General features: G+C 47.1%; 1 long non-coding RNA gene and 1 pseudogene across 1 annotated transcript; one reads left to right on the forward strand and one right to left on the reverse strand.

Annotated features, from left to right (window-relative positions):
• Nucleotides 1-14,445: 14,445 nt before the first annotated feature.
• Nucleotides 14,446-16,139, reverse strand: LOC144157752 (uncharacterized; annotated as a pseudogene).
• Nucleotides 16,140-23,942: 7,803 nt separating this feature from the next.
• LOC144157753 (uncharacterized) lies at nt 23,943-120,338 on the forward strand. Its single transcript, XR_013319846.1, has 6 exons — nt 23,943-24,101; nt 56,025-56,188; nt 59,450-59,542; nt 87,634-87,763; nt 112,494-112,595; nt 120,228-120,338. It is a non-coding gene; the product is annotated as an uncharacterized LOC144157753 (long non-coding RNA).
• The last annotated feature ends 14,515 nt before the right edge of the window (nt 120,339-134,853 follow it).

Here is a 134,853-nt window from a genome sequence, read left to right on the forward strand (position 1 = left end):
GATGGATCTGAAGACGGGCTACTGGCAAATTGAAGTGGACGAGAGAGACCGAGAGAAGACTGCATTTATTAGCCCGGGTGGCCTATACGACTATACGAGTTCAAAGTGATGCCTTTTGAGCTGTGCACGGCGCCAGCAACGTTTGAAAGAGTCATGAACACTGTGCTAGCTAGCCTGAAGTGGCGCACTTGCCTCGTATTCCTCGACGGCGTTGTGGTATTCGCCCGAACTTTCGACGAACACCTCGCAAGGTTGGAGTCTGTACTCGAGGCCATTCGTAAGTTGGTGTTAACGCTGAAGCCTCAAAAGTGCCGTTTCGCGCACGAGGAACTCAAGCTCTTGGGCCACGTCGAAAACTCCGTAGGAGTCCTACCTGAAGCGGCAAAAACTTCTGCCATTGTGAACTTCCCAAGGCCAAAACACAAAAAGGGCGTGCGAAGTTTTCTCAGACTGTGCGCATACTACCGGCGCTTCGTCGCAAACCTCGCACGCATTGCAGAGCCACTCACGTGCTCGACGAAAGATAGCACCCCTTTCAACTGGAAAAACGACCAAGAAAAAGCATTCTGCGAGCCGTAAAAATGCCTGCAAAGCCCGCCTGTGCTCGCTCATTCGACAAAAATGCCGAAACGGAAAGGCACACGGACGTCAGTGATATAGGCTTGGGTGCTCTCCTCGTCCAAAAGCAAAGTGGTTGCGAAAAGGTAATCGCGTACCGCGGCCGCGGTCTGTCGAAGGAGGAAAAAAACTACTCTGCCTCTGAGAAAGAGTGCCTGGCTATGATATGGGAGATTTCAAAATTTTGCCCATACGTGAATGAAAGACCAATCAAGGTTGTGACAGACCACCATGCGCTGTGGTGGCTCGCCATTTTGAAGGACCCCTGTGGCCGTCTTTGGCGGTGGAACCTGCCGCTGCAGGAGATCAACGTTACAGTCGTCTATAAATCCGGCAGGGAACAATCCGATGCCGACTGCCGTTCCCGCGCCGCCGTCGACCCACCACCACAAGACTGCGATGAAGACAGCGCGTTCTTCGGAATGGTCACGGAGAGCGACCTAGCCGCCCAGCAGCGTGCCGACCCCGACGTACGCGTAATATTCTACTACCTCGGGGGATGCAACGTCGCCGTTCCTAGAACCTTCAAACGCAACTTACCAGCATTCAACCTGAGAAACTCCGTCCTCGTGAAGAAGAATTTCAGCCCCGGAACAAGAACGAGTCACCTTCTTGTCATACCCGCGGGCCTTCGTGACGAAATTTTGGGAGTGTGCCACGGCGACCTGTCCTCCGAACATATCGGCACAGCTCGCACTATTGGGAAAATCAAGGCAAGGTACTACTGGCCCCGCTATACCTCTGACGTCACCCCCTACGTCCGCAGCTGCCATGACTGCCAGCGACAAAAAACGCCGCTGTTCAGACCCGCTGGACTTTTGCAGCCAATCGCCATCCCATCAAAGCCCTTCCAACAGATTGGAATGGATCTTCTGGGCCCGTTCCCTACGTCACGATCCCAGAACTAGTGGATTGTCGTAGTGACTGAACACATGACGCGCTACGCAGAGACGGCCGCTCTTCCGAGGGGGACTGCACAAGAAGTCGCGAAGTTTTTTATTAACTAAGTTGTGCTGCGGTATGGAGCGCCTGAAGTCCTAATCACGGACCGCGGAACGGTCTTCATTGCGAATCTTATACAAGGAATCTTACGCTAGAGCAACACGGATCACCGAAGAACGATGGCGTACTACCCTCAAACGAACAGACTGTCTATGTACGTCGACGTTGAACATAAGACTTAGGATGAAGTCCTCCCGTATGTCGCGTTTGCGTAAAACACAGCGACTCAGAAAACTACGCAGATGACACCGTTGGAGCTTGTCTACAGAAGACGGATGACTACGACGCTCGACGCCATGGATCCACACGTAGAGGGCGATGACCTCAACGCCGACGTGCAATGGTACATTCCGCGTGCGGAGGAGGCCCGCCAGCTCGCTCGAGTTCGTATAACGGACCAGCAGCTGCTGGATGAGGGACGTTACAATCTCCGACGCCGAGACGCCGAGTACCATCCTGGGGATCGTGTCTGGGTTTGGACTCCCATCCGTCGACGTGGACTAAGTTAGAAGCTTCTGCGACGGTATTTCGGACGCCCCCAGATTCTACGACGTGTTGGCCAATTTACCTACGAGGTGATCCCCGATGGGGATTTCGGAACCTCAGGACGACGCACGCGGCCCGAATTTGTCCACGTAGTTCGCTTAAATCCTTTCTACGCACGATGACGGACATTTATTTTCTATTTGTTTGAACCGTCTCTTATGTTAGTTAGAATCAGGTCGATGCACTCTTGGAGGGGGGTAATGCCGCGAAGCAAGCAATGGGTTGGTTTATTAGTGTGTTGCTTTTACCGCCCAGCAGCGCCGGTCTGTGTTATCTGTGTTATCTGTGTGCCAAGGAAAGCGCGTGTTCCATTCTTTCTTTCGATGACATATGTGTGATCTCTTCTGATAGGCAGAGCGTTCCCAACTAACGTGAACACCCTAGAATAATCTTCTTTGTTGTTGATGTAATTCGACGGTTCCAGAAACACTCGCGTCTAAAGATAAATTCTTGCGGAGCCGACGCCGCCGCATTCGATTCATCCACGCCCGCCTCCGTCTGTCACTTTGTTGAGTGCTGCTTCGCCGCCTGTCTATTTATTGAGTTGTCAGGGGAGCACAAGTTCGCTCCAATAAACTTGTTTTCCTTGAAGACAACTGCGTCGTCTTTGGCTTCGTGACAAAATGTATGTTAATCTCCAACCAATAGAAGCCGTTTCTTGGGATAGGTCTGTTAATGATCAAACAGGAAATAAAAAACAGGTGTCGTGCGTTATTATACAGAAGGGAGCAGGCAATCATTCAAAAAGTTCCCACTAAAGTATGGAATTGTTCGGGTAACCTTTTCTTTTAATAAACAAACATAAAGGTTATCCCCACAAATATACGAGTTCTGCGATACCCAGACGACCTTGGTCAAAATATCATGTGTACTTAGATTCCCGACTCAGAGTGCATTTAAATTTAAGACGTTGGTTGTTGTCGTATTTTTTATAGAACTGACGTAAAACGTGCCAGATGTTTGTCAACGGGAACGATAATATTGTTACGTGGCGGCAGGCCAATGATGTGGCCAACCATGGGCGGCGATGAAGTGATCTATTTACAAGATGTTGCCGCAGAGCGATGCGATATATTTACAAGCGGTCATGCTCGCTCGGGCGAGCCGCATCCTCTTCGTCGTCTTCGGTGACGGGTTATGGCGCTATGGGGGCATTGTCCACATAGGTGTTCCGTGACATCACCCCCCCGGCGGAGGACGACCGTTCCGGTCGAGGCCAGGGTAAAGACAGGGTGGCGAAGCGGATGAGCAAAGCGATGAGAAGAGGTACAATGATGTCCTTGCCGCCACTGATGATGGTGATGGTCGCGATGAGCACCGCCCCGGAACAGCTGGGACCACCGCCGACCCCACGAGGCAGCGTCCAAAGCTTTCGGAGAAGCGCCGGAGATGTGGGCGGGGGGACGTCGTCGGCTATACGTCTGGTCGTGGCTGGTCAGTTCGTCTGGTCTCGGCGGGGCATGGGCAGGGGACACGGGGCTGGGGACTGTCGCGTCCGTGGCTCACCGGGGCTGGGGCGGGCCGACGTTTTCCAGGAGCCAGGATGAGACTGCTTCATGAGCCGAGACGGGGTGAAGCTGGGGGCCGGGATGCGACTGAAACCCGCACCATCCACCAAAATGTTACGAGGCGGCAGGCCAATGATGTGGCGAACCATGGGCGACGATGAAGTTATCTATTTACAAGATGTTGCCGCAGAGCGATGCGATCAATTTACAAGCGGTCATGATCGCTTGGGCGAGCCACATCCTCTTCGCCGTCTTTGGTGACGGGTTATGGCGCTATCGGGGCATTGTCCACATAGGTGTTCCGTGACAATATTGAAACTTGTGAATGTAACTGCTGATGATATTAACCTTCTATGACTTGGGGTTCGATCCCGGCCGCGGTAGCTTCATTTTTTGGCAGGGACAAAAAAAGAAAACGGCCCTTGTTTTGAGATTTCGGAGCAAGGTAAAGATCCCCTAGGTTGTCAAATAATCCGGAGCCCACCGATATAGCCCGTCTTATTGTCCAGGTGGAGATTTGCACGTTGTGCCCCCATAACGTGAACCAATTTCATTTCGACATAAAATACCGAAAGTGACAATTATACAGGCACTTAGGTAATAAAATAATGAGTAATTTTTAATGTAGGCAAGAATTTACAATATTAACTCCAACGTGTAAAAGATACTGCTGCTATTTGAAGCGAATTTTATAGTAGGATTTTCGTGAGATACATGAATTATTACATGATTTAAAAAAAGATAAGGTATCAAGTTTGAAAATTGGCGGCAGTTTCTCACTCAGCGACTAGCGCTGCTCTTTTAAAGTGCATTTTTTCCAAATTCGGGAGCATATCACTGCACATTGTGTTTTCAGCCATCCTCAATGTTGATATTTTACATTAACCCCAATCTGGCTACAGAAAGTTTCTCGCGGAGCGTCACGAGGTACTGTTCCAGAAATGTTAGAAAACGCAGATTGCGTTCATTTTCTTTCAACGTATGCTACACTACGAATTGTGATTTGTCTAGAAGCAATATTATATTTCTCTTCACGAGCCAAAAATTGTAACACGCAACTATCCTGTGTGTACCTCTTGCTTGAGATAAGTGCAGTTCTAACGTGAGCTCCTCTTATTCCATATGCGAGCACCTGTTTAACTCAGACGCATCGGTGACAATTTCAGATATTTGTCGTGTAATATTCCCGGCACTAGTCCTAAACTGCATGCTCCCGCAGAAAGAAATTACTAGCAACAATTTTCTATGTGGTAGCAACAATTGCGATTGAGGTTCATAAATTTTTTATCTGTAAAGTGTCACAACGAGCGCGCCTAAAAAGCTGTCTGGTTAAATTTGGAGTCGAATTATAAAATTTGCACCAAAAAGTAAGGTTATGTAGTACAAGATAACACATTGCCATGTTTAAAAGGTAATTAGTATAGTGGAGTCAGCGCCCCAAGAGTATAACATTCCTCGCCTCAAAGGTGGGCTGTAGTTGAAGTGTACTACCAGAATTGGCATGGGATGAAATGATGTGAAGCTTTGGGGAGCTGTAAGACCACCTGTGGGCACTAGTAAGTTTTGTGGGGATGAGCAGTTGCTAGCCACCAACGATATATAGGACACACCTGTACTGGATACATACAAACTAACGTGTGGCTTTAGGGAAATGTCATATCTATTGATTCAGATATCTTAAGTTCGCTTTCAATGAACTGCCGCGCCCGACGTCCTTCTAGGGTAACCCCTTGTTTTAGTCGCACCTAATCGAAAGCCTTTTAGTTCCCAACGGGACGATATGACATTTTTTTCTTACAAGAACCTCTGTTTTGGCCAAGCATTAGCTTTGCATTGTAGTCCAAGAGAGCACACAAAAGGACAGGCAGATCAAAAACGTGCTTGCTAAGAAATGACATCCGCAGTTTAATAACCTACGCATCGTCAGTATTATGTAAACTATCAAGGCGGAACATGATAAAGAGGGTTTTTTTGCCTGCATAATTTGCCTAACAGAAGGTATATTTTTATACTTATCAATCGCAGTGATAAGCCAACGATCTGCAGCTTGAAATGGGCTATATCCAGGCTGGCGTCTGGTTTTGAACACCCGTGTCCTCCAAGCTTCTTTGGAAAGCTCCATCGTATGTTAATAAGTCGAGCTCTATCCAGGTTTATTTGTGTGTCCTGCGTACCTAAACATCGAGCGTAGTGACAAAAACAGAATATTTAGAAAGGCAAACACTTCCTCCCAACGGTTACACTGATCCCGATGCAAGTGTGAAACAAAATAGGACACATTTCTTCGCGCACATGAAGGCTATCGCTCATTTTCGACCAGACCTCGAGGTTCTTCACTACCTAATTTTGGACACGTCGAACAAATTTGTGCCATTTCAAGGGAAACGAAAGCTGTGAGGCAGGCCAATGCGCAGATAAATATAGAAATTGAACGCATAGGCCGTAAAATAAACAAGCAGTGAAAACAATGAAAGCCCCCTTTCCTAAGAGGTGTTTCTGATGGGACACACAATTTGCGAATGCTGCCGAAAGACACAATTAAGGCAGCAAAAGAGCACTAATAACAAGTGTCGAAAAAGCATTGATTTCGTTACCAAAGAAGTTCTGGGGCTGTGTCCCAATGGAGAAAGTTCTGTTATGAACTTTTGCTTAAACGATGTGCTTATTCACTGCAATAGAAGCATCGCAAAGAGTGTCATCCGGTGTTTCTTGTCAGCGTTTATTGTTGACTACGCCAACATCATGCCATTTCCTTCATTCGACGATGTGCCGCCTATGAGTGACGTATTTGTGCGTGCAAAACGTGTCCTTTCGCTTGCTTCGCTTTAATACCACAAGTGATCCCCACAAAGCCCAACAATATCTCGAGGCAGTGAGTGAGTGAGTGAATAAATTTTATTTAGACGAGCTTTAGGCACTGATGGTTGGTTGCCGGCCTGGTGGGGGCCTCCTTTAGTTCGGCCGGAAAGCCCTGGTCCGCGATGGCTGCCCTAGCCCTCTCCACCAGGCTACGCTGTACCAGAGTCCTTCAATGCATTGAAGGACTCTGGCTGTACTGAGAGGTCGGAGCTGGCCAGCTGGCCCGTCCACTGCTCATACGTTGTGTCAGGATTTGGGAAAGAGATGGGGTTTCTGACACTCCCATATCTTGTGGTACAGGGTGCCAGGTTGGAGAAAGAAATTACATGTAGCGTAGTAGAGGGTTGGGTAGATGACATGGAGGATAGTGGGGAGCGGATAGGAGTTTGAAGTCAGTGAAAGGCAGTCGACTTTACTCTAGATAAATGGGGATGTCGTGGCGGGAAGCATTGTCGTTCGTGTCACTATTGGGCGGGGATGTCCGAGTATGAATTAAAAAAAGCTGGCTTGGGAGAGCGAACGGGCTCCGTGACTTCGCCTTCTTCAGAAATGGCCCGCTTGGTATGAACTCGAACAGTGGCGCCTCTCGTCTCGTTCTCCTCGACAGAGTCGTATCAGGGGGTCCAGATGATGTGCATTTGTGGGAGCTGGCGTACACTTTGTAGAATCTTTAAGGCCGCGGGTGTTATGCTACGTAGCAGGAAGTTGCAGCAGGCGGGTTGTGAGTCTGTCATTATAGTGAGGTATTCGTTTCCAGTGGCGGCTGCTGGAGCGACGGCAAGTTTTTCTGCTGCCTCATGAGAGATCGTGGAAACTGTAGCGGCTGTCAGTTCTATGCCGTTGGAGTCGGTGACACGTACGGCATGGGCGTGTTTTTGGTGGTACGCAGAGGCATCCGTGTAATGAGTGCAGGGAGAGATCGGGAAGCGTTCTATGAGGGCTCGTATCCGTATCCTGGCTAATCAGCATGCCTTGTTACAGATGGGGTGCATATTCCTATAAATGGGTGCGACGTTGATTTACTGCCTAATGGCTAGAGGGATGCGTTGCCTCTGTTCGCATTTTGGGGAAGGCCTGTAGCCAGACGGGTAAGTGGAGCCTTGCTGGTTGGCGTCAGCTTGAGTGGCGTGAATTGGGAGATACGATGAGGTTTTTTAGTTCCTCGAATGTATTATGGATGCCGAGCTGTAGAAGTTTCTTTGCTAATATTTGTATAGCTTTTTTTTCTCTGGTTTTAGGGCCAAGTACGGTGTGCCGTACGTAACCGGGCTAATGAGGAGGGCTCACATGATGCGCAGTGTGTCAGTTTCTTGTAACCCAAACCGCTCATGGGAGACCCTGCGGATGACGTGCACGAGCTGGTTTAGAGTCCATTGCAAGGGAAGGACACTGTGGTCGCCTGAGCCATCTTTTGGTATGGTGAGGCCTAGAATGCGTAGGCGTGGGACACTGGGGAAGGGTTGGTCAATATTTTAAAGTTCTGGATCTGGTACGCGAGGAGGACGTTTCTTATGTGTTCTTTTGCACAGGAATAAAAGGGAAGATTTTTTGGTAGCACACTCCAGTCCTCGGGCTCGCCGGTATTGTTAGGTCACCAGAATGGCTGCTTTAAGTGTGTCTTGCTGGTCGCCTAAAGATCCATTGGAGACCCAGAGCGTTAGGTCGTGCACGTGTATAGCGTGGCGTAGGTTCGGGATGGCTTTGAGTAGGGGTGGTAAATTTTTTATCCTGAGGTTGAAGGGTAGCGGGGATAATAACGACCTATCGGTATGGTTTGAAATGCGTCAGATCTAAGGTGTCCGATGCCCACTCTTGCTGTGCGCTCGGTGAGAAATATTACTAAGTATTGAATGTGTGCTTGCCACAGTTTGTGATGCGATGCCATGAAGATTGGCTTGGTGCGTAGCGTTGTGGAATGTCCCATTAATGTCGAGGGCCAAGATAGATCTCTTCATGTGGTAATTAAGGTTGCCCACTACTTCCTCCTTACGCTGCTGTATTATACCTTGGGTTCATAGATGTGGGTGGAAGCCGTACATCGTGTCGAGGAAGTAGCCGTTGTCTTCAATGGGGGATATAGACGGTTGTGACCCATGTGTTCAGTTTGCAGACACAAGAAATCAGAGAAATAGGTCTTAGATTCTTGGGGTCAAGGGCTCGCCGGGTTTGGTTTGCAAAGTTATGTCTTCGTGTTTTCACTGCAGGGGAAAGGAACCCACCAGCTAGAACTCATTATTGTAGCCTAGGAGATTTTTCAAGACAGCATAATCGAGGTTTTGCAGTAGTTTCTTGGGAATTTTTCTCGACGTTGGGTGCTGTGTGGTGTTGCCGGTGAGGTTGTATGCTGCCGCGTCGATTTCAGCAATAGAGAACGGCTTGCTCATTTTGGGGTTCGGATCGCCTGTGTAGTCCGGCGCCTGGGTGGCTTGGACGTGTGTTGGGGACGCCAAGGCTTGCCTAATTCCTTCCAACAGGTCACCTTCAGTGACCGGGTAATTGCGAATTAACCGGCGGAGCTGACGTGCTGCGACCACCTTGGATTTGCCGGTTCCTATTAGTGAAAGCAGCAGGTACCATGTGCGGCGGAACCGCAGTGTTCCTTGCAGATCATAGCAAAACTGAGTCCAGGTTTGCTGGCTCCCTTGGTGGGCCTACCCTTCGGATTTAGCTGTAATTTTCGCAATGCGGATGTGTAGCTTGCGCTTAGTTTTGTTCTTTTTACACTGCTCGAATAGCCCTTTGCGGGTGTCGTAGATGTGGAGGAGATGGGCATCGATGGAGGGATTATCTTGCATAAGAGAGACTTCCTTTGTAGGCTTGCTTTTCTCTTTATTGAGCTGGGTGGGTCATTCCTCGAGCCTTGTGATCAGATCATTAGGGGTGGTTTCTCGGAAGTTCTTCCAATATGTTATTCGTGCTTTACCCATTTCCTGGCTGTTCACTCTCCCAAGGATTGGCTTCAGGTAAGGTAGAACTTCATGATCATTGCCTACAGCACAAGTGTGGATATTTGACTCACAGACAGAGCGCAGCTTTTTTCGGGTGTGCTGCGAGGATTAAAGTTTGTGGGGCTTAAATCTGCACAGTAACTTGGGCGTAAAAAATGGGTTGTGGAATGTTACTTGCGTAGGACCGGAGTATGTGGCGATTAACGGGAGAGGCCTTTGCTCTGCAGTGGGCGTAGATAGGCTGATGATAATGATGTTTACTTGCCTGTTGCAAGCTCAGCGATTTGGCGGTCAGGCAAGCAGTCCATGCAGCAGCTCATATCCTAGTTCGGTTTCGAAAAACAACCTTGTAATCGGTGTTGGGTAGACGGGTTGCAGGAAAACCGCGTGGAAGGCTTGAAGGCTTACGTGGCTAGGGCGGGTTGGCTTGCCAGTTTTTGAGGGTGCTGCGCTGGCGCGAAATCATTTGCCAGGGGCCAGGTGGTGGTAGGGTCTCGCCGCTCTGGGCGTTGAACTCCATGGTATTGCAGGCTGATGTCGGCATTTCGAGGGCTTGATTGTGAGATCACGAAGCCCCGGTGAGAAGCTGGTGACTCCACGCTTAGGTGTTAGGCCGAGCAGAGGCTGTTAGTGCGGCCGGGCTTTGGCTGACGTGAGTGCAGACGCTCACTCTAATATTAGCTTGCATCTTCGGTGGTATCAGCGTGCTGCCCGGAACATTGGGAAGCCCGCGGGGACTCTTTGGGAACCATACCGGGTCTTAGTCTTCCCTATATGAACGTAGAAACCGGAGCACGCAGTCATCAATTGAGCCTTCGTCGTCCTCTTCTTGGTCCTCATTTCCAGGCAAATAAAAATTCCAGAGGTATGTACAGCTTTTCTAAGGGCTAATTTGACTTGGTTCATACAATAACAAAAATAAAATTTGAACCCATTGAAAAGTAATAATCATATATGATACAGTGGGCTTTTCTACTACCTCCTTGTCAGATACTCATTGGGCTGTGAAATTGGCCGAAGCAGTTGCGTTGCTTCCTCAGGAAATATGGGATTGATTTTGTGCACACAACTGTGCAGCAAATGCTAGCGCGTGGTATAGAGCTCCTGCATCGAAGTCGATTGCTCCTTTTAAGTGAAAGATACCCAACACCCATCTCTTCGAATTACGTCTTGAGGATGACTCGGCGTGACCTTCGCCTTCTTCACAAAAGGCAAAGGCAGACTGGCCGGAAGGCTGCCTTGGCACTTATCGACGGAGATCACGTTGTACTGATAAGGTGCTCATCTTGAATGCGGCTCATTCAACTAATAGCTCCACTGCCTGTGGATTTCCACGCATTCACGACGCATATGAAGATACCAGTGTATAGGGAAGATGTCTACTTTCTGGGTTAGTGCCATGAGCAATGGTGTACTTGAACAATGATACATGAGAGTTATGCTGGTCAGTTCCCCCTAAAACCGCTGCACACCCAAACTGTAGGGTAGGGGACGTCAACGTACGTGCTTGCCTTGCGGTCATACAGTGCAACCTGCTGAATGGGCTTTTTATGACATTTGAGCAGTTCCTTTCGCCATTTGTGGTGTGCGTGGTCATCATTGCTTGTCTTGGAGGGCTTCGCGACTTGTAGGGTAATGTAATCTTCATCCTCGCTTTCCGACAATACAGTAAACTCGCAGACATCTTCGCCGGCGATGGGGCGGCCCAATATGTTCTAAGTTCAAGACTTAAAAAAAATCAAATATTAGCAAACAGGTAAAGTGTGTACTGTTGAAAGCTGTATTGTAAAGCGTACCAAACGTTACTCAAAAATTCTGCTCTGAATGAATGCCCACTCTATCTGATATGGTACAATAAAATTTGACGCAACCTTAAGCAGTGGGCTTGCCCAAAAGACAATAAAAAGTCATTATTTTGGTCACGCAACATTTTCTGGCAAAGGAAATAGCCAGATCTAGTACGAAAGAGGGAAATACTGTTTTTTTGTAAAATGGTAACGGTGGGATGCCACCACGAAAGATCCAAAGTGCAGCGATGTTTATCAAATGACCAGCAAACCCCTGGCGGCATTTTTTTAACTGCACACTTCAGAAAACTCCGTCAGGGTATAAAAAATTATACTGTGCGCTTTCGTCTCCATTTATTGTGATTTATCGTTACTTTGTACCTCCTCAAACACCCCTTGTTAAATTCGATACACTAATCGTCGTCTGGTCATACGGTGGTGAGTGAATACCTTTTTCCTTTTTTCGAGATAGGTAGAATGATGCGGATAAAATAATTTTTTATGTTTAACAAATTTTTTGAGTGCCGTTAGCTTCTATGGGCTGGGCGTATGGAAGAAACACGAGTGCGGAAAGGTACCAACATCTGCTCTCATTCTTTGTCTTATGGATGAGTTTTATTTTTTAAATGTGTATTGAAACGCGGGAACCCATTATATTAAGGCACATTTCACTATGCATGGAGAGTTGTGCATGGTCGATGCCGGGCAGCATAAATTGTGTGGAGGACGGTTCACTGTAACTCAGGTTGTGGAAATATTTCACTAATACGCTGAAATACGGCGCAAACGTACGCAAGTGGACAACATACTATAGACCTTGAGAATTTATTTAAAGGAGCCATGAAGATAAAACACAAGTTTGCTTCATTCAAAAGATTGTCTCGTTAGAATCATATTGACACCACTTTTAACGTAAACTTCGCTCAAATAAGCTGCATAATTAGGAAAAACGGGAATGGTCATGTGACCCACCAGCTCAATTCCCGCAACAGAACCTATGATGTCACATGAGGTAAGCTCTGCGATTGGCGGAGGCTGGCAGAAGCAGACGCAAATTAGGTAGAGCTTACAAACTAGACGAACGAGCGATTTGCGCTTAAATTTAGGGCACATTCTTTACAAAGCAATACGTACGATGGGACAAACAGTGGAAGTTACGAAAGCACGTGTAAACATAGAAGTACTGATCCGTTCCGCTGTTCGTACTGCGCACAGCATGCTTGGTGTAGCTGCACAGCACTACGGGGCTTGGGGTTGTCTCAGACGACACTGGCCGATTGACGCAAGCAACGGCGTCTTACCTGACCCCATTTGTCGAGCGAGCACTGTTTCAGGGAACGAATATTTTCTCCCAGAACAAAAACAAGCCAAGTTTAAATGCGGGCAAAAACAAACCAAACGCTTGCCACGGTATGGTGGCGTCATCTAGGTTCGGGTAACGTAAAGAAACGCGGGAACAAACCAGCACCGCTGTACAGGGTGGAGACAACCTTTGAGTGGTCCCGTGCCGCCGCAATTGGGCCAACGGGCTCAACGCGTTATTCTTTTCGTTTCCCGCGAGACCTAGCAACGCGAAACAGACAATATGATTCAAACGTCTTCAGTAAACCGCGTTGCGGCGATAATTTTAGCGCGTTTTTGACACAATGACTTGCTTTGGCGGCGAGCGAGCAACCCAAAATGGCGGCGCCAGCGTATACGTGTCTCTACCCCGTGCGGCGGATGCGTGAATGAAGGTATTCTAGGCTGCAGAGCAGACGGTTCCTGTGATGTCATTGCAGACCCCGAAGACAAACGATTTAGCGGGAAAATCAAAATTTTAACTTAAATTGTTTAATTTCTCAGTGAATAAAGCATCGTTTGTATCCGGACAAGCGCTGGGGGCACTATAAAACACGAAATCTTTCGAATAAAAGCAACTTGCATTTTCTCTTCATGGCTCCTTTAAGCAAGTCTTTACTGGAGTGGATTATACATACTTTTTCTCGGGGCACAACAGCGTAACCATTGATAACGAATGTTCAGTGACTTCGCCTGTGCTTTAAGGAGCCATGAAGACAAAATAGGAGTTGCATTTATTCGGACGATTTCGTGTTTTATAGTGCCCCCAGCGCTTGTCCTGCTACAAATGGCTTTATTCACCGAGAAATCAATCAATTTAGCTTCAAATGTTGGTTATACTGCTAAATGGTGTGTTTTCGTAGTCTGGAATTTCATCACAGGAACCGGCCGCTCTGCACCCGATTCCGAACTATGTTTACCTTTAGTGAACCGAGATGGCGCCACCATAGCACGGCAATTCTTTTTCTGCCTTTGGTTTGTTTGTGACCGTATTTAAGTCTGGCTTGTTTTTGTTCAGGGAGAAAATAACGGGTTTGTAAAGCAGAGTGCTCGCTCGACAAATATGGTCGCGTAAGACATCGTTGCTTGCTTCAATTGGCCAGTATAGTGTGAGACAATACCAAGCACGGCTGACGTGTGCAGCTAAGCCAAGCAGAGTGGGCGCAGTACGAACAGCAGTACCCATCGGTACTTCAATGTTTACGTGTGCTTTCGTAACTCTCACTGTTTGTTCCACCATTCTTACTGCTTTAAAATGAATGTGCCTTAAGGTATGTTGCCACTTTTTAAGAAATCTTTTTAGATTTTGATCCTAAAGTGATTCCTTTGAGTTTGCTTTAAAAAGGGCTGTTTAAAGAGACCCTTCAAGTATGTTACCAAATAAAAGTGAAAACTGATCACAATTTATTTAATGAAATTACCCAAAATATGCACATCACGCCAATAGTCATTATTGCCGATCCCGTGATACAAAACAAAAATGGCTTGGCAGCAACGTAGTCATGCATGCAGGCTGCGCAATGGACTAAAATCTTTGCCCTGTCATCAATAATATGTATGATATAGTGAAAAAACCAGAAATTGCGTTATTTTAGGTGGTGCATTTCTGTTGAAATCTTGTAATATCAAAATTTCTGCGTGGTTTTCAATTATCCTAGTTCATTGCACAGAAGAATGTCCCACAAAGAAGCATGGGAAGTTTCATCTAAAAATTATTGTATATTCAAAAGTTATGACTTTTTCCGCTACAAAAAAGAACTGAAAATGAAGTTTTGAGAAAAACAAGAATTAAGTATTCCAAACATGTTATATACATTACTGGAAGTTAGTGGGAGGCTAAAAGCCACCAGGCTCATAGCTGGGACCTTCCTGTACTGCCACGCGTTCACCGTGTGCCCGTGTTGCAGCTCGTCGTTTTTTTCGGGCTTGTTTTTCGTCTGACGTTGACTGGCGCTTGGCGTTCTTCAAGCGACTTCGGTCCCTGCTGTGACAAGCTACTGTGGTGTAGTAGGCAGGATCAACAGCAGCGTGCGTCAAGATGTCCCGCGTGCCACTGTTTCCATTGTTGAAGTGACATATAAAACCGTATAGTCCAAACAAAACAGTGCGCAGGCCTACATAGACATCTTTAGGGAGACGCTGCCAGAGCATCCCACTGAAGCATTCATTCGCGGTCTGCGTTTTTCCGTGGAGGCATTTCGTCAAGAGTTCATCAGAACAGAGGTCTGCATACACGGGTTTCACTTTGTTCAGGATGTCATTAAAAAAACCTCCCTTGTGCTTGTAGCGTCCTGTGCCCAGAGCTTTCACCCGATTGTAGGTACACCAACTTTTCACACCCAATGGACAGAGGCCATGTCTAGGAATTCCATCAGTCGAACTGCAGTGAAAGAGACTAGCTAGTGTGGCCTGCTTCATAGCCTGTAAGTTCCCCACATTTGCCCTGATTGCGATACCGTAATAATTTTTCAATCTATCGATCATAACATCCGTCAACTTCCCTTTACCTCCGATGCCACGAGTTGTCTTTTTTAGTTTCCTCAGTCGGCATCCGACACGCTTTTGCACGTGCCCAATGCACTCAAGTTTGCGCACAGAGCCAGTTCCGTACATATCTTTGACAGCCGCATGGCTTTTCAAGTCGCCGTCTCCATAAAAGTCAATGTACTTCAAGTCGCGTGTAGTTTCGGACCGCTCAAACATACGGTACAGTGCTACCGCCTCCATGCTACCTGCACTGCCTGTGTGGTTGGCTTGGCAGTCAGTGTGGTTCGGCTTCCATTTTTCGAACTTGGTGCTTGTGGAACACTGCTTCATATTTTCACATGCCCTGCACTTTGTTGACATTGCTTCCACGTCAATCACCTTTCCTGTGTTCACTGATATAATAGAGACACAACCATTCGAAGAGGAGTGTCCACGCTTTTGCCAAGTGCCGTCACCCGATACGCCACACTCGTTACTGCCGACAACCTGGCGCACTTCTGCAGCGGCTTCCATCATTGACTTCGACGCGACTATTTTCGCGGCCTCACAGAGCTTGGAAGAAGTCTTGTCATAGGCCGAATGACAAAGTGGCAGTGGCATATTCATAACCTTCGAAAACGCCAACCAGTACGTCCTTTCTCCAGCTGGCGCATAGCGTATACAAGCCGAACGTTGTTTTCCGCTGCACTTCCTGCTTTTTTTGATCAGGAAAACAAATGTTCGACGACACATGCGCTACATCCCACGGCGTATGCAAAACATACTTCTTGGCGTGAACGCTCCTCAAGCTTCAGTGAAATATTTTTGCATTCCGGGCACGCCAGCGACGCAAAAACTGAAGAAAGAATTTCGACATCTATAATCCTGTTCCCCTGTAACACAACACCGTCCAGTGGCGCTGCACAGTCTTCCTCCAACTGGCCCAGCTTCACTTCGCTTGCCGAAACAGCCACGTTCACGTCACACTTTGTCGAGTCGTCCGTCGTGTACCGATTGCCACAGAACTTGCGTTGCGGCCTTTGTTTCAATCGGAACTTAGCCATAACTTGTTATATACGGTGAGACAACAAGCTAGGACACTGAAGTGACGAAACAATAGCTTTAAAACGCAGTACTACACGTCGATGCAGTGTAAACACAATGTCCCGTCGTGTGCCCCCATGTGGCAATTTGTTCAATTTGAATAAAAATTATCGCAATCACCATTGCTGAACGTTATCGACCTTTAAAATACGTCACCACAAACTAATCTAATAGTATCCTACGTATTTGAGCAGAAACATAAGTTTGTTTGAATAATTGACATGTAGGTTTCGTTTTCACAAATGTCAGTTTCGGTTTCGCTAAATGTCAGTTTCGGTTTCAGAGAGGTCTGCCGGTAGTTGTAACAAATATCATAACTTTCGAGCAGAACCACATAGGGACATAATTTTTGCACCAGCACAATTCTGGATGTCGGTAGAGCATTATAAATGTTAAAAAATGAAATTCGCTATTTTTGAAAAAAACGTCATTTTGAAGGGTTGCAACATACCTTAAATTTAAGCGAAAATAGCTCCTTCGGCAAGCTAATAAGCTCTGCCTAGTTTGCGCTTGCTTTCGCCGGCCTCCAGGAATCGCAGAGCTGGCTGGTAGGACATCATAGGTTCTGTTGCGGGAAATGATGTAGTGGGTCGCATGGCCATTCCCTTTTTTCTAATTATATAGCTGATTTGAGCGATGTTTACGTTAAATGTAGGTCAGTATGATTCTAATGAGGCAATCGTTTGAATAAACCAAGCTCGTGTTTTGTCTTTACAGCCCTTTTAATGGCGTCCCACAGAGCTCCATTCTTCGGATATGTTTTGCTCGTTCTTATAATATTTTTCTATGTTACATACCGCTGAATACACTAGTCACGGATGACAGTGTCTGTTAAAATAAAGTCTGTAAATATAATGATCAGTTCACTTTTGAAGCTGCGCTGGACAAAATAAACTGCTGTCTTACATGGTAGATTACCTTTGCTTACAAAAAGGCCTTGTGTATGTCCGTAACTCGAAGAGAATTCCTACTAAAACGCATGTACGAAATAAACAATCAATACGTAGACGAGGCATCATGTTACAAATATTAAGTTTTTCATACCTTATCGGGCCTAAAACGGAGTGAGAACGCCACGCATATCCTAAAAAGGCATTACGAAAACTCGGATACATGAGCGAAGTGCTGCCGCAATTTAACTACCAAACCGTAGGCATATAAAAGCTATATCAGACAACTGTTGTAATATGCCTTTAATTTCCGGGATTGCTAAAGCTTCTCAAATACCAATAAGCTTGAGAGCATACAAGAACATCCGCGCGATTTATTTATAGGTCGTGCAGCTGGACAACGCCTTCTAGGAGTCTCCTACGCGGTGCTGTTTTAGAAAGCTGGCAACACGATATTGTCATTTTGTGATCAAATGTGCTTTGTCTGTATACCATGACTTCTTATGTTGACAAGAAGGGATTCATCAGCCAGAAATATGCCACCAAACTCCCCCAATCACCTAATGAATATCTCTCATTTTTCTTGTAAATGATATATGTTTCACATATTTTTCCCCGTATATATCATGATCGCAACCTGTTATCTGCTGATGATTTGAAACGGTCTGATGTGCTATCTTTTCTTAGTGGCCTTTTGAATTTGGCGTAATGTTTGTTTTTGCGTAGTTGTTGTCTTACAGAATGTACTTGCACTTTTTTGACCCATGAAATTTTGGTTCTCCTAGAAATCTATTTACGTGCATGTGTGTCATTATGTGGTTTCCTTTTGTACCGCCCACACCTGCTCTAAACCAAACATCAAGGCTAGCAGTCACCTTTGAATAAATATGAACTAAAACTTTACTCGCTCAGCTGAGTGCAACATGCAATGCAGTCATTTCCGTTGAAAAGTTGACGACAAGGTTAGGCTTTCGGGTTACCTGTCCGTGACATCAGCACCAAAATCGATTATAAGGAGCGGCTAAATGTCCTGGCTTTTTTATTCTTTTCAAGTTTTGTATGTGTTGTTCGTTTCTTCTTGTGTGCGCACTTTGTGCACCTTAAGAGATTTTCAACTCCTCGAGTTGGCCTGTATGAGTAGGACACACCTGCTCGTCACCTAGATTCGCTTAGGAAATATAGCGGTGACCCCATGCGCCATAATACTAATAAGTTAAAAAGCAGCGTCGATTATTTAAAAAAGACCTGTGATAATAACAACCGGCCGGCATAAGCTATCAAGCGTTGTTTCACTACATCCAGAAGCGTGTGACAGAACTCTTTTCAACGTGAATTTAGCAATCTCGAACAGGCGTATGCTAAATTACAAGAACAGAAGGACAAAACTAAGCCGCAACACAAAACACAACATAAAATGTAACGTACAACAGAGTCGAATATGCAAAATTAGAACACACGATGATTCACCAAAAATTCAGGAAAGCTTGCACTCGCGCGCAATACTTGAATGGCGGAGCTGTTGTAGGTGAGAATTCCCGGATACATTGTTAATTTTTGCTTTCATTGTTTACTTGCATAGTTGCGGTGCTAGAAATTGTCGCCAAATGCATGGAAGCGGTCATCGTCTTCTTCGCGGCGAGTGATGGATGCAAAGTCATCCTCATCATTGTACACTTCCATCAGCCCTTCGTCATTATCATCATCATAATATTTATTTTTACATGCCCACCAACAGCTAATCGCTTTAAGCGGTGGTGTACAGGATGAAACACAAAATTTATTGCAAACACAAACAATTAAATATGTAGCCTGAAACGAGGAAAATAAGTAGAAGGAGAAACAAAGAGAAATGCGAACAGTACACTTGAGTTAAAGCAAGCTTAAACAAATGCAAATTGTTGTTAGAAATATCAAGGTGACTTGCCTTTTCATTGTACAGACTAAAAAATGTTTGCAAAGGGGAACAAGTAGAATTGGTTCAAAATAAAAAAACTCACGCAAAGACTTACAGGGAACTCTGATCTCAATTGATCACGTAAGGTCTTCACAATCAATAATGCTGTGTAAAGACTTAAACAAAAAAAGCAAACCCGTGTCTAGCCTCTTTTTAGATAGTTTTGCCAATTGCTATTTCTCCAACATGTTTTAATACTGATAGTAAACTGGGCGATTGAAATGCCTGTCGTATACACTTCTAATAAAACGTCTTTGTACATGTTCAAGGCAAGCGCTACTTGTTATTCCGACCCTCTTCCAAAAAAGGGACACAAAGTGAAGTTTTGGGATCACCATAGTTAAGAATGATCGAACAAAACACAAAGGATTAGAAAATGGCCTCGTTATCCGCGACACAATTCCGAAGAGGCTGGAGGCGTTGTTCACCACAGAATAAACATGCGAACGAAAACGCAGTTTTGAATATACAACAATACAAAGATCACGACTTTCTTTAACCAGTTTCAGCGCTGTTTCATTTAGTGTGTAATCATGTAGCACAGCAAGACTTTTTCTAATGAGTCATTGATAAAGTTTTGTTGACAGTAATGACAGCTTTTTTCAGCACACCAATTAACTTTATTTAAGATGTCAGACTGAAGTAGGAAGCAGTCATCATACGTACAAATTTCTCCAAACAATTTTATATCATCTTCATACAAAAGGGTGCGAGAAATTTCGACACAGCATGTAATATCACTAACAAATACATTAAACAAGAGAGCACCCAAAACAGATCCTTGCGGAACGCCAGAGGTACAGACAAAAGGCTTGCGCAGCATCCCGTTGACGTGCACGTAATTACATCTACCACACAAATAATCCATAAAGAAAGTACAAAGTTCATTGTACACGCCATACGCTCCCAAGTTTTCAACCAGTCTCTGGTGGTCTACTAAGTCAAATGCTTTGGACATGTTAAAGTACACGGCATCAACCTGACCACAAATCTCAATATGATCGGTTCTGTACTCCAGAAATTTCATTACACTAGTTTCTACAGATTGGCCTTTACATAAACTATGTTATGCATTCCCGATCTGACGTTTAAAATAAAACCATAGGTGATGAAACAGGGCAATTTTAAAAACTTTCCCAAAGGGGCTCTGCAAAGTTAGGTCGGTATTTCGTGGAGTGACATGAATCACCAGATTTATGTGCAGGAATAATAACGCTGTTTTTCAGCAACCCGGAAAAAATTCCGCTCGAAAGAGAAACGGGGAAGGTATGTGTCAAAAACGGCACAAATATCTTGCTGCATTAATTTTCTATGAAGCTAGGAATGCATCGAAAGCGGGCGAGAACTTTGGTCTCAGTGCTGACATCGCCCTTTCGATATCACACTCGGGAAAAGAAAACGTGTGCAACGCATTACCGCTGTAATTTGAACGGAAAAAGGTAGAATGCGAGTTCGAAGGAAAGGTGATTGCAGACAGGACAGAATCAAAATTACCCGCAAAGCAGTCAGCCACATCCTTAGATTTGCCCATCACCGTTCCATCCTGGGCACAACTGATGCTCGTTCCAGGTGTTGAAATACCTATCACATATCTCCAAAATATTTTTGGCTCATGATTTAAATTTGATTCCAGTGATCGTAAAAGTACTTTTTAATCGCGTTTGTAGGCTACTTTAACTAGGGAGCGGGCTTCACAGAATATTTGACGCCAATACTCGCTTCGCGCGACCTTCTGTGTTATCGTAGTTTCTTGCGTAGAAAGTGTTTCAAATAATGTGAACCATGTTCATGTTCATGTTCATGTTCATGTTCAGTTTACGTAAAAACAATGGAGGTTAGCAACTTTTAAAACATTTAGGTTTAGCTATAAATAACCACGTTTTTTTATGTACAACAGTTGTGAGGGCATTGAAAGCTTCGTTTGCATTACTGATGTTAAGAACACGTGACCAATAATGATCGCGTAAATACAGGAACAGGCTTAAATATTCACCTTTAGAAAAAACAAATTTTTCACATTCAAGGTACTTCCTCTGCGGACGATGAATTATAAAGGTGAAAGAGAAGGAAACATGCCACGCCTCGGTCAAGACGAGTGGATCTGCTCTCGTGAAACCCTCTCTGAAAGGAAAGTTTGGCAATAAAAGATCACGTATATTCCCGCTGGAGTTTCTATCTTGTTGCATTGAGTAAGGTCAGCATGTGCATGAACTGTAGTGGCGAATACCCTTTTGCATTTCCGCTCCGCAATGTGGTCTCAGTAGAATTCCATCGTATCCAGAGAAAATTGAAGCCTCCAGCACTCATCAGTCCGCAATTTCGGTTGTTTAACAAATTACCAAGTTCAGTCATTTGCTCATTGAATAAGACGGAAGGATATTTTGGAGGATTGTAAAACGTACCAATCAAAAGTTTTATCTCATCCGTTGTGTTTACTTCCACCCACATGCTCTCTGCATATACTTCCAAATCCCGACGACGCCTTGCTTGAAACAGCTTTCTTAGAGTGATTAGGACACCACCACCATACTTGACAGAAAGCGTATCATAGTCACAGTCAGGTCTAAAGAGATGGTACTCCCGCGGGCAGTATTCAACAAAATTAAAATTGTGATCTAACCACGTCTCTGTGAGGCAAAGAACACCATATTTATTTGTTAAATCTTTTCCAAGAACTTATTAGACTTCGTCCGAATGCCACGTACGCTTTGATAATAAAGGGAACAGTTCATGCTTGTAAGAAAAAAGAAGAAAGCACTCAATTATTCCTTCTCAACACTTTCTTTAGCACGCAGCTTGCCCGAAAAAGGCAGAAAGATGCAGCCCACCGGCCAAACATTTGCCTCATTAATCTAATCTAACAGCTCAGCTTTCACAGAGGCATGAAAGACGGATACGTGGCGTACCTCGATAGCAGGTTTGTGCACGCCACTTCAATTTCTGGAAGCGTTGCAGCGAGGTCGTACCGGATGTCTGCAGCAGTCGTCGCCGGGTCCAGTCTTGACAAAACGAGAGCTCGTTCTGTTAAAACACGGGGAACAGAAAGAAGCTTCCTCTTTCCTGCTTTTCCCACGCTGGCATTTATGTAGCGTTGTTAGGAGCGAAACCGTCCACGTCACCGGACTTTTGTAGAGCATCCAATTACAAAGGACTAGAGCGGAATGCATGCGAACCATACTTTTCCCGCGTATGCTCCCCTGCCGAAAAGCGGCCATTTTTCATTGAGTTTGGCGGAACGTGCACAGCACCACCCCCTTTCCTTTGTTTGAACAAGCGACACATCAGACGAAGCCGTGTTCGATGCACACGATGAGCCAATATGCTTGCGCAGTAAGTCAGTGTTCCAGGCGAGGTGAAGGCGCAATGACTGATTGTCACTCTTAAGTCGTCGCACATCCAAGGACAGCGCATCTATCTTCTCCAACAGGGCAACGACCAGTTATCGCTGCCGAGTGTCGTCACCCATGGCTGCAAAGCTGGCGACAGCTAACGACGCATTGCTCCCAGCGATCCGTAATCGTTCTTCATCGTTTCGCCGGGTGCAGGAGCGGCACTTGAAGGTGCTCTACCCAGTGACCATGTAGGACTCGTAGTCTTGGCCCACCACATTATTACATTTGCAGTAAAAGCGGTTTTCGCAAGGGCCGCAGCAACGCAGGAATTGTTGCCGGCCAACAAAAGCTTCATTGCAAGATGGGCAGGTATATTTTGACTTGGTCATGCCGGTGCAAAAAGTGTGCCGCACGTGCGCAAGAGCGCCGAAAAATGGGAGCGACGAAAAAAGCCTCCGCACTCATCCAGTTCGCACTCATTCGACTCGAGGCAGCGGTGGCGGCATCTGGAAGCCGTCTCGGGAAGGATTCGCCCACTCTTATCCATGTCTCCTATCGTACATAATGCCTTCTAGAAAATCCGTCGGCTGCAGAGACCTCTCCAATCAGGGTGTCTTTTCCACTTTACGTTAGCGCTCAAGTTTTTTCACAAGTGCCGTGGCCATTGACAACAGTGGTGCAGCTTTTTTTTGTAAGAGTCACTGCGCGAGCCGAACTGTCCGCGGTCTTTTCGAGGAACGCGCCAACGAGTGGTAGGCATTTTCTCGGTCGTCGGTGTTTTTGCTACTTTTTAAAAACCCATTGCGCCTGGCGGGGATGCACGGTGGTCGCATGGAGGCACGCGCTCATGAGTGCTCGGCGTTTTCTTGCTATTATTTCTCTCAATGACGACCTTACGGCTAGTAACAACTGCTCGGCTGTTAGAAATAATCAATACAACGACATGATTCTTTATATCAACTAAAGACAACATTATTTCGTTTGTAGAGCCAATTCCGATGCATGTATGAATAACATGAAGTACAGTTCAGTAATGAAAACCTTTACGAACATATATTTTTTCTCGTACTCATGCAACCCTTGTGTGTTCAAAAATCTACAGCAATGTTTATTCCTTTTTTTAGTACCTTATTCTGTTGCATTACGCCCTTAGTGTTCGTTCACGACCTTACTCTCAAGCATCGGTAATTGGAGATCTAGACCAATATTTCAATCTTTCGAATCCGTGTGGAGCGGAGGTTAGAAATCAAAAGATAAATGCCGCGTTGACGAATGTTCAACCGAATACGTTTTGAGTATTGTGAAAACATGCCAATTTCCTAAACAGCCCGTGTATTTTTAGTTTCTGTTCGGCTTGAAAACCTACGGGAAGATGTTTTTCTTACCCTAAATAGCTGCTTGGGTCGAACATGATCCTGTGAAAAGGGCACAAGCCAAATATGATTATTAGTTTTTTTATTCAGGTAGAGGGTCGACGAAATAAAAAGCTTTTTAAATGGCACGGGGTTGTTGTTTCGTCGAGTTTTTCGAACCGACTTCCATTGTGCTTCATGCGGGTAAATGCAAACAACATATAACAAAGGAAAGCTACAGCTGAAACCTGAAGTTTTTGTGCTTGTCCCGCAGACAAAAGATCAAGAAAGCCCAAGCCATTTTTAAACGACAGTTCGTTTCTTCACGGAAAAATGGAAATTTGGCTGCTAACACCACTTGCTTTCTTCGTTCGCGTGCCTGCTCCTGTAAAAGGTGGGTATCCGAAACGTTTCAAGCAATTTCACGTTGTAATCAGTAACTTACTGGCGACGAAGAATGCGTTTGTGTCAATTTTTCTGTGCGACTCCCGTTGAGTGCCAACCTGCAATCCTTCTCCCGATGTAGCGTTATTAGGCTAAAGGCCATCTATTCGTGTACTATCCTCGTTCAATTTTACTGACAGAATATGATACCCTGGAGATCAGCAACAAATGCTGGTAGCGTTTGTGAAAAATAAGCTAGGAATAAAATTAGGGTGCCACTTCTCACCGAGGTCCTAATAAATTATGGCCTATTATAGTGTGCTTTCCGCTTCCTCTTCCGAAATGTTTCAGAAACAGTTATCGTTTACAAAAGTAACATGCCTAACTCACAGCCGAGAAGTATCCGAACATCAACAAAAATACGTGATCGGAAGGCTCAGGTTAAAAAAAACACTACTTTTTATTGAGAGCAACCTTTGTACCAGGTACTTATTCCCATGAAGGGCAGAAAGCCTGAATGGTTGTAGTTGCTACATATAGGCGGTAATCACAACCACTGCGAGATCAAAATTCTTCTCCGCCATTCACTCATTAGCTGTTTATATTTAGGGTGTAGCTTTCGAGCACAAAGCACGTGTACTAACACAAGAAGATATTTCTGCTGTAGAAGCATACATATATCTAATGGCTAACCTACAAACACACTGTCTCCTTCTATAACAGAAATCATAAATTATAATTACAGAACTTTTTCTCACGTATTATTACTATAAATAGTATTGTGAGAGCTACCAACTTGATTAATGTTTTTATTTCCGAGAATCCATCCACGCTACGCAGTTATGGGTAACTCTTTACACATTAATGTTTATCACAAAGAGTGGGAAATCCCCCAGAGTCCACTATGAAATTTTTCTACAATGGGGATTTTAGTAACGAGAGACCCAGTACGTTTTGTCTTGTTTGTCGTCGTCGCTTTTACTCTGACAGCGAGTCTCTGAGTGTTTCCATCTCATACCCAGTATCGTTGTGTCTACTTCAATCGTGTTTCTTAGTGGGCTGTGTCCCTTTCATATGTTATCTCATATCTTATTGAGGTTTTCTTCATTCGACGTCCATTTTGGGAGGTTCATCGAAGCTCTTTGAAAAATCTCTTTGTACTCCTGCCACAGCTTAAAGGAGCACTGACACCAATTTTCGGCGTTAATATTATTGCACAGTTCGCTTCCTTCACTCAACAGAATACCCTGGCTGAAATATGAGCGGCCTGCGACGCGAAGAACATAGTTCAATTGGATCGCATTTATCACGCCGACGGAGCAGCGCGCGGAGCGGCACTCAGCAAATGGACATCAGTGTGACGTCACTCCAGGAGAGGAAAAAGAAGTGATGCGACAGCGCTCGTCGAAAATTTGTGACGTCACTTCACGCGCGCGGCCCTACGAACGGCGAGCGGGCGCAACACCCTCTCAAGCGGGCGCCGGTGACGTTCGCACAAAGCGGTGAGGTCAAACCGGGAGGCTGTCATATGCGCCGTTCGGGATGAAAGCGCGGGAATTTAAAACAAACGATTTTCAGCCCGTTCAATGTAATTAACTATCGCGCACTGAAGTATTTGAAGTGCTGTTTCAGGTTCGCCAGACGATTAAGCATCGATAAAAGCAATAAAAGTGTAACAGAAAATTTTTGTGTCAGTGCTCCTTTAAGAGCTTCCTCACCTGGATCTGCTCATAAATGCACGTCTTCGACGTAAATTACCTTGATCAGCTTCTCTGCGGTAATTGGGAATTCATCTTTCATTTGCTCCAAGTGATGTTTAATTGTCGCGGCTTCTAGGAACGTGCTGGCGTTGTTCCAAATGTGACTGTTCATTCCCCAAGTTTCGACTTCGTTGGTCAGCCTGCCTTCAGTGTCGTGTTTCCACCAGAGAAATTATAATGCGTCACGGTCATCTTCGTGAATTGATATTTGCAGAAATGCTTTCTCAACGTCGCCTGTTAGACCTACCTTTTCTATACGAAAGTTGACAAGTAGCGAAAGCATATCTTCGTTGAAGTTAGGACCGGCGTCCGAATTGTCATTAATTAATTTTCCCTTGATTGAGCTCGATGATGCATCAGAAACGACTCGAACTTTCGTCGATTCCCTGTCTTCCCGTATTACCACGTGGTGCGGCATGTAGCAAGATAAATTGGACTCGCATCCTAAATTTTTGCTCACTTTCTCGGCAACTCCTGAACTGAAGCATTCTGAGATGGCTTTTTCATACCTTTCGATCACATTTTCGTTCTTGTTAACCTCCTTGTCAGCTCAATGAATCATTTGATTGCAGTGTCCTTGTTGGTTTGCATCTCGAAGTTTTCCTTCCACCTTATAGCGCCCATTTTCTTTCGACACCTGCTCTTTAAACTTTTCGGAAACCATGCTAACTTTGTCCATCTAGCTAGTCCTTGATTCGATTCCGGTGGCGTCTAAGCTCCAAAATCTTACTAGCTCCGTCTTCAACTCCAGGTTAGTTGACTCGACCTCAAGTACCATCACTGCCTGTGTTTTTCTCAGTTTGATCGTACTGTCACTCATTAGTCATTGCACTGTTCACCCAAGTGAGGTCTCGGCTGTGACTAGCCGATTCTCGATGTGTCATATTTTTCCCGTGACCAACTCGCAGTAGTGATCCGACGCGATGAGAAGTCAGGTTATCCCAACGCCCTTCGTTTCAAACTCGTCGTCTGCCACTTTTAGCTTGAGTTCCTGCATCTTGTTTCTGGTGTTTCTGTGGGGTGATGGGAGATGGCTGTGTGATATTCTCCCTACTTTGAGGGCTTCAACAGCTAGAGCGGACTCTTTTTATCGACTCTTTAGCATCAGTTTCACGTTGTTCATAGATTGCAATGTTTCGTTCACCCCAAAGGATCTAATTCTTAGCTTTTCTTGCCGCATAGTTTTTGCTCCGATCTTTTCCTCTAGAGATGTTGTGATGAATGTTCTTTGACTACCACTATCAAGTAGTAAGCGACAGACGTCTCCTGATGCTTCTCCTAGTACCCATGCTTTTGCTGTTGGCAACAACACACAGTTTATAGTTGGTTTCCCCAGTGATTGCATCAGGGACGTTGCTTTTGTCTGTACTGTGGTGGTTTCCTGTCCCTTCTTAGCTTTTGCCTTGCATATCGATGTTGCATGGCGGACTTTGCATCTCTTGCAAAACACACTCGCTTTGCAAATCCGCGCCGTATGATTCGGAAGAGTACATCTGAAGTATCACCTGTTCTCAGTTAGAATCTTCTTTTTGTCTTCCATAGGTACGCTTCGGGTGCAGGCTAAAAGTCAGGTGGTTATTTTGCTTGCAGAGCAAGCAGGTCTTGTGTGCAGAACTATAGAAACAATCCGTCATGCTATATGGTTTTTTATTCTCCTGCTTAGGTGCCCTACCTGCTGTCTCCTGCTCCCGCTGAGCTTCTTCGCGAAACCACACCTGTTCTAGTAGGAATTGTTTGAGTCTTTGCAGCGTATCGGCACTTTTTTTCCATTGATGATATTGTTTCTTCGCTGTTAGCCGTAGACCGCTTTTGAGATGCCTCTTTTGTCTTGAACTTGATCAGTAGCTCAGCTGGCATAGCCCTTTTTAGTTCTGGCATCAACATTCGGACGTTCATCTTTGTCTGCACTTAAGATGAATGTTATGGTATACCAACTAGCCCGAACGCAAGCCCTTCCTCAAATATTGGGGCGTAGCACCCTGCGTTCATTCCGAGAGCATGTAGTGCCAGTGTGTGTATCTGCACCTTCTGGGAAAGCTTCCGCAGTGCTTCGTATGATACACTGACGTTATCTTATCGAGTCGTAGCAGTTGTTTCATGTGCATGTCCACCAATTGCTCTTGCCTCCCAAATGTCTTTCTTAGCATCTTGTTCGCTTGTTCATAGTTGCTTTCGGATGAGAACTGAAGTCCTTCAATCGCTGCGGTTGCTTTGCCGGTTACTGTCCACATGAGGTACTTGAACTTCTGTCCATTGCTCATATTAGGCCTCAAGTGAACTGCTGATTTATATTGCGTCCAAAACCTAGTCGACTCAAGAGAATTTCCACTGAACTTAATCATTTCTAATTTCCGCAGCTTCACAAGCTACGTGGAGTCTTGCGCACCAGGCGTTGCATGACTTGCCGATCCGATGCTCTGTGCTTGCGGTTGAGCTGACAGCGTGGCTTTCGTTTCCTCCTGTATGTAGTTCTCGATCTTCGAAGAAATTGCCGCAATTTCCAATTCGTTATCTATCACTCGCGGAATTTCTCTGTCCTCCCCTTTATCCGTTAAATAACCTTCCATCTGCTCGTTGTACTTCGCTAGGCTTGATGCTATAGCCTTTATCTGGGCTTGCGTAGAAATCAGATGCTGTCTTTCGGCTCGTTGCTGCATTTGAGCCTCCGCCGCATTAATTAGCTGCGTGACTGGCGTTTGCAACGACCTTTTCTTCTTCGCGATGAATTCATTGCTTATTTTCTTTTCCGAAGTTGAAATTGCGCTTACGTTTGAGGATCCGTCGGCTCCGTGGGTATTCGGCCTGCTGCAATCTTCTCGTCTTCCCCAGGCTGCTTCGCTGCTCCGCCGCCATTTTCTTCACTGCTGCTCGATGGCAGGTTGTTTTCTCTGGGTTGTGGGTTGTTGTATCCTGGTCGCGGCACCATCTTTAGTAATGAGAGACCGCAGGACGTTTCCACAGCGTAGGTTCAATGAGAAAGGAACAGCAGAAAAGCTACACGTGGATGATTGCACGCTCCACGAGGCAAGGCTTCTTCTTCGTCCCTTCTATTGTGCCTTGTGTGGGAGCACAAGGCACAGTGCGGGAGCACATTTTTGTCTCACTTACTCAATGTAGCCAACCCTGCCGCGCTGGCACAGAAAGCACTTAAACCCTTGACTCTAAAAAATATATACTTCCTATAGTTTCTAAATCAATTGTCGTCTAGTGATCCTCCCTCGAAGTTTTTTTGCTCCATATTGTAGGAAGCTTTCGTTTATTCAATCAAAGGGGGTGTTTAAGGAGGTAGGTTGTTTTAAGCAGTTTTAAAAATGATTAGAGAAATTTAAGAGGTTAAAATGGAGCACTTTATACTACCTCATGGGCAATTTGAAGTGGTTTATTGAGTTTTTAGTTGGTTTCGTAGGAGTCTCTTTAGGATCCATTGGTGAGTATTTATATATCTTAAAGGGTGTTTTCAGAAGAATTTCTGGAGGGCATTTGATTTTTAATGGAGTTTTTATGGAGAATGTAGGAGCTTATGGGAGTATTTTACTGCTTTGTTGGAGGAATGAACTGAAGCAAAACAGCGCAAAAAAACGAAGGACGAGGGAGAACACACACACGAGCGCTGACAACAACTGAGCATGTTTATTGCAAACGCAAATATATACGCTATACAAACAGAGATACAAAAAACAACCACAAGATATGCAAACAGCGTAAGCATTTTTTCGCCGCGCGGCGAAAAAATGCTTACGTTCGGCGAAAAAATGCTTTTTAGTTCGGGCGCGGCGAAAAAATGCTTACGCTGTTTACATATCTTGTGGTTGTTTTTTGTATCTCTGTTTGTATAGCGTATATATTTGCGTTTGCAATAAACATGCTCAGTTGTTGTCAGCGCTCGTGTGTGTGTTCTCCCTCGTCCTTCGTTTTTTCGCGCTGTTTTGCTTCAGTTCATAATGAACCAACTGGCCCCACTTCAGACATTAATTTGTTGGAGGGTTTCTGCAGAACCAGAAGGGAGGTTTTCTCTACCGATGAACTATTGAGTTCTGCGAAATAGGTTTCTTCTTACGCTCACAAAACGTTTTCGAGCTTTTACAGAAAGAAAGAGCCGTAGGGTAATCACCAATAGAGATATTTATTGAAAGGTTCATATTGAGGTGGTATTTTTAAGTACGGCGCTCGCTTTCTCAAAGCTTTAATGGAGTACATGGCTTCTGTTCCTTTTTGAATTCGCCTGCACCATAGATGCACAATTAAAGAAAGAAATCAATCAATCCATGCTCGATTGCTACCCTTGTAAACGTAGACATTATCATGCAAGAATGAAAAATGGTTGTTACCTACTTAACACATATATATTTGGGCAATGACCAAATGCAAACTGAAAAAAAACTAAATATTTACAAAAAACATTTAAAGCAATAAATTAAACCAAGCAGTAACTATTCTTACTCTTGAGATTTGTTTAATTATGCACAATCATTTTATAGCTGTAAAAGCAACTCCAAGACTGATGCGACAACAACTGATTAGTTCTAAGGCTTTCCCACATGATTTGGTACGTGCAAGTCCTAAAGCATGTTAACAAAATCTGAAAACTATGAGTAATCTTGGGATATTTCACATTATATATTGAAACAATACGAAAAAAACTCGCCGCCGAGTCTGTACACAAAGCAGCCGCGTCGGCGGATTGCCTCGAAAGCGCGTCATCCCTATTTCATATTTTCCGCGCTTTCGAGGCGCTTTTTCAAAGAAAGGCCTACGAGTTGTTCCGCGCCTCCGCCAGATGGCACCACGGGTCCCGCGACCGAGAGAAGACGCAGTGAAACATCCCCCTCGCGAGGGGCACGATCAAATGCAGAGCATTTCCGGGGGCGCGCGACGTTAAGTAGTTTGCGTTACGTTAATGTTGTTGCACTTGAGGCAAATGCTGACGAGAGAGCGCTCGTCAGCAGTAATTTGAATGAGTCAACGATATAAGGCGCGTTCGTAGCGTCCCATTCCTTGTCGGCTTTGTGGCGCAGTGGTTAGAGCACCATGTACATTGCGTTCCGCCCGCAGGGTCGAGGGATCGAAACGGGGCGCCGGATAGTATTTTTTTATATAGTAGGGAGGGGTGCAGTGCGGACTACGGACGTCAACGCGGGTGACATCGTCAGTTACTGAAATGCTCTGCATTTAAAAAAGCCCCAAGGCCTGTAAACAGTAAGGTTGTAATTAAACAAAGCTGGCCATATGCGTTCACGCAAACAGCATCAGTGGACAACTGCAGGGAGGGCGGGAGGAGAACAATGTGAAAAACAACGAAAACCAAAACTCAGTCAGATCCAGAATCAGGGTACATAAATACCTGCTGCAAATTTTAAGAGTCACGCAAATAAAGAGCAAAAAAAACACCATGGGGAAAGAAACCTTAAGTAACGGAAACCATTTAGTGTACTAGTCAAAACGTAGCGACGAGGATTGCTATAAACTTAAGGCTGAATGAAGAATGCGACAGAACTGCATAAATTAAGTGTAAATATCTGGCTGGAGATCTTTCGAAGGGGCCTTTCAGCTGTAGTGGGCACAGCCACTATCATCATGATCATGATAAAATACAGTAGAAGCTCGTTACGTTGAAGTCGAATAGGACCAAAAAGTAGTTCAAGATAAGTGCTGTTAGAATTAGGAAGCTGGCGCTAGGGAAAAGAGGTCAGGCTTTTCCGGCATACTCCACGATTGTAGCTGATCGCAGGCTCAACGATCAGGTACTACAGAAACCTGCAAAAGCTTGAGCAGAACAATGGCAGCACCCCCGGCACGCTGGCTCAGAGTCAAGTGACCTTTGCACTAAGTTCACGCCTGCTTCTGCGTAACGTTCAACTTAAGCGCACAAAAACCACACGAAAACAGAAGACAACGAAAAGCGCTACCACCAACTAAATTTTATTGAATCAGGATGAAATAAACACCAGCAAAAAAGACAAGATGTGCAGAAAAGGTTACGATTATACATTTAATAGAATAACGGAATCACTTGACATTGTCCCACACCTGTCAGTCATTACCACGACCATTTCTTTGTTAAAGGGACCCTGAAACACTCGTTGAGCAGTGCAAGTAAACCTGCGCGATGTTTAGATTACACTGCCAGGAATACCTCAGCAAAATATTACACGTGCACTTGAAGCGGTGAGCGCGCAAATTGCTGTGAAAGACACGGAAAAACCGACCGCACTCTCTTCCGTTCTCCCTATTATGCACCAATGGCATGGCCTATACGACGTCATTCGGGCCCCGGCTGTCCGATCGGCTGTCGCTGGTCAACTTCGCGACTAATTTCCCCCATTTCCTCTGACGATCCACTGTCATCGGTGCTGTGTGCAACCCTCTTCTATGCCTGAACATGTAGTCACAAATGTGCCGTTTCTTATGTGTTTTTAGTGCGCGCGGAGTTTGAGTGATAAGCTCTATACTTCCCTTTCAACCAGACCACTCGACAACAAACGTTTATTGCTTCAAAGACACCCTACCAGCCCGAGCGCCCGCTTGTGAGGAGGCAACCATGCCTGCTTTTTTGTGGCACCTAACAGGAAATAGACACCTCCACGTTTCGGAGAAAAGAGGTAAACTCCCCGGCATGTCTTATATCGAAGGCGGCCGGAAAAGACGTTGCGAGCTGCCACCCTCTACGGGAGAGAGCGCGCAGCTTTCGTCGCGTTGTCCGCGGTCGAGTTGAGAGGGAACAATTATGCGTGATTTTTCATCGCGCCTACTTTCGGTGATAGTGAACTGATTTTTATAATTCTTGCGAGAGGAGACGGCTGGGACGATAGACTTTACCTTAAAATGCATTAAAACTCCTTAAAACTCCTTATGCGACAAGGCTACCAATGCTATAAAAACACAGTCGGAATCTCCTAGTTGCATTTCAGCTGCCTCCACTGTCTCACGCGTGCGCTGATCAGAGTCCTAAAACAATAACACAGATTTTCGCAAGTACGGCGCACACTCGGGCCATTCAACGACATATGTTGCAGGTTCCCATGCCTTCATTTGTTTACGTTATTCTTATGTTCGGGTAACCTTGAGTTGACACACCGTGGAGTCTTTTCTACAAATATCCTTCCGCAGGCCAACAAAACACCTCTATCGCATTCTGCGTACTTGTTTTGGCGCCGAACGCTAGAGCCAGTATTTTATTTTTGTACAGGACATGTGCCTCTGCAAAGCCTCGCGAGCGTGATTGGTGCGGACATTACAAGACGAACGCCAGCTCTCTGCGTACTTTTCTTCCGCCGATGTGCGATACGGTAAGCACCTGTGTAACCGCCGTCTTAGGGCGCTCGTTGAAGTTATGCGCACTGGTTTCAGCCGCTGTTATTGCCTGTTTCTCACGCCTGCGGACAGCGTCAACGACTGCCACAATGATGTGTTCAGGATACCCTAACATGTGTTCAAGATACCCTTCATGATACCCTCAAGTGCCCCTACGAAGGACAATAAAAAAATTAACTAGATGGTTGCCTTTTGTACGGGTGCGTTTAGCTTTGAGAACGATGCATGGTCAAAACTGGCTAAGCTTGAAGATTCACTGAAACCACTACAGATACCCCACGAAGTACCGGAAGGTGACTCTCTGAAGTTCTTGGAGATGAGCGTCATGTTTTTGGATAACCAGGTTTGCTGGAGTAACGCACCCCGCAGCTTGAAGCCCCTGTTGCCCTGTTTAACTCGGCACACACCAAACTAGTGAAACGCTCAATAGCGACAATGTGCTTCAGCGATACCCTCAAGAAGACCTGTGTACATCACGTGCAGAGCGTTGTGGATACGCAGGTCTGTCGGCTGAGATTGTCAGGGTAGCCTGAACATGTCATTATGGCAGCCGTTGAGGCTGTTCGCCGACGTGAGAAGCAGGCTATAAAAGCGGGTGAAACCAGTGCGTATGGCCGCAACGAGTGCCGTAAGACGGCGGTTATATCGTATTTGCACGGTAGCACACAGCGGCTGAAGAAAATAGGGGAAAGGGCTTGCGTTTGTGCTGTAATGTCTGCACCATTCAAGCTCGTGAAGATTTGCAGAGGCACATGTCTTATACAAAAAGAAAATACTGCCTGCAGCGTTCGGCGCCAAAGCAACTACGCCGAATGTGATAGAGGGGTTGTGTACCGTCTTCTGCTGAGTATACGTAGGACAGACGACAGGGTGTGTCAACTGCAGGCTACGCGAACATCAGAATAACGTACACCAAAGAAAGCATGGAACCTGTCAACTCACTGCGGTGAATGCCCACAGTGTGAGCCGTACTTCCAAATGCTGTGGTATTGTTCGAGGACTCTGATCAGCGCACGCGTGAGATAGTGGAGGCAGCTGAAATGCCACTAGGAGATTCCGAGTGTGTAATTACAACATTGGTAGCCTTACGTTGTCGCATAAGGAGGCAGCGTACTTAAAAAAAAAACTGGTCGTAGTTATGAGCGACATGTGTGGGACAGTGCCAACTGATACCGGTATTCTAATATCCGTATAATCGTAACCTTTTCTGTAAAATATCTTGTCTTTTTGCTGGTATATATTTCACCCTGATTCAATTACATTCAGTTAAAAGTAGCGGTTGTCCGTGTCTCCTGTTTTCGTGTGGTTTTTGTGCGCTTAAGATGAACGTTGTGGAATACCAACTAACCCGAACGCAAGCCCTGCTTGTGCTTCCTACTCATTCTATTACGTGTCTCGTAAATTTGTTTTGCTTTTGCAATGCATTGCATTCACCAAGGACCAATGTTTCTATATCCAAGGAACGGTGTAAGCCAGGGGCTGCTAGTTCGAACTGACGGTTGTGAGTACGAACGCGTCGGCATTATCGAGAGTTTTTCTCTGCAAAAATACAGAGTAGCAACGCGACCTAGACGTCCGTTGGGATTGACTGTAATTTCAAATTAACCAATTTTGAACAAATACGCTTTCATTGTACATTTTCTTTTTACGGCAATCACAAGGTTTGTACTGTCACCATTGTGGAGCATCAGTGCTACATTCTAGATCTGTCTCTGTAGCGGCTTTAGCTTGTAATTTCATCACAGAATGGAATGTACGCCTGCCTCCAGGCAAGCAACCGTAACTTACAAACTTCACCTAAATCAGTACTGACACAAACTTTTCGTGTTGTTTATTTTGCTGTTACGTGTGTCTACCATCCGACTAGTTATAGACCCTTGGTCGTAGCCTAAATAATGATTTACAGCCTCATTTCTTCGTGTCAGTATCGGTCTTGACAAAACAAGCACCGAGGTCGCAGCCGTGACAGGAGGGCGATCGCGGCGCCGCCGTTACCGTCGTATCAATGCCAGTGTGGAGGGGCGCGCGCCGAGACCGGCCTAGGTCTCGGATAATTTCACGCACCTGGGCAGCGTGACATCAGTCCCAAAACCTGTGACGCGATACACATGCCGAAGCAACGCGCCCCAACTGCAGCCAGCGCGTTGGCCACGTCACGGGGGAGCTCACGTCGGCAGTTTGGAACCAGGTGGAGCAGATGCCCCAGTACTGATGCCGATTGTGAAAGGATATCTGATCTGCACCTTCTCCTTTGCCTAGAATAAAATAGACTTACAGTATAATATACCGAACGGTTACTGTTGACACCTGGTTGGAGATATCTCGATATACAAAAGAAGCGTTTGTTGGAAATTTGCACTTGATTTGGCAGAATGGCGTACATGGTGCCGAGGCTAAAGGCGACGTAAATGTCGTCTCACTTGACCTCTGGCTCCCAGTGACACTGACAGCACAGACAGCGTTTCAAGCTTGGAAACGTTTCACGTAAAAAAGAAAAAGAGTTACCTCACCTATTAAATTTTCTCTCAGTAGTGCTTTACACAAACATAACTCACCCCAAGAAACTTTGCTCATGAGTGTGACCCGCTATTCTTAACTGAGAGATGTTACGCCCAATACGTCGGTGAAGAGCATGAGGACAAGTAGGATTGACGCTCTCTAGCAGACCAAGAGCGTTCGCTGTCATGACGCACCCATGCAGCTTCATCAGCTGAATTGTTGCCGACGATTTTGCAGTGACTTGGCAGCCACGGGAACACAATTTTGTGAGCATTTATGAAATACTGGAGAAATCTTTGCCGAGTCTGCACCTGTCCACCTGGTTGAGAGAGCATTGCGAATACCTTGAAACAACGATTGTGTGTCAATGGCCAGTTAACACACATCCACTCGGAGGAAACGACTATGAGCATCAGCAATACACTTTTCTCATGCCAATAAAGCAATGAAGCTTTTTCTACTGCTTTATATTAGCTTCTTGTCCCATACTCGAAAAGCAACGTTCCAGTCACGTAAAAATGTTCATCCTCGACTTGGTCCAATGGTCCCTTGCACTCTATACAACATGAACAAGAAGTGTAGAATCCTTTTGAGATCACAGCTGCATCGCCATCGACCGCCATCAACCTGCTGCAGCCAGCTAACCTAATCGACTTGATGGCCTCCGGCCAATCTCCCTTTGCTGCCATCGTCATCATCAGGGATCGCGCTTCACGAGCGCACGCATTGCTTCTTTCTCCTTACCGCTCGATGTTCCATTAAAGACAGACCTCCACGGTCGCTTCCCTCCCCCCTTGACGGTCGAGTCTCGTCCTTGGGGGTCGACGGATCCCACAACTTGGTGCCGAAACCCGGGACTCGTGTCTGCCAGGCCGACACCGACAAGCAGAACCGATAGCCTTTCTTCGACGGCTTCTGCTTGATTGACCGGCGGACCTACCTCCAAGGACCAAGGATGACTTCGATCGAGTGGAAGCTGCGGCGACGAATGGCCCTTCGAGACAAGCTTTCAGCCGCCTTGATCGAGATGGAAGGCGGCCTCCGAAATGGCACTCTGATCACGGCGGTGGACGCAGCGGTATCCTTGGAGAGGATCGAGGCCATGTATCGACCCATCCTGAAGCTGGACGAGGACATTTTGGGGGACATCACGGACGAAAGGGTCGCCGAAGAGACTTCCAGCACGACTGCCTACAACGACAAGGTGGTGAAGATAAGAGCGGAGCTTCAGCACAGATCTCGAGGCCAACAGGCTGGTGAGTCTCTCGTTTCGCCTTCTTTAACGAGACCGCCGCCTAACGAAACCGCAACCACTAGAACGAAGCTTCCGGCAATAGAACTAACGAAGTTTGATGGAGACCGTCGAAACTGGATCAGATTTTGGAGTTTATTCGAGTCCGCTGTACATAACAACACAGAACTGCGGGCAACGGAGAAATTTTATTACTTGACCAGCCTTCTGACCAGCTCGGCCGCTGCATCAGTTTCTGGACTGCCCATGACTGAACAATGCTACAATGACGCGATAGAAATACTTCAGAAGCGGTTCGGTGACCAGACTCTTATTGCACGAGACCACCTGTTGGCACTGATTGACATACCTCCTGTTTCCTCATCAACTGGCGCCACGGAACTACGAAAGCTATACGACGACGTGTAGATACACTGTAGAAGCTTGACTGCACTTGGTACGAGCCCAGAGACCTATTGTGCCATGCTACGTGAGATACTTCTTCGGGCACTCCCGCGAGACATGGTCCTCAGATACCACCGGCATTCGAAAGCGTTGCCTACGGCTTCAACGTCAACCGGAACAGACCACAAGAAACAGCTCGACGATTTAATTAACTTCTTTGGTGTCGAGCTTGAATGTCTGGAAGCAGTTATACTGAGCGGGCCTCCGAGAATGAAGTTTAAGGCGAATGATGAACCAAGGGAACAGCGTCAAACAGCAGCGTTCAAACATCGACATTCTGCGGCAGCCCTGTATGCCGCAGCTAACGAGACGCGACAGTGTCTCTTCTGTTCCGGCCTGCACGATACGGGATCTTGCTCGGATAAGAAAACCACTATGGAGCAAAGAAAGTCTCTCTTCGCAAAACACGGACGTTGTTTCCGCTGCCTGACCCATGGACACATCGCTCGAAAGTGTAAAAGGAAGATTGTCTGCCCATATTGCAAACGACGGCACGTTCCCTCAATGTGCAACGAAGACCCAGAAGAACCAAAGAAAAACATGTATTTTGCCGGCGCAAGTTACGAACTTGCGCCGGCAAAATACATGTTTTTCTTTGGTTCTTCTGGGTCTTTTGAGATCACAGCTGCATCGCCATCGACCGCCATCAACCTGCTGCAGCCAGCTAACCTAATCGACTTGATGGCCTCCGGCCAATCTCCCTTTGCTGCCATCGTCATCATCAGGGATCGCGCTTCACGAGCGCACGCATTGCTTCTTTCTCCTTACCGCTCGATGTTCCATTAAAGACAGACCTCCACGGTCGCTTCCCTCCCCCCTTGACGGTCGAGTCTCGTCCTTGGGGGTCGACGGATCCCACAAGAAGAGTTCTTGAGGCACATTCTCGAAGCTGATGAATGGGTACACAGCTTTATGGCCTGTAACCGCAAACAGTCATACTGCCCGCGCTGGAAAGGCTCTACCCGATGCTACCTTACACAGCATTCATGAATGATGAATACAACTCAGAAAATCGCCCGCCATGGTGGCTCAGTGGCTGTTGCGTTGTGCTGTTTTTCGTGCAGTTAGTTTTTCTTCTCGGCACCTTAACGGGCAGTATAGTTGTGGACTGGGATGGTTGGAAAATGGGTAAAACTTCCTGACTCCAAACAATTCAACAACTGAGAGGCACGAAATGAACACACCTCAAAAAGAGTCTCATAAATTTTATACCAGCCGACCGCAATAACCCTCCGAAATATAAATTTTCGTACCCTATTGTGGTATAGTTTTAAAATGGGTGTTAAGAAATGTCGGGGGCCGGCCAAGATTCAAGCACGCGACTTTACTGTATCTATATTACAGTCAACGCCATGTCACAGCCATAGGCTTGCCGCTCGCACGTTTGCACGCTTCATTTTGCTTGTTTAAACGTGATGTAAACAGATGCCAATGTCCCGCGCCTAATTGGCCTCATTGTCGAGTGACTTTGAGAAGCACCTGGTTGCAGCACAATGGCTCCCACCAAGCGGTGTCACTACACTGCGGTGTATAAGCCGAAGGTAGTTTTGGAGGCAAAGAGAACTTCAAGCCTCCAAGCACCGCGCAAATTGAGCATGAAGAAGAATTTGCGCAGATGTCCAAAGTAGTGGAACGAACTTTTAAACTGCACTGCCAAGCGAATGGCCTTCACATGACCTAATACGAGTCGACATCACGGGACACAAAAGGATGGCGCCAACTAACCAAGAGAAGGTGGAATGCCTGTGACGATGGTGATAATACAGGGGATGGGAAGAGAGATTGAAAACACTCAAGGTGTCACGTGAACTCAGCTCAAGGCCAGCAAGAGCTGGGTAACTCTTAAATAAACAGGTCGGGTTCAACCTGACAGCGGACGTCTATGGAAAAAGCCTACCCTCTGACATCAACAAGAGTCTAGTCTCTTTCCAACCTGTTGTTATCAAGAAGCAGTTGGAAAAAGAGTGGAACATATTAGTAACTCTGGTCAGACCACACTATTCTGGCATGGCTGTGGCCTACACAGTGAATGAGAATGGCAATAAACAAGTGGAAGTAATAACTACGGCTTTCGAGAAGACAACACCACCGTGACGTCATGTTCCACAGCTGATAAGTGAAAGTTGCAATCCACATTATTTTTAAAAGGACAGTTTCCAGGTTGGAAACGTTATCCTAAAAACGCTGTCGTGCGAGATTAAGAGAATCGATGGATGAATGGGGCCCTCTTCAAAGATTGGCTCAAGACTGGCAATGCCGTGGGCTCTGCTCTCTAGGGAGTCAGCCCTGGTCTGATAGGAGTCACTCCTATCAGAGACCAGGTCACTTTTATCAGAGACCAGAGACAGATGCCACTAAGTTCGTGCTTTCAGAAGGTGGTACAGACATTGCAGTAATACCCGCAGTATGACAAACCAGCTATAAGCGCTCGACGCGGCCATCAACAACTCATTTAGGGAAAGGCTGCGTAAGCGTTACAATTACTGTGTGTCAATGCAAGACCACCAACTCACACTTCCCAGATGCATCAAGCGTGGTTGAGTCGGCAAACTAGCAAACTAGGGTCACCTCATGTTGTGGTGAAATGCTGGCAGAGCCGATTGTGCAGTCCTTCCATAACTGCAGCATCGCGAATGTGCTGGTCGGAAGTGAAAACATTGCGCTGTTGTTAGAGTCCTGCAACAGCAACAACAGCGATTTTGATAAGGACGACGTTGACGAGTGAGCATTGAACATGCCACAAGTACTAAAATCCCAATAAAGCACATGCTTTAGACCCAGTCTAGTGCCGGCTTACTTTCGAGAGAGAGAGAGAGAGAGAGAGAGAGAGAGAGAAATACAAGCTTATTGTCTGAAAAGACTAACTACGACATGGTCCTTGCCGGTCCGAGGTTGCTGATGTCCTTAGCCCAGGAAACCTCTGGTGGTGGCTGCCGTCTTCCCCGGTTCACCAGATTCGTTTTGTTCTCCAGATCCTCGTAGACTAGCAGTGCCTCCGGCTTCTCAGCAATGTCGTGTTGGCCGGTTGTAGGCGCGCTTACAATATATTGCGGTGCGGCAGTCAGGGCTGTTGATGCTTGGCTATTTACAGGTGGGTATGGACGGCGGTCTTCGCAAGGCAACTTCAGGATCAAGTGGGGAAAGGTGTCGGGTATGTCGCAATAAGGTCAGAGATACGGAAATTGCGTAGGGTAAATGCGGTGCACGATAATTTTGTATGGTCAAGTTTTTGTTTCGAGACGACGAAAGATGACGCTTTCTTCCTTGGTGAAATCGAGGTATGGTTGAGGGTACCTCCTCCGCTCAAGCCGGTAGCGCTCCAATATTGCTCTATTGGTAATAGGTACGTCTTCTGCACCCATCGCAGCGCGAATGTTGGGCGGCAGGAAGGCCCGGCTGGTACGTTCTCGGGCTGCAGCGTGCGCTGCTTCGTTTTCTATCATCACTTCGTGCCCAGACATTCAGGTGACGTAGGTGTCAGAACGTTGTGGGGGCGTATTTAAGATTTGAAGAGCTGTCGCGGAGACGCGTCCTTTTTGGAAGTTCCGACATGCCACTTGGGAGTCGGTGAATATCAGTGCTTGGTTGCTGCAGGCCGTCATTGCCAAGGCAATAGCTGCTTCTTCCGCCGTTTCGGGGTTACGAGCCGGTATTATTGTCGACATCAGTTCCCTGCGAGGTTGGTCCGTGATGCTTATTGCGAAAGCAATGTGTTCTGGGTATCGAGCAGCGTCTGTGTATCTTGAGTTGGGATCTTTAGCATATTTTTGGAGTAGTGTCTTCGATCTTGCCTCTCTTCTTTTGTGGTAAGAGGGGTGCATGCTACGTTGTATGAGTGCTACACATATTGCCTCTCGGACTTCCGATCGTAGTCTGACATTTGGGTGGGTGTCAGCGATGTAGGTTTCACTGTAATTGAGATAGCGGAGTACTGCTCTTCGTGTAGGAGTGAGCTTGAGGCGTTCGAGTTGGCTCGCTTTGTGATCTTCGACTGTCTCCTCCCCCGTATGAGGTACGCCTAATTTAAGTAGCTCATCGGTGGATACCATGACAGAGACACCCAGAGCAGTCTTGGCTGCTTTCCTGATCATTATGTAAAATTTTGTTTATCCCAGCGAATTTAAGGCTACGTATGGGGTGCCGTACGTCATCCTATTGGTTATTAATGCTTGAATGACACGTAAGGTGTCTTGTTCTTTGAGCCTAATTCGTTGATTTGTGATTCTTTTAACGAGGGGGGTGACTTGTGTCACTGTTTTCTGTTGCTTGGGAAGATCAACTGTACCCGATCCATCCTTGCATATTGTGAGACCCAGTACCCGAAGGGAGTGGACCTTGGGAATTTCAACTCCGTAAGGAGTTGCGCTGGGATCCACATCAACAAGTTTGGGTGGTCACAACCCAGGCAGCACAGGACTGTTCGGCCTAAAACAGACCGGTGTACTTTGGCCGGTGATTTTCTGTCCGGCCGTTTTCCGGAAGCCATGTTCGGCCCATGTCCAAATGTGGGCCTTTTGGCCGTATACGGCCGTACTCCCATGGCTGTCCAATGACCAGTGTCCGTCGGCCAGTCGACCGGCTTACGGTCATACGGCCAGATTCCAGCCGTAGGGCTCCGGCCATTCCAAAGCCACCCGTGTACGGCCGAAGTACGGCCGCCGGAGGACAGCCGAGATGCGGTCGTCGGACTCCAGCCGGACTAAAGCTACCGGAAATACGGCCGTGCTACGGGCATTGGAGTTCAGCCACAGTACGTTAACTGTACTGAGGCCGGTCACTGCATGTCGCGCAAGCAGATGACTCATTCGCGCAGTGCAGAAGCAGCACAAACCCAGCATTTTGGGTCCAATGCAGCCACATCAAAGTGAGCTCACGCGCAACCACCAGCCGTCAAGCTTTCAGTGCAGCCTTGCTTAATTACCAGCCTCAGTTGACAGAAAAATTCATTTATTGAACAGTGCTCACAAATTGTCGTTCCTTGAATTGCTGTGCCTCTTTCACTGCCGAACACAGAAAATATTCAGTTCTTTGTAGAGCTTGAATAGATGTATTGTCCAGGTCCTGATATCCTTGTGGGGCGGCTTACCTGTAATAAACGGGGTAAGAGGAGGGGGGGGGGGGGGGGGGGGGGGGGAGGGCGGATACTTTAGTGGGTTGAATTTCAGAGAGATAAATTGCGCCGTTTTAGCCGATTTCTTTTAAGGCAATATTCCGGAACACTTTCATGCTATGACTACATAAACTATTTTTATAACAGTTGCTTGAGCAATTTTGATGTATATAAAACCGGCGTGAATGCCTTTAGGAAGCGTTTTGGTTCTCAACAAAACACAGGAGCATTTATTATAACTCCTTCACAAAAAAGTATGTCCAGTTTTGCCCATTTTTCTTGCAAAGACATTTTCTACTCGATCAACTTTTCTGATGATCTTGCGCAGGGCTGATCCTAAGAAGGAGCGAACAGGTACTTTCAGTTTCAATCTATTTTAATGTTGTTTTCATGAGTATACGTCCACACCACTTAATAGTCCAAAAGAACTTAATTTTCTTCTAATGTCATACTACGTTCAAAAAATTCGAGACGCGTTGGGAATGACGCCCTGCTTCAGGTGGCTGCAGTTTTATCCCTACGTGTTCACGCAAGGAAAGGCGTAAAATTAGAGTTACATAATTTGTTTCAAACCAATAACATAGCAATGGTAGCATGCATACAGGAAACCTTGCATACTGCAACGAATAGGGCAATAAATATTTTATTGGTCAAGGTTGAATGCGTAGGGTTCTCAACCCGTCGGAGGCATACTTGCGCCTCTGGAAGTTTATTTATTTATTTATTTGCTTGTTTATTTATTTATTTTTATTAATTTATTTATTCATTGTTTTATTTATTTATTTATTTATTTATTTATTTATTTATTTATTTATTTGATGCCTGCTTGTCTTTCATGCATTACAGAAAGGAGATACATAACTCTAAGCATTAAATATGAGACAAAATAACAAAATATTTCTACAAAGCGCGCTGAAAATCGTGAATATAAACAGTTAATGCAATCATACGTGGAAGATAATTACACTGCAGTATTGATGTAAAATAAAATGAATCGTGCAAGGCGTCACCTTTAGAGGAAAGTTAATAATTTGCTTTAAGCTAGCGGTCCCACTTTGCGATATGTAGAATGATGCTTGGACATACTTCTCCCCTTCTACTCCAGTTTTCGAATGATAAATATTACGAAAAAAGTTCGGCCTGTGGTTTCGTCTGTGGTCTTTCACGTCCTGCCATTTCAGTTTACTTTTACTTTCTCTCATGCTAAGTTGAGCGTGCCAATTACCTAATACGAATCGCACTGACATATTCTGTATGTTTTCGAGCATATCAACCAGCTCTTTGGTGTAGGGATCCACGAAAATACATGCGTACTCCAAGATTGAGCGCACATGAGTGAAATACGCTTGTTCTTTTCAGTTAGATGGAGGTTCACTGAAATTTCGTCTCAGAAAGCCAAAAACATATGCAGCCGTAACTTTTATGGTGTGAACCTGCCTATTTAACCTCTAACCACTCCCTAAATAAACTCCTAGGTATTTATATTCCTCGGCCGTTCTCAGAGCAGCGTAATTTACGGTATACGTATTCAATTGGAATGAAGGTTTTCTTGTAAAGGTGCCGTTAAAACATTGTTTAACATCCAAAAACTTTTCTGAATCAGAACACCAGGATGTTATTAAATTCGAATAAAGCTGCAGGTATACGGAATCACGTTCATTCGCTATAGTCTGGTAAACTACACAGTACTTTTGAACAAAGCTATAGGGCCAATAGTAATAACAATGCAAAAACCGATTCATTCAGTTCATAGGATGAAATGTACTACGCAGAAGGTGGTATGGAACACCATCATTTGCTTTTTTGCAGTTCAAGAATATACAGTCAACCACTTTAAGCTTATCTATTGCAAGAGCCAAATCGTGCGTTAACTCAACAATCTGCGTTGAGCAAGAAAATCCTGGCAAAATCCGTGTTTGCTAGGATGCTGGCGATCATGTTTAACCAAATGAGTCATATCCCAAGAGTAGCTAAGCTCACCTTCAAACATCGGAACTAAATTAACAGCTCGGCTTCGTCAGTGAAAAGGTTCTGTTGTTATCGCAAATTTAAAATAATTTCTTTTCTAAATAGGCAATCGTAAAATCCCATGAAGTAACATAGTGCAGGGCATGAAGTTGATCCTACCGATGCACGAGCGAGTCTCTTCTACGTTTATCACCAACAACATAGTGCAACATTGCTTGTCGCAGTTTAATTGTAAGCAGAATAACTTGCGCTTTTGCTCGCACTTGCCTTTCTTTGGTGGGGACTCCTTGACATGGTGGTGGTTTAGCTCCTGCGTGGTGGCCGCTTGCTCGACGCCCTTGAAGGCCAGTTATTTTGGTGAACCATCTCCATCTCGGATCCGACATCTCTGCCGGGTCGATGTCTCCAATGCTCTTCATTTCTTGAGGGGGCGAATAGCCTCGAGCTGATGCGTCGACGAAGCCGGCGGCAGAGGCGTGGTAGCGGCGATGACTGGCGAGGCTTAGCTCACCCGTCGGTGTGGCACAGTCTTCTTGTGGCAATAAATGACATTTCGATGGCCTAAAAGGTTTCCTGCTAATGTCCAGTGAGTCCTTGCACCTTGCCCGTTCACCGAGAACACTCATTACTGTTTGACAAACGATGTTCGTTCATTTAAAACGTAGAAACACGGAGCGGATGAAAAACGCGTCCCCGTCGTTCGGCTCCCTAACGGCTTTTTCTCCCCCCATGAAAAAACTGGTCCGTCTCCTTCCAAACACGTCTGTGCATGAATTCTCGGCGCCCAGGCGAGAGCCGTTGTTCGGCTGTATGCCGTTTGCCGAAAAAATGACGTATAACCAGATACCTTACGTAGGCCGGTCTCCTCTTGAACACCGGTTGCCAAATATTCTGTGGCCATTCGCTTGCCGTAATTCGGCCGAGGACAGCTAAGCGAATGAAAAACGTATATTCTGGGGCCGTACGTCGGCCGCTATCCTTCATAACACTGGTTGCCCGAAGAAAACGAATATTCTACCGCCGGACGCGCGGTTCACCGTTGAAACAACGAATGCACAGCAGCCGCGCTTCGGCCGGTCTCCTTTCGAACACCAACTGCCGCAAAAATACGCATATTCTGTGGCCGGTCGCTTGCCGTGCTTCGGCCGATTACCGCTTCCCGAAGAAAAAACGGATGCCCTAAGGCCGTACTTCGGCCATTCTCGTTCTCAACATCGGCAGCCGTAAGAGAACTGAATATCTGGCTGCCGGTTAGATGCCGTTGTGCGTCCGGACACGGGCGGACGGAAAAATACCGAAGCGCTGGTTGCCGAATGTTGGCCGTTCAACGTATGATCAGTGGCTGCCAGAACCTGGATGCTGGCCGGACATGCCAGAAAGCGGCCATAGACGGGCCGGTCTTGGGACACACTTTCTGTGCCGCCTGGGAATCGAGTTCAAGCCTAAGCACGAGAATTTCGGACGTTTCCGGAGCACGCTGCAGGCCGCAAGAGTCAAAGTACTTTACTCTCACGTCGATATCCTCCTGCAGAGCATCCAGTTGTTTCCCATTATAGGCGCTCTCACCCACAGCGTTAGGTTGTCTGAATAAAGAGCAAGTCTTAGTCCTTCGATGGTCGGAAGTTTCTTTGGTAGGTGTAGCATGGCGATGTTGAAAAGCAGCGGGGAGACCACCGAACCTTGAGGCGTGTCTTTGTTTGGCAGGTGGAATTTTTTGCCTCGAATGTTGCCGATGCCCGCCGTTGCCATGCGATTCGTGAGGAAGTTTCGGACATAATTGTAATCTTTGGCGCCACAATTGGGACTTTGGAGATTTTCGAGGATCTTTTCGTGCTTGACATTGTCAAAGGCGCCCTTGACGTCGACAACGAGTATGCAGGACTTGTAATGGCGATCAAGGCGGTCTATGATGTCCTCCTTCTGAAGCAAAAGGATGTCTTGGGTAGACAGTTGCTGTCGGAACCCAAACATTGCGCTTGGTTGGTACCTGTTTTCCTCCAGATAGGGCGTGAGCTGTTCGTGGGCCATGTGTTCAAGAAGTGTACCCGCGCAGGAAGTCAACAGTATAGGGCGAAGATTCTCAATACGGAGAGGCTTGTTTGGCTTGAGATTCCTGGTCACATCCGAATGCTCCCACGTTGCCGGCAGTTCGCCTGTTTCCCAGCATAAGTTGAAATACTCTAGGAGCGCTTTGGTTGTGTTTGCAGACAGGTTACGGAGGAGCTTATTGGTAATCTTGTCATTGCCTTGTGAGTTTGGCCAGGGCTGCCTCCATTTCAGCTTTTGAGAAGGGCCGATCGAGGTCAGGATTATGCTGGCCACGGTACAGATCAGTGCTTGCCGGACTTGATTGGGCGCTACCGGTCAACTTGCGTTGGATCTCATCTAGTATGTCTTGTTTGGTCCGTGCGTATGAGTGGATTATTTTTAGAAGTCTTGCTTTTGCTGCATTTTTGTTGCTGTAGTCGCCAGGAGGCCTCGTAAGATATGCCAGTTCCTTTTCGTTCAGAGGGTGCCCTGAATTGAGTCACATGCTTTGTCCAAATTTTGCGGTAGGGAAGGGTGCCATATTCTTCGGCTTTCTTTGTGATGGCGGCGATTTCAGCTTGAGTTTCCTGATGTGCTTTAGTCTTTTCCATCGTTTGAGGAGGCGTCTTCTTGCTTCCCAATGGTTGGAAAGGTGAAGGTCAACAGCGGGAATATCTGTGCACAGTTGAATTATTTTTGTGTGCTCTTCTGCTTTCCAAAGTATCTTAGAAATCCATTCGTGTATTTCTTCGATCTTTGCGGGACTGAGGTCGGTACGGAAGGTTTCTAATCAGTGAGCTTTGTTGTCCCGGACCTAAGGGTTCTGTTTCGATGGCTTGTCTTTAGTTGTAGTATATGGCGGTTGCTTCCTAACGTCTCCTCCAGTCGGGTCCATTCCGTCTGCGGGATGCCGTTGCTACAGCGGACGTCGGGGTTAGTGTGCTTGGAGACGCTGTTTTCTACTCGGGTTGGTTGCAGCGGATCGTTCCGGAGACCTAAATGGTGAGATTGGGCTGCTTCATTGATTCGGGTCCCTTTCTTCGTTGTTGACGGATACCCCCACGCCGTTGTGCGTCTGAACACGGGCGGCCGGAGAAATACCGAAGCGCTGGTTGCCGAACGTTGGCCGCTCATCGTGTGATCAGTGGCTGCCAAAACCTGGATGCTGGCCGGATATGCCAGAAAGCGGCCATACACGGCCTGGTCTTGGGACACAGTTTCTGTGCCGCCTGGGAAGGAACATTTACTGACATTCACAGAAAGACAAATACTGTCCAACCAGGAGGCAATAGTGTTAAGATATGACTGCATTAATGCGTGAACTGCTTGAATGTCAGGGGATGATGCAAAAATGCAATATCGTCCGCATAGACACATGTACAGCCACCAGAAACCACCGGAATAGCGCTTTCAAGGATGTTAAAAAGAACAGGGGAAAGGACCGTTCCTTGCGGTACACCCCTAAACTGTGGCCGCTGTGAGGGAGTAACATTAAAATTCACACAACTGAACTTCCTGTCTCTGAGAAATTCGCAAATTCAAGCTTTAATGTACCTTCGCAACTTGGGAAGACTTGTAACCGGGACAAAAAAACCGGGTATTCCAAGCGATCAAAAGCTTTTGCTACATCTAGGGTGACTAGAGCCGTTAACTGTAGTGCACCGGGCTAGTTTAACCCGGCTTTCAAAGTCTATATGCTCACTCCAAATGAACACCAAGGGCAGAAACCTATTTGTCTCGGGCTAAGTATTCAAGAACTGGACACCAGTTGCATTATGCGCTGCTGCAAGATCAGTTCGGTTAATTTAACCGCGTTCGATGTCAACGCGATAGGCCTGACATTTTCGATCCAGAGGCCTTGACCAACACGCTTAAGTAGAAGACGTATTTTGGCAAGATGCCAGACATCGGGGATTCATGCATGTCTAATAGAATAATTGATCATGTTATGTAAATAATTTGGAGCCTCATCAAATATTAGTTTCAGCATTTTAGTAGTGATGCCATCTGGGTCAGGAGCTGCAGCGGTTATTGTAGTCATCATATCAGCGAGCTCTGAGAGCGTTACTTCTATGAAGTCGTCTACCACGTCTGGTGGAGTAAAGGACATCGCTAAAGAAGATGAAAAACGGGCTTGAAGTCCATCAGCAACGACTGTAGGGACTCCGAACGTTCACCTGAACATAGCACCACAGAGTCTGTATTAACTGAAGGGGCTACTGCTTTCCGCAGTCGAAGAAATTAGGAAAGCGCACTCGCTTTGTTAGGCTTGGAGAGACACGAAGATCAATCCTTGTCATAAGTCTGTTTAGCACTGGAAGCAGCGCGTTTGATTACCGCTGAAAAATATTTGTAGTTGCACCAGTTTAGCAGGAATAGGTTCTGGCAAAGTTTCTTCTAGGCCGCCTTTCTACATCTAAGGCTGCGCGAACATTCTTCGTCCTACCAGGGACTAGACGAAACTGAGTTCTTCGACATGACTTCAAAAAATTACGACTGAGCTGGAGTGTAAAGGGCGGAACAAAGACCTGTCGCGCATTCAGCTTTGTTTTTGTGACCAAAGAGGACAGGGACTATTTGAGAGAGATTTGGAACCTTTTATAGTAACAAAAGATCGGCTCTGGCGAATATTTGAACGGATAGGACACCCGATGTCAAAAAATATTCGGATGTGGTAAATACTAGACCTACCGGCAACAGTCGCCCAAGAAGACAAGAAGACAATGAAACACCTCGAGATGATATAGTTATATCCAAAACAGATTGCGTTTGTCCCTTAGGGTAGGTTGGAGAAATCAAATTTATGCATGTTAAGTTGTTATCTGCAAACCAATCCAACAGGCAATTACCGCAATAATCCGTCTGGAAGCCCCAAGTAACGTGGGAGGAATTAAAGTATCCCACAAAGATAATCCACAAAGTTATCCCACAAAGGGAGGTACAGCCGAAGCAATAGCCAAATCAAGTGGTTTGGAATCAACGACACATCTAGGAAAGTAAACGTTGGCCAACGAGATGGGGAGGCAACCAGGTGGCTTTAATTTCAGCACTAAATTTTCAAAGTCTGGGCGTTCAAGTTAGAAGAACACTTTCACATTGTGTCCAAACTTTGTTGATTTTAAACTTAACAGACCGCCACCTCGGGTTGGTCTGTGTAGTCTAAAAGTGCGGTAATTATTCGACAAAACTCTTGGTTGCTACTGCGCCAGTTTTCCTGTAGCAAAATTGCGTCGGGGGAAATTGGGAGCACAAACAAACTAAATACGCAAAACCTGCTGAAACAGAGTGAAAATTCCCCTGAAGAACTTTTAGAAGCCTTATAATTCAGAGAGACCCGCTGCAGCAACTGGAGCCTCTAATATCTGATCCGTTGGCTGTGAAACAGACTTACCTCTCTTGGATTTTGCTTTTGGCTGCACTTCCAGGGCTTCAGTACAAGGTGATCCGGAACGTTTTCTAAACTGATTAACTCACTCTGTAGGCCAAGCCTGAAGCTTATGTCTGAATCTGAAGATGGCGAAAGGGGGGGGAATAATCTGTGTCGACCGTAGTACCAAGAATAGACGAAGTACCAGCGTCAGAGCAAGTAAGACGTTATGATCCACGCACAGAAGTAGTTAGAGTCGGCGATACTTTACCAGAATCCGAGGCAAGATTTCCTGGTGGGAGCAGCGGCCTGTCAGGGGCGGCGGAAACTTGTGGAATCACTTGGGGACAAGACGTACACAAAAGCAGAGCGGGCTGATTGTATTGCGCCAGCTGGGTCACCACTGTGCGAGACATGCACTCGGTTATGCCGGAAGATAAAGCGGTGATTACTGAAGAGACACCCTTCTCAACAGCCGCTGCAACAACGGAAGCAAAATCTGGGTCAGCGAGGGATGGCTCTTGGAGCTTCGCAACGGCTTTTTCTACCGCTGCAACAATGGTACTCATTACGGCTGGATCAGCGAGTGATGGAGAGTGTTTGGCAGTAACGCCAGCGTAACCATGTGTCGTTTCTTTCACAATGGCAACAGCATCCCCGAGCGAGCAGTGACGCTTATCCATGACCTCAACAATTTGGGCTTCTGGAGCTCTAGCAGGGCAATTTGAATATTCAGCTGCGTGTACCGCTCCACATAAAAAAACATTTGGTATCTTGGCCACTGCATAGGTCGACAGAATGACCCTCACCGCATGCACGACATTGGGGAGACGATTTGCATGCCAGTAATGTGTGGCCGAAACGCCAACAGCTGTGGCACTGAGGGGGCCGGGCAGAGTAAGGTTCCGCACGGTACTCAGATGGACATGAGATCCCAACAAATGTAGCAATGACACATTTTGTTGGCAAGCTGTTTTTCTCTGCAACACGGCTGCAACGGTCAACCGAGGTGACTCCTGGTAACGAAAACTACTCAAGTGCCTCCGGAGGTTTCATCAGACATCAACACCTGGAACGATGCCTATCACGCAAGCAAGGTGAGGGGGATAAATGCACCCACCTGAAGGGAGGCGAAAATTGTGCATTTCAAGAGGTCAGCGACACAGGTCTCGTCTGACGAGCCGCACAAGTCGCCGCCTTTTCCAAACGGGCGAACTTCCGCAATGTGCTCGAACTTTTCAGTAGCCGCTCGAAGTGCCGGCTGTACAAACCGCGGGTTCTTCAGCTGCATGAATCCGCCACTCACTAGCACCAGGGCCACGGGGATGCTGCCACCCCACTGCGCTTTAGGGGTTCCGATTGAACGTCCTGCGGACGAATAGAGGCCGCCCAGGGGGAACTCCCCCGGCTGGGGGAATCAAAAGACATCCACGCACAGAAACAAGCAACCTGGAAGAAAAAAAAAGACCAAAAGAATAACGAGAAACAACCTCTAATCCACCTGAAGGTTGGCCGATCACATGGACCAGGAAAGCAAAAACCGAAGCAGCTTAGAAGCAAGCGACCACGCAGACAGACACGTCAGCCGCTTCCTGATGTCCTGCTTCCGCATTGGGGTGCTGGGGTGCCTCTTCATCTTGCTCTTCGTCATCGTGGCCCAGGGCGCCAATCTCTATTTTTCTAGGTGCCATGGGTGCTGGCAAGCGCTCTGAGGATAAAATGCTCCTCACCTGGCTGCTTGCGCTGCTTTACTGCGCACAGCCTCCGCCAGAACAGCACCACACTGTCAAACTGTTGCTTCAACAGAACTGAGTAGCGATTCATACTTTCTTATATTGCACTGATATCTAATGCATAAGTAAAAACCCGAATTCTTAAGAACCAATGTGGAATTTGATGCCCCTGGCATTGTGGTTGCAACAAACCACTATTGTAAGCACATATACAGCGAACGGCAAAGAAACTAGTTGTTTTCTTGCTCTCAAGGTCCAGGCCTCGTTCCTCTACAATCTGTAGCCGTATTTCACAAGAAACGAAATTTTTGGCCGCTTATCAAGACTGCTGCTACCTAGTACCTTACATTGTAAACCATAGAATTGCGACCTGTACACATGGAAGGCGGTCTTTCATGGTGAAAGCACTGGACGCTTGTGAGAGCACTCTTGTCCAGTTACAGGCACATATTTTTTAAATATCTTCCTTCGAGTGTGCCAGTTATCATACTGAAGCACAAGTTTTGCCCAGGCCTTTTAGAAAGTCTGCAACCAGTCACACCGTAAAAATGTTTCGGCCTGGTGCTGTGCACGGCCATGGTGTATACAATTGTGGGGGTACGTATTCATTGTATACTTAATAATGCACTTCCCTTGTTGAAACCTTTTTGTGAATACTTTCCTTATTTGACAAAAGCCCCACCAACTGTTTTGGATTCTGTAAACTACGGGTCTGAGGAACACTTTTGCGGCAGCAGGACGCATCTCTTCATGAATCGCTCAGTAATCAGTGACTTTTTTTAGCTTTAGATGTTATATTTTTCTAGTATTTCGTGGGAAGTCTTGCGCTCAGAATAGTTTTGGTCACTGATATCATTCGCCATACATTGGGTAGATGTGTTTACTTAGTTTTAGATATTGCCCTATCCTTGCGTTAGGTAATTACGACAAAGGTAAACAGCTCAGAACAAGAAGGGAGTAAGAATAGAGCAGAAGAGCACAAGTGCTGTATTGTCTCTTCCAAATTATCTCCAAATTATATTCCAGATTATGTCTTCCAAAAATATGGAAGAAGCTTGCAATAATTGAAACAATAATGAAGTAAAGGTCGCTGCAGCAAGGAAGGAGCAGCAAATTGGCGGCAATCGGGCGCTTAAACCTTATTGATGGTCTTGAAGGTTCCGTACCGGTTCACTGCCTTCAAATCTTATGCATTAGTGTGAGAATCTTTTATTTTTTCCCTTTCTTTTAGGTGGCATTGTTTGAAAATCCTATTCCCGAATTCAAAACAGCACTTTTCGGTTCAAATGAGGAACTACCATATCAAACGTCGATGCATCTGTGAAGTCATACGTACAGTTATTTAAGTTTTAAACTCGCGCTTCGTATGTATAAAAAGGCAATTGAGCTTTCAGAGGACAAACTTTTGATGGGTTTATTTTGTGAAATTGGTGAATATACCGTCAAGATAGGTTCCTTCTATCCACTTAAACCAGATACAAAGTAGGCTTGAGGGTGGGATGGAAGGGGGAACATTGGGCCGCGGGTGGCAACCAAACCTTTCATCTATCGGAACTGGAAACCTAAGCGCATAAAAATGCACGAACCGCCTTTATAGAGATAAAAGGGGCTCGATGCCGTCAGAAAAAAAGCGAGGGTGGAATAATTGTTTTGTGCAATTACATGCGCAGTCGAGCAAAGAGGCAAGCGCGCACAGCCGCACATCTTACAGTACTCTCCCTAGACCGCTCGTAATATCAGTTATGGTGTACTTGTCTAGCAGTTCACAAGCACAGAGGCGCGTAGAAGTTTCCCGGAACGTAATAATAGTGTCTGTACCATACTCTGCAACCCTTTCGCTGGTTTTTATGACGTTTATAACTGTTTAGAACCGATTGGAATAAAAGAGTGGAACACTAAAACTGTCTGTGTGCGCGTGCGCATGGCGACACCACAACACAACCCATCTCTACAGTGGCTTGAACGAGCGGCCAGTTAAGCAATACATAAACCGACGTCCTCTCTGAAAGCAGGCATGTTCTCCCTCTAACAAATTTTACCGACATTTTTAAACATTCACTAAGATATTTTAAGCTGTCTTATGTCCCGCCCCATTCCTTCCGTCAGCTTTTCCAGCCGTGATCGGAGTGCAGGAGCGATAAGCAAAGTGATAAATAAGGGCCCTACCGGGACGCTGAAAGTTATACAGCCCTGCCCCAGAGCGATGCTGAGGCACAGAATATTGCAGTAGCAGGTGATGCCGCAACCGTATGTTCTTGCAGATGTCACTGAGAAGCGATGCATCATGGGTAGTTACGCTCGGGGAAGGGTCAACAGGTGCACGCAACAAGAGGGTAAGGCGGTGCGGGCAAAAATGCGGTGCTTCGATTTGCAGTAACTGCACTAATACTGAATGCTTTAACGAAATTCTTGAAGGAGATGATTACTAGGAAATTAGTTTACCTAAAAATTTCAACAGCCATCTGCCGGAAAAAACTTTTTCAGGGACTCTTTAAGTAACTATTCACGGATAGTACTCACTTCTGATTAGGTGAGGGCATTTCTCCTGCTTTACTGAGGATGTGCGAGATACGCGATTAGTGCCTTAAAATCGATTAAAGGACTAACAACTACATGTAATAAATGTGAACTTAAAATAACAAAGATTTCAGGGCGACGTACTTTGATATTTAACTACTGCTAAGGCAATATTAACCTGATTCCGCGAGGATGCCTTTTTGTTTGATTCTTCGGTGGGAGAGTCCACTTCTGGCTAGGAATACATGACGTCGCTGCTGTACGGAACTAACGCACTAAACAGGATTGCCTACTAATTTAGTATTCTGTAAATGTCTCACTTGACTTTCCGGTCAACCTACAATGGCGAGTATTGAACCTTTGGCTTCACGCTCGAGAGCAGAGCGACTTATGTACTGTGTCATTGTAGTATCTTGTTTTACACAGCATTCAGCAGATAGTTTTTGATTGAGAGGTTCTTGTTAGGACATGTCGTTGTCTAGTAAATTACGTACTGAAGAACGGCGCTCAAAAAGTGCAAATGATAAAGCGGAACATCTCCACCATTCCCTCTGAACTGGTTTACACACTTCAGTCATCTCCGGATTTTTAAGCAGGGCCCTTTTCGGGAACGCTTTTTTAACGGAGAGTTACCTTTGCATATAAACAACGTCAGCCCATATACCGCAGCTTGTAGCTCAACGCATGCCAGCAACTCTAAACAGACATCTTCCATTACAAGTTTTATCTCTTCTCCCTCAGCCGGCATACGAGCACTTTCTTACCCCTCCAATATTATATTAAAGCCAAGCTTTATGCTTCCACCAACCAACGATTCCTTTGTGGCGTGCGGGGCAAGAAACTGTAAAGCGGATAGGGAGGGTGTAGCGTTTTGCACTCCCGGAACACAGCGTAAACGGCGCGGCGATGGGGCGCTTTTATCCAGCGTTCCCTGGGCGCAGCTGCCTGCTTGCATCGGCGGGCGCGTTGGAGGGTCGGCTTTGTCGTCTGCTTTAGTGATAGTTGTTTTTGGCCTGTTCTGGCGTCCTTAGCATCCGTTGCCCGGTTACTCCGCACGGCTCTATTAACTTCTTCGACAGCACCTGCTGGGTAACCCAGACCCGACGAAAGTAAGTAGTCGTATGGCAAAAAAACGTTAAGGATTTGTTTGCAGGGCCAGAAAACAAAACGTAGAGAAGACATACCAACATCTGGCCGCTAGAGAAACGTTACCTTTTGCGCGCTGCGTGCCACGAATGGGACTGCGTTTTCTAGATTGGTGATTACCGGTTCAGTTATGTTTTAAGAGGTATTGGAAAAGGCGAAATGAGCCACTGGATCTGATAAATAGCAATTATGAAATTTTCCTCAACTTTCCCGAAATTCTCAGACTTACTAAAGTAGCTAGTTTAAATCGGTATAAATTGGAACGACTACGCTCCCATGCCGAATTGTTTCGGTGTCTGTGCTTGCATCGCGCGGTGGTGTAGCCCCTCATTTAGCACATCAGAATAGCTAGTTTCCGCTGTTTCGGCCTTCGAAAGACGCGCCTCTCTGTTTTCTACCGACGCACGGCCGGGCTACGGGGGCGCTGTCGTCCGACACTCTAGCCCAGTCATGGCCGACGCTCTTGCGTTCGGGACGCCATCACCGCCCATTACAGGTAATGACTGGCAAACATCTGGTTTCGCTCTCTGTAAAGCCACGTCTGTGAATTCAAGTGATGTGGGATTGGCAATTGTTGTAGTTGTCGTTTAAAGTTTTGCTTTCCAACCTCGTTCACATCGTGGCTTTGAGCAATTTTTTACAAGCCTATATTTCTGCTTACACTGTGTACAAGAAACAGTATAAAAAACACTCTACAAAGTTAAAAAATAAAAAAGTGGCACACCTTGGTGTTAGTGATTACGGGAAGAATATTTGGCATGAAGAAGTAATTTCTCCGCCTATTTTCCCCAACACCAGGTAGCATCGTTTATCCAGTAATAGTCAACGAAAAAAGAGACGGCAGCACAAAAGCAATGCTGGTATTGACCTCCACGCACTCTTTAGAAATGGAGGAAGTGAGTTTATTTGGAGACACATACATCCACCGGATGGAAATAAACGGAACTCCTGTGGATCTTCTGGTAAATAAACTTTTCAGTGCATGAAGAACAAATTGGTTTATTACTCATTTATGTTTGAAGCGCGGACAGACAAAACACATGAAGAGGACAATCCGAGTGCTTTCTATCAACTGTTTATTCAATACAAAAACAGACACACATTTATACTAGATAGATTATTCACAACACATGCGCACAGACCATGAAGATAACTTTTGTTATCATGCATTACCATCCCCCCGTGACCCTCGACTGCAGCATCCAAAAATTTTACTTTATTTTGCTGTAGTGGTATCGATGGCTGGGTGACACACGCTTCTCCTGCCTTTCGTATCTTGTAAGCTTCAACAATGAAGCGACACATAACGTCTTTGTGCGCATATTCTGCTGTCGCACTCCTACAAACTGGCTGGCACCCTTTGCAGGCTTTGCTATGTAGCGCAAGATTCGAGTTCGGCGTTCTTTTCGTGGAATTCTCATGCTCGCTCAGTGTCACATTTAAGCAGCGACCAGTTTGACCGATGTACTGCTTTCCGCAGTCCAACGGAATGTCGTACATAATACCTTTCTTGCATTCTACGTACGGGTCCCAGTGCTTGATGACGCATTCTTCAAAATTTTTACACTCTCCATCTGTTCTCCTAGCAATGCTTCCGCAGATTCTGACAAGCTTGTTGCGGGCCGCAAACACAACGTCGACGCCATACCCCGCAGCGACCTTTTTCGATCGATGCGAAGGATTGTGTATGTAGGGCACCACCGCTATCTTCCTTCTACCCTCCTGCTCCTCCATGCAGGGCGGCCCCTGGGCCGATGGCTTCAATTTCCCAAACAGTCGCTCTGAAATTGAAGCAAGCAATGTCGTAGGAAAACTCCGGACGTGCACTTCGTAGCCTGCGTGCATCATGTGCACACACGACTTGTAATTGATGCCTTTAGGCACGACATGGCTAAGCCTTGTTTCACCAACTTTGAATGGTTAGAAGCGAAGATCAGCAACGGCTTTTCAGATCTCGGCGCATACGACCAGTAAACGTGGTCTCGTTCAAGCTTGATCCTTAGGTCTAGGAACTGAATGGCGCATCCTTCGGTGTTCTATTGTAAAGTTCAAGCCATTTCCACTACTTTTGAACAACTCCAGAACACGGTTGAGTTGTTCAAAAGAAGTGGAAATGGCTTGAACTTTACAATGAAAACACCAAAGGAAGGCGCCATTCAGTTCCTAGACCTAAGGGTAAAGTTTGAACGAGACCACGTTTGCTGGTCGTATGCGCCGAGATCTGAAAAGAAGTTGCCGTGCTTCACTTTTAACCATTCAAAGTTGGTGAAACAAGGCTTAGCCATGGCATGCCTAAAGGCATCAATTAACAAGTCGTGTGTGCAGATGATGCACGCAAGTTTGGAAGTGCACGTCCGGAGGCCCACACAAGCGCGTTTTCCTACGACATCGCTTGCTTCAATTTCAGATTGACTGTTGGGAAAATTGAAGCGATCGGGCCAGGTGCCGCCCTGCAGGGAGGAGCAGAAGGCCAGAAGGAAGATGGCGGTGGTGCCCTACATACAAAACCTTTCGCACAGATTGAAAAAGGTCGCTGCGGGGTATGGCGTTGACGTTGTGTTTGCGGCTCGGAACAAGCGCGGCAGCATCTGCAGAAGCAATGCTAGGAGAACAGATGGAGAGGGCAAAGATTCTGAAAAATGCGTCGCCAAGCACTGGGACCCGTATGAAGAATGCAAGAAGGGTGTTGTGTATGACATTCCGTTGGACTGCGGAAAGGAGTACATCGGTCAAACCGGTCGCTGCTTAAATGTGAGACTGCGTGTGCATGAGAATTCCACGAAAGGAATAGCGAGCTCGAATCTTGCACTACATTGCAAAGCCTGCAAAGGGTGCCAGCCAGCTTGTAGGAGTGCGACAGTAGAATATGCGCACAAAGATGAGATGTGTCGCCTCATCGTTGAAGCTTACAAGATACGAAAAGCAGCAGAAGTGTGTGTCGCCCTGCCAACGGCAATACTACAGAAAAAGGAAGTGAAATTTTAGGGGCGAAGCTCCTCTTGCTCGGGGCCTGTCACGGCCGTACACGGCACATTGTACACAGCACATTGATGATGATTGTGGGAGGATCCCCGTACGGGTTGCCCAACCAAAGATTGACCGAAGAGGTCACAATGTTCAACGCGTTCGTTGCTACCCAACAAGGAGGAGAGGAAGAACAAGATGTTGTCGTTCGTCGCCTGAGAGCTGAAGACACGTACCGGGGGTACGTGACACAAGACGCTCGGCAGAAGGCGACGGCTAAGAGGGCTAAAATATCACACAACGAATTCGCCAACTTTCCTATCCAGATTCTCATCGTCCTAAACAAGCCCTACAAATTCACCACACACATCGACATCATCGACTTGCTTGTCAACGGAGCGGTGGAAAGCTTTAAGTGTCGAGTCTGTGTATGATGTGTGGGCGACTCTTTCACAGTTTTACCGATAAGCATTTTAGCTTCGCCCCTCTCATCATCATTCGCTTCGTGGATATGGCGGGAATTTTTTGGAGGCAGCAATTGAGGGTCAAGGGGGATTGTAATGCTTAATAAAAAAGTTATCTTCATGCCCTTTGCGCATGTGTTACGAATTAACTATCCAGTGCAAATGTGTGTGCGTTTTTGTATTGAATAAACAGTTGATAGAAAACCCTCGTGTTGTCCTCTTCTTGTGTTTCGTCTGTTCGCGCTTCAAACATGAAACAGATCCAACTAGCTCAACTTTCCGTTCTACTGGTTAAATAATTTAGTGACCAACCATTAAGGTCTTAAGAGTAGTGTTGCCGCCTTATTACGTTCAGTCTTTTCTTCGCAAAATAAATTATCCTTAACACAGAATTATTGTCTTAATGCTAAAATACTTTCAGCTCATTTATTTTCGGAGCTGTGTCATTATTTATTTTGCGTGGTCGTAGTTTTTTTATGAGTGTACAGTTGGCGTTCTTGCACCACAGGAGGCATTGTTGATCATAATAACAGCTCTCAAATTCTGCAAAAGCTCCAAAATCTTCACTCTCGCATTGCTTTAAACTGTTTTACAGAGTGAAGATAAAGCAATAATTCCTTTATAACAATTATTTTGCTATTCATTACCTCATGTGTGTGTGTACGCATGTTACGTCTGTGAAAGTTGTCGAATGTATAATATTAAACACAGGCATCTGTGTACTTTAGGCATTAGCAAGCCCCTTCAATAATGTGACGACTGTAAAACAGTATTGTCTGTGTATTTTTACCCAAGCTAGATTCCGAATTTCTGCAAAAAAACATGTACCAGTGTCGCCAGAACACGGCTACCTACACAGTTGACTTCGTCGGACGAAACATGTATGTGGTAAGCGAGCTCACTGTCCCCTATTTTTGACTGTGTATGCAGTTAAACCTGGATATAACGAAGCTGACAAAATTTACCAATATGTTGTTACATGCGCATTTTCGTTACATGGAGGTTTGAATTTAAGTCTCGCGTGAGTTAAGGAGAAACGAAGCAAAATTCTAGATATCAGTGACGGTGAACTCGCCCTTCAAGGATTCATTCCACAGTGAGAAAATGCGTGACTACCGCCTGCTGCATTCCCGCGAACTTAGTCATTATATGTCACTCCAAAAAATACAGCTCATGTACACCCGTATTCACCAACGTAACTTAAGTTTAAAGTTTGCTTTTTCATTTTTTCGTTGCCTCAACGCGTTTCAGTGACGAAACTTATGCGTAAAAGACGCCTTTTATGCGAACTTAATGCTCATTTTCTTCACTCTAAATTAGTGAGAGGGGGCTTCTTGGTTACGGTACCAGGCGGTGACGTTCTTTTTCCTCGCCGGCCAAGACGGCATTTAAAATTGCGAGCATGTCTAGGAAAAGACAGTGCTTCTTGTTGTGTGGCAGCAGAAACAATCACCGACGCACCGACACCAAAGATAGCTGTGGAGGCGGTGAATTACACGCCGACAGGCAGGCCTAGCACCTAACGACACAGCCTTGACACGTGGGAATGCATAGCAATTTGCGGGACAGCAAAATTTACTAAATTAGTGCATTTCTCCAGCCGATTGTTCAGAAAAGGGGCAAAAAACAATGTCGCTTCAGCGTAGCGAATTTGTTACATCAAGGCTTACAGTCGCGGCGCCTTCGTTACACAGAGGTCGCTAAAATATGGGCTTCAAGGGGCCGGCAATGCGGAAACGAAAAATTTAGTTTAATCCAGGAATTCGTTCCATAGAGGTTCATTATGTCCAGGTTTAACTGCAGTTGCTTTTAAATTTTGGTTGTCATATCCGCGTGATGTAGTACCCAATAATGTGCTCAAATGCCTTTAATTCATGGTAGGGTCACCGCGTGATGTAGTACCCAATAATGTGCTCAAACGACTTTAATTTATGGTAGGGTCAACCTAACCCGACAAAGGTTTATTGATCTCTTAGACCAACGTTGGCGTAAATTTACTCTAAGAAATCCGGAGAGAATTTGAGGAGTCCAACAATCGGTGTATTTTTGCGAGTGTTGGCGCACTTCCCTCGAAACCTGCGCGTAGTTGGATATAACTTTCAGTCCGCATAAGGAGGGAGATCACATTTAAGCCCGTACTCTTCTGTTTTGGGGCGGAGTGCCGCCCTAGCGTTCGCATCAGTGAAGAGTTAACCAGCGCCTAAGCTCCCTCTGTCCCGTATCTAAGGCGAGAAATTTTATTTTAATTCTGGTTCATTACGGGAGTAAGCATGGATGCACACTTCTGCCATCGGTGCATATCAATTTATATACAATGTTTTGTTTGCATACCTGCAATCATAAAATGCTGTTATATTAACAAGCGGCAGATTAAGTTAAGGCGAATTCTAAACGTGCAAGCATTTGAATTCTTATAATGATTCCGTGCTGCGTGCAGTCACATGAGTGGCACACGCTTGGTAAAATGCAAAATCCCTGCCTATCAATTTTTGTTTTACTGCCATAGGTGTATTATCGAACTTTATAAACTCGGTACATGGCGTGCATGATAAAATGTGCTCAGCAATTTCAGTGCAGTTGTCGTTGACTTCGACTTACGTTGCGTAAGGCGCCATGCTCGCAAAAAATGCGTCCGTGCGCAAGTAGTCAGCGGCGATAAGACACGGGATGATATCCAGCGTCTACTAAGAACTCCTACGCACGCGTTGTACGCACGAAGATCTGGCGGGAGAGTGACTGATGGAGCCAGGCCGTCATGCCCCCTCAACCAATTATTCATGGCTGTGGTTGATATAGAGAAAAAAACGTTGAGTGGTACACACGAGGTGGGATGATCCCGTACTCGCTCAAACAGTCCCTTCATGCAACATAGGAATTTTCTCTGCCCTTAGCATCATACCTCGTTTGACACAATACGACTCCCACTCACCAGCTACATGCAGGCCTTGGCATCAGCAATAAGCAAGAGAAAGCCGATATGTGTGAGCGTGCGCGTGTGGGAGTATATTTTGTTTGGAACTAACATGACAGCGGGGCGAGCGGAATCGGCCGGGGCGGCTTCGTGGTTTTCCGATTTAGGCTAGCGTTGTTTTGTTGCTTTTGCGACCCCAGATATATATATATATATGTGACGAAGAAATACCGCTCCTAATTCAAGGTAAGTGAATAGTCAACCTGGTCTTCTTGTCTTATGCATTTGATGAAGCAGAGTTGCTGTGCAGCTTGAGTAGGCGTAAGCAGTTAGCCTGAGCATTTTTATTGAATCATTTTGCTGTTGCGTAGATTTGCCAAACGGTCTTTGTACCCGATGTTACGTCTCTAAAGAGCATCAATTTTTTCACCATGCCAAGTTCTTTGTTAGGTGAAGAGTTGGTATCCAGTGTTCCTAGCCGAATGTTATCTCATAGTGTCCAGAATCTCCGTTGCGCGCTACCGCGTCCACCCTCCCAACGTTTTGATAATACCAAGAGACCGACGACCGATCGGGGTGTCAGCGCCGATCACGCTGTGCAGCGGCGAAATAGGCGAGAGTTCGCGCACACGCATGGACCTGTCTTCTGTGCGAGTCTCATCTGCTATGCTGTTCTCCTTCGAGCAATACATCTCCTACTTTTCTTATCGGCAAAACCGTTTCCCAGGAGTGAAAATTATCTAAGCAGCGTAAATGACGCTGATGAACGTGGCTGGCAAGTGATACGAGAGAAACATCAAACGCGAAATAGATATACGCATGTGCTCTTCATTAACAACTGTTTTTGGTAAACAAAGCCATGCAGATATAACGGCAGGGGTATATCGCTCTCAAGAAAACAGCGTAGCAGTCGTCACTCACACAGAAGGTAGTTCATGCTCCTGCACATACTCTCGCTTATTTTTTCCTATAAACTGAGTGATATGTGGACGTGTAACATTAGATTACAATTCTTTTAGTCACTGCCATCTGATAAAGTACGAACAAAACAATGTACCGACGGGTTTCTGCGTTTCGTTTGAGAGCATGCTGGACGGAAACTGGACTGCAAAAGCGCACGCGCCCCACTGCGCTTTTCTATATGTGTTCCATATGGGTTCCATATGGAACCCATATGATCAACAATCATGAAACAATCCATATAATGGAACAATCCATGGAACAACCCATATCATGGAACAACCCATATGCATTCAAGAATATATGGTTTGTTCAATAGCGAGCTTGTATGTAGTCACAAAACGTTGGGATCAACATTGTATATTCAACTCTAATTCCAACACCGTAAGGGTTTAGTAAAGACCCAGAACATTGCAGAACTGTCCAAAAGATGGTCGTGGAATGTGAATTGAGCCGCTTATTGTGGAAGGACGTGTGCCTGGTGACCCCAATTTCCGCAATATTAAGAACAGTATGTTTCTATGGGGAATTTTAAATGTTTTATGATGACCAGCAGTCAGCTGAGTAGCTAAATGGTTTTTGCGTGTGGTTTTTTCTGTGAGTAACGTCACGATGCAAAAGGGAATGTACTTCCGAAAAACATCTCATGAAAGCTGAGTATTAAAACCTATTCGCTTTCGTACACAAAGTAGGATGCTTTGCAGTTGCACGGTGACATTTTACGGCAATGGCCCATTAGCGACGTGCATCAGTTGCCACCGTTAGGGCGCAAGAATAAAGAGGCTGTAGAACCGCCATTTGCAAATGTGCCGTTGCTATGCTGTAACGGAAATCTGTTAAGACCAGCACGCACCATTTTTTTAATCACAATCAGGGTATGGGCTTAAAGGGAAGCTAAAACGCTTTCGAAAAACAATGAGTTAGAGGGTCGTTCCGAATATCACATTGAATTTTATCGTCAATGAGTCCAACCGGCATTTATCTTGCAAAACGCGTGGACCTTTTTGAAAGACGCGCGGTCTTCGTCTTTGACGCCTCTGATTGGTTTCGCCCGTCATGACGTCCGAGGAGGACACCATTCGGCCGCGCGGGTTGTCGGAAGCATTGCAAACGATCGCACAGCAGCGGCGCTTACCTTTCGGCTATTTATCTTGCTGTTTGTTGTCCCGTGCTGTTGGTTCAAGCATCTTAAAGCACGAATTCGCGCAGCATGACCGAGAACCCCAAAGCAGTGACTGTCGCGTCGGCTAGAGGGTTCCGTTAGAATATTTGCGAAATAGGCAACTAGCATAGGGAGTTTCAATTTCTTATGGTTATATTAGGTACTGCCTGAAGGGATTGTTACTGTATAAGAAACCATTTATGCCCAAGATTAAGCGGGGTTTTATAAGCAATGTACCGGCGAAAAGCACGTACATGCACTGCGTAAAAATATAGTGTTCATGCGCTATAAACGGATATGCGTGACATATGTTGCCGTTAGAAATATAAACCAACAAGCGGACTCTGCTTCCGAATTTCTTTAGTTTGTTGTCACCCACCCAACTCCCCTTAGTCATCCCCGTACACCCACACCAACACACGCACGCGCGCGCACGCCATTTGGGCAGCGGCGTTAAGGGGCCTCCACGATCACCAGCTGCACTTCGATGAGTGGCGTCTTACTGCTTGACTTGCATTTATTCTGAAAACATTGTAGCATACTGGTGCCTGCGTACCATAACCATACCTGGTACCGTGTACCATAACAACTGGTACCATAACCTGTACCTGGTATCATAACAACGAGCATACCATAACTGATTGGGCCTCCATCACTGAGAAGATCCGCGAGATATTTGGCACACCGTCTGCGTGTTCAGATGAGGCAAAGAGAAAACTACATGCCCGCTGGCAGCGTCCGGACACCACATTTGCGTCTTATATTGAGGATGTCCTAGCTCTCTGCCGTCGGCTGAACCCAGACATGTAAAATGCCGACAAAGTTCGCCATCTACTCAAGGGCATCGCATAGTTCTCCTTTAACTCGCTTGCCCTGTAAAATCCGTCTTCCGTGGAGGACGTACGAACCACGTGTCAGCGTCTTGAGCAGCTACACGCGATCCGCCTGCAGCCACGGCATGAATCAGCTCGTCTTCCTCCTGAATCGGAGCTTCATGCTCTCATACGCGATATCATTCGCGAGGAACTCCAAAAGCACGGCCCATCGTGCTCTCATGGTGTGATCGCTGTGCTCAGGCTGCGACTAATTTGCGGATGAATATTAAAGAGGAGCTGCCGTCGATGACGTGTAGTCCGCGCTGTGCCCCCCAAGTGGCTTTCGCCGCACCCTCGAACGCGGATGCAGCTTCGCAAGCCCAGGTCTCTCCAAACGGAGTTCCTCCACCTCCACCAATGCTCGAACAGCTCACAACGATCTCCTCAGCGGCCCGTACTTCAACATATTCCAACTGGCGAAGGCGTCTGGATTTCCGGCCTAACGAACGCCCGCTCTGTTTGTATTGTGAAATTCGCGGCCATATCTCACGCTTTCGCCGCCGGCACCAGCAAGATGAGCAGCGGGGTTACGCGTCCTGTGAACGCGATCTCCGCTACAACTACAACCCTCGACGACCTGTTTACCAACCTCGCAACCGCTCCCCGTCGCCTCAGGATTCACCCGACCTTTCCCGCAGTCAACGTGGCCCTAGGCACCGTTCCCCTTCGCCTGGACGACGCTTTGTCTCTCCTCTTCGCCCTGTATCGAACGATGCCAACTACCACCCCAAAAACTAGATGCTGCAGCTTATGGAGGGAAAACTGCATCGTGCGAACTGTCTACAACTCCTCCAGCGCGTGTCTCGAACATTTTGCCTGTAATTGTGGAAGGAATTATGTACAAGCTTTAGTGGACACTGGTGCTCGTATCTCCGTCATGCATAGTGATCTGTGTGCCCGGCTGCGAAAAGTGAAGGCGCCCACTCTCGACCTTCATTGTGTAGTGCAAATGGAAATGTCATACCGCCTGCCGCATCTTGCACAGCTCCTGTCGTCATCGGAGACGATTGTCACCATATTGAGTTCGCCGTTTTGGCAGAGTGCGCCCATGAATTAATTTTTGGTTGGGACTTAATTTCTTGAGCTTCTGGGATTATTTGCTGTCGCCAACCAGCCATTCAAATTTCCAGCACAGAGCCTTCCCCTGCGCCAAGCTCCCAACAGCAGCACCTGACCTTACGCACGGATTATTTTTTTCCGCCTGGTGGTGAACAGGTTCTTTTGGTGCCCTCGAGCAGCATTTTCACAGGCGATGTGATAGCCTCTCCGTCAAACCGTACGCTTCACCGAGAAATTGATATGTCCACACGCCTCGTCCTTTTTTCACAAGGCTCTGCAGCTCTGGCCGCTCAGAACACCACCACAGAGCCAATGTTGTTGCCTCAAGGCATGACCGTCACTAAAGCGGTTGACAGAGAGCCTTTTTTTTTCCTTTCCAACGCAGCACCACCTTCACGTGCGTGTGGCTTTACTTCTCCGGGTGGTATGTCTATATCGCTGCAACCATCAGCCCCTACCTTGCATCTGAGCAAACAGAACAGCTGCTCACAGTAGTGGCGAAGCACCTTACATCCTGTGACGTGGTTGCTAACACTCTAAAACAGACGACTGTGACCGCTCACTTAATTGAGACAGATGGCTCAGCGATTGTACCCCGGCGACCATACCGCGTCTCTTCTCACGAAAGGAAAATTATTGAAGAGCAGGTCGCTGCATGTTCAAGCGCGACGTTATCCGCCCATCGTCAAGCTCTTCGTCATCGCCGGTTGGGTTAGTTGAGAAGAAGGATGGGCCAGTTCGCTTTTGTGTCCACTAGCGTGCACTAAGATCACTCGGACGGACGTTTATCCGCTGCCCCGCATCGACGATGCTTTGGACAGTCTCCAAGGAGTGGAGTTCTTCTCGAGTCTCGACTTACGCTCGGGATATTGGCAGATCCCAATTCACAAGGATGACAAAGAGAAGACTGCGTTTTCCACCCCATACGGGCTTTTCGAGTTCAACATGATCCCATTTGGGCTGTGTAATGCGCCTGCCACGTTTGAACAAATGATTGACACCGTGCTTCGTGGTCTTAAGTGGAAAACCTGTCTCTGCTATTGGGACGGCATTATTTTTTTGTCAGGTACATTTTACCAACACTCACGCCGTCTGGACGAAGTACTGAGTGTCTTTCTAATGCGGGACTGCAGATAAACACAAAGAAACGCCGTTTCGCCAGCAAATCTATCAAATTATTAGGCCACGTCATGAGCATAAACGGAACGCAATCGGACCCCGAAAAGATTTCGGCCGTTTTAAATTTTCCCCGTTCACAACACCAGAAAGAACTCCACAGCTTCATCGGACTCGCATCATACTTCCGCAGATTTATACAAAATTTTGCAACAATCGCTTCCCCGCTACATCATCTTGTACGCCCTGGTATCTCTTTCGCTTGGACAGAAGATTGGGAACGGGCTTTTCAGGCCCTCAATTACGCCCTCACATCGAGCCCCGTCCTTTGCCATTTTAACGACAGCGCTCCAACGACCCTACACACGGACGCCAGTGGGCAAGGCATTGGGGCCGTCTTGCTGCAACTAGATGCCCAACACAAGGAGCCAGTGGTTATATATGCCAGTCGTTCGCTTACGGCGCCAGAACAAAACTACAGCATAACGAAAAAGAGTGCCTCGCCGTTGTTTGGGCAATTCACAAGTTTCGCCCTTACTTATACGGCAGGCATTTCACTGTCGTTACCGATCACCATGCGTTGTGATGGCTGTCGACGCGCAAGAACCTTTCCGGGCGCCTTGGCCGTTGGGTTCTTCGTCTGCAGCAGTACAGTTTTACTGTTACTTACAAGTCCGGCAAGAAGCATTTGGATGCCGACACCCTTTCACGTTGCCCGGGTTCCAAATCGCCAGCCCCTGCCTCCGCGTCGATGCAGCCTGTCCCACCCATCGCACCCATTCCTTGCGCCATCGTTGAAGACACACTCAATTTACCGGACTTGCAACGTGGCGATAATTATTGTCGCCGAATCTTAGAAAGACTTAAAGGCACCGCACGACCACCCAACAGCCTCTTACGCCAGCAGCTCAAGATCTTTGAGCTCGTTAGTGGTGTTCTCTGCCGTTACAGCCATCACCCTGCAGGCAGTCGGTGGGTCACTGCTTTGCCTCGGATGCTCAGGCCAGTCATTTTAGAGGCATTCCACGATGGCGTGACCGCTGGCCACCTTAATTTTGAGAAAACGTACGACCGATTCCGTAGTCGTTTTTTCTGGCCGGGGATGTCCACAAGTACGGCAAAATACATTTCATCGTGTGCCAAATGCCAACACAGGAAACGCAGTACGTCTTCCCCAGCTGGTTCGTTACAACCAGTTCCCTGTCCGCCTTCTCCTTTTGATACGGAGGGCATTGATCTGAATGGACCACTGCCACGCACACCAACCGGCTACGGCTGGATTGCAAAGGTGGTCGACTATTTTACCAGGTACACGGAAACATCACCTCTGCGACATGGATGCGCTCAAGAAATTGCAGATTTCGTACTTCAAAGCATCATCTTGCGCCACGGTGTACCTCGCGTGCTTATGAGCGACCGAGGCAAGGCATTCCTATCTCAAACTCTGGCTCAAGTGCTTCAAGCAGCAAATAACTACCACTAGCTACCATCCTCAAACCAACGGCATCACCGAACAATTTCATCGTAGTCTCTCCGACATGCTATCTATGAATATTATGCTGGACCACACTAACTGGGATCGAATTCTTCCTTTTGTTACATTCGCCTACAATTCGGCTATCCAGCGCACCACTGGCTACTCACCTTTCTTCCTGGTTTCTGAGCGCTCCCCCTCTTTCATCATTGACACGGCTTTCTTTTCTGCCCCGGACTCCCTTGCCGCCCCGTTTTCTGACGTGTTCGTCTCTCGACTTAACCACTGTCGTCACCTGGCCCATCTTTGCACTGAAGTCACACAGCAAGAACGCAAAAGCTAGTACGATTCAACTCACCGCTCCGTTTACTTCCGTCATGGGGACGCAGTGTTACTGTGGAGGCCACCATGCTCTCCCAGTCTATGCGAGAAGTTGTTGCATAGATACATTGATTCGTACATCGTAGTAGAGCAGACATCTCCTGTAAACTATTTGGTGTCTCCGGCAGTTGCCCCTACTCACCGCCGACGGCGAGGAACTGCAATAGTGCACGTCTCTCGCATCAAACGTTACACCCAGCGTACATCGTGGCTCTCTGCGACCAGGAGGCTGCTTCCAGCCGAAGAGGGGATATTGTGAGCCTGTCTGAGCGCAGTCAACATTACTGGACAATTATTGCGCTCTGGGACACTTACTTGCTGTGGCCAATCGCCGTCATTCGGTAGGACCAATCCCTCATCTGTGCATACCCATTACCATCATCATCTGTACGTAATCATCGTCACGTGTGGCTGATTCTGTTGAGACACCGACGGCCTCATTAAACCTAGTCCACTGGATCTGGTGTCGACTTGTGCAGGGTCTTCCGATATATATATATATATATATATATATATATATATATATATATATATATATATATATATATATATATATATATATATATATATATATATATATATATATATATATATATATATATATATATATATATATATATATGCTTGCGTTACCTCATTACAATATATATTTAATATATATATATATCAACGACTATTGCTGGAGCACACATGAGGTTCAGCGGTAAGAAGTGCTTGCCAGGTTATATTCGGCAGGCACAAGGAATCTTGGGCAAAGAATTAGGCCCCTGCAGTCACTCACAAATTATGGTACGGTGGTGGTTAGGAGGGGTATTTTTTCATTCCAGACAGATATTACCTTCTCGTGGCATGTATACTTGCAAAGTAAGTAATGTGGTGGTCTTGGTTCTTTTACTTTGGGAGAATACTGTTAACCTATTAGCCGGGAGAGAACTTCTATCAGGATTGGAACCTTGTTTTAGTTTCGCCAAAAATGGGTTTTTGTACACTGTTCTAAGCCCATCAGGAAGAGAAAACTGACGTGTTTAAAGAAACATGTTGAAAGAAACTGCCTAGGCCAAAGTGCAGCAGAATTCACCATTATTCCTAAATCTAGCATCTAATGTAAACATTCGTGTCCGTAGCATCAAAAAAGAAAAGAACAAAAAACGCTTTCGAGCGTTCTACAAAGTATCTAACCCAGTGCAGTATATTCTCTGTCATCAAGCACAGCCACCTCGCCTGTAGCTTCCGTATGTTACAAAACATCCGGGCGTGGGAATATCCTGCTTAGTAATATAACGCATGCCTCGTTTGGCGTTCGTGTATACTTTTTGAACACAGAAATTGTACAAATGAGTGCTAATACCAATAACAACAGCAAGTATCATTCTCCCTATGGCGAGCATCGACAGAAAACACGGCGAAAACAGCATCGCAGAGGCGGCCGATCCTGCTGGAAGTCCAGGTGTGACGTTATGCGGCTAGTTTTCGCCTCCGCTCCTCGGTCTTCCGGCATCGCGCGCCGAGAGGAAGCGGGGCATCGGGGCACTTTTGTTTGCGTATTGCGCCGCTTCTATTGCATCTATTGCAAAAATATTTCGTACACGGGGACTATTCAATGTGTACTTGATGCTAGCCAACTTCTCTTTTTATTTTAAATCCGCTTCACCTAATCTGTAACTTTATATGTCCAGCGCTCTTTCTTCTTTTGATTTCTGCAACAGGTACTGCTCTTCAGTACAACCTTAGATTCAGTGTTCCCTCAAATATCGTAGCTATCGCATCCAAACTCAAAGCATGTTAGATGCGCGGAAAGAACCGGTATAATATTTATAATGTGAATTTAAAATTTCAATCGCAGATACCAGAAGTGCCGTTTTGTTCTCGTAAATGTTATATAATAACTCAGCATCTTTACCATAATCAAGGCTAAGGCAAAGTTAATTACACCATTGAAGCCCTGTCCAACCTTAAAATTTCATAACGTGGCTCGGTATGTTTCAAATCGGAATTTATGTGCTATGATTGGATGTTTAACATACCTTTTTTAGGCAGCAGTATTGAATGCTGCCTTTGATGATGTGCAAGATGAGAAAACTGTGGCTGGCACACTTATAATATGAAATGGGAATACAGGACAGCAGAAGAAGCCTTGATAGAGTAAGAGAACCTATGAAAACGCTTTTGAAATCACATGAAGCTTCATTAAAAACGACAGAGCACCACTTGAGCAATGTTTTGAGGCTATCCAGTCCTAAAAATATTCAAGCGAGGTTTTACTTCAAAGTAAAGGTTGTCTGAATGGTATTAGAGCTATAGTGAACGTAAGAGATCTGACTACTGTGTCCTTCAGTTCCAGTAATCCCATAGGCTGCTTGCGTGGGTGCCTAAGAAACGTACATTATTATTTCGAATAAAACTTGGACTTTTAGAAGTGGCGGAGTAAATGCTGTCCCCCGTACCGTTAAAACATAATACACCATGGACTAAACCGGGAAGCACTCACAACATGTTTACTGCCGCAGGACATGCATTATAAGGGTAGCCATTCCAAACAGATTTGAAGGTAACGGAACTTCCGCTAGCACAGAAAACAAGTCTGAACAATTATCTGATGGAAAAGTGAAGTTTCAAAGCATGTTGTGTGTATGTACAGGGCACTCTTGAACCGTTTGGGGCACATACTACCCCTTGCCAGCAACCTTAACACCTCACTCTCCTGTACAATCAGTAAAAACCTAGGGTTATGTGTAGGGCGAAGATACAAGCTTCGTTATTTGGCTGCTTCTATTTCTAGAGAACTAATATTAGTACAAATATTTTTTAGGAACTTAACTTTTAATCACCCATAGGCACTTCTCCGAAATAAAATACATTTGAGGTTGCGAATGGGCCAAGCGTCTGTTGTACTGTATTTGCTGCATTTCACAGGAGTCATCTGAATTGCATCGCTGTCCCATGGAGGCCAGGTACGTCCGGAATTATCTACATTTATAAACTAGTATGGTGATTTTTTTGCAGTTGTGCGAATTCCAAAGGCTCTCTACTGCCATTGTTAGGAAAGGCCCGATTGTGGCCATTTAAAGGCCCTTCGACCGAATCCCCAGGTTTACACTTAGGGAAGAAGTGGGACACAAAATATGTGGGCCTTACCTGCGACGTAAAGTACTTGGAACGGTCTGAGTTTGTGGTGTCGCAATGAAAAAGGCGGAAGGTGGGTGGAATGCAAGTGAAGAAAGGCCTATATATTCACACCCGAAAATCTTAAATGGGTTGACAATCGACATTTGAAGTTCCACCAAAAGCAATAATAAAAATGGCAGCCTCTCTACTCCGCGGATGATGGGGAGGGTGTGGAGCACAAGGACTCGAAATGACATCCAAGTTTGGCCCCGAGTGACATCCGATTTGCGTCCCGACCTTCATTCGATTTGAGCCGTGAGTTGCACCTTGATTATTTCCTAAATGAAACTGCAACTCACAGCTCAACAAACGAATTTCGCTTGATTTTCGCTTGATGGTGGTGTGCACACGGATGGACGCGGATGGACATTGGGAGGTCCTAAGCAGGGTGTCGAACCGGAACCGGAACCGAACCGAAAACCGGAACCGAACCAGAATTTTCGCCCGGAACCGGAACTGAACCGGAACCGTATTTTTTCCGCCATTTTGGAACTGAACCCGAACCGGAACGAATCGAAGGAACCGTTCCGAACCGGTTCCGGGGCCTCAAAACTGTGATTTCCAGTTTTCCATTTCGGTACCCTACCTTGCGTCTGAGGATATTTTTAACATTCGCCAGACGGCACCACGAAAGATTTTGCATAGTCTGCAGTTCCCAATGCCCGTAAGGTTCTCATCTTATTATTACCGTAAATATAATGTAAAGTCCGTATACACTATTAGTTTGCTTTAGGTATTGCCCATCTCCTCCCATTATCTTTTTACATTTAGAATAACTTAAGTTAAAACGCATATTCCGTGGCAACATATCATGGTGTATTTATGGTTTCTATCTGCAGTGTGTTTAAAATCGTGTGAAGTTTTCATGTTGTTAATTCGAATGCATTCGTGTCCGCTTGCGAAGGCCTTCAGGGACACCATCAACAATAAATCCATATCTTCCACTTATTTTAGTTTGAGTGGGTGCTTTTATAAAAACAGCACTGAGACACAAACACTCACAGTTCTCTACGTCATCATAACTTTTTCTTGTACAGTGCCGTTGTGTTCTTTGGGTACTGCCCTACGAGAACATGAGAATTGAAAAAAATTTGGAGCCTTCTCATTTGCACTTTTAAAGTAGATGCGATAGCATTTTGATGCATGGATTTAAGTCGATTAACGCGGATTAGCGGGTAGACTGGGGTGGTTTCGGGAGATGAGTGAATGAACTCATGTGAATTAGTGGGACTGCGGTGTTGATTAATATGGATTAGAGGAATTAGCGGGTACGTTAAGGCGGATTAGAGGGTCGGACCAAACATGATAGCATTGGGGTCCTTGGCATTTGTAAATTTCGCAGCGTTCTCTTTCTCGACCAATCAGGAAATATAGTTACGCACAAAATAGCCGGAATGTTATGTGTCGACCACCTGAATGCTATAAAAGGCCTTTTTTATGCAAGTATTACGCTCTTATGTTGTTTCTCGCGTAAGATTTACATCTCGCACTGAAGTTAAAAACTAATTGTCTAATGAATATCTTATATTCATCAAAAGGTTCTCAAAATGTGTATATATATGAGGTTAGACTAGGAAGCAACTAAACTGAAAGAAAAAAAGAAAGAGGAACGATCAACTGGTTTGATGGGAAAGACACCTGATAGCCAATACATTCTCTTTCTTTGTGCTACCGTTCTGCAGCCTTCCACCGGTGTAGCATCTCAACCCCCGAACACAGCCCCCTCCAAGCTGAAAAAGCGGCGATCACGTGTGCTTAGCCAAAGCGGCGCCAAACGTCTCATAACACAGCCCTTATCAGGACTATTCTTACACCGTGGGCGTGGCGCAACTTTGCCAACAGTATATTGCATGTTACAACACTTCCACCAACGAGACCAGCCAGGATTGTATGGGCACCAGCTCATACTGGCATCGCCGGCAGATAAGATCACCAACCTCGTGGCTCGAAATTTGACCAGCTTAGCCAGCGCTGATGAAGCCGAGCCGGAGCGCATGCATCCTGTATGCATACCAGGAAATTAATTAGCACTATAGGCTCTCCCGTAAAACGTATTCCTTCCCGCACAAATGGCTACCGAATAACCAGGAAAGATTATTCCGCACCCTCCGGATTAACACCTTCCGACACATCACCAGTCTTCACCTTTTTGACTGGACACAATTCTCTCCATTTCGTCGCTTCTGTGGAGAGCCTGGGAACCTCATACACACAGTAGGTGGCTGCGACAAGTCCACCCTGGATCCACTCAACTTCCACGTTTCCATAGAGATTTGGGAGAGAGCCTTGGCCAGCTCCGGCCTCGAAGATCAGTTTCTCTTGATGGAAAAAACTGTCGACTCTACCCCTTGAATGAGGACGCCTCTCTGAAACTTTTCCTCGATTTATTTAAAGTTCAGTTTCCCTCTCTCTACGAGGGATAATTACTGCTGCTTGTGACTTCACTCAGCTATTATCTTTCGTAGAGCCAAACCGCTCTCACCTGTCGCTGAAGTGCCATTGAGCAAGTTCCTATCTCCGGTGGTTCCGTATGCAATGCCGTCCTGTACACGACGTCCAATGAGTCATGAAAGCCGTTCTTTCTTTCTAACTGGTAGGTTAGCATATGAAAGATGAGCAGAAGGAAATCGCTTTATACGCCACCAGCCACGCTTGACAGTCGGAGGTTGACGCCGACGCCGGACTGTTTTCGACTTCTAGCAGTGCTAATGATTTCGTGTTAAAGCTAAAGTGTCCTTGAAACAAGGGGTACATGAAAAGCGTAGCAGACCAACCAATTTATTTACAATGCAAAATTTTTTGCCTCATTGTGCGAAGATGTGGGGCGCTCAGGCTCTCCTGCCCGCCAAAAAGACTGCCACCTTGCCAGTAAACAACCTGCCTGCCTGGCTGCCTGCCTGGCTGCATGCCAGGAACACGATTTCTGCGAGGATGCGTGATTTGGGGTCGAGGGGCGGCCCGCCACGAGACGCCCGGGCGGAGGGAGCGGAGACGCAAAATGCTGTACCATGGCGACACTCCAGTGTACTGAAAAATTTCTGCAGAAATTTAGAGTTATCGACTAAATTCATATGCCGCTTGTCCTCAGTGTGAGTTTCTACAGGCAATTTTTTTTTGTTCTTATAAATCCTGTCCGACCAATTATCTCAATTGACGCTGCTGTAATTACAAATGGAATATTCGCGAAATCTCCATTATTGTTGAAATGCAGGCAGTTATACGATTTGCCATTTTCCTTATTGGCCTAATATTTTACTTATTTTATAGTTTTTCCAAATTTCATTCCACCAATTATTTCCATTTGCGCTATTATAACGATTACATTTGTAACTCACGAAGTCTGCCTTATGTGAAAATGCAGGGTGTTCGCAGTTTCGCCAGTTTCCGCAATTATTTTACATTTTTCTTATTTTTTTTACATTTCTAAATTTTGTTCGACTAAATATCTCCATTTACACTATTATAATGATTACAGGTGGAAATTTCCCGAAATCCTCATTATTGTGGAAATGCATGGTGTCTTATGGTTCGCCAGTTTCGGTAATTACTTTTTTTATCTTTTAGTTTTTCCGAAATTTCGTGCGACCAGTTATCGCCATTTACGCTATTATAGCGATTACAGGTGGAGCTTCCGCTATATCTGCATTTTTGTGGAAATGAAGGTTGTTACACGGTCCTGGCTGTCGGCAAGGCATGCTACGCATTAAAACGATTGTGGACGGACGGGTCGACTGCTTATGGTAGGACGGGGCAATAAGCAGTCTGCAGGTAGGCTGCCCATTACCAGAAGATTCTGGCGAAGATGCACCGAGGGGGAGGTGCGGAGGCACCCGTGTGCTGCCCACTGTTCAGGAGGCTACCTGTTTCCCTTCCAGAAGACTGTGGCAAGTACGCATTATTTGGAGACGACGATGTGCGGCCCGTCACTTGTCGGCGAAGGGAGTGGATCACATGGCTGCACAGCGGCTACGTAGTGCCATGCGTTAGAGCGCAGCCCTTAAGCACCCGCTCCGGTGGTTTCGCGTAGTCCCTCAGCGTCGGACTCGTTGTAACCGAAAGAACGAAGACGCCATGGGAGATAGAGCTAGCAGGAAAACGGAGGTTGAAGTGTGACGAAAGTGTAAGGGGGAGGGCGTAATTCCGTGACCGCGATAGACGTGCTTCACAGTGGCGACGCCTAACGAGATAACGACAGAGTATACCGCGCACCGTCATGCAATAGGTGATGACGCAATCACTCCCTGAGGCACAGCATCTATGCGCCGTCGCCGTGAGGACTACAGTTCGCGCTGCACTCAAATTTCGCATTAGTGAGTGTCGTAATCGTGTGCCATTTTCTTCCTTAAGAAAACAACTGCGGGGTATAAACCTGCAGTGTTATGATTCAAGAATAAATTAAATTGAATTATAAAAATGAAAGAAACTAAACCAATAAAAATAAACTTGCGGCCATTAGAGCAGGGCTTTCAAATTCATACAAATACGCAGTCTTATGTGTCCGAGCGAATTTTTCATTTCACTTCAGTTAATGTTGTAATCGTAGACCTGCTATAGAAAACATTTTGTAGTACATTTTACAGTTAAAGGAACTCTTCGACACTTTAGATCAACGCGTTCACTCTTATTTTCGCATCTGGAAGCACTTCGAAAGTTACAGCCATTGCCAGCACAGAGCAGCAGTGCGTCATTTGCTCGTCCCAGCAGATACGCCTTCCGTTTCTGCTCGCTTTTGTGGATTTCATTTTAATGTCGCAACTTAAGGAAAGCTAGAAAATGGCCGCTAAATCGCTGTAATGACGTCATTCCAGCGGTAGAAGAAAGCCAAGACTGGGGAAACGAGAAATATTTCAAGCAAGTTTGTAAGTTATCTGATGGGGACAGAGCAGTACTTTTTGTCTGAGGGACTTTCCGACTCCCTGATCTAAGTACTGGACGTTTTGGTTGACTACTTTCTGCAAGCATTCAATATTTAGACAAAGTTGAAAAAAGTGTTGCAGGCTTGCTTTATTTGGCTAAAACAAAACGTTTGCACAAAGAAACCTACATCAAGGCATCGTTTTTGACATGGAAACCTGACAAGGAAACAAAAACCGAACACAAAAAAAAATTACAGTAGACTCTCGATAAACAGAACTTCAAGGGGCCGGAAAAATTAGTTCCGTTTAACAGGAGTTCCGTTTACTGAGAGAGATGTTCTAATGTGCAAGTTTATGTGCGTACACACTTCTAAGGGCTTTTCATAGAACTCTAACCACTAAACAGTGACTGTAGCTGATAGTTTTCACAAAGCAAGAAAACTACAAGAAGCGTAGGCACTCACGGCATTCACAAAGTTGATTTCGCAACAATGAGTCGCTGTGCACTACAAAATGCGTCAATTATTTTTGTTTGAGTCTTTGCAACTGCATCTTCACGGAGGCTAGAGGCCTCAACTTCGCGAGTGCTTACGAGCCACCGAATTTAGAAGACGGCAACGTGGTAATGAAGGACGAATAGCACAACGATGGCACGAACGAGGCGACAGGAGGTGAGCCCTGTAGGCTCGGCGTCTAGAATCGAGACCGAACGACTGGAACAAGAACTGCGATGTTGCATTCGTTGCGCTAACACGGCTAACCACTTACGAGGCGAGGCTTACGAGGCCAGCAAGGCTAAAAAAGTATGGAGGAAGAAAAAAAAACAAGAACGAAACAGCCGGAACGGTAAAAAGCTGATTCTCATGGCAGTGGATTTCACAAGAAGTTCCATTTCTGGTTCCGTTTACACGGTGATGCGGAAATTTTAGTTTAGATTACCGAGAGTTTTTTTTTACGTTATCTGAATACCAAACCAACCAAATTCCAGGCAAATGTTCCGTTTAAGCGGCAATTCCGTTTAAGCGATTTCCGTTTATCGAGATTCTACTGTAACAGAAAAAAAACAAAACACGCCTGCTTTTTTTTCTCCGAACCCGTTCGAACCCGTTCGAACCCGTTTGAACCGGTTCGAACCGGTTCGAACCGGAACGGAATGGTGCTCCGGAACCGAACCCGAACCGAACCCGAAAGGCTTGAACCCGAACCCGAACCGAACCCGAAAAAATTCCGGTTCGACACCCTGGTCCTAAGGTGCTGCGCATGATTACAGGCGCGGGAGTAAGCCGTTTGAGTCTCGGGTACTAACTCACGGTCGTAACCCACTGGGTAATACGAGGTGTCATTAACTCTGTCTTGTCTGCCCGACGCAGGCTCGAATCCTCCCGGTGCCTGTGTGATTTTTTTTGCAATTGTAAATGCTATGCGTACGGAAGCGTACGGATATTGTGCGGTCCTAAGGTACTCCGCACCTAAAAGCCGATCTCTACCAATGAAAAGACATAGGCTTCATACATGGTCATAGTCCAGAAAAAGCTATTTCATCAGCGCAATAGTCCCATTCTTATCATTCCCCGCAGGGGCACCTTGTCTCTTCAAGGTGACGTTAGTGGCGACACCGCAGATCCCGAGCCAATGTGGGTTAGACCCACCCATTCCTTAGGCTGTGTGGGGATTTGCGGTCTCCGGTGAAAAGGACTACCTGGTGGCTGAAGAAAAGCGAGGGTTCTTCTTGACCTTCTTGCCCCCTGGAAGAGGCAACACTCCACTTTGGCCCCCGCTTCCCGTAGATGGTGCCCCCACTCTGACCCTACCTGGGGGAATAAGCCACTCATCTTTTCCTTTCTTCTTCTCCATTATTTTCCTTTCTAATGTTTCTTTCTAACCCTATCCTGTCATCCTCTCTCTTCCTCATTTCTCTGTTTTTTTTTCTCCAGGCGGCGAGGGTTAACCGTGTGCGACGGCTTCACCCTAGATTCTGAGCCTAGGGATATAGTAGCAACGTACAGTTAGAGGAACGGCGTCAGACAAGAAAGGGCGTCACGCAAGGAGACACAATATCACCAATGTTACTCACAGCATGTTTACAACAAGTGTTCATAAAGTTGGATTGGGTACAGGTGGGAGTAGGAATTAATGGAGAAAACCTCAGTTACCTCAGATTTGCTGATGACGTTGCCTTGCTAAATAACTCGGGGGACAAATTGCAAAGCATGCTTTCCGCACTGGACAACCAGAGTAGAACCGTGGGCCTAAAAATTAATATGCAGAAAATCAAAGTAATGATCAATAACTTCGGGACAGCACAGCAGTTTGTGATAGCGGACCAGGTACTTGAAGTGGGAAGCGAATATATCTACTTAGGCCAAGTTGTGACCTCAGATCCCACCCATGAGGCAGAGATAATTAGAAGGATAAGAATGGGGTGGGGTGCATATGGCAGACATTCTCAGATAATGAATAGCAGCCTACCATTGTCGCTGAAGAAGAAAGTGTATCACAGCTGCATCTTACCAGTACACACCTATTGAGCAGAAACTTGGAGGCTCACTAAGAGGTTCAACTTAAATTGAGGACAGCTCAGCGGGCAAAAGAGCGGAAAATGATAGGTGTAAAATTAAGGGACAAGAAGAGAGCGGAGTGGCTCAGGGAACAAATGTGTGTTGAGGACATATTAGTAGAGATTAACAGGAACAAATGGACGTGGGCAGGGCATGTAATGCGAAGGCAAGATAACCGTTGGTGATTAAGGGTAAAAGAGTGGATCCCTAGGGAAGGCAAGCGCTGTAGGGGGCGGCAGAACGTTAGACAGGTAGATTAGATCAAGAAGTTTGCGGGGTAAATCGGTCACAGTTGGCACAGGACCGGGGAAATTGGAGCGTAATAGAAGAGCCCTTTCCCCTGCAGTGGGCGTAGATAGGCTGGTGATGATGATGATAATGATGATGATGACAGTTAGAGTGGTCTGCAAAACCACGCTCCCTGCTTGGGCTCCGTGGTGCGTAACTGGCCTTGCCACAGAATTCATTCCATATTTTTTGGCTTCCTTCTCCACTCCACCCAAAAGAAATGATGGGCCCCGAAACGAGGCTGCACCGAAGCACTGTTCAAACCAATTTCTAACCTCGTTTTCAAGAACACTGACAAGTTCCACGCTTTCTAATGATTCAGTCGCCTGATTAGGCAACTCCCGTCACCAGAAAATTCTGTGTTTTAGTGGCAAAGATCATTGAAAGTTCCATAGGCAAAAAGTATGAAGCGCAAAAGCTCCCTTCTGGGGAACTGCTGATCGAAGTCAAGAGTAGAGAGCAGTCGAACACACTTTTGGAGCAAACCAAGCTAGCCGACCTTGAAACCACAGTAACGCCCCACCGTACCCTTAATAGCTGACAAGGTGTCGTCTCCGAATCAGAACAGACGAACGCAACACATTCTGACCAGCTTGAAGGTTATACCACTGTGCAAAGCAACACCCTGAGACGGGATGGAAACGAAATTAAACGAACCACATTATATTGACCTTTCATCGCTGCACTTTGCCTGAGTACGCAAACGCAGGATTTTGCACTGTAAGACAAAAGCATACATCCCAAACCCGCGACGTTGTTTCACCATGTGTCAGAGGTATGGACACGTTAGCAACTGGTGCCGAGGAAAACAAACATGTGCGAAGTGCTCTCAGCACGAACACTCTGCAGACGACTGCAAAAGCTCAGAACTTCAGTGCTGCAACTATAAATGACCCCACGGAGCATACTCACGCTCTTGCCAGGAGTTTAGGAAAGAAACAGAAATCATCAGCCTAAAAGTGACGCAAAATCTCTCATTTCCAGAAGCCCGTAAGCGGTATGCTCTGCTTCACTCTGAGAGCTGCGCAAGCACGGCCCGCCAATGGGTAGGGTGGCGTCTGGTTTCTGCGCCTACTCACGTCAGTGAAACTGACTTGGTGGTGCACCCACCACTCGAGCTGCTGCTCTTGGAAGGACGAACAACTCGTGCATCAACAGCAGTGCCCGCAACCGTGGTACCTGAGCAGAATCGCACTGGCAGTGGCGTTGCTGTCAGTCCTAGACAGACTCCGGCCGGGGCGCTGAAACTCTTGTGGCTTTAGATGTGAGTACAGGAGGCCCCTCTTCTGCAGTTATGTCACGCACATAAAAAAGGCGGTGCCTCAATCTTCTGCCATCCTATCAAACACGTTGTGGGAGGGGCACCGTAAAACCTTCATCCCGTGAACGTCCCAAAACTCACACAACGACATGGATTTCACGCCTTCTCGGTCTGCATCGCAGGCATAAAACAAACAGCGCGGCCGTCTTGGCCGCGGGAAAAAACCACAACCTCCCCGTGTCACTAGCACTGATTCGGGCTCAGGGGGATAGGGATCTTCATAGAAGCAAAACCTACTCCCAACATTTTTGTTTTAATCTTTTATGGCAGTTAAAAGCAATATCCAATACTACTGTAGGGGTCTAATTAAAAAACTCGATAACGTCTACGAAATCCTTCACAAGTACTATCCAAATATCCTATGCCTACAAGAAACACACCTAAAACCTACACAAACCAACTTCCTCAAACAATACACAGTATTCAGGAGAGACAGGGACTGCTGCACTCACTCCTCTGGTGGTGTAGCGACTGTCTTGCAAAAGTCTGTACCCCGCCGACCTCTTTAGTTGCTCATTACCCTCGAAGCTGTGGCTTTGGAACCATGTGCACGCATTAATGGAAACGTACGAGTCCCACAGAAGGCGGTACTATAGAAAACGAGCAGAGGCAGATGCTCAAGGGAGAGGAAGCATTGGCATACCTACACAAAATCATCACGGAGAAGTTCGATAAGGTGGATGAAGAGGCCCCGCAGCGACAGAGATGTCGTGACGGGTAGGTCGGAATGTCTGGAGATAGATCGGGACAAGCTGAAATGTAAAAGAGCAGAGCAAAAAGTCCACAAAAATACCGGGGCAGGCACGGATGGGATACCGATGGAGTTGATTAACCAGTTAAGGCCAAAGAGCAAGGGAAAGCTACTACAAGCCCTCCGAACAAGGATAGAAGAAACTGTATTACCAGCAGCGTGGCAAATGAGCAGGATGAACTAGTGTACAAGGGCAAAGGAGTCAGGACAAACCCGAGCTCGTATAGGCCAGTAACCGTCACGTCAGTACTGTACAGGTTAGCAATGCAGGCAGTGAAGTTCGACCTAGAGCAGTAGGTGGAAGAAAATAGGGTATTAGGGGAACTTCAAAATGGGTTTCGAACGTACAGAAGGCTAGAGGACAACTTATTTGTGGTACGTCAATGCATAGAGGTGGCGAAGATGCAAAAACGACCTTTGTGACCTTTCTGGAAATTAAAGCGGCGTATGATAATGTAGACAGGGAGTGGCTTTCGAGCATCCTGGAGGACAAGGGAGTTGGGGCAGAATTCATGAGCTTACTCAGGGAGCTATACTGGGAGAACCAAGTGCAAATAGTGTGGGAGGGGGTAACATACAATAGGCCTGTATAGACCTACAAGTGTTCGAAACAAGGATGTCCTCTCTCTCCGCTGCTGTTCATGATCTACATGGCGGGGTTAGAAAGGAAGCTAGAACTCAGTAAGCTGGAGCTCGACGTATCCTACATGAAAAACGGGCTGGTGGTGGAGCAATGGGTTCCGGGAATAATATATGCAGACGACATATTATTGATGGCGGACAACCGAATGAGTATGCAGGGCTTGATGAATATATGCGGGGAAGGAGCGACACACCTAGAGATATCCTTTAGCAGAGAAAAATCGGGGACCATGGTCTTTAACGAGGGCGCGGAGCACAAAACAGTATCAGTGCAGCAAGGAAAAATACCATTGGTGAAAGAGTATACATATTTAGGAGTATACCTGAACGACAGCGAAGATTACACGCAGGCGCATGAGGCATATCCTAAGACGAAATGAAGATGGAACGTGGCTATAATGACGCATAGATCCCTGTGGGGATACGCCAAATACGAGGGGGTAAGGGGAGTCTGGAAAGGAATAATGGTACCAGGATTCACGTTCGCAAATTCAGTTCTGTGCATGAAGCCAGATATCCAAGCGGGCCTGGAAGTAAATCAGAGGGCGGTAGGCAGATTGGCCCTAGGAGCCCACAGCAAAACTATAATTCAAGCGGTACAAGAGGATATAGGCTGGTCGCCAAGGGGGTATAGGCAAGTTACGGTTTAGTAAAATCTTATTAAGACGGTCCTGAGCTGAGCTTTACGTCTTGAATTCACGAGGAAGTTGGTACTTAACTTCGGCCGTGTTATGGACAGCTCCCCTGTCAATTGCGTTAACTGAAGTAGCCTGAAGTTGTACAAATAAGGTTTGCTAGAAAAATCAGTATGAATGTTTCAAGCTGTTTGCTATTTTTCCGAACCATATATCTATTGCAGTGTTTTTGCGTCCGTGTCTTTTCATATTGTTTGCATTATTTCAACTTTTGATGCGTTAATAATATACCGGGCTGAATTGTTTTCACCCGCTCAATTTTCTTTTGCTGCATTTTATTGGTATTTGCAGTTCGTACTAGATACTTTCTCACTTTTCAGTCCGTTGAAAGACTCAGTAATGTGCCGAAGGCCATTATATTTGAATTTCGTTCTGTATACTCTTCTCTAACAGGCGTATTTATAAGGCAAGTTTTGTGTCAATGTCTGTCCCGTTTTTGCGTGGGCGTACTTCCATCATTGATTGTGTTAGTCTAACTTATTTAAGTGAAATGTAACGAATTTGCGAATTTTAGTTTTGCTGGTTTTTTATTTTTGAATGTTTCATAAATGTGTCCTACATAGCAGCTAGGTCTGCGTGCTTTGTGGAAACGCAGTACAGCCCAATTTTTATGCTTTGGTATTTATTTTCAAAGAATTGTTTGCGTGCAAAAGTGCAGAAAGAGATAATATTTATGTGATGTTTCCTTAGAAAATAAAGTCTGTGTTTGCGTTGGCCTCTGCGCCATGTTTTCAAATTACGTGTCCCTTGCTGTTTTCAACTTTCCCAGAAGGTGAAACCTGTCGAAAGCACGCACATTTTGAAGTGCTCATTTGTCGATTCTAGCGCAGAATTAGGGGGAGTACGGTGTGTTAGCAGGCGGAGTGAAAATAAGCTGCCTCACGGGGAATAGCAGAACGCTCTTCGGGCGTAACGCAATCCTTTCCGAAAGAGCTTAGTTGTACGCCTATGCTGTGTCCGGTAACGCCGCAGCCAGTAGAGCTTGTAACGGTCAAAAGCATCTTCCTATAAAATGGTATTGTAACTCTCTTACACGGTTCAGGTGCTGCGCCATGAAGCGAGTGACCAACTTCCACAAATAGTATTTTGACTCCCGCTTTAGCAGCACACGCGCCTCTTCCGGGAAGAGTAAGTGCACGCTGTCGGGTGGGGATTTTTGCGATCAGTCGCGACTGTCTTGACAGGGGGGCCTCTATTCTGTGCGTAAGGAAGTAGCCCAATGCGCGAGGAGAGCGCGAAAGATGGGACAAGCGTTTTTACTTGAAGACAGAGTGCTCAACACTGCTAGACTTTTTATAGTGTACCAGTCAAGTTAGGGTTTCTCGAGCATTATTGTTGAACATTCAAAATGGCAGTAGAAGAAGAGTGTCATTAAGCTCTCAGGGATGCGTTGGTAGGAACAGGTCAGCAATGAAAAACATATTGCCCCATTGTTTGGAAAACCAGCACGTTCTTTTCAGGGGTAGAGAATTCTCGCCGTTAGAAACAAAACAAAAATCAGCAGTGGCTTAGCTCGGCTATGCCAGGATATACGTAGCGTGAACTGAGGTACAGCTAGTTATTCTTGGCATTCTTGGTTGTCTAGGATTAGCTTGATTATCAGGCTTACCGCTGCTTCAATGACACCCAAACGGTTAGCTGTCGCATGGAGTTCCACCCATATGGTTCCACGGGCTGCTAAGGTTCGCCGGTACTGTAAGTACAGGCTAAACGACCGAAAACACACGCTCACATGCAAGGTGCTAGCAGAATGAAGAGGTGGGGCGCAATGCCTCCACGTTAGCGGGCCACTACTTTTCCACAATTAGTGCTCACCCTCGCTACAGTGACCCTCATATCATGATGTGCCGTGACGGGCACTACATAAAGAATGTAACCCACCGTTGTAAACACTGAGCAAACTTTATTTTTCTTAGTTACGTGTTCATTTAGCGCTGTGGTTACCCACTCGTATTATACTCCTCAAGGCTGGTTTGATTATCCTACAAGCTAAAATGTGCCATTCACTGCTTAAACTCGCCCCCATTTTCTCTACCACAAAACTGCACCAATGCCACTTTTTGTAAAACAGGGAGTTTAAGGTTTGTGCGATGAAAATGAGATGTTGTGACATCGCGAAAACGACTCGGTTAATCCGGTATCGCAATTCAGGGCTACGACAGCAGGCTCCGCAAATGAAGGAAGCTATCAGAGGCATAAACGAGCCCATAATACAAAAAGTCTGTAATTGAGCCTGTATAAGATCCTGCTAATATTCGGCGATATCAAAATTAGGATAGCCTGATGTTGCGGCGACGCTTCGCCTTTGCATCCGCAAATGAAGGACTCATATCCCTCCAGGATACCCTTTTGTAACATCAGAGAGCTGCGCCGCCAAGCCTTGAAAATGATTTATTTACGCCAGTGACAGACCGTGTCACGATTAATGGGGCAATCCCCCTTGGGAATAAAGATGAAGAGACATAGTGGAGCCAGAGGCCGACGACGATGAAGACGAAGAAAGAGAATTCAAATTTCCCGCGAAGAGGCCAGCCTAATGACGAAGTGCCGCGATGGAGGCACGTGCAGAAATAACCAATGTGGCGGTCACCCATGCGGCGGGCACGGGCCCAGCGAATGCAACAGTGCGGCGACGGTCGGGAAAAGGCTATTTATTTCCGGTGCACAGGCCGGGACAGAAAGAGAAATCAGAAGAACGCCACAGCAGGAAGGTCAGGGTGGACGAGTCCGAGGAACAAGCCGGGGGTAGAGGCCACGCCATCGACCAGAGCCACGTCAGCCTGAGCCGGAGTGGACCGACGTGGCATCGGCTTCTACGTCCGCGTCATACCACCAACCTGCGCTTTGGTGGGGCAGCGGCGACGGCCGGGTGCCTGCGTACACCGAGCACGCACCGTCTACTAACGCCTTCGCAGTCCCCACGCGGCGACGGTTCCGGAGCTTCCCGGTGCTACCTGCTACCACAGCGACGGCCCCGAGGCGTAGGGGTTACCTCCGGCTACGAGGGCTACCACGAGAGGTAGCTGAAAAGGGGTACAGTGTGTGACTACCACGCACAACTACATCGTTACCACCACCACCGGCATCGCTACAGCGGACAACTAGGACTACCAGCGTGTCACGGCCCCACTACGGGTACGACACATCAGCGCCGGAGACAGAGATAGGCCCGTCCGCTAGGGACATTGTTGCTAGGATTGTTAATATGCACGTTGTATAGACTGGAGCTATGATGGGTTGCTTTATTAGGGACTTCATTGTAGTGACTTTTGGTTTGGTTTGTTGGCTTTTATGGGTTTTTAAATGCGGAGCATTTCTTAGGCTCGCCTGGTCCTCCGTCGTTGATGGCGGCGCCATCCACACGCTCACTCCGCATGCGCGTCGCGTCAAGGCGCAGGTGCGCGTCTCTCCCCCGTACCCTCCTCGCTCTCAACAACAGGTGCGGTGGTGCGGGAGGAGCGCGTGTACCCCGTGCGCTCCGTCGCTCTCAACAACAGCTGCGGCGGTGCGGGGGGAGCGCGTCTGTGCGCTGCGTCGCGCTCAACAGTAACGGCGGCAGGGCGTGTACACGTGATAACGGCGTGGTGGGTGCGTGGAAAGTTCGCGCGCTTGTGTACGGAAGTGTTTGTATGCGCGTCTCTTCCCCGTACTCCTCTCCCTCGAACGCGGGCGGTGTGTATGTAAGCGGCGGAGCGCGTGTTCGGAATTCAGTCAAGGGCGTCTTTGATTGGCTGTCGCTTGACTTGACGCTTTGCTTGACTCGAGTAGATGCGATGGAAGCAACGTCTTCACCAGTTACACAATCGCACGACCGCTCCTCAAAGAACCCTTGACAGTGCACTTTAGCGACCACAAAGCAGTCATCCTCTCCGTCCAATGCAACGACGGCACCAAGCAATAAAGACAGACTTTAACTTTACACTCCTTGCCTTCGCTTCTCCTTCATTCAATAAATAAGAATAATAAAGACGAAATAACAATCAAGCATTCCCAAACCATACCCAATTACGCAACATTCACGCGATACCCCCACCACTCTGCGACGCATTTACTCGAGTTCCCCCCGTGGGAAGATGCGGGCGGGTTTTTTGTTATGGATTAGTATTTAGGAATTTCTTCGGTTGAGTGGTTTGTTTGCTTTGTTGTTTATTTTGCTTAAGAGTTCTAGTGCATAATATATGTGTGCTGTGGTATACGTGCCAACGATTCTCTCGTGTCCATCTCTGAGCTGGTCGAGACGTGCGACAAAACATGACAGACCAACCCCTCATTATTATTTGATAGCTTGTTCGACGTTCAAGCCGACTAAATGCATGTGAATTGGATGTGAATGAAAGGCATGTGAATGTAAGGCAAATAATAGCCATTTTATTGGTGCTGAACACTTCCTGCAAAAATTTCAACAAAAAATTTCCAACGTTTTATTCGCAGCGCTTTTCGGTCAAATATTCTTTTGGTGTAAACTTGACAATATTTTTGTGTACATATGACTAGTTAAATGCAAACGCAATGATTTCAAGGCATCACAGCCATTCTAAACGCCGCCGAATTACTTCTTCGGACAAATTGGTCGACTCTCTACCAGAAAAACTCAGTAAACAATAAACGCTTTCAATCCGCTCCACTAAATTGTTGTGAGTGATTCCTGTCTAGAAAGCGAAACTTCCTGGCGTATGCAAAAATTATTTTTGCATACCGTAAACTTCACTTAGCTTGATTTGTACTGTATTTTTGTGTTTTGTGTATGTGTATTGACACTTTTCAGGAAGGCATTGTTAATACGACACACGCCATTGTGCCAATCAATCACGGAACAAAGCGAGTAAGCACGATCCCACACAAGGTTTACAGAATTCATAAAAATGTTCGCAGCGCACACAGCATACCGATGCAAGGTATGTTACCGCTGATCTTTCATTATTCGTGGTAAAAAAAGAACTCGACTTAAGTATGATACACTTCTACGCCTGTGGTATACACCGCTTTGCATAGGTCATTCACCCCGAATGGCATAAAATACGCTGCCACAGGCTACATGTGGTAAAATCTACTATTGGTAAACGCAACAAACATAGAAAAAGTGTTTTTAATAATTTAGACTTCATGAAATTTAAGAAAACTGCCTCAAAAATTTCTCTGCTAATTTTAGGTACTAATAATGCTAAAAGTGTTTGCGCACGGATTTGTTAAGACTACAGGGTATTTGGAAAATTACTCCCAATAAGCACGGTTTCGAAATCAAAATGTAAGAAGAAAACAAAAACAAAGTTTTTGGGAACCTCAAATATGCTCGTTTAAACGGATGGACGGGCGGACGGATGGATGGGCGGACGGATGGATGGATGGATGGATGGATGGATGGATGGATGGATGGATGGATGGATGGATGGATGGATGGATGGATGGATGGATGGATGGATGGATGGATGGATGGATGGATGGATCCATGGATGGATGGATACTCAGGCGGACGGGAGGACGGACGAATGGACAGACAGATAAGTGGACGGACGAATGGGCAAATGGTTGAGTGTGTGTGTGTGTGCGTTTGTGTGTGGGTGTGTGTGTGTGTCTGCTTGTGTGTGAGTGCGTGCGTGTGTGTGTTAGCGTGTGTGTGAGTGAGTGTGACTGTGTGTGTGTGTGAGTGAGTGTAAGTACGAGTGTGAATGTGACTGTGAGTGTCAGCGTGTGCGTGTGCGTCAGTGTGACTGTGCATGCGTGCGTGCGTGTGCGTGCATGCGTGCGTGTGTGTGTGCGCGGAGAAGTGTAAGGATGGATGAACAGATGGATAAGTAGAATTCATGGATGGGCCGAAGAATGGATTCATTGATGAATGGCTGGATGGATGGATTAAACGTAGATGGGCGATGCCACCAATCTGGATGTGTTAACCGAGTAGGACTGCACTAGATGGACGCTTCTATTTACACCAGTATAGTTCAGTGAGCACAACTGATTAAGAACAATTAAAAAAAAACACCAAGTACAATTTTATGGTGCAGAACGATTGCAAACAGGCGACCGTGAATAAATATTCAGAAGTTTTTTTTTTACCGTTTGAACAACCTCACGGCGGAGAAGCTAAACGACTGTAAATTTTGTTTTTTCGCATGTTAGACAGCGGCCCGGATGGGCAAGAATGTGTCACGCTGTTTGGAATCGCCATGTGGAAAGACGGTGCTTTCGCTGCCTACGCGGGATTGGAAAAAGAAAGGCTTATAAAGTGTTAAAAAATGACTTAGCACACTTCTCACATTGCTTGCTTGTGTCAGTAAAACCTTTTTGAAGACGCAGCTGGCGGCGGAGAAGGTAACAAAATGCGAAAACTAACAGACAGTAAACAAGGGTAACAACGTCAGAATAAAAATGTATCACACTGAGTAAAAAGCAGGGGACCCTTTTCTCCCAGAAAGAAAGCAAAGTGATTTCTCAGGAAAATGCGCCCAGCAGACGAAGTGTTACGTCCTCAAAAGAACTTGAAAGAACCGTAAAGAATATGAAGGTTTTGACGCGTATTGAAGAGGATTGTTCGTCAGGCTCACCAGAGATACCCCAAACGCACACCAAGACTTTGGGGTGCGCCACACTCAACAAAAGAATTTTGAGGCTTGTCCGGAAAATCCTTTATTAAAATACTTTATGACATTGTCTATCGTTCAGATGAATGTATCTGCTACATGATAAAACGCGAATCGGAGAACATTGACCATGAATATATGGTATTCACTGAAAGGTGTCGCTAAATTTTTCGATTGCCAACACTTAAAACGGCCACGGACATAGCCGAAGCACCACGGGCGTGGAACAGCTGGTGGCACTGCGCCCGCACGCCGATAAAAAAACACCGGCGTGCGTCGTCTGCTTCGTTTCAAGCCGATTCTTAAGGGTGATGCCAAAAGATGTTATTAATTGCACTCACATTGGAGTCGAAGTATTAATATGTGTTCGGTGCGGTAGACTTCAAAACGTCCAGCACACATCATGTGTTTATCACGGCCATCCCGTGAAGCCCGATGTAAACTGTCACGGCTCACTCACATGGTTGCGTTAATGCGTGCCTCGCCAGTGCATACAACCTATACGCTACCTTGAGTAGCAACCACCATCTTCCCCCTGTGTGGTCCATAACGGGATTTGTGGGAGGCCTGATTCCCGAGCAAGAGTTGAAAAATTGCCGAGTTCTTGTAAATGAGGAAGGCGGTCCGATACCCGCGGCTTTAATACAGTCCTTTCAAAGTGTTTTCATTCTGACCGCGACAGTGAATCTGCGGGTGAACATTGTGGCGCTGAGGCCTAAAAGGGATGACCAGTTTCTTACAGGCGGTGAAAAACACCACGAGATCTGGACAGCTATAGGCAGACGTTCTTCCTTGATACAGAAGCCAACGTTGTGTGTTTAAACATCAGTAATGATTTGTTTAAGGTATTACGATTATATTTCGATACATGTAACGTATTGCGCATGTTGCGTTCATAACATCTATTGTAATACAATTTAAACCAACATGTTTTAATAATCGTTCATAGCGCATCGCCGTCGCAATACAAAATAAAAACGACGGAAAAGCTTTCCTCGTGGACTTGGAGGGAAACGACATCAGTGGTTCTGTTATGTGGCGGTGCGACCTTTTAAAGCAAAGCATTCTACCTCTATCAGCTAATGCTTTCGTAGTGGCGTGCTCCACGTGAAATTTGCAACGCATATGAGGAAGCGGAGAGCACTTTTCACTCACGGAGCACAATCTAGATGGCGCGGCGAATGTGCGCTATTACCCAGCGTTCCCCGTGCGCCGACGACTGCTCACTCCGGCCAGTGTGTCGGCAAGAGCTATTCCGTCGGCTTTGTCGTCTGCTTCAGCGACGGTTGTTCAGGCCTGTTTTGGCACAGCTTCTCGTCCATTGAGCGCTTCCTTCGCAAGGCTTGATTAACTTTTTCGACAGCACTTCCTCGGTAACCCGGACCCGACGGAATTAGGCGGCCGTACAGCAAAGATATGTTAAGCATTAGTTTTCAGGGCGGGAAATGAAAATGCAGAGACCAAGTACAGACATCTTGCAGCTAGACAAAGGTTACATTTTGCACACTGCTTGCCACAAGTGGGACTGCGCTTTCTAATTTGGTGAATACCAATTGGGTTGTTTGTAAGAGTTATTACAAAAGGCGAAAGGAGCAACTGGTTCTGAAAAATACAGGTTATAAAAGTTCCCTCAGCTTTCTCGCAATTCTTAAAATTACTAAAAAAACTAGTTTATAAATGGGAATCACTTAGCTGAATTGCAAAGTCGTTTCGGTGTCTCGCTAGCGTCGAGCGGTGGTGTAGCCTCGAGCCTGTACATCAGGATGGCTATGTCCCGCTGTCTAACACTTTGAAAGACACTCCCCTCTGTTTTCTTTTTGCCGACGCACGGCAGGGCTACGCGGCGGCGTCCGCCGCGATAGCCCGGCCATGGCCGACGCTTCTGTATTCCGGGGGCCGCCCTTGCAAAGTCAAGGTAACGGCTGGAGGAATGCCTGGTTTCACTCTATGTAGAACCACGCGTGTGAATTCAAGTTATGTCGCATTGGCAATTTTTCGGGTGTCGCTTATAGCTTTGCTTGCTAACCACTTTCACAACATTGACTGGAGCCAATAGTCTGGAAAATTGGATTCCTCTGAGTACGTAATTTCAATCGCAGGTTACAGGCATAACATTACAGAGAATATACATGATAGGCATACCCACACCGAAATAAGATAATGTCAACATTGTAAGAACTCCTAATTTGTAATAGTCGGTCGAAGTTGCTTGAAAAAAATTGCTTAAGGCAATATTTCATGGGTGCTCCTCGAATCTTAACGTCAGCCCAAATCTTTCGGTAAACAGGGAGCAAAACTCGACGGAGACCTTCGACTTCGCCCTGAAAATGACCAATGTTGCTACACGTAGGCTGAAACAAGCGCCTTTGAGGGCAATAAGAAATCTTTTCATCCCTTCTTGCACTTCGGATATGGACGATAATGTGTCTGCTAGTGGTAGTAGTGTTTGCGCACCATCGCATCCTTTAGAGTTTCGGGCAGGCGACCCTAGCAGTCGCATACTGAATAAAGGCAGATTACGCTACAGCGTCGTCTTAAGTTTGCATAGTAAGCTGAAGCCTCTTAGCAGCATGTTTTCTGTCGTTAGATATCGAAAAGCGGCGAGGCAGAATGAAGCTAATGGAGCAGTCCTTTGCAGCCTGGTAATTGCACCGGGAAGGGACACCCTTTTCAGGGTTTGATGTTACGGAGCTCCTTAAGGACTGCCTTGGAAATGTTGCATTCTTTGCACACAAGGTACTGGATTCTATATTTTGGGCTTCGTATAAAAGAACGCCATCAGTTTTTAACAAGAAAGTGTTTCGCGCCGGGGTACACCATGATCTTACTGACGTCATATCCGTCACGGAAATAACGTCGCAAGAAAAGTGCCATTAACGGGGCTGTGACCGGATTCGATCCTATGAACTCTCTTGCCGGAACGGGAGCTACGAGGTGCTCTGCCTTCGGGATATAGGGACCGGGCAGCTAAACGGGGGAGCCACCACTCGGTGCTCGTCTCGTTAGTGGAATGAGCCTGTGCATTGGTGTACGCAGCCTCCCGTTGTTTTTCCTGTGTTTGCTTCGGGGCTTTGAATGTGTTTGTAGTGTTGTGAGCGGATATGGGCGGTGAAATGAAGTCTAGACAGATGTGTTAGGTTCTTAGATGCAATAACGGCAACGTAAGCTTTTCGGAGGACTTAAACTTTCATTATTAGTATTCATTTCAACTACTTTAAATTATCTTCACTGGCTTCGATGACTACGGTTTTCACGCAAGCCCTTATGCGTGGGTACCTCGATACGTGTGCTTGGAAGAGAAAGGCACTAACGTAGGAGACCGATTACTATGCGGCCGTGGAAAGGTCGTGGCAGTTTACACTTTCTTTCTGTAACGGTCACCTTCGTGCATTCTGTTTTGGTGAGAGACACTGTGACAGCGTGGGAGCCTGAGAGCTGATCTGGAACTGCCACTTTTTTGGGGTGTTAATTTTATCAACAGCCAAAGTTATTCCACCACCTAACAGCCAAAGCTACAAACTATCCTCCCTCCCGTTCCCAGTTTACCACCGGCGTGGAATAAAAAAAAGCTGGCACCGATATTGTTAACGCCACACTGTATTTTTAATGTTTAAGTATTCTTTACCGAGTACCTAAAAAATCCTCTATTGCGTTGTGAAGAAACAAAAACGCGTGACTAGTTGCCTTAAATAGGAGTGCATCAGCCCGAGTACTATAGCACATACGCTTTTTCGACATGCTGTAAGCAGTTAGGATTTGGAGTGGTGAATAAAAGTGCAGAATTAAAGAGCGAAATCATCCAGCCCTCTTTTTAACGACGACGACGGTTGAGTGCGAAGCTTTCTTCGTGCTAAATCGAATAGAAATGGGTCAGTCAATGACGCTGCAATCAAAAACCCAAACTGCATGCTGGTCAAGTTCACAGCTCAACTAGTCAAAGTTTAGGCCCAGAAGGTAACCAAGCAAACCCACACGAGAAAGCTCTGCAATAAACAATCATCGACGTTAGACGGAGAAAGGCACAATTTTTGAAGCGTAGGTGGCAGCTTGTAAAGCACCCGCAGCATTCAATTGCGAAACTGAGGACAGGGGTGCTACTCCAGAAGGCCCGAGATTGAGCGAAACTCGGGAAACACGAGCTCTAGTTACGCCCACATAAAGTAATGATAATATTTCGAGGCGGAGTTCAAGGGCTTTAAACATGCAATTCACGCTGTTTGCTGATTATTGGGGTGCGTAACCGGTCCACGTCAGCGCGTTCCAAAAAGCCGAAACTAGGGCGTGGCGCGTTTTAAGTGCGAATGCACTTCTTAAGCGAGCCTGAAGCGTCCGCCGCCGTCCGCATTCCGCCGCCGTCCGCATAGCAACAGCAGCGGGTGCGCGCGCTCCTCGTCTTCCTTGGCAACGGGGGGAGATGGGCGCGCGCTGCCTGGCCGCTGACATGGCACATACCCACGTGGGGGATTGGCCAGGAATCTCCTCGTCTTCCTTGTCAACGGGGGGAGATGGGCGCGCGCTGCCTGGCCGCTGACATGGCACATACCCACGTGGGGGATTGGCCAGGAATCGAGCGTGAGAAGGGCTAATGCGCCCGCTTAAAGGAGTACTGACACGAAATTTCAAAGCTGAGATCCGCTCTAGCAATCAAGTACAACGACAACACATATAGGTGTCTGTGCATGGCACATACCCACGTGGGGGATTGGCCAGGAATCGGGCGTGAGAAGGGCTAATGCACCCGCTTAAAGGAGTACTGACACGAAATTTCAAAGCTGAGATCCGCTCTAGCAATCAAGTGCAACGACAACACAAATAGGTGTCTGTGAATAAATGCATCTTTCTTTTTTTGTAGTTGTGTGTGTGTGTGTGATCTCTCTTTCGCGAACATTACCGACCCGCGCAAATTCAACTCGTGCATTCGCACTTACATACTCTCCCCCTCGGGGAAGTGCGAGGGAATTTTTTTTCAATGCCGTCTCTCGTTCCACAGTTGCACTGGTGGCTACTGGGGGCACGCAAATCCAACTACATTACTTTATCTCGTTTTTATTTTAATAATGTGTATTTCACTACAAAGCTCTTTTTTTTGTTTGAAGCGTTCTTATGCGCTTTTATTTTGAAATTTGCCGTCCTAAGAAGCAGTTTCTGCGCATATCTGCATTCGGTGACAGACAATGCAATCACGCGACTAAGGCCGATTGGAAAAACAAAAGCGCGGCAGGGAAACGTGCCACATTCACCGTAATTGCTGCTCGGTGTTATACGCTTTCAGATACGCAATTTCCTACAAGCACTTCAGTTGCTTACGGAATTTCAAGGCGAAATCTGGTCGATTCTGAATAACGACTGATAAAGTGTACTTGCGCTTCTTACTAACAACTGATAATTGTACTTGCGATTATTCTTAACTAATATATTGCACTTCCGTATTTTTCGTCGCTTTTATTCACTGTCTTTCGGCATAAATTTTAGCATTACTTCGACAGGCTTCTTTTCTGCTATACTGTGTTGCGGTCAGTTTCTACTTTTCATTTCGTACTGAACTCGCAAGCATGTAGACAGCACAGCCTCTATATAATCGGGGTTCTGCGAGGCTGCTGGGCACCTGTCCTTCTCATGTGCCATCATGTTCAAGTGGCACTCATTATTCTACATTGTTTTCTTTTCCGATTCACCGTTTTGTGAATTTTCGTACCCGAGCCCAAGCGCTCTTCAAAGCTCTCAATTGCGGGCAAGTCACCCAATTGGGTGTGTGCTACGAGGAAAGGAATAGCAACAATCACAGCTTTTCTAATTTGTGTCCGTTAGTTCACTTTGCTGTTCACAGCTCTTGTTCGACGAAGCTCTCCACAGTCATTGGTTTCTTTTATGAACTCTATACCTTCACCCTCCTGCTGGCGTCGCGCTATTTCTTACGGTCTCAATTTTCCCTTCACAAAATTTGCACGATTCGCTTGCTGCCGCACAACACAGACTCTGGACAGAACCCGTCGGAATGCGTAAAGGTCGCGTCAGATAATAGACACACGCCGTTCATTATATACACTCGTGCGAGTAAAGTTTTCGCAAGAATGGTGCGACACGAAACGCCTGAAGAGAAACCGGCTGCCGCGCTCACGATAAATGAAGCGCACGGCCATGCAACGCCACATTGGAATGTTTTGCTAGCAGACGGCAACTGCAGCACAGCCACTTGATGGAAACCTTCTTTCCATCGAGCTGTCGCGACTGAACCGTACGGTCTGGCTGCACAGGGATAAACGCATGGTAGAACCTGCTGAAGCCGTGGGCGGTAACCACATAAAAAAGGCGAAAAACTTGTCTGCAGTAATCCTCTTGCGCACACACCGGCTGACTGTCGACTGAGGGCGGTCGCTTGTGCGGTCGCTACCAACGCTTCAGTGGAAGGTGTCCGTCGCATAAAACCGAAGCGCAAACAACACCTGTTCCTCGGCAGTCGTGGAGGGAAAGTCCCCTCAAAGTCGTCGCAAAGGGGGTCGGGCGCCAGATGGTTGCAAAGCCAATGCATACTAATTTCGAGAGACGAAAAAGGGCTTGAAATTCCTCCTCCGCTAAAGAAAAAACTCATTAGGGATAGATATATGCCTGCTCCGGCTACCGTGAACAATGACCACGCCGCAGCAGCCGCCAACACTAGCGTCACGAGTTCAACTCGGCCGTGCAATATCTCTCCCGAGTTTCGTCCGGGTTCTCGTGTAAATCACACACACCCAGCCCCTTCCTCGGTGCGGCGTAGTGACTGAAGGCCCAGCCAATTATGGCTGCCATGGCGTCCACATCACCGGGGGGGTAGCGTCGCAGCCACGAAGACTCTTGCATTTGATGCTCCAGTAGCAAAGCTTAGCAGAAAACAATGAATGAATGAAGTCATCAGGCGACCGTCAGTCAAATACTGCCCTAGTTGCAGGGGGGGGGGAGAAAGTGCTCGCTCTAGTCCGAACGATAGGAGCGCCCAACACGACAAGATTTTCCCACGGCAGCCGTATTCATACACAGGAAAAACACAATCGACCGCAGGTGACACACCTTCAACGTCTAAACCACACTGGTAAGATGTTGAAACAAGCTCATGACACGCTAAATTGGGGGATGTATAATACTACGTCCGCCGTCCGCACGTAAACAAAGCCGGTCACGTCTGACAGTCGGGAAAAGCGCGCGTTCCTTTCACTACAGTGAAGTGCTTCGCTTACTTGGTTTGGGCTCGCGCTGAGCTGCACTGGAACCACCCTCAAACCACGTAGCAAACACATTTCAGTGGGAAAACAGAACACCGAGGAAATTGGAGTTCCAAGCAAAAGGAAGAGCTTGGTTATCTACTTTACATAACGTAGTGCAGATTGCAACTCGATACTATACGGCGATGCACGCAGATGTTCGTACAAGCCGTGCTTGTTCAGGGTGAGCGGCCTTAACTGGGCGCGCTGACAACGCCAGGCGTGTTTCGAGCGATTGCGCCGGTGTCGCTTGAGGTTTATCGGATGCTGTACCTGAATCCTTCAATGCTTCTCTGGTCATAAAACTCCCGGTAAAGTTTCGTACGGTACCAAAGAGTGGCGCCACCGCAGATCGGAGGGCATCGGGGGGCCGTCGCTGCTCTGTCAGGCAGAAACGCAGTAGCAGCATGCCCATTCGCAACACATTTTAAGTGCGAAGCACTTCTTAGTCGGGCCTACTCCTGCTTCCACCGCCGTCCTCCGTCCGCAGCCTCGCAACGGAGCTAGCTACCGTGCCTAGCAACGGCGCCGGATTTCCGACGCGTGAGGGCGCTCGCATAGCGCCTCCTCTCCCCCCTCGCCTACTCTCCTAAAGCCCCTTTACTACTCTCCAGCTCGCAACACCCTCTCTCGGCGCGCCAGCCAGGCCACTACACTATATATAAAAAACAGCATCCGGCGTCAGGTTTCGGTCCGAGGACTTTGCGGCCGCAGCGCGACGCTCTACCGACTAAGCCACGGACGCGACCTTTTTTTTTCCCAAACACAATTTTTTATTTACAAGGATATACATATATACATAATGCACTGGCACGCTCGATGCGGTGACCAATGCTGGTACGCGTACATACTGTCGCCGCAGGGACTCCAATCACCTTTAGGCGTGCCTTCACTTGAGCCGCAGAGTAAGCAACGTAGTGGGACTGCGGTGGCAACAACGAACAAACAAGCAGGAAAATATGACATCCTGAGACAGTGTAATATCAGAGTACATGAACTGGGAATCGTGTGAAGGTAACATGTTCACATATGAGTGTAAACTCTGGGCAAGGATGTACAAAGCCTGTTCAGAGGGGAAAAGCGTCTCTACAAAGTATTAGTGAGGCAAGATCACAGCCGTTGCCAGCGCTGCATCTCTTTTTCTTTAAAGCGCTGCAGTGCTTGGCATCCTTTTTGCAGTGAGTCGCGGAGCTCCGTGTCAGAATCTGATGCCCCCAACACGCTCCATGTCCATTCAGCCTTTGCCGTGAAGTGCCTCCAGGTAGGCCTGGGGTTCCTGGCGCACTCCACTGCATCCACTCGAGCCCTCCACAGCGAGTGGAGCCCCAGGACAAGCACGCAGTCCCGAAGCGCCTTGTTCTCTGTGGGCGCACTCAGGTGCCGGAGGCCTGACTACGACAGGTCCCATCGCTCGGTGTACGCGGTCTGCAGCTCGTCCCAGAAGATGGCCGCGGCGTTACAATCTGTGAGGACGTGTTCTGCCGTCTCGCGTTTTCCACAGAGGAGACAACCCGCGCCGCCATGGAGAAAGAAACCCTTATCCTCCAGACGTGCCTTTGCTGGCAGCACCCCCATGTGGAGGCGGAAGAAAAAGTCCTTTGAGGCGGTGGGCACAGGGAGTCGTCTTACTCGCTTCAAGACATCGTTGGGTATTGGGGGTTATCGGTAGAGAGGGGGCGGCAGGACCTTCTCCACGAAGTCCCAGTATAGTTTTCTGGGTTTTGTTTTGAGCAGATAATCCCAAGAGAAATACTGCTCGAGCAGGGCTAAGGCTAGCGCGATTTCTTTGTAGAACCTCGTTCCGCGCGTGTCAAAGCAGAGTGATGCTGTCGTGGCAAGCCACGGGGCCAAGTGTCTGGTGCCCAGGCACTGCGTGGCTGCCACTAGGAACGGATCGCGTAGACCCAGAAAGTACAAGAATCGTTGGATAGTGAGTTTGAGCTACGCGTTGACGAGGCCAAATCCACCCTTTTCTAGGCTCCAGAAGAGGTTTGAGCGGCGCATGGGCTCGAATGTGGACCGCCAGAGAAACACCGCCCAGGACCGGTGCCGCCTATTCAGGGTGTCTGCGTCGATGGAAGTTCTGCGGGCCCCGTACAGCACTGCGGGGTATGCAATCACATTGCACACATGAGCCCTCGTGAACAGAGCAATGTTTCTATTTCTCCATTGTTGAAGCTTTCTTTCCGCAGCCGACAGCTTGGGTTTCCACCGATTTTTGACTGCGACGCTTTGGTTGAGGTTGACTCCCAAGTAATTGGACATCTCCTCTTCCCAGGCCATTCCAAATAGGTAACTTGGTTTGGAAGCCCAATCACCCAACCAGGCTCCCCTCGACTTAAGTAAATTTATCTCTGCTCCCGAAAAGCGGCAAAACTGGTTTGCTAGTTTAATTACCTCACCCATTTGTGATCCACGAGTGCAGATGAAGGCCACGTCGTCCGCATAGGCGAGAACACGGAGCTCCTCGTCTCCCATCTTCAGGCCATTGATGACCTCGGATGCTAGGGCCATACGGAAAAGTGGCTCAAGATAGAGGGTGAATAGGATGGGTGACATGGGGCAGCCCTGGCGCACCGACCTGTGGATGTCTATGGGCGTTCCCACAGACCTATTTGTTACTACACAGGTAGATATGTCCTCGTAGCAAGTTTTTCTCCAATCGGTCATTGTGTCACCGATTCCGCAGTGTTGGAGGAGATCCAGTAGAAAATTGTGGTCCACCTGATCGAACGCTTTCCTCAGGTCCAGTTGAACGATGGCCAAAGGTAGCAGACCTGATTCAGCCGCCTCGATGGCTACCCTCATGCGATGTAGGTTGGAATTATTGGACCGCCCCTTGAAACCGCATGTCTGGTGAGGACCAACTACAGCGCTTAGTGCACTCTCCAGCCGTCTGGCGAGAACTCGGTCCAGGATCTTGTAGTCCGTTGAGAGAAGGCTGATCGGACGGTAATCGGCGACGTCGGGGATAGCATCGGTGGGTACTTGTTTGGGGATTAAGGCCAGGTGGCTTGTCCGCATGGAGGATGGCAGGCGCTTCTGTTTTCTTATTTCTTCGAAGACCATGGCTAGGATGGGGCTCAGTTCCTTTCTAAAGGCTATATAGAACTCTGAGATGATACCATCCGGTCCAGGAGATTTGTTCCGCGGTAGGCTCTTGATGGTACGCTCTATTTCCGCTTCTGTTATGAGGGTGTTGATCAAATCGTTGGTTTCTTCAGGTATTTTGGGAATTTGATTTAGCACTTCAGCTGGGATTGCATCTAGGACTGACCGTCGAGAGAATAGTTCAGCATATTATTCAGCGAAAGCTCTTGCGACTTCCTCATTGCTTCTTGCCACACCTGCGGGATGTTTGACCTCCGTGATGTTTTTCTGTGCCGAGTTCTTCCTTTCGAAGGCTGCAAAAAGATTCGATGGCCTTGCCTCTAACTCTACCTTTTGCTCCCTGCTCCGCACCAGGGCTCCCCAAAAACTCTTCTCAAGCTCTCCCCGGAGCTCTTCTTTAATTAACCGGATATCGTCTTTAAACTCCCCTGGTCTTTCTTCATCAGCCTCAATGAGCGCGCAGAGAGTCTCCGTGAGGCGGCCCTTTTTTTCGTTTTTTCGTGCGGCCTCCTCGCGCCCTATGGTGACTGCAAAACTCTTTATGCGTGCTTTAAAAGTTTCCCACTTTTCCACACTAATGGTTCCCGACCGAAGTGCTTCAATTTCTTTTTGAGTGTTTTCGACAAATGTCTCGTTTTTAAGTACTGTGGAGTTCATTAGCCATCGGGTACTTGAGTTCTGCTTAGCCGTGTATGTGTTAAGGGCCACGGTGCACGTTACGAGGCCGTGGTCAGAGAACGAGATGGGAGTGACGGTGTAGTCAGACACTCGTGTAACCCCTTCCCCCGACACGTAGATCCGGTCCAGACACGCGTGGGACGAGCCCTGCCAGCGCGTGTAGCGTTTGGTTGGCCAGCTGCGCCCCAAGGCTACGTCGGACAGGTCGCTGTCCCGTAGGACTGCGCTCAAAACACGGGACGATGAGTCGACGCCACCACCTTTCCCTGTTCTGTCGTTAGCCCTCAACACACGGTTGAAGTCACCCCCAAGGAAAACTGCCCCAGACACACACAAGTCAGGCCGCAGGGCGTTAAACAGGTCCGAGCGAGCTGCTGTTTCATTGGGGGCGTAGACACACGCGAATCGAACCAGCTCGCTCCCCACGAGGACATCAACGAGGCAAAAACGACCGTTTTCTGGGAGCTCGCAGTCAACAATTTTGAGGGAAGGGTTTTTCCGTATTAAAATGGCTGTACCACCTGCGTGGGCTGAAGTTAAGGTGTGGAAGCACCAGAATTTGTGGCCGAATAGGCAAACAAAATTTTGGCTGTCTTCGATTGATGATAACTTGGTTTCTTGCAAAAGGGCAACATCGATATTCTCGTTGTTTAAAAGGTCGAGCAGCCAGTTCTTACGTTTGGAAGAAATTAGGCTAACTACGTTAATATTAGCTATTTTAACCGCGTTGAGGGGGGCTGTCATCGTGGGGTGAGGGCTTACCGATTATCCGCTCAGCCGCAACCGCTGCCATTGTCGCGCGGTGTCGTGTCCGCACAGCCGGTGGGGGAGGCGGTCCTGCCGTCTTGCGCTGGGGCTGTTTTCTGTTCCCCCCTGAGCTGTTCAGGAATTCTCGGTGGTGCGTCTTTTGTGGTGGGCTTCTTCCCCTCCTGACCGTCTGGGGTGGTGGCGGCTTGCTTGGCTCGTGCCTGACGTCGTGTTTCGACTCTTCTCTCTTGAGGTGCTCCCTGGCTGGCTGCCGAGGCGGAGGGGCACGGGTCGCTGATGGGCGCCGGCACCGCGTCCTTTTCTTCTCGGCTGGTTTCCTGCTCGTTTTCCCCCTCCGCTTCCTGTTCTTGCTCGGTTCCGGCGGCGTTTTGAAGAAGGGGGCGGGGGGTTGCGGCTGCGTCATTCTCCAATGGCAAGTCAGGGACACCTCCCTCCTTCCCCGCAGCTGTATCCAAGGTCTCGCCAGGGGGGGAGACGTTGTCGGCGCCTTCATTCCTTTCATTTTCCTTGGCGGGTTGAACGCCCTTTGCCTGGGAGGAAGGCTGTGGGTTCATTGTTTCTTGCATTTCTTCGATGTCCATAAACTCATCGAGAGGTTGTTCCGCGCGCTTGCCTCTGGCCTTGGCGGCGTAGCTTTGCACACACGCAGCGCTGTCGTGTCCAAACGTGCGACAGACGCGACACCAGGGCGTTGTACACTGCCGGCGCATGTGGCCGAGCATTTGGCAGCGCAGGCACATGGCAGGCCGGCCGGGTACTTCTATTAGGACCAGGTTTCCGTAGATGGTGACCTGGTGGGGTATCGCATCAAGGGAGTTCGCGTCCCTCGGCACGATCTGCACCACCCTCGTGGTGCTTCCCATGTGGTCCATGTTTGGGCGTCGCCACTTCTCGAACGAAACACTTTTGACGACACCGAAGCGTTCCAGGTGGTGCACCAGAAGTTCGTTTGGCACGGTTGTGGGTACCCAGTGGAGCTTCACTGTCTTTTCCTGATTGTTCGGGTCAATGACCAGGCACCTTTTTCCTTTCGCCTCGATTTCCACCTTCGAGGCCTGTTCTTTCATTTCTTCGGGCGACTGGAACGTAACCATCCATACATGGTTAAACTGAAAAGGTCCTAGGCCGGTGATCTTCTTCAAGTCAGTCACAGCGCTGAGAGCCGCTGCAACGTCGTCGACCTTGTACGGCCGTGCCGACGGGTCGCCATGCAAAAACCCCGAGTTTTCACTTAGCTTCCCCGTCGGCAGGGTGGGAAGCAGGGTACGGTAGCCCGTCCGAGCGGCAGGCACTTCGGGTGGCGCAGAGGACCGGTTCGGCGCGCTCGCGCTTTCCACTCTCCAGGAGCCGTCTTTGTGCATGACTGCACCCTCTGAGAGCTGGGGAGAGACTCAGCCACGGACGCGACGACGCTGATATCAGTGTTAGTAACGCGCCTTATATCTTTAACGCATTCAAACTACGTCGTCAGCGGCGGGCGTTGGCGACTCAGCGGCGTTATAGCGGCTGCAACAACCCTTAGCGGTCCACTTTAGCGACCACAAGGCGGTCGTAATGACCGTCGCATGCAACGACAACACAAACAAGTGCTGAAATAAATACTGTCGTTTCACTTTACTTTGCGTGTGTGTGTGTGTGTGCGTGATTACATTCCCTCTCGAACATACACGTTAATTCACCAAGATTTCCGCAGAGAGACAAACGAGGCGTGTTAACCCGAACGTGATCACGAGGGGGTGTTAATGTAACTAACAGGCAAAATGCCACCAAACTTCAACAAACTCCCCCTCATAGCATCACCCCGTGCTTCGCACTTCCTCATACTCCCCTTCGGGAAAATGCGGGGGAATTTTTTTCACCAATTACAAAATGATAAGTACATTTGAGTGGCCCACGACACGAAAAGCGAAAGCGCACTGCTGATAATGCGGCGAGCGTCTGTTTTATCTTACTCTGTAGTCCGTTCCCTGCCAAGCGCTCTGTGACCACGCCCGCGGCTGCCTTCCGTGAAGTTTTATGACCAGAAAGGCATTGAAGGGCTCTGGCTGTACTATCACTACTTTGTTAACTCGAGTAGCTGGAAACACGGGACCGAGCTATGTCGGGCCTTCCGGAATATTGCCCAAGGTTTTCGACAACCTCCTGCCTCTCGACCTTCAGCCACGCAGGAATTGTTTTTTTGAAAAAACATTAACAAAAAAGCCAGCAACCATTGCAATTTTTATGAAGCAATGCTCTTCCACGACAAGAAATAACGTTCAACTATCTTGCGGTATTTATTTTTTGAACGGCTCACGATTACTGTAGTAAGCGTAGTTCTGTGAAATAGGCATGCTTACACGGAAGTTAATGCAATTACGGAAGCGTCCTCCATCACAACTATCGTTTTGATGTAAATCCTTAGAATGTACCCCGCAACTCCGTCTTTCGCTTGCCCACGACGCCGTTTCGTCATCAACTGCCAAAGGCCAGCACCGCATCCTTCCCGGATCGGCTGCACACACCCGCTTTGTAGGAGCATTTAGCTCCAATATATCATTTGATATTCCAAACTGCCCGCAGGCTTACAAAATTTGCACGAAGGAACGGACTTGCATTTCGAGCTTGACTTCCTGCTTCGTAACTACTTGTCGCGGGCGCAAATCACACACATGGGCAGCCTCGTAAAGGTCACTTCCACGCTCAGTTTACCGATCTGAGATAAAGTCCTTGTGGTTATCTACGCTTTCCAAGCTGCACCGCAGCAGAACGACAGAAACTCATGCACAACATCGCTGGTTAGAACGCCACCGGCATTCCACTGACGAGCGGTTCGCCACGGGCAGAGCTCTTCGCTGAAGCGACGGTGGTACCAGAGAACGGTCGCCCGGTCCCTATGAACTCAGACGTGAACAGCTCTAGGAGTGCACTTTATGTTCTTCCCCATGACGCATTCAGATGGAGCTGCCCTTTATGAGACGCGGAGCGAAGTAGCGCATCATGACGCTAATGAGTGCCGACCGTTGGCGCCTCGACGCCAGTGCCTTCGTGTACGGGGGATTCGCGTGAATTGAGGCACCCTCCACTGCTTACTGGTTTGATGGCCCCTTGTAAACAAAAAACCTGCATTAAGCGCAGCTGAAAGGCAACGACCCCTACGGGTGAATGTGGCGTTCGTGAGTGCTTTGGTGCGACGAAAAACCCGCCAGCGGGAAGCAGAACGGGTTCACGTGTTCACGATCCAAACCCCGAACTGCGCCTCTCGCGTTCCACAAGCTGATCTCGTCGCAACGCAACAATCATCTGTGCACGGCACGGAAAAGAGAATGGTCGCACCTTGCTGGCGAGTGACCCGCGAGTACGGCGTAACTCGTCAAGCACACCCACAAGACAGCTGCCGACCCTCAAGTCATGCTCCTATCGATGCATATTTCATTGCAGATTTCATTTTCGTGTGTTAACAATTCCTATGACACAGGGATCAATGAAGTGTTTTTCATCCATAACCTTGAAACCATCCACCAAATAAAACAGCAGCACATCCAATAGGCGATATACATCCAAATGAGTGCAAATTTACTACGTTGTCGCCAGTTAATTCCTAGTCGCTTGTTGACATCTGACAGAACGTGTGTTTTGGCAGTCACAGTATGTGCGTGTGAATGTCACAGTTGCAGCCGCCCTTCTCATTTCTTATGAACAATACCCTCGCTGAGCCCATCAGTTAAATACCACTTTTTCCAACATGACGGTCTAGTCAGACGTGTTATGTGCCGGGACGGGATCGCACACGTTCATCCACACAGCAGCATGAAGGCCACCAGTCTTGCAGAAAGGATGCTTACCTTCGAAACAAGATACGATTATGAATGGCCTGCCATGTGTCTGAGGTTTCCTTTCTTCTCCGTAAGAAGTGATGTCTTGTCTGAAACCTGAAATAGCTCAGCTGCCATCCAAACAATGATACACAGCATGAAACCAGTATATTTACCATTTCGAAGCTTCCCCGCTTCGCCCCGCAGAACCCTCGTCTCTCCATTTTTGAAGCTAAGTCAATACTACAACAGAAGCAATATACCTGGTCGTGATTGAAGCTTGAATATATAAGCAAGTTAGGAATGGGAATGGTCAGCAAGGTTGTCTAGAAGGCCATTTGTGTGCCAGACAGCACGATAAAATACCTTCTTTTAAGTCATCCGCATGGTGAGTTGCCCTAAATATAAGCCAAAAACTCAATTTTTGGCGTTTTCTAGTCATCATCGGTTAGACTGCGTGATCCTAATCTTCTGCTTACCAGGCTTCGCACTACTGACTATAAAAATGTACCAACTTGTGACTGCACTAGATGGCCGGCTTAGGTTTCCAGGCGCCGGTACGCAGACATTACCCTCTTCCCTACATTGGACTTTCATTGCGAGCAGTGTGGGAAGCAGTAATTCTCAATTATGAGCCTCTTCTCTTAAACAATACAAAGTGTCATCGTTGTCGCCCCCTCTAAAAACTGTACCGATCGGTCGCAAAATGTACAGCACACTCAATATTTTGTCGTATATATGAAGCATGCATTCACAAATTTTATTTTTCTTCCTCCAAAATTCTTGCTCGAAACATGAGCACCAGTGTATCGCTCAAGGCTTCGACTGTTTCCTTCGAGAAGAATATTGACTTGGCCCAAAGCGTTTCCGACATATTCAGGCATTTCCTAGGTGGGCCTACTGAGAACAGCGTACGAACATGGGTACTAATTTACACGAACTATTTTCGAGCTGACCCATTGGCTTCACCTTCATTAAAAAAATTCGTCACCTCAGAAATTGAGATGCGAAGACTGAGAGAACAATGGAGCTAGTGGCCTTCCCTAGCTTTACTTGGATATACTCAGGGCTGCCCCTTTCTCAAGGGACAGATTAAAAAGCAAGCTTTCTCTATAAACTATGATTTAAATCAATGTCCGCCATACACCTTCGTTAAGTCCAAATACCTAACCATCGAATTTTGAAGCTAAAGTTCACTTCAACTGGAAGTACCAAACCAGCACCCGCGCAACGAACCCAATGAAAAGACTTTCCTTCCGCACTGCGACGATAGTGCAGTCTGAGAGACGCCGTATTCATAATGCAAGTGACCCAATTTTGATTCCGGCTGCGAGAAGCGAATATTTATTTGATGCGAGCCCTGCCACCTCTTGTTCGTGAACTCCTTGCTTCTTCGCCACTTATCCTCGCAGTATTTATCGTTGCATTTGTCTCCCCCATCACTCACTCACTCACTCACTCACTCACTCACTCACTCACTGTTAAGTTCGGGCTCCGCATGTAATCAATGTAGGCCGCAGGTGGCTCATGCATTGGCGTCGCCTACGCTGGTAGCTACGATCCTGTGTCCCTTTCATGTAGCCGCACAGACGCCAAGTTCGGAGACGCGGAGAGCGTGTGTTGTGCCCGTCCTTTTGTGTGTCAAAGGACGGGGGCTATTAGCCTGAGTATCTCTGTCGCGTCGGAGGTGGCTGGGTCATTCGGCATAACAAGCTGACGGGAGGCCAGTTTATCGTATCTCTTAGTGTTGAAAGTGCGCGCGGTGTAAGTTTGGAAAATCTTTGACTCCGGCGGCGGCGTTGGTCGCTGACGGGTCAATCGCCTCGGAGACCACCGAGTGGGCCTGAAGCGTGTCTTCCGGTGGGACTGGCGGCAGGCGGCGGCGCCCTTCATCTGGGAGGGAATTAGCAACCCTCATTGTCCCGCCGCGCACGCAGACGACGGCGTCGTGGGAGGCGTCGCGCGGAGGGTGGTCAGCCGCGCGGGGACCGCTCCGGGCCCTCGGCTTGGCTTTTGTGCAGATGCCGCCCGCTGAACGTAATGGTTGGTTCACTTTAGGCCGCAGATGTCCTGTATTTTCTGGCGGGGTGCAACAGCGTGCGTGGGAAACGCACTTTGAATGCATAAGACAGAGGGTTGGGTCACGTGACCGCAGGTGGGGACACATGTGTGATTGGCTGGTTCCTGTGGCCAATCAATGGGTTTCTATTAATTGTTTAAAGTGTTTTTTCTCTCTCTCTTGTACGCCCCCTTTTTGGAGGCGGGGTTCTTGTTATCAAAACCGGAGTGTTGGGTTTTCTCGGGGGTCGGTCGAGAGGGGATTTAGTTCAGTATAGATCTCGGCCGAACAGGCTGCTGCTGTCAGAGTGACAATGTAACCGTCACTCTAACCTGATGTAAAGTTGGAGTCATGTAAATAGTGTAAATAAACCTATTATCCAGCAAGGAAGGCAGTCCTCATTCCTCACCCGCTCCAAGCATCGGTCGTCGGTCATCGGAGCGAGTCGAGATCGTCCTCTCGGCTCGCGCATCAAAAGAACATCCCTATTTCGTCTCCATCAGTTCGCCAAGAAGATGGAGAAGCGAAATTTAACTGGCGCAGTCGACAGGATGACCACGACCATGGGCTGGAGCTGGTGGGGCATTGCGGAGAGACTCCTTCAATGCAAGGTTCGGCTCCGACCAACAACGAGCCCAACTCCAAGCATCGACGTGGCGGCACCTCAGCGGGAGGCCTCGTGAGTTCTGGCTCAGTGCGGCAGCACCCGCGATTCAACGTCAACGGGGCGATACCTCAGCGGGAGGCCTCGTGGGCTCCGGCCCAGGGCGGCGAAAGCCGCGGTTCAACGGGGCGACACCTCAGCGATAGGCCTCGTGGGCTCCGGCCCAGGGCGGCGTAAGCCGTGGTTCAACGGGGCGACACCTCAGCGGGAGGCCTCGTGCGCTCTGGCCCAGGGCGGTGTAAGCCGCGGTTCAACGGGGCGACACCTCAGCGGGAGGCCTCGTGGGCTCCGGCCCAGGGAGCACGGCCCCATCCCAGCGGCGAGAGCGGCGCATCGGGTCCACGAGCTGCTGCATCAGCGACACTGCGACCCGGCAGAAGCCTGAGCGAGCACAGGTGGGCCCTGACTTGTTTTCTCCGGGTTCACCATGGCCACTATGCTAATGGGACATCGCGGCACCGACCGGAAGGTTAGTGCCATTGTGCTCGAAATTGAAGAGTTGAGAGCTGAATTAGCTCTCAAAAATGCCCAGCCCGCTTTAGAAAAAGCAAGGCTAGCGGGTAGCCGGGGCGCGGATAGCCCGTCCGTATGGACAGCTGAGGAGCTCAGTGCTCAATTAGCCCAAGGGAGAGCGGAGATCGCTTACGAAAAAGCGAAGCTCCGCAGGATTGGTAAACTCGAGGGGGATACCAACGTTTTCACAGTTTTAGTCCCCTCATGGCGCTTCGGAGGCCACAGGATAAGGAGAGTGGGAATGCTGTGGAGGTGGCCGAAGCCACCCCACTTGTTGAACAACACCATAGCGTTCCCACTGCTACAGATGAGATCGTGGAATCTCGCGAGGCAGATGTTTTAGCTGCCGAAATTCTTTGTGTGGAGGCGGACAATGAACAGCCGTCTGTCGCCGAGGCAGCACAAGGGGCATGCAAGGGTGGCGGAACGGCGCGCCTAATTGTTGAGCTTCCATGCGCAAAGTATGAAAGTGCAGGCAGCCCGCGGCGTCTTGTGCGTAGGGCGATTAAGACGGGCCCAAGAACGCGGAACGCGGGGGAAGGTGTGGCGGCGCAGGTGCGACATCGTCGTACGCGCTACCGCCGAGTAGGGTGTTCCTTTTCTTCCGGGAGCAGAGGACACCGCGAGCCGAAGCAGGGTTCGTGTAGAATGAGCTGGTGGCGCACGAAACGGAATCAGTTTCCGTGCGACGGTCGGTGTGTGCCGCCGTGGAAGGGGGGTTGCGCTGAATAGTGTGCAGTGCTGGACAGAACGGTTCAGTATTGTTTTGCGCACACTTAGTTGTTAGCGTGTTTTTCTCTGGGTGCGTATGGATCGCTCAGATGAGGATTATTTTTAGTTTTACCTGTACTGTCGTTCTCCCCCTTGTAGTTAGTTTTCTTTTTGTGTGTGCATCTTTTGGTTGCGTTCAGCTGTCGTAACGCATGTAATTTGCGAGTAGCGCAGTTTGGTTGTTTTAACGCTGTATTCTTGTGAAGTAGAGCCGTTGTTACAGCACCGTAGGTAGTTTACCTCTGGGCACAAAGGCGAGTGTCTCTCATTATTTGCGCTCGTTGGCATGTGGTCATGGTGGGCAATGGAATGTGCAAGTGGGGCCCACTTGTGGCGCTTGTGTGCGAACTAGTGTCTGAAGTACTGGAAAATGAACTTTCAGTACATCGAATGTGGACAGCAAGTGAACCGCAACAGGGACGAACAATCTCTGTCGCATCCCGAAAGAACCGGCGTCCGCGTGTGCGTGAAGAGAACCTTCTTTTAACGTTTTGTTATTGGTACAGGAGTAGCCTCATTTGGTACGTTTGGGTTTGTTCGGGTGTTTTTTTTTCTTTCGTTAGATGAAAGAATGTTCCTGCATGCGCTTAACGTTTAAGAGTAGATGGTGTCATTCATTCAGTGGTCAAGTTTGAACATTTACACCCGTCGTGGGGTTGGTTGCCTTTAATGGTAGAGGGTTTCACGAGTTTGTTCTCACGGGCCCGGTAGTTGAGCGCTTTTGTTTATTGTTTGAGGTTGCGGAAGGCATGGCCAGGCCAGGGCAGTAAGCATGCCGTGTTGTATCCGCTTCTGGTGCAGTTGGTCGGCGCGTTGTGCTGGTTGGGTTGGTGTGTACCGGGTTAATTTTGTATTGTTGTACTGTATTGTAATTTGTATTTACTTTGTATTGTACTCGCGTAACGGCTTGAGGGTTTTTTTTAGTTCTGGCTCTGCAGTAAGACATAACGTGCAGTGAGAGTTAATGTTGTACGTACAGCTAGTGTACGGACAACATTCTTAGTGGAGGTGTTAAGTTCAGGCTCCGCATGGAATCAATGTAGGCCGCCGGTGACTCATGTTTTGGCTTCACCTCCGCTGGTAGCTACGATCCTGTGTCCCTTTCATGTAGCCGCACGGACGCCAAGTTCGGAGACGCGGAGAGCGTGTGTTGTGCCCGTCCTTTTGTGTGTCAAAGGACGGGGGCTATTAGCCTGAGTATCTCTGTCGCGTCGGAGGTAGCTGGGTCATTCGGCATAACAAGCTGACGCGAGGCCAGTTTATCGTATCTCTTAGTTTTGAAAGTGCGCGCGGTGTAAGTTTGGAAAATCTTCGACCCCGGCGGCGGCGTTGGTCGCTGACGGGTCAATCGCCTCGGAGACCACCGAGTGGGCCTGAAGCGTGTCTTCCGGTGGGACTGGCGGCAGGCGGCGGCGCCCTTCGTCTGGGAGGGAATTAGCAACCCTCATTGTCCCGCCGCGCGCGCAGACGCACGGCGTCGTGGGAGGCGTCGCGCGGAGGGTGGTCAGCCTCGCGGGAACCGCTCCGGGCCTTCGGCTTGGCTTTTGTGCAGATGCCGCCCGCTGAACGTAATGGTTGATTCACTTTAGGCCGCAGATGTCCTGTATTTTCTGGCGGGGTACAACAGCGTGCGTGGGAAACGCACTTTGAGTGCATAAGAGAGAGGGTTGGGTCACGTGACCGCAGGTGGGGACACGTGTGATTGGCTGGTTCCTGTGTCCAATCAATGGGTTTCTATTAATTGTTTAAAGTGTTTTTTCTCTCTCTCTTGTACGCCCCCTTTTTGGAGGCGGGGTTCTTGTTATCAAAACCGGAGTGTTTGGTTTTCTCGGGGGTCGGTCGAGAGGGGATTTAGTTCAGTATAGATCTCGGCCGAACAGGCTGCTGCTGTCAGAGTGACAATGTAACCGTCACTCTAACCTGATGTAAAGTTGGAGTCATGTAAATAGTGTAACTAAACCTAATATCCAGCAAGAAAGGCAGTCCTCATTCCTCACCCGCTCCAAGCATCGGTCGTCGGTCATCGGAGCGAGTCGAGATCGTCCTCTCGGCTCGCGCATCAAAAGAACATCCCTATTTCGTCTTCATCAGTTCGCCAAGAAGATGGAGAGGCGAAATTTAACTCTCACTCACTCACTCACTCACCCACTCACTCAGTCACTCACTCACTCACTCACACACACACACACACACACACACACACACACACACACACACACACACACACACACACACACACACACACACACACACATGCACACAAACACTTCGCCTAGGGAATTTGCTGTGAACGATCCGTGCGGACGAAGAAAGCTAAAACAGCTGCTCGGTTAAAAAAAGCAAATGTTGCTAAATGTGAAGATTTTAACCCTCAGTATATGGAGCTATTTGAAATGGGTAATTTGCTATATTTTCACAGACTGACTAGCACTAGCACAACCAACACGGTGATATTACTACTGTTCGTGGTTGGCAAAGTATGTCTCCGAGAATGGGGCAACCTAAAGATAGGTATTTACCTATGACTTTATTTTAAGTGCGAATGCACTTCTTAAGCGACCCTGGATCACGCGTCCACCGTCCGTCCGCAGCCTAGCAACTGAGCTAGCTAGCGTGCCTAGCAACGGCGCCGGATTTCCGACGCGTGAGGGCGCTCGCGTAGCGCCTCCTCTCCCCCCTCGCCTGCTCTCCAGCTCGCAACACCCTCTCTCGGCGCGCCAGCCAGGCCACTACACTATATAAAAAAATACCAGCATCCGGCGCCCGGTTTCGATCCGAGGACGTTGCGGCCGCAGCGCGACGCTCTACCGACTAAGCCACGGAAGCCACGCTGATTTCAGAGTTAGGAACGCTCCTTATATCTTTAACGCATTCAAACTACGTCGTCAGCGGCGTTGCGTTGGCGACTAAGCGGCGTTATAGCGGCTTGATAACTGCGTGGTGTACACGTGATACTACAAACCCGATGGAAGAGATGGAAGAGAAGGCGGCGAGGCGGTGGGCTGCGGGTGCCGAGCGAAGCGCCGCAAGCGGGTCGACAACCGTGCATTCGCACTTTCACATTCTCCCCCTCGGGGAAATGCGGGGGACTTTTTAGGAGAAGAAACCTGGAAAGCAATTCATAATTTTGGTGCTACACCCCTGATATTACCTCAGTAGACATTCTATCGTGTCTGTGTGCAGGGAGTATGAATCTCTTTTGGCTAGATTTAAGGAATGTTAATTTGGTGCAAGAAATATTATTTGCTTATATAAATAAGTACTCAATGCCAGTCTGCTTTTGGGGCAGCCTGAAACGTTTATCACTTTTGTAAGAAAGGTGGAGCTCATTGGCAATGTATTATAATAGAGTGTAATATCTAGTGCCACGAAGATTTTACTTGTGACTATTACTTATGAAGTACTTTTTTGGCGGGCTTCGACTAATCCCGACGCATTCATTTCTCAGCAGATGTTTCTCAAAATGCCACGACAGAACGTTTAGGAAGACCAACCGAGCACCACGTACCCAACCACACCAATTCAACTCAGATCTACCGTCCCGAAGAGCGTGGTAAAATCCCACTTTCTGTCATCGCTCTATGCACGATTTCATAATTACCTGACTTTTTTTTAAAACTTAGTGTTATTTTTTAGTTTAAAATCATTAAAGTAAACTTAAATCAACAGATCAGCGAGCGCGATTGATTACCGATCTCAAATTACCGCGTTCGAAAATGCAAACTGAGTTTAAACGCGTTCGTGGATGTTTAGCTTTAATTCAGACCACAGCACAGTGACATGTGTTACTAGTGGAGAAGAAGATCTGTTCAATTCTCACTTCCTGCTTTTGTTACTTGCCGGAAGATATAGGAAGCCATTGAACGTTTTTTACAACATACGCCGTATTTGACGCAGCCCTAACGGACGCCCGAAACTTAGAACATTACCAAGTTTACTTCCAAACGCCCTAAACAATCCCAACCGACGTGGTGCAGCACCTACCGAAAAGTATTTCCAAAGAACTACGGAATTACCACATCTTCTTAGCAGCCGTTATATTCAGCTAACCCAAGGGATGCTAAGATGTGGTTCCATTCTTAGAGAGCTTGTACCACTTCAGTACGTTTTTCAAAGCTGCTGAATTGAAGGGATCGGAAGGATCGTGCGGAGGGTCATGAGCCGTGCTACTACTTTCAAACAAGTACACGCATGCTATTGAAAAGGCAATTAAAGCGGCAAATGGCTAAGAATGGTAAGCGGGAAAACACTATTGGCATAATGCACACAGGACCAAGGAGGAACTGGCCTACTGCAGTCGGCTGTGGCTGGCACGTTGCATAAAACGGAAGACTTGTCGAGTTGGTACCTGTTTATATTAACAGCGCTACCGACACAGACAAAAAGAAAAGGGCACAAACGCGGCGCTGACTAACAAGTGAGTTTTATTGTTTAGGCCAGTGGTTTTTATACACACATTGGCAAAAATAACAAAAAGGAAAAAAGAGTAGGAAACACAAAATTAACGCGTGAACAATTGAGAGACCGCGAGCGTGGCATCATAGTGACTTTACGTTTATTCACACGTTAATCTACCTTCGGGGCAAGAAGTACAATCAACACAAAACACAAGCCCATTTTGTAATGAGTTTGGAAACAAGACAAAGATTACCAGGGTGTGGCTTACTGCGCTAGGAATCTACACTCTTTATCTGTGAGGGCGATAGATAGGGTGCTTATGCATTTATCGCCTAACTTGTTAATTTCTGTGGCCTCTAAGATTTCTCGCACGATTTGGCTGCCATGCTCGCCTATCACTACGCTCTGGTCCAAAAGAGGCTGGCATTTGCTAACGCAATCACGACAATGCTGGGCGAGGTGACCACTGAACGTTTTTGAAACATTCTAATGGTGTTCCCTCAGCTTATCATTCAGGCATCGGCCAGTTTGGCCGAAGTATTTCTTGCCGCACGAGAGAGGCACAGAATAAACAACTTTTTCTGCGCAGGCAACAAACTGTTTGTGGTGCTTCGTTGTGCACTTGTTACGCATAGTCAGACGATTGTTAACTTTACGACACATTTGCGACAGTTTCAGGGGAGCTGAAAATCAACTTTTACATTTCCGCCATTTCCTACTTTTTTCAGGCCATGAGCCATTCGATGCATGTACGGCACCACTGCAATGGGTTCCTTCTTTTGGGAGCTGGACGGAGGTTGTTCCTGCTCCTGTTCCTGCTCCAGCGCCGTGTTTGTGCCCTCTTCTCTTTGTCTGTGTCGGTAGCGCTGTTATTATGAACGTTGCATAAAAACGAAGATGGGATTGTGGCTGCGGCGAGTCCACGGGCTTTGAAGGCCTGTCCGCGCGGTTACTGGGATCGGGACGCTGAGCAGCTCACACTAGACCACTGGTCCCACGGCGAAAAATGTGGCGGTGGCTGATGGCTAGCCACGGGAGGGGGGAAGCTTAGGCCTACTTCAAGACGAGGCCTCGCTTCCCGCGCTTGGCGCGACCGACACGCCGTTTACTCGTCCTCGCGGACATAGCTTCCCGCGGCGGCGTTGAGGATGCTCGTCAGGCCTACACCGCAACGGGTGGTGAGTCGGGCGGCAACGTCGGCGACTGTCGTCGTGCCTACACCGCGAGGGTCGCCGTCCTAGTGTCGTCTTGGCCGACAGCTTCCGAACTGCCTCATCATTCTCTTTTTCTTTCTTGCGCGTTCTCTTCTGCTTCGTACATTTTCTGGATTTTTTCTACCATAAGCCTTTCTGAGTTGGTGAAAAAAAATTAATTCCAAAGGAAACAAAAATTAGCAGCCAAACAACAGCCTGTGTGGACTGCCACCGAATCGAACGCGTAACTAATGCGTCTACTGGACAAATTTTAGATTTTGTAAACCGTAATATTAAGCAGAGTCACAGCTTTGCGCTTCTAATCATTCCGTCCATTCCGAGCTTTCCGCTCCTGATCCCTCGGCATCCGAAGGAGCAGTATGATCCCGAAGAATTCAAGGGTGAAACAAGTTGCGGCACGGCCATTTTTCTCCATAATGAAAGCAGCCGTAGTCTCCAGACTTTCTGCCATACGGAACCATGAACGCCCCACCTCAAAAAGCGTTTAGGAAGGCTCCACCGTTCCTGCTCGCCCTTGAATATTGGTGACGTCAAATGTGGTAATAGTATTGAAATGCATAATGTGTGTAATAACGTGGTAATACTGAAATACATAACGGGCCAACAGCACTTTTTATGGTTTTTATGCGTAATAGTACTTGTGCGGCAGCGAAAACACGCCTTCTTTCACGGCATATTAAGCCATCGAGATGGCAGTAGTTTTAGGCCATAGCTGTAAATGACTTTGTGAGCGAGAACACTGGCAGCGTCGTCGTCTGTAGAGGTCCTTAAAGTAGATTTTACAACAACTTGTTCGATATCATGTATACGCGAACAGGCAACCGATATCAGCGGCGCATTTTTGTGACACGGTATCAAGCACGGGAAAACGCCCGGCGCAGGAATACTCAGAGCACGTAGAAGAAGATAGAGTTCCACATATTAAACCGACTTCATTTCGGCAAGCTACGCCCCAAGCTTTGCAAAACCGGGCTCTAACTGAATGTTTAGTGCTCCCGCATTCCCTACTCATCTCAAGCGCCCAGGTGTAAGTGAAATGCTTGATATCTGACTACCTTCAGAATAACGAGCGGGAATAAACATTCAGTACTGGCAACAATCCGGTGCGTTCTAGTTGTGCCTCAAGCTCCCATTGAATTTTTGAACTAAGACTAGTAATTACATTAGAATGCCTGAAGGGTGACGGGGATTTTCTGAGGTGGTAATTTCATCATCATCATCATCATCACCAGCCTATCTACGCCCACTGCAGGGCAAAGGCGTCTCCTATTATTCTCCAATTACCTCGGTCCTGTGCCAACTGTGACCAATTTATCCCCGCAAGCTTCTTCATCTCATCTGCCCATCTAACTTTCTGCCGCCCCCTGCAACGTTTGCCTTCTCTAGGGATCCACTCTGTTACCCTTAATGACCAGCGGTTATCTTGCCTTCGCATTACATGCCCTGCCCACGTCCATTTCTTCTTAATTTCTACTAATATGTGTTTTACACCCGTTTGCTCCCTGACCCACTCCGCTCTTTTCTTGTCCCTTAATGTTACACTTATCATTTTCCGCTCCATTGCCCGCTGAGTCGTTCTCAATTTAAGTTGAACCCTCTTAGTGAGTCTCCGAGTTTCTGCCCCGTAGGCGAGTACCGGTAAGATGCAGCTGTCATACACTTTCTTCTTCAGCGACAATGGGAGGCTGCTATTCATTATCTGAGAATGTCTGCCATATGCACCCCACCCCATTCTGGTCCTTCTAATTATCTCTGCCTCATGGTTGGGATCTGGGGTCACAACTTGGCCTAAGTAGATATATTCGCTTACCACTTCCACGGCCTCGCCACCTATCTCAAACTGCAGTGCTGTTCCGAGGTTATTGATCATTACTTTAGTTTTCTGCATATTAATTTTCAGGCCCACGGTTATACTCTGTTCGCCCAGTGCGGAAAGCATGCTTTGCAATTCGTCCCCCGAGTTACTTAGCAAATCAACGTCATCAGCAAATCTGATGTTACTGAGGTATTCTGTTCTGCAATTTTTTGAAATGTATATATTTTTTGCAATTTTGAACTTCAGACGGCAGCGCAAGATGAAGAGCTTTCGCTAGTGGGTCACGGGTGGGTCATGCGAACACAGCACAAAGATATTTTTATTTATAAACAATCGCGGCACCGCACGTTTAATGCAATAGACAATGCATACATTTGTTGCAATTTCGAACTTCAGACGGCAGCACAAGATGAAGAGCTTTCGCTAGTGGGTCACCGGTGGGTCATGCGAACACAGCACAAAGATATTTTTATTTATAAACAATCGCGCCACCTCACGTTTAATGCAACAGACAATGTATATATTTGTTGCAATTTCGAACTTCAGACGGCAGCATAAGATGAAGAGCTTTCGCTAGTGGGTCACCGGCGGGTCATGCAAACACAGCACAAAGATATTTTTATTTATAAACAATCGTGCCACCTCACGTTTAATGCAATAGACAATGTATATATTTGTTGCAATTTCGAATTTCAAACGGCAGCACAAAATGGAGAGCTCTGGCGCGTGGGTCACTGGTTGGTCACGCGAACAAAGCACAAAAACATTTTTATTTAGAAACAATCGCACCACCTCATCCAAAAGACAATTTATATATTTGTAGCAATTTCGAACTTTACACAACAGCACAAGATGGAGAGCGTTCGCCAGTGGGTCGCTGGTGGGTAATGCAAACACAGCACAAAAACATTTTTATTTAGAAGCAATCGCGCCACCTCACGTCAAATGCAATAGACAATGTATATATTTTTGCAAATTTGAACTTTAGATGGCAGCACATGATAGAGAGCTCTCACGCGTGGGCAACTGGTGGGTCACGCCGCGCACAGCACAAAACTTTTTTTATTGAGTGCGTCGTGGGTCAGCGGTGGGTCACGCCGCACACAGTGCAAAACATTTTTATTGAGTGCGTCGTCGGTCACCGGTGGGTCATAGCCTGTAACATCATACAAGTATTCTTCTTCGCGTGTGTATCCTCATGCAATAAAAATCCTAACTTTGAGTTCAAGTGTAGTAAAGTTATCGCAACGCAAGCAATGAATGCACGTAACTTCGCAGCCGCAGAGGTGAAGCACAGGCCGTGACCCAGCGGTGACCCAGGACGCAGTGCACGTGTTAAACGTTCTGAGCTTCGGGCTTGCCTCACAGTGAACAATGTTTCCGTATAGACGCCGAAACGTCTTTCTTACCTTTTTAAGAAACCTTTCATTGGCGATCAGAAGTTGTTTCACCCATGAATCTTTTACCCGACCAAGATTTCAACAAACCCTATGAATTTGCCATCATTCATTCCAACCAATCTGAGTACTTGTCTCTACAGCAAGGCTTCGTCATTACCTTTTTTTCCCTGCACAGACGATTGCCGGTAGTTCTGTGAAATGCATTGCTCGTACAGCTGCTTTTGGCACCCGTTGAGCCCGAAGTCATAATTTTTGTATTACGTGGGAGATGTTGCATCCTTTTTTTCTTACTCCCCCTTAATTTACCCTACATGCGCCCACTTTGCAGAGGAATCATTCGGATTTTCCAGCACTGATCTAGACTTTAAATCTGCTTTAAAACCTCCCAACACCTTAATTCTTCTCAACGCTCAGAGTACTTCGGGGGGTAGCAAAGGGGGATGCAACAATTCTGGGCTCAAAATATGAAATTTTATAGTTTTTTGGTAGTTCGCTGTTAGTTCTAGAATTCACCAAATAATAGAAAACACATTTTTTACGACTTGTATTTTGATTATTTTACCCAAGAGAAGTTTGAGAGCTTTATATCAGAAAAGTTTTTGTATTGAGGTCGCTGTCTTGAACAAATGCGATTTAGCCTTCCAAGTAGCCATCATCGTTTGACAATGGCTGTGGCAAGTTATGCATAAAAACTTTGCCGAAATTCCATGAGTGAGACCGTCTGCAGCAGCGTCATGACCATGTCGACACCACTGGTCACAAGCAAACATTTTGACTGCTTTTAAGAGAAAATCCGCGGGGTTTCAGATACCTGTCCACTAATGACTAATTCTTACTCCGCTTGTACAGAGTGTCAGCTCTTTACAGCCAAATGTTTTTGTTTTTCAAAACTGTGTTCGAATAATTACCTTCGTTGACTCTATATTAACGATTGCCGATGTAACTTTCGACAAATCTGCATTATTGGAGACATGCGGAACGCTTCACGTTTTTCACGTTTCGCAGTTTTGGTATATTTTGTTTTCGAAATTCCCTTCGACCAATTTTCTCCGTTGCGGCTATTATAACGATTACAAGTAAAACTTCCGCCCAATCTGCGTTATTGTGAAAATCCAAGGGTTTTGATCGTTCGCGCCTTTTTGCTATTTTTCTGTTTTTATTATTTTTTAGTTTCACCAAGTTATGTATGACACATTATTTCTATTTGCGCTATTTTAACGATTACAAGTGGGGCTTCGGTGAATCTGCACTTTGGTTGAAATGCAGGGCATTGCAAGGTTCGGCACTTTTCGCTTTTTCTCTAGTTATCCTATTTTTCGGTTTTTCCACATTCTGTTCGACCGGTTATCTCAAGTTGCGCTTTTAAACGAGAACCATCGGCAAAATCTGCATTTCTGTGGAAATGCAAGGCGTCACACGAGTCGCTACGTTTTGATATTTTGTTTATTTTTCCTATTTTTATTTTCTCAACATTGTGTTGGAGCAATTATCTACAATAATGCAATTATGACAATTACAGGTTGAATATACGCCCAATCAACATTTTTGGGGGAAAGCATGCCTTTAGACTGTTCTCCACTTCTCGCTACTTCTTTTTATTGTTCTTATTTGGTTTTTCAAAATTCTGTTCGACCAACCATCGCCATCTATGCGAGTACCGGCAGAACTATCGCCAAATTGGCACTTTTATGGAAGTGCGGGATTTTTTATGGTTCGCCACATTTCGCTAATTTCTTCTTGTTTTTTTTTGTTTTTCAAAATTGTGCTCGACCATTTGCCAAAAATTACGCTATTATAACTATTCCAAGTGTAACTTCCTCTAAACTAGCAATTTTGTTGGAATGCCATTCGTTTCACGATTCATCACTTTTTGCCAGTTTTTCTATTTTATTAGTTTTTGGATTTTTCAAAATTCTTTCCCAACAATTAACTGAATCTGCGTTACTAAAAAGACTGAAGGTGGAATTTCTGCAAAATCTGCGTTGTTGTAGAAATGCAGGGCGTTACACGGCCCTGGCTGGGGAAGTACTCAGAAAAGAATGCTACGCAATAAAATAAACTCGAGTAGTTGGTTTCCGTTCACTGCACATACTTTGTAAGCACAAACAGACTTGAGCAGCAGCAAACATTTGGGTTCTCTCACCCACTCTAACGATGTAGGAGCAAAGCATGCCAAAACCCCTCTAAGGCGCTAGAATTACCGCTAGAATTTCATCGGTTTACTGGTTTTGTGCTTGATATTGGTATTTTATGTTGAGGTGTTCAAAACAGAAAATGTTTCACACAAGCTGTAGAGTTTTCAATGCGAAAAATGATGCAGAGTTGAAATTGGTATCATTTTTTTCTAATTCACCCAGGTTCGTCTTCAGAAGCTGCTCAAAAAAATGCATTTTCACACGACTTGAAATTCTCGGTCGAAGTTATGATTCTGCTGGATCGAACCATAGGCACGCTTTTTGATTTCCAGAGACGCGTGGCTGTGTATCTGGCGACGGGCATGAATGTCGTGAGTATTGTCTCCTTGGTTACAAAAAATTGAAATCTCAACTTTCTCCTCAACTACATTATTTCAGTAACGTGGTCAACCTTCAACAAATGTTCCTACATTTATAGATTGTGGCACAACGGCTTCCGACGGGCCGCAAGCGGCTCTGGTAGAGTTTGATGGGCTTAGCGTACACTATCTGGGCGTACTGTAATCAGTGGTCGACAGAGTGCACAACCGATGCGGTCTGACGCACAAGCGGTCATTATATCCGTCCGTGACAGCCATGGACCTTTTTGGATGGGATGCAGAGTATTGTAGTAAAAAAGCGTCTACTGACGAATAAATTTTTCCCGCAGTTAAATAGGAAGTTATTCACAAAGGCTACAGGAAAAAACAAAGATGACCACAGAATCCCACACTTCTAGTTATATTTTACAACGGCAATTGAATAAAAAGTGTGGCATGACACAAAATACTGACTTCATAAAAACCAACACAACAAAACTTGTACAAAACGTGTTTTAGCACGAAAATTATTGCCCGTTTGTCCTGATCGATTTGCACAAGTTAATACCTAAAGATGTATGATTTTCAAAACTATAGAAGTACCATGTGACAGCAGTTTGTGTTTTCACCGCCAGTGTATGACAACGAAACTCTCACACGTGGATGCGCATGTGTCTGGTGAATAGTGAACAAGAAGTGCTCACAAATTTTTCAGCAATATTTCTCTCTATAAATTGATATGAATGAATGCTATAGTGTCAAAGATACAGCTTGGCAGCTGTATTTAGTTTTGAGAGAAGCAAACGTAATTATAATAAAGCTTCAAAAGAATTCAGTTACGAAAATATCCGGTTTAAAAAATAAAACCCCCGCGCTATAACACTTTCGAATAACTAAAGAAGGTAACACACAATTCGGCTTTGTCGGTAGAATTGCTTCAAAATATAGCGTGTTGCATCAGGAAAAGATTTGTGTTGAACTGAAATTTTCAATGTTGTAGTGGTTTGGAATCTCTACCACTTCGCCATGCTAAAGACCATTTCTCTTCAGTGACCGAGATGATTGTATCCTTACTGTCACTTCACAACGAGCAATAAGGAATGGCGGTTTCTAAAAATTTGGCTTATGTTCTTTGCACTCGTTGATTCTGGCAGGACACAAGCGAGTGTCCTGCATACTTCTTCTTCGTCCACGTCTCTTTTTCGCTAGTAAAATGCTGGCAAAATGTTCCAGGCAAAGTGTGGAAGACTGTAGCAGATACTTAGGCTTTGTAATTCCAAAATAGCTAGTTAGGAGGGTTGGTCTTAACCATGGTGTCCAACCTGAATGGTAACCGAGCCGAAAACAGGAACCGAACCGGAATTTTCGCCTCGATTCGGAACCCAATTGAACCCGTATTTTTACTCCATTTTGGAAGTGAACCCGAACCGAAACGAATAGAAGGATCCGTTCCGAACCGGTCGCGGGACTTCAAAACGGTAACTTCTAGTTTTTGATTCTGGTGTCCTATTTTGCATGTGAAAAATTTTTTTAACACTCGCCCGACAGCACCACCAAATGTGTTACATACTCTGCAGTCCCACACCCCATGAGGTACTCTTCTTATTATTACCTTCAATTTAATCTAAAGTTGTCTGCATATACTATCAGTTTGCGTTACATACTGCCCATCTCCCACAGGTTTCATTTGCATTTAGAATAAGTTAAGTTAGAACATACATTCTTAGGCAGCATATCATGGCGCATTCTTGGATTATAATATTTTCATGGGGTTTATATTTTTAAAGTTTTTTATGTATACTCATTTCGAATGCATCCCTGCCCCTTTGTGAAGGCTCTCTGGGACACCATCGACAATAAATACATATCCCCCCTATTCTAGTTTGAATAGGTGGTTATGTACAAATAGCACTGAGACATTAACACTTGCAGTTTTCTACATCACCGGCACTTCTTGTAAAGTGACATTGAGCCCCTTGTTCTTTCCCTTGTGTCCATTGTGTCCCTTGCCATTGTGTGCCACATGCTCTAAGAGAGCTTGACAACTGAAAAATGAAGCTCTGGGGCTGCCTCATGTCCGCTTTTAATGTAGATGTGACCGTATTTTTACATCACATTGATTCTGCTTTACCTTAACTTTAAGGGGCACATGGAAAAAAGTCGATGAATAAGGGTCACCGAGTAAAGCAGGGTGGATTACTTAGATGAGTGGTGAGGTAATGTGAATTAGTGGGATTTGTGTGTTGATAAATTTTGGTTAGAAGACTCAGCAGGCCAGTAATGGGGGAATAGAGGGTTGGACCAACCTCGATATCTGGGAGATCACTGGAGTTTGAAAATTTCGCGGAGCTCTCTTCCGCGATCTATTAAGAAATATATTTCCGCACTAAATAGCGGGAAGTTTTTATGTGATGACAACCTGAATGCTGTAAAATGTCTTTTTGTGCACGCATTGCTTGGTGATGTCGTTTCTTGAATAACATTGACATCAAGGTTTGAGTTTATAAATAATTGCCTAATTAATATTTTTATTCATAGAAGGGTTTTCAAAACCAGTGTATATATGAAGTTAGATTGTAGTAAGCAACTCAATTGAAAGAAAGAAATGAGGAATCATGAACTGGTCTGATACGAAGGATATCCGATTGCATTATTCCATACCTTCTCTTCTTTTGTGCTGCCCTTCTGCAGCCTTAGACAAGCGTGGCATCTCAATCCCCGGACAAAGCCCCCTCCAAGCCTAGGAAGTGGTGTTAGCATGTGCGCTTAGCCAAAGCGCTGCCAAAAGTATCGTAACAAACTCTCAGCAGGTGTACCGCTACATAGACGACGGTTAAATGCACATCAAAACACTTCGGCTAACCAATAGGAGACTACCAAGGGGCCAGTCAGGATGGTGTGGCCCCTACTCACAGCGGCATCCGCGGCAACAAGATCCCCAACCTCGTGGCTTGAGATTTGATCCGCCGGCCCACGGCTGATGAAGCCGAGCCCAGCGCATACAACCTGTAATGACACACCAGGAAATTACGCAGCACTATAGGCTCTCCCGCAAAGCGTAATCCCCCTTGCCCGAATGGCTACCGATTGAACAGAAAAGATTATTCTGTGCTGTGCAGATTAACATCATCCTACAGAATACCAGACTTCACCTCTTTGACAGGACACAATTCCCCCCACTTACCACTGCTTCGGACTTTTTTAACCTATTGCCTTTCCTACAACCCAATCGCTGTCACCTGTCGCTGAAGTGTCATTAGCAAGTTGCCATTGCCGGTGTTTTCCTACTCGGTGAGCCCTTATAGCCGTTACTTCCTTCTAGCCGGCTTGTTAGCAGATGGAAAGTGAACAGCATGAAATCGCTCTAAAAGCCACCTGCCACGCTTGAAAGTGGTGGCTGAAGTCCACGCCGCAGTTTCAGATGCGACGCTGCGAGGAGCATCTCTTGCCGGCGGCCCGGTCCTGTGTGCGTCGGCGTCCACGTCCGCACAGCTGGGTCTCTCCTCCGCTCACCCGCTCTGCTCTCTCTCTGATAGCGAACCCTCTCTCTCCACATCTGCGGGCGCGTGCCGCAGCGCACTCTCACTCCGCCGGTGGCGGCGCTGCGCGCGGCGCTGCACGCTGTGCGCATGTGCAGTACTCTCTCTCCCGCGATCTCCTCTCCTTCAGGTGGGCTGCGCATATACGCGGAGTGCCGCGCTCTGGCCGGTCTCTCAGACGCCGGTCGTCCGCGTTTGCGCTTGCGCTTGCTCTCTTGCCGTACCCGACGATTGCTTGATGCGACGCCAATGGAACCCCCTTCAGCGTGGCATCACACCAGGGTTCCCGCGAGGGGAGGTGGGCGTAATTTTTGTAACATTACGCTAATGATTTCCTGGTTAAGAAAAAACCTCTTTAAGAGTATAAGTATGCGAAAAGCGTAGCATGCCAACCAATTTTTTTAACACCGAAGCTGTTGAGCAAATCGTAATTTTTCGTGTCCACAGTTAAAAATACCAAGAAATTTCCCAGCGCAGGCACGTGAGCGCGGGCGTCGCCGCGACCGCCCGCAATTAGCAAATCCAAGAAATGTGTAGCACTCGTGTGTGCGTGCCTCGAAATGATCGCCCAGCACCCCTGCGCACGTTCCTCAAGCCAGGTATACCCACTTTAGGTGATTGGCGCAGATTGAGGCGGCGAGCTGCCAGATAAAAAAAACAAGGAAACGCCAAGTGCTCGTGTGTGCATGCCTCGCGGAACCCGCCCAGCGTCCCCGGCGCACGTTTGTCAAGCCTAGCATGCCCACGTAGGGAGATGGGTGAAGATTGGCCAAAAAACAGTGCCCTTCTATTCTGTCAGAAACGATGACTTACGATGACCTGCTGGACGCAGTCCACGGAGTGCTCGAAAAAAACACATGTTTATTTGTAGTTTTCGATGAAGCGTACTTGGTAGCCAATTAGCTGAATGGACCTTCTGAGGGCCCAAGCTTTGTTCTCGTGGACAAACATGTAGCTGCCTGTATCCGTCTCACTTCGTAAGCATCTTAGACTTTGCGTAACAGACAACCCAACATGCTCTACCTCTAGGAAGACCGGACTGGTGCCATTGGACCGTGCGACGCTCGCATTCGCGCCACCTCAACGGGAGTTCTATACATCAGTACTTGATTGAAGCATGTAACTTGGCGTGCACGTTCCCCTCTCCCCTCCCACTATTCCCTAATGCAAACCTGTGCAGGCATAAACCAAAGACCGGTTATGTGCGCGTGCTTAGATGTGGACGCGATCGAAAATGTCCCTCTCAAAGCCCTTAATCCGAAGAAGCGATATCGGCTGACATCGGTATTCAATTCAAAGAAGTCGCTGTTCTTCGAGGAGTGATGTACGGCTACTCGACGAGGGGGAACTTGAGGCGGTAAGGGCGGTGGCAGCAGCTTTCCGTTCTTACCGCGCCCATTCGCGCTTTTAATCGGCGCAATGCTTCTTCAGTTCTAACTCTTCTTCCTCCAACGGAACGGCATGCATCCATTCCTAAACAAATTAAAACCTGTAAGCCCTTCAGCTCCATTCTCGCGTGAAAACATGTGGCTGTCCGTTTCCATTCCCTTTCGTAGGCATCTTACTGTCTGTCTGTGTAACACATCAAGCGAGACCCGAACCAATCGATTACAAAGGACAGCCGACAAAGCGCTACAAGCCATGTCATTTAAACGTTTAAATCTCCCACGAGCACCACCAGCTACAAGCCATGTCATTTAAACGTTTAAATCTCCCACGAGCACCACCAGCATTTCAGCTGAAGCGGCATTTCATCACCCGTTCGTTCCTGTGTCTTTTTTCCTCTCAACTCTCCGTTGACCCACCAAAAGGGAAACAGTGACACAGCCCCTTAAGGACTCGCCACAAGTGGTGGCAGTGGTGGGGCTGACAGAACGCCACACCCGCCTATCCCAAGAGAAGAATTTTGTTACTGCAGAAGGCTTGATGCACACAAATTAAGGCACTGCCTTGTGGGTCAGGATAGCAGTAAATGGAGCGGTACAACCTCGACAATAGTCTGTTCACCAAGCACAGTCCTTCGGTAAAACTTTGTGGAAAGCAAAAATGCGTGGGCACTGTTTAAAACTCCTGACCAAATGTCTTTCTCGTTTTTTACCTTAGATACTGGAGCCAAAAAACTTTCACCATACATGTTTACGGGAAGAAGGTATAAACACTGGAAGTTAAAATTTCCTACTCAGATACACAGAAAATACGCTAGTTAGCGGTATTACGGCCCGGCCCCCCTGCTTCATAGGACATAACTTTGCGCCGGCTGGGAGATGCTGTTCGCCGTTGGTGATTTGGAATGTTGAATTATCTCCTCGAGCATGGCTCCAGGTAAAGCATCAGTGAACGCTTTCGAAGCTGGGTTCCGCATTCCGGGGACAAAGGACGGCGCCTGTCTGCCCCACCACTCCCCCTTGGAAGTGCTGGTTTGCCGTCTACTTCACCAAAAGCAATTTTCAGCTTGTTGAAGTCTACATTTTTTGCCTTTCATCTGAATCCCCCTGATTCGGCACGTGACATTAGAAAGCTTTGCGACTATCCGGAACGTGTGTTTCCGTTTCGGCGCGGGCTTTTTAGCCAGACCGCGGGCTTGGCGAGATCAAATGTGTTGAGCCAGCTCCGCGAGGTAGTCCTCCATGGTGTTATAGTGAGTTCTAGAAGCGTCACCAAAAATGCTTGGGATTACCATGTCGCGGCCTTGAAGGAGGAAAAACGGGGTTTTGTTTGTGCCCTCGTGGACAAACCGTGTTGTATGCGTGCACACTGAAAGGAAGTCACCTGTCCCAATCACGTTGGTCGTGTGCTACGTAATGAGACAACAAGGTCACAAGAGTTTGGTTCAGCCTTTCTACTGCGCCGTTACACCCAGAGTAATACGCGGTGGTCTGCAATTTCTCTATACCCAAAACTTTGTACATCTCCTGTATCACCCGTGAAACGGAGCTCGCACCCTGATCGGTTAGAAGCTGCTCGCACACGCCGTGCCTCAGTTTCAGGCCTTCGAATAAAGCGCGCACTATGGTTTCCGCCTTCTGGTCTGCTAGTGGGAAGGCTTCTCCGTAACGGCTCAAGTGGTCTACAAAAACAAGTATGTACTTGCTTCCGGCAGTAGTAGTCGGTAGGGGTCCCACTATATCTATCGCGGTACGTTATAACGGTACGCGGAGTTCCCCGAGCAACTGGAAAGGAGCACTCTTCCTAGCACGTCACCCCGCACGTCTAGCACGTCTAGCACGTCTCCCAGCATTCCCGCCCAAGCGTGCGCCATGCCTGTCCTCTGGTGGGTTTTACGTTCCCCTGAAGGGCCAGTGTACAGAGCATCGTGATGCACACACAGTAGCTCGCCTGTCAGTGATGCAGGCACTACTAGACGTCCCGGACATACCCTTATCTTGTCCTTGTACCGCAGTAGACCACCGTCGTCCATGGTATATTGTCCCTCACTGTCGCCTGCTTTCAGAGATTTGGATATTTTCTGGATGTCGGGATCGTCGCGCTATTCCCTCTTCATGCGAGACTCCTCCACCGATGTCAAAAATATATCGAGTGGCCCTACGGGCGCCCTGCTCAAGGTGCCAGCCTTCTGATTTATTTTGCCCGCCCTGTGAAAGACTTCAAAGTCGTACTCGTGCAAAAGGAGGTTCCACCTTGGGAGCCTAGAGCTGGGGTCGCGAGCATTCATGAGCCGTTTGAGCGGCTGGAAATTCGTGACGATTTTAAAGGGCCGCCGTCTAGGAAACACCGAAAGTGGCGCACCGACCAAACTACGGCAAGACACTCCTGCCTGTTAGCGCCGTATTTTTGTTCCGTAGAGTTCAGCTGCTTTCTCGCGTACGCCACGAGGTGTTCTTTGCCGTCGAATGCCTGCGAGATCACTGCCCCTTTCGCCATCTTGGAGGAATCTGTCGCGTGTGAGAATGGCCTGCCGAAATCTCGAAACTTCCGCACGAGAGCATCCGTCAGCTTGCGTTTCATAGCGGAGAAGGGTGTAGCCCGCAACAACCCATTGCCGTTTGAACCTATTCCTAAAACGCCCTTCCCGTTTGGCCCGTCCCGTAACCGCCCATTCCCAAAACACCCTTCCCGTTTCAACCCACTCCCTAAACGCCCGTCTCAAATAGCTCTGATAAGTTTCTGAGCTCACAGAGTGCTCTGAACTTACAGAATTGTGCTGGCAAAGGTAGTGTAGCTAACTGAGTAATTACTACAACATATTTTATTTAATCATTTCTTGCATTAGTATTTAGCAAGGGGGCAAATTCTATTTTACCTTGACTCTAACCTTACTCGGTAGATAGCGCCACCGACATGTTTTTTTATAGCTCTACAGGTCATGGCTACAGTATTCGCTAAACAACTACGGTTATTGTGAACGCTTCACCCAAAAAGAGTGAAATTTTCAAGCTACTTCAAACGAAGGCAAATAGATATGAACAACAAAATTTTGCGAGTCTAATTCAACAGATGTCGCTACTTGCGCCGCGGCGGCCGGATTACGCGAACAGCAAGCGGTGTGCTAAAGTATTCTACGTTTTTCAGCGGCAAACGGAAACTCCGGCTCTGGGTAACCCAGTAAATTGTGGCGCACACACGGTAACGGTATGATAAAACTCTCTATTACATACTAATAACTACCTAAATGTTTGCTTTTGCTTTTAAGCGTACTGCGTTCCCGCTTATGTATTATCCGTAAAAAGTACACGCGAGAGTCTACAGCTTGGGGTGTTCTTAACGCTCGGAGAAAAAACGTGCGCGAATTATTTCCTCCAAGCGAAAATTTCAGCTTGAGACTTCAATGACCATTCTTTTACAGACATTTGCATATAAAGTGACCATTAGTAACACATTAAAATTTATCGTACCACTGGCTTGGTCCATAATATTTACCGTTTTCATAAAATGCGTTTTTCAGGAGTTAGCTAGATTTGGTATTTCTATTTCACGAGATCTTTTTCCTGCGTAGAGATAAACAGTAGCCCTGTTTTACCCCTAATAAATAAATAGTTGCATTTGTGAAAGCCCCCAACTTCATTTTTGGCAAAAGATACGGACACTACAAACTGGCACTACGACCACAGAAAGATTTTGTTAATCATCGCACTTTCTTTTTATGTGTGTTGCATATAAGTGCATGTCCATTCGTATGTGCAGCCGTAGGGACTGGAGCCACCCTAGCTTCCACGGAGTACGCATGCGAGCAATACGTTCCATGCCGCTCGGTCAACGCAGAAGCAGACGAAAGGGTGCAGTTTCAGCTGCAATTCACCAACGCTGTACTGGGTCGGACGTCACGCAGGAACCTACGTGTTGTTTTGTAATTGGCACCGTGTATCGTAAAGCGGACCATTGCAAAAAGTTGCAAGTTAAAGGTTGCAAAGTATGCAGGTCTGCATACTTTGGCTCCGCCAGCCGCAACGTCTTTTTTTACGGTGAATTACGTTTTATGTAAATTTAATTTTCAGGTTCCGGCGTACGCAAGTAATTTTTGAATTTCGGTTACGTTGGATGTAACTCAAAACATGTGGTTAAAATACAGTCGGACGCACCGACAGTTTCAGAAATCACACGCCTCAGTCCGAGTCACTTGAGTCGAAACTGGGTACGTTATTCCTGGAAGGGGCTGTATGGGAAAATACGAAACAGGAAGGGCGTTCTGTACCGGGTTGAAGCGGTAGGGCACAAACGAGAAGGTTCAAATGGGAACGGGTTGAAATGGGAGGGAACAAGCAGGAAGGATGAAACGGCAATGTGTTCGAACGGAAACCTCCCGCCGAGAAAGCGGCTTGCTCCTCTTTGCACCAGCTGAAGTGTTTCTTGGTTGTCAGCTCAGTTAACGGGTGCGCTTGTTCGGCAAACTGGGGAGTGTGTCGCCTATAATAGGATAGCAGGCCCAAGAATTGCCAGACTGACTTCGGTTTTTGTTCAGTGCTCCGGAAATTTCTGAGCACATTGTATTTTGGGCTCTTCTGACCGAACTCCCTCCGCCGATACGATGTGTTATAGGTATTTTACTTCGGGGAGCAGAAATTGGCACTTTGATGGTTTGAGCATAGGACCGGCTGCATCTACTTTTTCGAAAACATTCCGCAGGTCGGATAGGTGGCTCTCAAATGTGTTGCTGTGCTCGATTGTGCCGCCCAGATATACATGACACACTTTCCCCCTAAGGCCAGCGTGTATGACGCCTGCCGTACGTTGCCATAATGCTGTGCTGTTTAGAGGGCCCGTAGGCATGCGTCATCAATGGTAGCGCCCTGAGGGCGTATTGAACGCCCTCTTGTCTTTGCCGTGCTCATGCATTTCTATCTGCCAGTATCCGGAGGCCATGTCTACCAGTGTGAAAAACGTGGTGGAACCGAGTTCCGACAGTGTCTCCAAAATTTTCGAAAGGGGTAAGTGTCTACGCGAGTCACGCGGTTCAAGTCGCGGTAATGGACGACGAAACGGTGCGACCAATCCGGCTTCTCGACCATCAGCTTCTCGACCATCAGCATCCCATGAAGACGTAGAAGACTCGATTATGTCTCCTTTGAGTAGCTCGTTAACCTGTCGTTCCCACTCTTCCATTTTGGAGTAAAGGATTCGATACGCACGGTGGCAGACAGGGGTCGAATCGCCTGTCGAAACTCGGTATTTGATCACCTAGCAGTGGCCGGTATCCGTGCCGCTGGTGGAACAAATTGGAGCGAACTCCGTGATTCGCTCTCGGAGCCCACATTTATCTGGTTCAGGCAGGTGAGAGAAGTCAAACTGGCTGCAGAGGTCGGCTCCGTCTACATGCCGGCAAACTGTCTCTTCCGCGGACCCCTCGGCTACCACCGCAGGTATGAGAACACCGACGCGTTTGTTGAGGGGTGATGTGGTGTTAACTGCACACACGGGCACCTTGCCAGAATCGGTAACTCTAACTAAACCATAAGCGCCAGCGATATTCGACACCTCAAGGGGATTAGTTTCCGGTACACCCAACTGCCCCCTACCCAGCTCAGAATTTCCCACAGTTTCAATCTCGCCCACCGGATTGCTTCGGACCGTCATGTGGCTGTGATTAATGGCTCGCTCCTTTTCTTTTACCTCATAGCCGGTTCAACAGCCTCTCCGAAATTCTTCGGGTCGCGGGGAAGCGTCAACCTGCGTACCGGGTCTCGCACCCTTTTGAGGAGCTGGGTACAATGCTGCTCATCCAAAAGCTCGTTGCTCAGCTTGCGCTTATCCTCCGTATCGGTTCCGTCCTGCGTCCGAACAACTGAATATCTCAGCGCGCGGAGCCTGCAAGCGAACAATCGTCCGTCTTCCCTGTCCTTTTGCTTGTGGGACAAACACGTCTGTAGTTTTACAGCCTCTGGCTCCGTAACAGATCTCTTCATCGCTAAAGCTTTAAACTCGGCGCATGTCTGTGCTGCAGTGACAGCCTCCCCATGCCATGCAAAGTCGTTGGCTGCCCCGACCATTTTGCAGCATGGGATTCCCGTCATCTGTCCCTCTGTCCAGCCACCGAGACTCCCCCCTGCTCGAGTACACGTAGGAAGTCCTGGATAGTTATCCTGTTTCCGTCCCCCGTAAATACCAGCGCCATTACATTTGCGCCTAGCCCATTTGCTTGGGTCATGGTAGGTTGGTAATGGTGCCTCATTTCCTCTCAGGCGTGGTATTGAAGTCCCACTCATATACTCTGGGATGTTAGTTAAGTGGATCCCACCACTGCCACCACCTGTGTCGGGCCGTTAAGAGGTTGGGGCACTGTTTCCCGTTTAGGTGGGTCCACGCAGAGTTGAGAGGAAAAGAGACACAGGCACGAACGGGTATCAGCAGATAACAGTTAAGTTTATACAGCAAGGGTTTAAACGGTGCCGGCTCCCTCACTGGTGTCGAGGACGGGGTACCGTTGGCGCTCGTCCGAATCCTAGTCAGGTAGAAGCGGGTCACGCGGGTGGCTGTCCGGGTGTTAAGGCGAAATCCTTCGCTCTCGCGTCGAGGTGCATCGGAAGCGCAGTCTTACCGCTGGATCGGGTGCTCAAGCTCTCGAGCCGGCGAACGCGTACTCCGTTGGGCTGTGGAGGTTATCTCGAAGTGCAGCTGCGGGCTGCTGATCCATGTTGGTGGAAGGTGCAGGGAGCGGCGCTCTTCCCCGTCTCGTTGTTCGGTCGGAATAAAAGAGTGCGCGATCAGATTTCCCTTACGGCGGCTTCCTCCGGCGAAATCTCTTGGTGTCGGGTGGAGAAGGGACCCCGGGAGTTCTCGTTTCGGGGAACACTTATACCCTTCGCGGGTTAAGTAGAGATAAGGGATGGCGCGTTGAGGAACAAAGGAGGTCCGGCCGGTCATTGTTCGCTCCACGCACGTAGGGACGCCTCCACTAGCGTTGCGGGTGCTTCAAGGCCGGCTTGGTCTCGTCTCCGCGAAAGACGGCATTGCACGCGCGTGGAATGGTGCGAACGGTGGCACCGGTGGCAACGACCGAACGTCACAGTGTATACGATTGGATCCATAGTTTTTTTACAAGAGGGTTTTCAAGCGTAGTCGCTCCAACGGTCGCAGGTCTATCATGGCATGCAATAGTTTCTTTCCAAACGGGGGGGGGAGGGTAGAGGAGAGGGGAGTGTGCCTGTCGTCTGTACGATGCCGACCTCCCAGAGTGCTTCTATCAGCTGCCTTCTTGCTTAGAGAGTTGTTTCTTCAGTTTCATGAAATTCGTTAGCAAGACAGAAGTTCAGGATATATTCATCGTCACTATCACTGACATCCTATTTAGGGCCACTGTGCAGGGTGAAGGCCTCTCCAATTGACCTTCACCCGCTCCATTCCTGTGTTTCCCGAGTCCGTTGTTTGCTCCGAATATTGGTTTTTTATCCCTCCATCGAGTAAATGGACTTTCCCTCCTAAACTCGTACATGCATGTCTATTCTGTTGTCGTGGTGGTAGAGCCCTTGTTAGCTTGTCTTCCGGTCACAATTGCGAGCCTGAAAACTGCCTCATATGCTGTCCTGATGATAGTGTCTCTATTACTTTCGTAAGTGCAAGTAAATTAGTGGTACCGTAGGGTCTCCTATATTCGGCTCATGATCAGGTACCAGGGCACTGACCAGTAGACTATATGCTTGCCTTTCAGAAGACTGCGGCGAGCATTCATTAGATAGTTTTAGCACTCGGTATGCTTCCTCTGTTCTGTTAGGACCGTGTTGACCGGGACTCGCCTCCGCATGTGCGCGTGGGCATGGCGAGAAGGAAACCCCTTACCATAACGAATACGAGGGCATGGCGAGGGCCGACACGTGGAACTAATCCACCGTACCTGACCAAATGCGCAAGCGGCCAGACGGGTCCTGGTCAATACGGCAACCACGGCACAGATAGAGCGCACGGAGTGGTAGTACTTGCTATTATTTGTGCACGAGGTGCGGCTCGTCCCTGGTCGGAGAGGGGAGTGGATCATAAGGCGGCACTGCGGCGGCTACGTAGAGCCATTATTTAGAATGCAGCCCTTAAGCACCGGCTCCGATGGTTTCGCGTAGTAACTGCGGGTACATTAGCCAAAAAATAAAGCATTTGTTAAAAATGAACAACACTAAATTATTACAAAATAAACTTGGGGCCACAAATAGTAATGCTTTCTCATTCACACAGACTTGCAGCATTAAGTGTCCCAGCGATCTATTTATATCACTCAAGTTTGTGTTGTAATCATTGACCTTCAATAGAAAACACTTTGCAGTGGATTTTACATTAAAGGGACTCCGCAAAAGGTCCGATAAACCTTTCACTCCATCCTCCGTGCCTGGAAGCACTGTGAAAGCTGTAGCTATTGCTAGCGCGTAGCGGTTGTGTAGGGTTTACTGGTCGCAGCGTAATGCATACCGCTTCTGAATTATTTTCGTGGCGTTCTTTTAAAGTGGCTATCAAATGCTTTTTTTCTTGCAACTGAAGAAAAGCCGGTCAATACCCGCTATACCACTGTAATGAGGTAATTCCAGCGGTCGAAAAACGCCAAGCCCTGGAAACCGAGAAAAATATTTTGAGCAAGTTTCTGAGTTATCTGATGGGCCTAGAGCCGTAATTTTTGACTAAGGTGCTTTGCGACCCCCTAGGCAAAGTACTTGATTTGGTGGTGACCAAACATTTGGCCAAATAAATCTGTACTATGAGTGTGTTCTTATACTGAGGTAACAGGGAAACGAAAACCGATCAGAAAAAATAAACACAAAAATACCCCTGCTTTCCTGCTCCGGACTCACCTGAACCCGTTTAAACCGGTTCTAACCTCATCGAACGGTAACAGTATGCTGTTCTGGAAAACGAACCGGGTTCCGATTCCGAAAGGCTTGAACCCGAACCCGAACAGAACCCCAAAAAATTCCGGTTCGTCACCCTGGTTCTAACACAACTTCATAAGTTATTCCTTATATTCTTTAAAATACGTGATACCCTTTTATGTTGCTTTTCTTGCTACGTTTTAAAAATATCGTTTGCTCTTTGCCTAGCGGTAAATATGCTGCATTTATTTTTTAGCCGAAAGGTCACTGTTCAGCACTTTCGTTTTATGCAACGATGTCCGTTAATAGATGTCCGATATTTAGTGCAAGTTATAAATAATAAGCAAGAAAGTAAATTCAACCTTGTCGGCTTTATATACATATCATTGCGGTTATTTAGCGTATTTATATTTTAAATATTTCGAGTTGAAGGTTTGTGTGTTGTACAATAAATTTTAATGAATTACCGGTGCAACTATTGGGCAAGTCTATATTTTTTTTTCGGCCCTTGCTGGCAGTTCATTATTGTATTAGCATCAAAGCACTGAGAGGTGGGAGGGCACCTGCATGTTCCAGCACCAGTTAGTGGACGAAAGTTTTTCTATCATAAGGGTTACTTTACTTCAAAGGTTATCGAAAAGTAGGCGCTTTACTCTGAATGTGAACAGATATTTCAGCATACACCACGCTAACTCTCGGAACCACATTT

This window comes from Haemaphysalis longicornis, unplaced genomic scaffold (genome assembly GCF_048455015.1).
Source record: "Haemaphysalis longicornis isolate Haplotype H1 unplaced genomic scaffold, Haemaphysalis longicornis Haplotype H1 scaffold_10, whole genome shotgun sequence".
NCBI lineage: Eukaryota > Metazoa > Arthropoda > Arachnida > Ixodida > Ixodidae > Haemaphysalis > Haemaphysalis longicornis.